The following is a 119507-nucleotide window of genomic DNA, read 5'->3' on the forward strand; positions in this document are numbered from 1 at the left end:
GTGACGACGGAAAAGAATTTGCAAACTTGTAGACGAATACATCCCCTCCCCTTACCCACCCTTCCATACCTCTTTCCCCTCTCTTTCCAGTTTCACATCTAGTTGTTGTTGTTTGTGGGTTTTTTTTTTGTGTGTAAATGGAAATCATATGGTTAATTTGTGGGTAAATGACTTAGTTTTCAGGAGTCAAGGGATCAAGAGATTTTGGATCATTGTCTAATGTTTTCCACCAAGCTTTCGTACTCAATGTATAAACGTATCAAGTGACTAGCCCGTCTTTCTGACCTCAATACATGTATATAAAACTAAAACTATTAAATATGTATATATGATGATATATCTATATATCTGTATATACATACATATATATATATAATCATATATACATATATTTGTTTATATATATATATAATCATATATACATATATTTGTTTATATATACTGTACTTATATACATCCACAAATAATATTCTTAGAAAGTTGTTACTCGAAAAGACACTGATCAGTTTCTGCATATAATTCCCTTCTTCTAATCAAGGTGTTTGATATCGCCCGCCTCCTTTTCTCTTTACTATTTTGTATCACCAGTGTGTTGACCTCGTCTTTCTCCCGCTCTACGAATACATGGACTTTGGCTTTGTCAATCTCCGTGAGTCATTCGTCGTTTACTCGGTGGTACAACAAAAGGCGCTCCACTCCCCCGGATGACCGTTGTTCAGGTCACGGCGGCGGATTTACGTACGCTGTCTGTCGGGCCGCCAACACAATCGTACGCGGCATGCACACACAAACGCATATAATACCTCGTGTATACCTCCTGCATAATGATATTGTATTCACCTTCTCCGGAAAATCGGTACGGGGGTGGTGTCCTTTCATATGTAAATAGTAATATGGAATGCATATCAAAACCACAAAATAGGAAAATGTTTAAAAGGAAGACTAACTTTAAAATAACACCAATGTGGCATACAATTCAACGGGCCAACAATAATGGAATGTGATATGGGCCTATGTCATATACCTCCTCTTTCAGAGCTGACTTTGTAGCAGCTTTTGGAAAGCGTGTTATTTCCATAAACTGCCGGATAGTCCAGTGAAAATACACTGTAGATTCATTTGTCGAGGACTGCAGATTGAATCACATATCAATACCTGTCACTGACAAATCGAATAAATTAACTGAATGAACACTGGTTTAAACGTGATAAGCTCTCAATATAAGCAAAACTAATTTTACGTATTTTGAGACTGTCTGTTCGCCAAATTTGGCTCATGAGGATATAATAACTGATAGTGCTCTCGCTTAGTAAAGTACAAAAAAAAAAGAAATCTTATAGGTGTAATATAGAAGTGAGGTTGATAGTTATGTGTGTGTGTGTGTGTGTGTGTGTGTGTGTTTGTATATACGCGTTTTTTTTTTATTTCGTGTCATAATAAAATGAGAGGAAATTAAAGGAAATCAAACATTGTGTCTCAATGCAAACTGTAAGGATGTTATGAATGTTTGTCCTCATACCTTGGTGTATCATAATTATCTAGATTTTCAATATTCAGGCAAAGGAAGTGTATAGGGTGATTGTCTGAAAATTCGTTCAAGTTGCACTCGTTTTATCATTAGCCAGTAACAATAACAAACTAAAGGCAACAACAGACAGACTATTACAAGCAAAAGTACTCCAACACTGTCACAATCTAGACAGGATATGAGGAAGGTGGTGTAATCTTTCATTTTTCGCCCTACAAGTAAAGTTATTTTGTAGGTCACGTCTCGAAGGTGTGGCGACAAGCACGGGACTCCAATGTTCAGATTACATTATCACTATAGTTCTGTAAACAACAACCAATGAAGGAAACGTATGTCTTTTGGTTTGTGGAATCTTCACCGCATTTTTTTTTCAAACCGATTCACTGGGATCGTTCTCAAGAATGGTATTAAATCACAGAAAGCAAATTTGATACGTTATTCTCATGGTCGTCACCGCGGAAATTCCATTTCATGCAGATATCAGTAGTTGGGTATATTGTTGCCAACTTTTTAATTTGTGAATTCCCTTTTCACACAAAATAAAAAAAAATCATTCAGTCACAGTTATTGAGTAATATTTGAATCTAACAGTGGAAATACTTGGAAACAGTTATGATTAATTCAAATGTACAACGTTGTATCATGATTATACAAGAATAATACGAGCATTATATCATTTTTATGTAGGGCCTACATTAAAAGCTAAGCATGTCATGTACTTGCGATTCAACTGACAAAATTAAGCGAATCTAAGTAAAAATACACAAATGCATGAGAGACCACTACTATAAGCAAACGCTATACACATTACACACTATAAGGACAAAGTAAATGGGGTAGTATGGTGACGGCATGTGTTCCTTTTCTATTCATTCGTAGATTCAGATTTTATATAGCAGGTGGCATTTTTTAATATCCTGTCCATGTTGAGGCAAGTATAGCTATTTTTCGCACATAATGATTATCATGTTTTGCGCGTCAGCCATGTTTAAAGTAGATGCTTAATAAAGTATGATAGTATAGTTCTCGTGTGCCCGCAGAACTTTCAATTTTTGATCTAATATGTACACTTATAAGTTTAAAACAAGTGTGAAAGGTCATCATGATAACAAGATTACCGTTGGGCAATGACGAAAATGTGGAGTATTAACCACCCCCCCCCCTAAAAAAAAAAAGAAAAAAAATCGTCGGAAGTACTCATGAGGTCTTGAAGCTCATTTACCCGATCGTGGTTGCTACGTGATGTTTTACATTCGATTACATCGATTACAATATATCGGGACATAGCGGTATCCATTGTGCGTGAGAGTGAATTACATCGCATTGTTCTGCATGCGATCCGATACTGCTTGGGCACGATTCGATCCTCTTGTACTAACAGCCTTCTACACACCCACTACTGAACGGGGATGGGGGGGGGGGGGGGAGGGGCTTGAGGAATAAAAGTCGGTATACCGGCTTTTACTATTTCACACTTTTAATCTCAAAATACTACGAAACAACTTCATATCGTGGAAGTCAGATAATGATAATGATAATGAATAACATTTATATAACGCTTAATACTGATGTTTCTAAGCGCATCAAATCGGGGAAAAATAATATATATAACGTAAAAACAAAATACAGCATTATGTACATATTATGATAACGACAGCAACAACAACAACAGCAAAATTAAGGTTGTGTAAACAGATGAGTTTTCAACAATGACTTAAACCTATCAACATTTTCAGCGTTACGAATATAAAAAGGGAGTTCATTCCAAAGAAGTGGGGATATAACTGAAAAGGCCCTATCACCATAACGTGTACAGGTGCGGGGACCACGTGATAATTGGAGAGCGGAGGAAGAACGAAGAGAACGGGTTGAAGTGGAGGAGCGGAAGGAAATTAAATCTTTAAGATAAGATGGGGCAAGATTATTACATATCTTGTAAACAATAAGGAGGATTTTAAAAGTGATACGTTGATGGATGGGGAGCCAGTGGAGGGATTGGAAAACTGGAGTAATGTGGTCAGATCTTTTTGTAAGGGTCACAAGCCTAGCAGCTGTATTTTGAATTCTTTGAAGTGGTGCAGTACTTGAAGCAGCAGCAGATACGTTTCTTGGTAGAATTTTTTGATAGGTCTCTTTCGAGCAACTTCCAAAATGGTGGAAAATATTTTTTTTTTAGTTCTGCCGAGTACTACGTTTTAGTATTAATCCTGATAGGCGTACAGTTACTCATGCAGGGTGCCTTCCGTTTTACGGAGACTTGTATCCCAGTCATACTTTCGTTTCCATGATATTGCGAAATCTAAGGCCCGAATTCTCGAAGGTGGTAAAATTGAAACCATGGTTTAAACCATGGACAATTTGTATGGAGCGCCAAGTGTCGCATGGCCTATTTCGTTACGAAATCAGTCGTTTCGTCGACGAAATGACCACTTCGTTAACGAAATAATCATTTCGTTAACGAAATGTTGTCATTTCATTGACGAAATAGGCCATGCGACACTTGGCGCTCCATACAAATTGTCCATGGTTTAAACCATGGTTCACCTTCGTGAATTCGGGCCTGAGAGTTTAGTCTATGATGGATTCATTTGTGTCCAGTAATGCTAGGATACTTTCCACCAACCTCGGCACGTTATTTTTACTTTTTTTTGAAAATACATGTATATATCTTGTAGTGTGAGGCAGGATGTGTGTGCATGTGTGTGTGCGTGTGTTTGGGGGCGGGGCTTGGGATCTTAGTGGGGTCAATGCTCTATTCTCCCTTCTCGAGTTTGTTCCTTTCTTCTTCTGGGCTAAAAGTGTGTGTGTATGGGGGGGGGGGGGGGAATGCTGTCTTCCCCTTCCGCGCCCCCTCCGTTTTCGCGATAACTACAATGATTCATTCTCACCTCCCTGTTATAGTTCAGTAACGTATCAATAACTATGTGCAATCAAACCAATAGTTTCTTATCTCCTTGTTATCAGCGTCTTTACCACACAGTGTTCCACGAAGACAATGGATATTATACTGTTGAAGTTTCAGAGAATTTAAATATCAGCTGGCAGTAAAGCACTCGCACGTACAGTCAAATAATCAACAGCGATGTCACCGTCTCTGGAAATACCAGATTATATTCATCAATTTGGAGATTTGACCATTTATTTGACGATTTTCGAAAATAGATAATCATTCATTGGTTTGATTTATAAGCTATTAATGATGTATAGATAAAGAGGCCAAGCAACTACTTTCTGATAGTTACTGGATCCCTTGAGAGTTATATTGGACAAAAGCTCACCAGTGTTTTCCATCACTTGAAGTTGAAGTAGCATAACAGTATGTTGAAGTTTCCTTCTCTATTACACCTCTCCCGGGTATACTTTGGACTGTACATGATTATGAAGTATTGCGTGACTTGTATTAACCACATCCTGGGAATCACCCTTGCTCAGGATTCTCTTTCGACCTAGAAGTGCTTTCCATTTGTTCCAAGTTGATATTTCCACTTCAACCCTACTGTCTTGAAATGCTATAACTGTCTTCATTTTCAACAAACCGAACATGTTGAAAAACGGCCATCAGCTGAATTTTGTTGCCTTGCTTAGATAAATGAACAAAACGAAACAAAACGAAACGAAATAAACAAAGGTTACACAAGTTAGAATGCACACACGTCGACGTCAAACAATTAGTGAAGACATGCATGCAAAATAATGCACACAATCATGTAACATTGTGTCATTATTTACATCGATGCTTTGGACATAAAAACGCAAATATTGATACTGATTATTTTCTTTCATTTGATCTTTTTCATTTCATTTCAAGAGGTACTGGGGATACTACAAAGCTGACATAATTCCATTACGAATGACAGAAAAGAAAACACACTGTAAAACGGCAGTGAGAAAACTATCACTCATGTTCGAGACTGGTGAGTTCAATGCACCGAGCCGCACCCACTCATGCAGTCCCACTTGTCAGTTGTGACTGACACTGGGCGAACGTCGGGGGTGGGGGAAGTGGCTGGCTGAGAGGAGTTTGTACGCAGAAACGCGAATGTTAGACAAACAAGGAAGATTGGACATTTCCCTGCAGCGAGTCCCTTTTAATTCGCCGATGATGTATACCCTTCACCAGCGTCGAGATATGACTAATCCATGCTTTCTCCAGCTCTCATACTAAACGTGTAAGTTGTTGTGACGTTGTTCCTATTTGTTTACAAGAAATTCCCCCTCAAAAAAACCCCAACAAACAACAAGTTGACTTTGACTGACTGCCGTTGTGTCGCGACATCTTTCTATAGAGAATATTTAGCAAAAGTGAAAAGGAAAAACAACAACATGATTACGATATCCTTTGAATTGGTTCTCGCATTCACATAAGGTAGAAATGTGTTAGACAACGTTATGGGGCAGGTTTGTCCTACAGGTGGAGATACTATGATTTGAATGTTGAAAAAAAGTTTTGGGAAAATCGGACAATGCGTTCAAATATTTTGCTAATATTTTCTAATAATAATGCTGCAAGGGAATCCACATAATTTTTGGATAAATTCCCTTAAGATATCGAAGCGAAGGGCATCGTAATCAGACATTTCTAGTGACATTTGGTGCAATGTTCACTCTCTTGAGACTCCCTTTGTGATGCTCATGTTAGTCTCCATTCTCTTTTCCCTCCGCTGTTTATCTGTGTCGGTTATGCATTAGAATGGACACCTTCAAAGTGAAAAATTTTTTTTTTCTCACTTCCGTGTATTGGCTCGTACGTAAACCGCGATGTGAAGAGTATAGATTGCCTGTGAATGCAGCACACTGCACATTAAAACATTAAAAAAAAAGAAATATTGAATATTCTTCATCAAGCTCAACATGGTGAGAGAAAAATCCATTGTCGATTGTCTTTGCTTTCAGAAAAAACAAAATCTTAATCATGTTCACACGACATTTATGACAACAAGAGTGCGTGTTTCATGCCAGGAAATTGGTAATATCATGGCTAATTAGGTGGTGTGGGAGTAACTCAGTTTTGGAAGGATTTAATGGGCTGTAATAGTGATTTACAGATGTTGAACCATCTCCGGTGGGAGTTTGGATAAGACACAAAACATCCGCATTATCTGATGCTCAGAGTTGACTCGATTCAGCTCTGGTGAACCACGGATTGAGGGGTCTGCCGCATTATTTGTTAATGCTTTCAGCCACTTACAATCATATGGTTGCGCAAATTCGTGAATTCAAACCAGTGTTTTCCTGTGATTGTTAGTGGGAAATATTATAATGAGCTGTAAACATCTTAACATCGAGGTAATCGCCAAACTAATTCAAACTTTCTCTTGAAACATCCAAACAGAAATTATCCGGTGAAAATTTTGAAGTCGGAGCACGCAATGATTGCCAAAACAACTTCATTCTGACAATTCGCGTCTAACCAAGATGTCTTGGTCACTGGTGAAATTCTGCTTTGGCTTTGATAGCATGCCATGAAGAACAGTAAATCAATTCCAATCACGTAATGAATGGTAAAGAATATAATCGGAAAGAGGCATCTCATGCAACTCTCGTCACAAGAAACGCATTTTTGTCCAGTTTGAGATTCTTGTACGAGAATTCATCAACTTCCTGGCATAAAACTTATTCGATTTAAGCCTTATTTGATAGATTTATTATAGATATGGACTGATATAGAAGGATACATTTCACAGTTAAAGGCTGAAGTAACATTTACTTTTGCCAATGGAAGCGGTGGTTGTGGATATGATTGTGTCGTCTCGTCTTTTTCTTAATGTTATCTGTCATAAAATAATATAATCGACAAAAAGAAAAAGTGCACAACATGAAAAAACCCTCTTCCAGGCAGGGTCAACGTAAACCATATAGACTACCTCGAGTTACCTGAAGGTGTTTAAGCAAACAGTAAATTGTTCAGACTATCCAAAGTAAACTCTCAGGAGTATTGGCTTTCTATAATAGTGCAGTCACTTCGCACTTTCATTCAATCAACACTCAACGCTTCTACAATTCAGTCTACGTTAAGATGAAAGGAGATGCCTGAATCGACTACCTTCCTTTTCTTTCATGAGCATTTCACCGCCTTATTCGTAGCTCCTGTGTGATGGGATGACATTTATCGAATCGATTATCTTATCTTATTCATGAATTAAATACCTTCATGTCAAAAAAACTCTGAACCTTTCGCAAAACAACGAACGATGATGGTGAAAAGCAACTTTGATGATGCGACATGCAGTTGTTGTGGACCCTGATCCTCTTCATCATCATCTTCCTGAAAAACTTGAGACATCTATATTTTTATAACTTATGAGAAAGATAAAAATGATGCTTATTATTTTGTGAAGTGCGAATTCATTTTCTTTTTTTTTTACTCGAAAACGGCTCAATTTCAAAGTCGAAGGCAATGAAGAACGTTAGTCCGTGCTCAGACTTCTTTTTTTTTTTAAAGATAAACAAGATAAGGAGGATGGAAAAACAATAGGTAGGAATTTTAACGATTAAACTGGAAGCCGATTTATCTATAGATCTTTATAGGATTAGACATTAATAATGCAAGGAAAATGGACCACAGAAGGGGGTATGATATCTCCTGAAGAAGATATGAGTGAATGTTTATCAAGAGTAATTGTATAAAGGAGATAATAACGAAACACAATTTTGATGACACCGATGTCATTATCATTGTGGTAATCCTTGTCACTGCCGGATACCACGGTGGATAACCAAGCATAATTATAAACAAACACACTTGACCAAAGCCACATAACCCGAACATTTTTTTTTCTGCTGGTGACAAGACGGGAAAAATTACGTGAACATGACGAAATAGTGCTGTTTCATATTTTGTACACACAATATACGAAAGGCAGGGGATTTTGCTTCTTCTTGAAGTATTTCTCGTATGTGGTTGAAAGATTATTTCAAAGAAGCTGTAAGAGAAATGGAAGGCAGTTGCCAAAAAATACTTGCAAGTCATGTCAGGAAGTTATTACCTTCCTATTTCCACATTCTTCAAATAAAATTCATCACACCTTATTCATTTTTAAGCAAATAACAAATGAATAAACAAATAAACAAACACATTTATGACCACGCTTCCTGTGAGGTTAAAAAACACATAATATATTCGTTTAACACCATTCAGCGCTCACAGGGATATGTTTACCCCACTGAAAGCCGTAGAGTAACCTAACAAACACCGAGTCTTCCGCAGCTAAACTTGGTTCAGTTACCATGGGTACAACATGATGATGCTACGATCATGATAGTATGAATTCACTCACAACAAGCATCGCACCCTTTTTGTTGCTAAAAATATACTTTAAATGATGAAGCGCGAATCAAGTGGAGAACAGGTGACAGATATTATTAATTTCGTACATCTTCCATATTTCCTCTTGATTTCCTCTGCAGATGGCACTTATCATCATATACCTTCTGTTAATTTCAGTTCAGACAGTGGTTTTCCAAATGAATTCTTGACGTTTTCATCCACAGTTTTTCGGAGATCATCATGGAATTCAGTCTGTAACTTGCATTTGTGCCATACGTGAAAGAATAAAATCCTCCGCTATTATGTCATGCTATGATCATGTTTAAAATTATCTACTACACATGAACGACGAAAATTGTTATGTTCAGTGAGCAAAAATGTTTTGGCCTGAGATATGTTAATGTATACTCAGTCACATTATTGTACATGCAAAAAAAAAAAACAAAAAAACAAACAACTCTTAGAATTGTTCTGCAATGGGAACCACTCAAATTTTCTTGGTAATACAAAATAGTCGTACAATCTAAACTCGCTTTAATCATATACAATCCCATATATACACTTAAAGCATAATGCAATCCTGTGTGTAAATAACAAAAGGTAAAAAGACCAAAAAACAAAACAAAAACAAGAGGGAAAGAAGTAATATGGGCTGATTATCCGATGTACGCAGCTAATGCACTAACAGATCTGTCGCTTTTGAATGATCTGTCGGCAAATCATATGTACCACACATTAATCATCAACACAAGCTCTTGTCGTAGGATTTCAGTTACTTTTAAGTGCTGACTAAAGAAACAAAAACACAAAAAGATTTGAGTGAGATTGTGGTTGATGAGTTTCTTTTTGTAGCCATGAATCCAGAAAACTCTTTTTTTCTTCTCTTTTATATCCGTTGCCGATGTCGTTAATGTGACGACGTAAAAGTAGGTCAGGGCTGCCTAGAAATTGTGTCATAGAAAGAAACACGATTGGAGAAAAAAAAAGAAGGACGTGATTCGAAACCTTCCGCTTGGTGGCTTATTATGATTCATATTTGCGTGTAGCCGCCGGAAGATATTCGTGCGAAATTACACGCCACAAGTCTTGGCTCGTCAAGTTTCATCGCGGATCACTTACCGTCTGCTTACTTTAAAACTGCCCTAGATAAAAAATTAGTGGGTGGAGATAACAAAGTCTGAAGTGATGGAGTGACAAAAGATGTTTCACATCAGATATTGCACTCTACATGAACACTCTCACATCATACTATGGTATTTTGATATCTAGTCTATTTTCTAACCGGCAGACACACGGTTAATACTGAACAATGACTTATTTGCATATCTGTCGACATAATATTCGCCCCGGGTACTTTATAGTATATCGTCAAAGAGTAATGCGAATAATCCAGTTCTAGAACATAAACCGGCTCCTCTATACAAGTTTTAAAACGGGCTATCTCTGGAGTCATGTATCACAACATTATTGATTGATTTTATAATAACATGTGTATAAATCGATTCATTCTCATCATGAGGCGACCTTATCATAAACGGTTATTTATTAACGCTTTTCAACTTAGGATGTAAGTGTTAGTTAAATTTTAACGCATCCTTGTCAGGCATATGGAGAGATTTATACATGAAAGGAAACAGAATTAAAGGTACAGATCAGTTTATAGAGCAAAATGAGATGAATGTAGAAGAATTTAGGCACAGTGTGACGGGTGCATGATACTCAGTATCCTATACGCGTGATGTCAGTGATAGTCTTGGGTGAAAAACATGGGTCTATTGAGTTGTAAATGTGTTAAATGTGCGTGCCTCTGTGTGTGAGCTTGTGTGTATGAACGCGTATTTTTGAACGTCTTCTTATCATTGATCAAGTGCATGTATAATATTGTGTTTTGTGTGCCTAAATGTTACATTGTTTGTATAATTTCCTTATCATTGAGAGACGATCTATAAGAATACGAGAAAAGAAGGCTAAAAAATTAGCTAGGTTTGACAAGAGCTTTACTACTGTGAATGTCGACACCGTGAAGAGTTCAAAGAAAGTGACCTGTTCCTGTGACACAATATCCCGCTTTTTGTTCAGTTCCAAGGTAGCCGCTAATCCCGTCGATATTGAGCGGTAGGACCCCGGAGGACAGCTTTCCGATTCATATCGATGGAACATTAAAGAAATGTCGTCAGGATTTCGGGTGCACCTGACTTTCCATTCCGGATGCCCAGTGGGGGAAAATAATTCTCTCCGTTTCCTTTCCTCTCTTCTTCTTGAATAGTATGGTGCCAAGTACATCGGCCACAATCAATTGAAGATGCCGAGGTGGTGATGGTGGTTAATGTGAAGACGGTATAAAAGGATGAAGGGAGGGGGGGGGGGGTGGGCGACTATCATGTTTTACGCTGTTTCACTATTCTTGCTGTTTTATGTTTAACTGTTGGACAATGAACTTGACTCATACAGCTTTGTAGAAGTTAATTTACTCATCTCAGTTCAAATGCCTTCTTTATCCTCGCAGCTTGCAATAAAGTAGGGTGGCCCACTCCCTGTTTCTCCCTGTCCATCTCATACATCGCGCATCGTCAATGCGGTCAGTGCAAATCCCTGTTTGAACAGGCGCGTTTGCCTGTCCCCCTTCTCGGTTATTGATGTGTAATCATACGTCATTAATCATACTTTATCTGGATTTCATCAACGTGCAACTCTATGACAGCATACTTGATCCATAGTGCCTGAGGAAGAGATATCCAATTTGATCGCCCGATGCTCGCCTATTCCATCGTTACCTGCACACCTTGGTCATTCTCTTTAATGTGCGTGCTGGAGGGTGAAACCATCGCCTTTGCACCCTGATCTGTCCATGCTTTTTCTTTGTTGGATTTCAAGAATTACAATTATAATTTTCTCCAAATTTGCTGTCATTGGATACTCTTTATCATCATTGACGCTTTCACCCTCTTCTCAAATTGACTCATCGACGCTTGGAGAGAAGGTGTTCCGATTAGCGGCAACGCGTGTCGACTGCCAGAACACTTGACACCGCCTCGCCGCAACACACGATATCGAATGACTCAAGCAAAGAAGGGAGGAGCAAAGAAGAAAAAAAAAATCATCGGTTTGCCTTTGGACTTGAGGCGAAAATGGGCAATTCTACGAGCAGTATTCGAGTGACTCTTTTCCCCTGAACCATAATAACGACGGCATTTGAATCTGCCTCTGTCTTTTCCCTTCTCCCCTTGTCTCTGCTGGATGGTCTCAAATTAGAATCGAATGATAAATAACGAGAATCGAATGAGGGGGTGAAGACTCCAGCAATGTCTTACGAATGATGGGAAGTGACAACGCGCCTTCCACACGGGTGCGGCGGAAACCACGTCAGAGCTTTGCCGACAGCTAGCAGGCACTCGATCGGGATACGGACTCTGGCTTTGAGGCCCACATGATGGACTGAGTGGTGGTGATGCGTGTGACAATCATTGAAATCAAGAATTATTACAGACACCAAAATATGAGCACTTAGATCGTGACTGTGATTATTCCTACATCTGTGTACGAAATCGAGTTACAAGCATACGTGCACGCACATACGGACGATTTATTTGTGTATCATTTAATGCATGTTTCGTAATCATGATTACTGCGAAAAAGGCAAAAATGTAATATTTATGTAGACTTTGTTGTTAACGTGATGGACTCTATTTGTCTGTGATGTCAGTTCTTTGTTGCGTTTATGCTTCGCAGTGAAATGAAAAGTAAAGAAATAGACTTTCATCCAATGATTTTTGTCAACTAGCGAGCATTCTGATCGTGACGAGGTCGATAAGGCTCCAAACACGTTAACATGAGATTTCTGGGTTGAAATCTTGGGTGCACGTCACGAGCTCATCACCCACGAGTCATGCAGCCTACGAGCTAGACACTAAGTGAGGGAGGGCCATGAGCTCGATATCAAGTGAAATTATTATGTTCACGAGCTATAAGGCCCACAAGCTCAACACTATAGGCAAAATAGGCCCACCAGCTGGACATTGCATCGTTGGCTCGTTTTTATTTATTTATTTATTTATTCTTTTAACTTTCATTGCCTGCATGGTGTCGAGCTTCTTATTTGCGCATCAGTGTCGGTCTCGTGGGCCTTATAATTTGCTTTATAAAATGTCTAGCTCAGGGGCCTGTAGCTGTTCTACTGAGTATCTAGCTCGTTGACCTGTTTTACTTGGTGTCTAGCTCTCGTAAGCTGTATGATTCATAGGTGTATGAATCATGGACCTTTTTTTCAATGTCCAACTTTTGTGGGCCGTATGACTCGTGTATATCCCGCTCGTGGGATGGCCCCGAACCTCATGCATGGTACGCGAGCACATTTAAACAAGATGCTATTTTACCCACTTTGTCCCTCTGGTGTGTGAATGCATTCTTGGCTATTGTGGAGCAAAAATCATGGCATCATAGGGACAAACTGAAAAAAACAAAACAGTGCTTACATTGAAGAGGCTATATCCTACCTATTATGATAAACGCCAAATAAATTGATAACAACAACAACAATGTGATGCCGTATCAATCGTCATGATTTTAACTTTTATTATCAGACGTGGTATAGGAATTTCTGAGGGAGCACGTCTTGCAAAAAAGTAAAGAAAACAAAGAGAAAAAATAACGAAAGAAGATCCTATAATGCCACATCAATCTCAACGTTCTCATTTCTTTGTTCTTCTTTGCGAATGTAATTGATGCTTACTTCTTGGTTTGGCGGAATTCTGACTTTTACGGGTGCTACCGTCCTGAACAGTGGAACATGATATAAAACGGTGAGTAAAACAAAATCAGACACGTGTAGATATGGAAAATGACGGAAACAGTAACTCTTCAGGGCGAATAGTAAATCTATAATTTCGAATTAGCCGAAAACCCGATAAATTTCACTGAAAATTAAGCATGAGTGCAGTTTCATTAAAGACAACATGACATTAGAAAGACGCCGATTGGTTAAACCTTGAGATTAGACTTAAAATAATTTGGGAAAATGACACGTGACACCGTGATAAGATTGCATCTCTCAGGTATAGAGAACTTGACAACCAGTGAATTTGCCGGGAGCATCTTCCAGATGTTATAAGAACTTGTATTTTTTTTTTTCGTTCAAAAGGTGACGTACGTGAGAAAAGGAAGGATTTTCGATTTTAATTAATGATTGATGATTTTTAATGATTGGCATAACGCGGTTACATAACATTATTTGAGAATGTATCTTTAATTGAACTTTACTGGTGGTTTATTTCGAATCGATCGTATTTGTCAGTATCAAGATCTACCATTCTTGTCATGGCAATCTACATATTATTTTGTATGAAACAGCAAATTATCAATGAGAGGTGTTCACGTTGATCACTTTGTTGTCTTATAACATGAACTTGAACAGACTTTAAATGCAATTATCGTCATGAATAACAATCAACAGCACTTGCTATTGATCAGTGACGTAACGTTCCTTCTCTAATTCCATGTCGATGAAAAGGAGAAGCAAACCCCGTAGCGCCTGCCTGAAATTTCGTCCAGAGTTTGATATTGGCTTGCAGTGAGTGTTAACTCGGTGGCGGATTCAGTTTCACACCAAACTCGCGGGTTCTCCGTGGCTTCACGGTTCTCAACTGTCGATCACAGGATCCTCTTTCTTCGCCGTCTCCTAGCCAGCGATGAAACTCAAATGTCACTGCACCGTCCCAGTCGGATGGCCTTTCCAAAATTTTATCACTCTCACATCAAATCATTTTTCTTTGCCAAAAGGTTTGAATTTCCTTCAGAAGAGCGCCGAGGGAAAGCAAGGCAAACTTTACCGATGTCTGCACATCACACACAAATTCAATCAATCCCTCTCATTCTTTTTATTTCATCGAGAGTAGAATTGGACCTGGGTATTCCTTTGAAGATTGTTGTAGTCGTGGATTTCGTCATCGATATTCTGATGCTGGTGTCGATGCACTGCCTTCATGGTCTTGACGTCCTCTTAACTGAATTCAGAGTCAGTTTTTAATCTTACAATCTCCGGATACGAATTGTTTTAAGAGATTCTTTGGCCTCTAAACCCGCCCATAATCAAAGGGAACTTACTCCGGATCCAACTTTGCGTCAGAAACTGTTCCGCTCTTTTCATGATCTATATAAAAGCAGCAGCTTAAAAAAAGAATAAAGCTGTATGGGGGGGGGGGGGGGGGGCAGCGAACGTAAAATCACTGATTCGATCTTAATTTCGAGACCGTCATCAGTACATCCTGAAAAACAAAACAAAGCAGAATTCAACTAAAACAATGATAAAAGTGTTTGTGGTTCCTTACGAATTATCACTTATGAAACCTGTGCATGTAGGGTTTGCGAAAGGGAACTTTTCTGAGAAAGTTTTCTGTTCCTATATACGTTAGAGATGACAAGGGAATCATAGTCGTAGAGAATGGAAGCCTACACTTTTTTATGCATTCAGTTGAAAAAAATCTCTCATCTACGAATTTCGAATAGGCCTATGAATACTCTGAACTCCACTTGTCCGCTAATACCGAATCAATGCGAGTTGAGCGAATGATCATTTTTGAGACGGCAGAAATGGAGGAGGGGGATGGTGAAATCCAAAGGAAAGTGATGGAAAGTATAAATTGTGGTTTCTACGCCTCTCACTAGAGACATCAAAGCGGAGATGATAACCGCTTTGAAGGCTTGGTGCCCGTATAATGTTTCTTGCGCAGGGGATTTCTTGATGACGTGTATGACTGATTGTTAAAGACCGCATTTTAATGTTTGAGAAAGAGTTTTAATTCATTTTACTGTGAACTTACGTCTTTCCGCCGAGCCGGTGGGGGAAGGGGGGGGGGTAGGGTGAGAGGGTGGGCTGTGCTTTTCGTTTAGTGCGATTCGTGACCAGTGAATTTGTGAATGGTATAAGATCGAGTCTTGCTGTCTACTCGACGAAACGATGAATGTGCAATATCGCCTTGTACATTGTCATTTTACAAGTAGGCTATACTCACTTGCTGGGAGAGATGCTATTAAGAGCGATGTTCATGCATTTCAAATTGATCTTCCGCTTGAATTCTCTAATTCTCAAATACCAGTCTGTCACATTACTCTCTGTTTTTTTCAATCTGCACTGAGCAAATGATCTGACGTAAATTGGCTATTAGAAGGAAACTAATTCATTTGAAATAATAAAGAAATCATAAAGTGCACTATTTGCGGCTCAGGATTCTTATTAGCAGGCTAATATTACTAGAATATTATTTGCTAACCACTTGTATTTTTTTTCCTTTTTCAAATACGTTGAGTGTACGAGAAAAAAAAATCAGTAACGCAAAAAGTGGAGTATGTGCACGTGTCCACATGCGTTATTTCATGGAATACCCTTTTTTTCTAATGATTTTACCTAATGATAGACTCAAAACTCCTTCGACTCAGTGTTTCTTTGTCCTATTTCCCTTCTCACACTCTGTTCCGAGTCAGATCAAGTTTCTGCAGCAGCCGACAGTGGGTCTCATTAATGGCTGCATAAACTGATGATTCTGGCGAGAATGTTTTGGAGGGAATGAGGACGGCGGGAAAACTGGGGCATCGGGGACCCGATGTTAAAGAGGCGAGCGGAGTTTGACCTACTTCTAATAAATGCAGACGACACTACCCCCGGGAACAGCAAGACTCTCGTTGTAATGCTGTATGCAACCTACACTCTCATAAAAAATCTGATCTCATCTCGAATTAACGTAGCGTTTGTCGAGCTTCAGTGCTCTCCACAGCACGCTATTGCATATGCACCCACAGAACAACACATTAATATTAATCACCTATCAAGTAGAAGGTCAGAAGAGAAGAATATAATCATTATTTATGGTTTTCATAAATAATGAACCTTGTTATGTATCATCATTAAGGTGAATGTTGGAATTGGGAATGAAAATATGCGATTAACATAGTCATGTTTTATTTTTGTGCATCATGAATAGGGTATGAGCGTGAACATACAACACAGAATGGCTTTTGATCCGAGCCTGTAAATGCGGTGCCATGTATACATACATATTAAGCGTAAGTATACTTAGCTTGGCATAAAGGTTAGGGGATTGATATTTGAGTTATGTATTAACTCAGAAAAGTGTTGATCTTATCAATTTCATTTCTCATCGTTTGAAATGATTTCTTCACGATATGTATTCAGCAGTTTCTTCATACTTTGACATTTAACAATAGTTTTAATTTTATTAGTATTTAAATTCACTAATATACAATATTCTCATTCAAGTCATTAACTTTTGGTCATCACGTTTAGAAATAATTTCGGCTGTTTATTTACAATAAAAATTGTAAAAGGGGAACCAAATAGAGCATGTCATATCGTGTCTTTAAATCGCAAAGGGACATTCGTCCTGTCGAGCCGTGTGAAGTCTTAATAAATGCGATGACTAAGTGTGCTTCATCTCTCTCATTACCCTTCCCGCAGGATGCCCGCGACGCGGATGAGAGAGAGCCCCGGAGGTCTCCCACAATCGCATCGACTCTACCCCGCTGTCTGCTCGTCTTTTTTTATGCTTCTCTTTAAGCTGTGAAATAGGATTATATATTATTTGCCCACAAGTCTTGCGTGACCCGAGTCTCGTTCCTTACGTTTATCTCTACTCGTATTTAATCCTAAGGAGTTTTTCCTGTCCTCCCTCCCCATTCTTGCTTCCCTTTCCTGTGTTTGTCTGTTCTCCCTCAGTACCTGCCCACCGGAATCACTCCATCATGTCCTTACCCCATCCATCTCTTTCTTCCACCCCCTTGGTCCCTCCCCTGGTCTCCTCCTCTTCCCATCTCATTTCCAACCACGCCGCCCGTTTTCTCCCCGTGACTTTCTTTTTAAAATGTGCACCTCTCTCCCTTCACTTTTTAAAATCCAAATAACAATGATAATTAATGCAGCATAATGAATTTTGCCTTGAAGGTTTGAAACATGGGCGACAAAGCTGCTGGTGATGAACACTGAACCATTAAGGTGTTATATTGACCTGATCGAATGACAAAGAAATATAATTGCCTTTTTTATTTCTTTTCATAATCCTCGACAATGTCGGTCTCCTCTCTTTGCTATATTCATATCTCATCCATGCTTCTAGTGCATCATCTTCCTTTCCTTTCATTTCTCCACGTGTGTTACATCCTCGCCCGATCTTCCATTTATTTTTCTTTTCTCCCGATAACGCTTTATCTTTAATTTTTATTTTCATGTTTGCGATTTACTCTCTCCCGTCTCTTGTGCTTACACCTTGTTACTGGTCTGTCTCTTTCTTTCATCGCCTTTCATTGTCATTTTCATCCTCCTTTATCAGTTAAACTTCGTTTTATTAATGTTTTTTTTTTTTTTGGGGGGGGGTTGCTATTTTTGTTTTTAGTCTGACTGTCACGATTATTGCACATTCAAAGTGAGCTATTGTTCTCTGCATTCTTTTTAAGTCTTTAAAAAAATCCGAGTTTACTCACCATTGTGAGGTCAATTTTGGATGGGGTTGATTCCAATCACAGCACTGACAGACCTGGTGGTTCCAGGGCTTCTGACCATTGATCCCCCGAATCAAACAGTTCTTAACTGAATGGAAGTAATAACCACGTTGTTATGCGATAGTACACGTTTCATGTTTGCGATTACTCAAGATTCACACACGAGCGTATGATAGACACTAATTAATTATTATATACCCTTTGACTCTTGCTTTCACTATACATGAACGCAAAATATCTCATTCGCTCTCGTCGCTCCCTGTAGATGAACAAAATGTTGAATTCATTGTCAACACCATGGATCTACTACTATTTACGTGCTTATGATGAAATGATTTCAACCTCGTCAACTACTATAATAATAAAACACACAGCAGATTCCTTCCCTGAAAATTTTGCTGATATCATGCATCCTCTTGATGACCTTTTTAATATTTCTCCATCTGCGTTATGTTTCACAAGGCAGTATGCACGTGTTCGCTCTGCTGGTTAATTTCATTTCAGCTCTTCCACTTCACGAAAACTCGTAGCAATGTGAATTGAGGCATACACGACAGCGAGCCCCGTAATTGTAAAATATAATCCACGTGCAATTCCTTCCACCTAAATGGGCTTAAGGTCACTGTAATCATATCCCGTTCCCTCGGGTTGTCAAGTTCATATCAAATAATCGTGCACGATCAAGTCTCCGCACGGAGAATAATACGCAAGGAGCATTCTTTGAAAACTTACATTAAAACTAATGCCCTAGGAAATAAAACACTCCGCCCCTTACTAGTTATGATTACCGTCATAAATCGTGTGCACATTTCTCCGCAGATAGGACTAGTATCTGGAAGCTAGTATTTTCTTTCAGCACTCACGTGATTATGACGTCAGTTTGAGTATAAAACTATAGGTAATAACACGCACGCACGCACGCACACACACACACACACACACACACACACACACACACACACACACACACACACACACACACACACACACACACACACACACACAACACAACACACACGCACAAACAGATTGTTTTTGCCATGTATTTCCATGATCTGTCGTCCAAACACAAATTATTGCCATGACAACGTATAGAAGTTTACTGAGTACATGGTGTTTTCTGCAAAGGCTTGTTTGGCAGAGCACAGGATGGTACGCTATTGACAATGCGTCTTCAGACTACAATTCATCAGTATCATCAGGCTGATTAGATTGATTGTTGTGTGTGTGTAGAGGGAAAACTCTTTCGTTTCGTTGTTGTGTTCAACTCAAGATGTAAGCTTGATCTCTGCCCCTGCCTCTGATGTCTGGACAGAAAATACAGTGCACTCCGTTATAACGAACACGGTTATAACGAAATTCCAGTTACAACGAAATAAAAATTCGGGCCGCAACATTATCCTCTCTATGACTTTGTATTGTTTATTTGTTCGGTTAAAACGAATTTTGATTAAACGAAAAAAATTGTCGGTCCCGAGAATTCGTTTTAACGGGAGTCCATTATATCTCAGCGATCAGCTGTTACCCGTTTCCTCGAATGCAAGGTATTACCTAGAGTAACATTTAAAGCGAACAAACAAACACAAGCACGCGTATACAAACATTCAAAAATTAAGTTTTGTGTGATGGTTCGGTCACAGCAATATCTTTGAATGTGGGTATGTAATATGTTTTGCATCTACCAATCGCAAACACAAGAAAGATGTCAACAAGTTCTCTTGTAACAAAGAATTCTCTTGTTCCCGGTATCTGGTGACCAGCAAATCCTGTTAAAATACTGCAAAACAAACAAACAATCAAACAAACAAAAAAGAAAAAAAGACAAACAAACAAACAACCCCCCCCCAAACATCTGAAATGGCCGATATGACAGAATTTCCAACACAAAATGATCAATACAAGACGGACAGCAGTCTGATATGCACAAACTTGAAATGATGCAACGTTTTTATTCAACACATTGGACATTGAAAAAGACAATACTTTAAAGCTTATTGCTGGAGCACCATTGTTGCAAGTGTGAACTACGGGACACCCGAAGTTTATCTGCTACTGGTACATTATGGCTCTGTTATTGGTTAATTTTTTTCAGCTGATTCGCAACAATTATGATTCTATTCTTACCTTTGAGAATTTCAATGTGTTGCATGATCACTTTCACATTGACACCACTTGCCTATGACAAAATCTCAACTGGGTCTTACAAAAAACATGGAGGAAATACAAAAAAAAAATCAAAAAATCACGCACTATATCATTTATATCAGTCTTGATCATATCTTAGACCTGTTGCAGAAAACAACATATTAAGGAAATAGTTTGACACTGTTTGCTACATTCCCTAAACAGACCTCTACAATACCACAAGGTGTTTGACAAAACAAAAGAAAAAAAGAGGAGCATATAAAGAAAATCAATAAACCATTTCCACTTTCAACTTGGACCAGTCTCAGTTGCATCTTACAACTTGTCCACTTTCTCGCTGTACAAAACAGAAAAAAAAAACCCAAGAAAAAATGGCGACACACAATTTGAGTTGCTGTATCTTATGCACACCTGGCAATGAATAAATATATATACAAAACTTGCTTCTAAGCCTATCCAAAAAGGGGGGAGGGGGAAGAATAGTGAATCTCCATGAAAAATGCAGTATGATGTGAAAGTGGAAGATGAAGGAAGTTGAGATTGTAGAGTGCTGTCCATCCGAACAGCCGACAAGCACGGGCTTGCATTGACTCAAATTTGTGCATGCTACATTTGCTGAAGCCCACTGGAACCACTTCACTAAGAAACGGAGAGGCAGAGCAGTTTGAGGAACATGTGGTGGTGAATCAGTACAAACGAGGATCACTCTCTTACAAGGCAGCCATGACAAAGACGTCCTTGACAATGGACATCCATCTCATACGCAGAGTGGCTAACTTATTGATGCCTGCAAATTTGCTGCCCCAATTTCTTCTGCCACACAAAAGAATCCTCTTCTAATAGAGCACGCTTGCACTGTAAGGCCCCATTAATGACAGAAGGCCAAGCTTGCGGTTCTCTCTTATAAAGCTGTATGGTCGTTCTCTCAAGCTCTTAAATTCATTTCTCCAGCACGACAAAACTCTATATGCAATATTGCAGGTGAATCGAAATAAAGTATCATTAAAAACAAACAAAAACTAAAATCAAGCAAAAATGCATCAGAACGGAAACATGACATCTGATTGCACAAAAACCAAAGAGGCAACATAAATCATTGATGGCTAGACAGACAAGCTAACTTTACATCTATTCCTTTGCCACAGCCTTTGCAAACCACGTTCGTCATCAGTCTGGTTGCAACTCTACTCATATAACTTTATTCAAAAGTGATCTGCACTGTACATGCTATGTACATCAAACAAGACACTGAGTTCAGAGAGTACTTTTTTCTTTTGTTGTTGTCGAAGAGAGCTGGTGTGGGAAAAGTACAAGAATCTTCACAAAATATGAACCACTTTTCATTCATTCTTTCTTATGATCTATCGATTCTTATTCACACTATACAAATATCAATACACAAACTCCTGAGAAATACATCTAGACACGTCCTACGCCCACATAGATACATACACCACATATCACACTGTAGACAAAATAACACTCTTATAAGCTGATTCTGAACCAGGGCCTTGCTTCAAAAACATTTAGTACATTTTGACTGAGAACACATCAACAGCTAGGCTACATCAATCAGCCATGAACAGTTCTGATGTGACCATGGTACACATGGACAGTTACATTTGTTATAACTCACAACATCTACCTTGTTCTTTAAAAAAAAATGAGGTCCTACTGAAAAATGGCACTCCACTGAAAATGTGTTCTTGAAAATATACTTTTTAAAACTCAATATTCTCATTGAATGTGTGTAGATTTTAAAGAAGTACTTGAATGTGAATGAAAAGAGTAATTTGTCACTAATAAATCCTACACATTTGCAGATACTATTCCCTTGCAGTACTTTGTAATTCCTTTTTTTTTTTTTTTTGGGGGGGGGGGATATTTTTATGAAGTATACACAAGCTTAGTTGTACCAAAGGTTCACAATGGACAGAGAGTCCTTTGGAGGACTTTTGCACAATATCTCTACTTATGGATACATGCAGCTGGATATATTTCCATGAATTATCACTTTCACTATGTGCCGAATGGATATGAAGATTGGTATTTTGGGGAAAAGTTCCTTTGATGTGTTTGAATTACTGAGAGATCATAAAACATTATGATATCTAGCACTATGTGGACCATACATGCCATCTTGGGGCAAACATAAGACTCACAAAGTGAGTCAACTCTGAAACAAAAGTGATCACATTATTAAATGAAAAGCATTGCAAACAAGTTACCTCCATACTTTGGAATAGCAGTGTATCCATACATGTGTCTAGATGTATATCTCGTCAATCTTAACAAACATGTGCTGTTCAAACGTACATGCACAAATGTGAGTTGCTGTACAATACTTTGACACTTTTATATCCTTCATCTGTCATAAACATTCTTATTTACTTTCTTATTCGTACAAGTCATTTCTTCTCCTTCTGGCTAATACCACATCCTACTCGTCTCCACTGTTATCTCATGACATCACTTCCTGTCATTTCTAAACTCCATCTCATCTACTAGGCATAAAGTGGAACGAATTCCCGTGTGCCATTTTCTTGATCCCATATTTTGACCATCAATATTTTTTCATCTGTGATAGCACAGAAATAAACTAAGGAGCCTCTCAGATTGACATTGACATACTTAATCAATTCTTTCCATGATTGCTTGTAAACTTTATTCCCTTTGTTAATATGTCTGAAGAACACACATTCTGATTAATATTTGCCTGATTAATATCATGGAATCCTGTTAAAAAAAACAACAACTACTCTTCTTCATGACTTAAACTAACATTAGCTGATTTCACAGTCAAATCAGGAAAAACATTTAGGGGTTTAAAAAAAAAATGTTACACATCACGTTTATGTTTCAAATGCAGTAGCAAGTACACCCACACTCTTGTACCTGAACATTTTATATTGGTTACCAAGCTGTACCATTCGAACTTTGGCCTTAGCCTGTTGCATCCTTTTTGTTTATTGGTTTAAAAACTGAATACAGAACGCTAAACTGAGACACGATTAGAATCAAAGTATGACAAAGACACTCTGGCAGGGCTGATGGCATTGGCAGGTCGCAGACAAAAGAACGGGGCTCTCACGCCTCCAGGAGCTACACACTTTGCGTCCATACACAAGCCACGGTTTCACAATGAACAGATCTACTTTGCAAGGCTATTTCTTAAATTGGAAGCATGTAGTAGATTTTCTCATGGAGGCAAGCAACTACCGGTAAGTCATCAGAAACCAAATCCAAGAGACATTATTTCTATCTCTATCTGATTTCAATTTCTATTATTTACTATTTGGAGCATATTGGGTAGAGCACAAATTCTCATTAATTTCATAAATCGTGTGTGGGGTGGCAAGGACATGCATCTCAAATTTCGGTGAAAATCACTTTTTGGGATTAGTTGTTGGATAATCAGTTGAGTGGCGTCCTGTCTAAATCCTAGTTGTTCAATCAAAAAAAAAAAATGAAGCCAACACAGCATGACAAAGGAAAGACGACCCCATTTATTACAGCGCTTTGGCTGCCATATCTTTTTTGCTCTCATAAGCATTTGACATTTTTGAGATACAAGGTTATGTTGCTCCAACACTGATATATAATTGTTTGTTTCCGTTACCGAATTTGCAAATGCCTCTTTCTTGAATGTTTTATCATTCAGACCTCCCAACCTTTCTGACTGAAAAATAGGGATGATTTGGCACCAAAGCAGGAAAGGAAGAACAGTTCCCATAGGAGTGTGTAGTAATATTATCAAGAAAAATAGGAAACTTCTCCTCAAATAAGAGCTGGGAATGGCCAAAATTCAGATTCTTTCCTCCAAATTCAGAATGGTTGGGAGGTCTGTATCATTGATCTGCAATTGGCAATACATTTTGGAAAACTTAAATTCCTGTTTTCTCTAAAATGGGTATTTTTTTCAATCTAATCTTTGTCTTTCCAATATAGAATACACAGTGAAATTCAGGAGTGCCAATTAACCCCTTGAGGACGGACTGATTTTGCTACAACACGCATTTCCAATAGACACCTGCCCGAGTATACTTGGGACTCGTCCTCAACGGGTTAATGTGGACAGGATGATGGTTATGTTTTTAAGAACAGCTTCTTTTTGTGAGAATGCCGCCCATTAATGGTAGACTGTCTGAAGCTCTCTCATGCACATTAACTTGTTTGTTGTAACCACACAGGTCAACTATTAAATCTCTCCTTGAATTTTCCTCCATCACACCAGAAAGTGACAAACAAGGCAGTCCCCATTCAAGAGAAATGACAGAATTCTATTTGAACATTACTATTTTGGGCGACTGGAACTATTTCTCCATGAATGCTCAATAGTGGAATCTCATTTTTATTTAGCCGATCTGGATTGTAGAAATCATTACATGGAATCTATTCATGCTCAAGTGTCATCCTTGTCTATCATGTTTGGCCTCATAAAAATCGAATGTCACAACACTGAATAGAAAACATCACTGCAATACACATTTGGGTTTGAATGTTCATGAATAGCACGCGCAAATGGAGCAAAATATTTCTGAAAACATTATATTTCATTTCAATCATACTGGATATTACTAAATAATAATAAGTGTTTCTATTTTCACACATTGACATGGAAGTACGTGGCTCGTAATAGAATTATATTTGGCTCAAAACTGAAATCTCTGAATGTATTGTAATGCATAAGAAAAGTGTGACTGTCACTGTTAATACTGTAAATACTTCCACTGAAACAGATCTTGTACTTTAACACAAACATCATGGATGCAAAGACAAGAAAAGGAAACTCAGCTTCAGGCAGGGGAACTATCACTGAATTACCGTCTTTTTATCATAGTAGCACAAGTAAATGAAAGTTTACTACAAATGCAGCAATTGAGACACCATGGTAAAATATGGGAACTACAGAAGGATAACCACAAAGTACTGTTACTGATCGATGACTAGAGTAAAATACAAACTTAAGTATGCTGCTACCATTGGTAACCTGTTTGTGCAATATGTCCATGGCATTTTGAGGAGGCAGATCTGAGAGACTTAATTCAACAACTGCCATCTTGCTGACGGGTGTTAGAAACCTATGACAGTCTAAATCTTGTCAGTAAGTAAACAGTTTATGAAGAAGCTTACACATCACGTAGAAAGGAGGTAACACTGTGGTAATGCCATATTGATATGCTTTCTTGACTTCATCCCTGGAGCATGGATTCATTACGAGAGCACCACTGACTTGGCTGCCCTACAAGTAGTCATGATCGAACAGCTATACGACACAATATGTAGAGCAGTAGTATCGTACAAATGCCATTTATGTAGATTACCTACAAGCAGTCATGATTTTGCAATAACGTTCAAGGAATATGAAGGGCTCTGAGAGTAAAAGAGGAGAGACGATGTTCAATAAATAGTAATGCTTCACAAAAATGGTTTTTCACACAGTGAAAAAGGATATGGCTGGTGTTCTCTTCCCTTTCTTAGGTCCCGATACAAAAAGAGGCAAGGTTCTGAGAGGAGGAGACAGAGGCTAGGATGGGATTGGGACAAGGCTTGCTTCACCAGCCCTCAACTAGCCTTTATCCAGCCGTTGCGCATAAGAAAGTTTGCGATGCGCTTGCGGTGCGACTTGTCAAGGTTGCTAGGGTAACGTGTCTTGGGAGGAATGCCTTGTTTGCGCAAGTAGTGGTCCTGCATTGGAAGATTGATTTCAGAGAAATAAGTGTTAGTGAAGGTGTGTATGTATATTTCTTTGTTACTGTTTACTGAAAAAAAAAACAAACCCCACAATGTATGACAATGGGATTGAGAATTATTGTAGATGGGGACACTTTCAAAGAAAACAGGGAATCAATGCAAACAGATAATCAATAAGGCTTGTGAGAATGTTCATATTTTCAGTGTGTGCTTATGTAAGTGTACCATGGTACTTGCATCGGGGGGAAAAAAAAAAGGCTGCCGACTCAAAGAGATGACGTCGAGCAGATTCAGACATTTTCACAAAAATTGATTAATCGAATCTTTAGAATTTATACTTAAAAATTCACACACTATACAAATTTTGGCCATCACTTCAACAATACATACTTTACCACAGAAGTAGAAGTCAGCAATACAGTCACATTAAAAGACACCCAGAAACTTTCTACGACAACGCCTTGTACAACAGCACCACCGAAATGTCCTCAAAAACACTTCACCTTAAAAACAAACTAGGTAAGCTTCTGTCAGAGTTGCCGTAATTCAGCAATTGGTCTTGTTATTTCAGTTTCTGCTCTTGCCTAGTGGCCTCTGCATGAATCTTTAAAATTTGTGACAGCATTAAACAGTTGCCAAGAATGCAAGTCGGTTGAAAGGATATGTGATACCTCTCATTTCATGTGGGCATATTTGATTGGCAATCAGAGAAATGCATGAATACATCAAAGTGCTGTGGTAATCCCTGGGCAAGCCATCCATTTCACATTTGCCTCAAGTGTCGGAACGTCGGCATCACATTTCCCCACTGTTTTATCTTTGCATTAACTTTGCCTTAAAACATTATCTCTCTCAAATTGTTTAGAGTGAAGAAAGAAACAGAATTACGGCACTCGTATTTTTTTCATTTTGTTTCCTCTTGTGTATAGGGTAACCTCACTTGCACCTCAGGAATCAAGGTGAATTTGGCATATATAAATATTCAGTTTTATCATCATTCTAATCCATTTCTCTAACAATGCCCTAAAGTCTGATTTGACTGTTACAGAACTAGCTTAGAATAGAGCTAAGATTTATCACACAGTTTTGATTTCTCAGCGAATGCTTCCTTGGGGGTTGAGGAGAAGTCCTCTGAATGTGTTAGGAGAAAACTTCAAGTGCCTCCATACTGCTAGCCAGCTACTAATCATTAGGAAAAATACACCAACTCAGGATCACATACTCATGCATCTTAATGTAATGGTTGATAGGGGGAATGTATGAGAGACAGAATCCTATGCCTAAATATTTCTTGTGGCATCTTATTTCAATAGTATCTCATGTAATCATAAAATATTGTTGTTTTCATTTAATCTACAAGATATTTTGTTCTCCCAAAGATATCTTGCAGAACAAAAGACGTGAAAATGATGAAATGAAAAGCTTCTATCTAAAGATGTAGACAAAAAGAATACTGTAAAAGTGGATATTTTCGTGTGACTAATTTTTCTCGCTTTGCCGGGTAAGAAGAGTTTCGCATGTTTTTAATTCCGCGGAATCAAGACATCATGCACAGGAACATATGGCAAGCAAAAATATTCGCATGCTTTTATTTTCACGCTAGTTTCTGGTTACGCGAAATGCGCGAAAATTTCAACACCGCGAAAATTTCCACTTTTACAGTACATGGAAATCAAAGACAAACAAAGACATGTCATGTTTACCTTGATGATAAGGGTCTTCATAGTGACATACTTTGCAGGTTTCATCTTCAGAGAAGAGCAAAGCTGAAGAGAAAAGATTCATGGATATGACAGAATGTCAAACTCAGGGCCCATCAAACGAGTGAAACATGCCATCAATACATCAGCCATTGCGATAGCAGACTTGTGAAATATTCTGAGCTGTCTAGGAAAAGGTTGGGGTGAAATATATCACCCAGTGTTCAACGACAGATGCATATTCTCATATGCATGACTTCTGGTAAAACCATAGCTTGGTTCTATTTCATAGTCAGATCATATATTGCGTGTACAATATATTTCTACAGTTTTTGATACCTCCTCAAAATTCATTGCCACAGCTTTCACTCCAGCATAGTCACTTTGACTATCTGTAAATCTTCTATCTAATTCTTCATGGTGGCATTTCAAACAAAGATGAAACACACAACATTGTATATTGCTGTCACAAAAACAAGGGAGAAGGCACATATACGCCATATATATAGCGAGTCTAATATTTCACGAATCGGGACTTCCCGACGATATCCCGAGTGGTTAAATTTGCGATCGTGGAGTACGGTACCGAACGGAGAAATGTATGCATGCACGTCACATATTCACTACGAGATAAACAAAAATATCATACAACATGACCCACATGATCATAAGAATAAACAGGTGAATTGGTAATGAAATCATATAAATTCAATAACTATGTTAATGGTGTTGAATGTGCATTTGTCAGTCTTTGCATTGGAAGAGTGTGATGATGTGAAATGATTAAGACTTCATACAGACTTTATTAACCTTCAGTACAATGTAACCTCTCCTTGGCTGTAAAAATGATTGTTTGAATACATTACATATAAAGAATGGGACTATTGACAATAAATCTTGGGTTCATTACGCTGTACAAGCAATAATATACTGGTTGTATTTATGTGGCTGAACACAAAGCACACACTGTCCACCAGTACCAACTCATACACTCTGGGGCAGATAATCTTTCTGATTCTGAGCTTGTTATCAAATCAATGAACAAGCTAGGGAGAAAAATGAATCAGTTCAACAAGGAACATTCTAGCAACTTTTATGTGTTTTTGCTATGGAAAAATCATCCTTTCAATGGAATCTGCGAAACATTTTGATAAAGGGCTGAGTACTTATTTTCTGTGCCAAACTTATATGATATAATGCGCTTCTGTCTCACAAAATTCAACATTAATTCTAAAACATCTACTGCTGTAAAGTGAGTACTGCTATCTCACCTTCTTCTCTCGCTCCGACAAACAGCTGTAACCTTGGGAGGATCTGAGGGCATGGAATTCATCTTCTACTATATCTACACATGGGAAAAGAGAGAGAGAGAGAGAAAAAATCTTGTGTTACATGATATCAAATTATAACCAGACCAATGATCATTGAATAGAGGAAGCTCATGCAAAAATCCCCATAGTTCCCTCCACCCCACACACTCAACAAAGCTATAATTACAATGCTGCAGTTGTTGTGCGAGTATATTGCTGAGGTCAAATCTTTTCAGATCGAGGAATCATCGATAGATGCTAAGGACGTTTCTAGTGACGTTGTCCCCATGAATGCGTCTTTTCATCTCTCAGAGACGTTTCACCCCACATCACGGTCGAATGAACAAGTTTTCCCTTTCCTGATGCTTTCATCACTGCAGAATCACATTTTATGACTCATATGTCTTTTTCTTCTTTTCCATCCCCCCCCCCCCCATGGCCGTGTCTCCATATTCTTTATCGACCTCATTTACAGTATGGAATTACATATTTGCCAACTGTAAATAAAAAAATCATAATGGACAGCAGGAGCAATAAAAACTCTGCTAAGAGTGTTTACACTGTTGTAGCATTCCATGACTACTTCCATCAATCAACAGAAGCAGTAGGAAAACTCATATAGCATTGACTTTCATTTGCAAAGTCTTTGCAAAACCATTAATGCTAAAACATGCTGAAACATAGAGCTCTCGATGAAAAAAAAAACACATTAAAAATCATATAAACTGAAATAAAACAATGCCACACGACTGTAACCAGCAAGAACTTGATTGATATATATATGGAATAACATGGGAAAATACAAAATGATGAACCAGTTTATACAACAAAGAACAAAAATACAAACCCTGTATGATTAAGCTAATCCTTCCAATCAAATTTCACACATACAAACAAACTTCCAAACACACTATGCAAAGCCATCAATTTAACACCATGCTGTAATGGCAGATTAAGTTGCACACCAAATGCAGAAGTGACACAACAGAGCTCACAAGGACATCAAAATATCAGTTTTTGCTAGTCTACAAGGGCACCGTCAGTTGCTGGTGGAATAAAACACAGTCAGACTCGACAGACAAAAACAGAAAAAAAAAATCTACTTTCTCTGATGAGATCACAAAGAGGAATGTATCAGGTTACGCCATCAGCTCCAAACATTGTTTTTAGGTCATTCATATTTACAATGGAGGATGGTGGGTGCACTGTAGTAAATAACACACCTTGCGCTGACTGTCATCCTGTGGTTGGTTCATACCATTTTTCGCTGATTTCCCTTGGTCCAGCTATGACCGCAATTTTGTTTCCATAGCAACAATGACCTAGTATGAATACTCATGAGATACTCTAACTGTGTATAAATAGTATCTACGTGTGTCCTCTGGGTCTCAAATGGTACCAAAGGGGCAGGGCAGCCTCCACAAACTTCTTAACTATTTCCTATGACACACAGAAAACAGTGTACAGAAATCTGAATCGAACAAGGTGGCTCCTTGATATGCCCCCCCCCCCAAAAAAAAAAAAAAAAACAACAACTAGAACTATCACTCATTGTGATTAATATACTCCCACCCACAACTGAGGGAATTAGCTCATCCAAGATTCATTTTTTTACTTTTTAATGGAAAAAAAAAGTTACCATGGCAATGCACTGTTCAACAGTGAATAAGTGTATTGCTCACTGTTACAGTAGTCACATGTTTCACATCTCAAGTCAAGTGCTCAAAAACTGAGCGAGCAAGATAAATAAACAGATGATTTCTATGGCTTTCATTAAAAACTGTGTTACCATGGCAACACAATGTTGGACATTAAGAAAAATGAAGTTTGTACAATAGATGTCACATGTGCCAAATTTCAAGCCAAATGATAAAAGGCTGAGGGGCTTACTTAGTTGAATTCACAATATTAGTGTATCATTTTCATTCAAAATATACTGTTACCATGGCAACACATTTTCAACACTGACAAAAGATTTTTTGCACATCTAGGTAATGTAGAGGTAACATGTGCCAAATTTGAAGTAAAAATGCTCTAAAACAGAGAGAGTTAGGAGAATTGAAATTCAAAATGCACTGTTACTATGGCAACACATTGTTCAATAATAATGAAATATGAAGTTTGCATATCTCTGTACTTTAGTGGTTGCATGTGCCAAATTTCAAGCCAAATGCTCAAAGACTGAGGGAGTTACCTGAATCCACAATATTTGTGTATGATTTTCATTCAAAATATGCTGTTACCATGGAAACGCATTGATCAACAATAACAAAAGGTTAAGTTTGCACATCTACGTACCATAGTGGTCAGGTGTGCCAAATTTCAAGCTAAATGCTCAAAGACTGAGGGAGCTAGCTGAATCCACAATATCTGTCTATGCTTTTTGGTGAAAAAATTTTGTTACCATGGCAATGCATTAATCAACACTAATGACAGATTAAGTTTACACATCTACATACTATAGTGGTCACATGTGCCAAATTTCAAGCCAAATGCTCAAAGACTGAGGGAGTTATCTGAATCCACAATATTTTCATATGATTTTCATTCAAACTATGCTGTTACCATGGCAACGCATTGATCAACAATAACAAAAGAGTAAGTATGCACATCTACTTACCATAGTGGTCACATGTGGCAATTTTTTAGCCAAATGCTTAAAAACTGAAGGAGTTAGGTTAATCTACACATTTTTGCATGATTGGTAAAAAAAATTTGCTGTTGCCATGGTAACAGATTTTTTAACGCACACATCAAAGGTGTTTTGCACAACTACACATTACATTGATCACATATCCCAAATTCAAACTGAATTGCTACAAAACTGAGAGAGTAGTTCGATCCACAACATTTTGTAAGATTTTTACGAAAATCTGCCATTGCCATGGCAACGCATTATCAAATACTCATGAAAAAGGTGTCTTGCACATCTGCCTATGGTAGCAGTCACACATGCCAAATTTGAAGTTAACTGCTCAAAAAATGAGAAAGTAGTTTGATCTACAAGTTTTTACGAAAATTTGCCGTTGCCATGGCAACGCATTATGCGATACTAACGAAAAAGGTGTCTTGCACATCTACCTTTGATAGTGGTCACACATGCCAAATTTGGGGTCAATTGCTCAAAAAATGAGAGAGGAGATTGATCCACAACATTTTGTAAGATTTTTTTAAAATTTGCCGTTGTCATGGCAACTCATTATGCAATACTAACGAAAAAGCCCGCCCGACTGACCGACCAACTGGCCACCCGACCTCAGAGTGATTCCTACGATTGTATATACCCCCCTACACACTATGTGTGGGTGGGGGTATAAAAATGGATTGCTGAAAAGCAAAAACCTTGCAAAAATAGTTATTCCAAGCCCTAGTATGACAATAGAGAACATAAACCACATGAACATTGTGTCTCCATGTCTGCTTCAAAAGTCACTGTAAGCATGTGTTGCTAAGTTCCTGAGAACTTCATCACACCTTTTGATCAATTGGGGTTTAATCAGCTACATATTTATACCTTGCATCATATAACTTGTGAGTGAGTCTCTCTCTATACAAATCATGAAGGCAAAACAGCCATCACTACCAATGTCTGCTAGTTATCAGCATCCAGAAAAGATCTTTAAACTGTTTTCAAAACTGTTAATACATCTGTATTCTTCTCAGTTACATCGGCCAAGCAGAATTTCTTGATACACAGCTGCCAGTCACCCCCATATTTGTTTTGTAAACAACCCCTATTTCGTCAGTGGAAGGGCATTCTGTGTTACTAACATGTTCACACAGACTATCTGACAAAATCGCTGGCATATTTCTTCAGCTACTCATTCCTGTCAACAAAATCTTATTTACATTACAAAGCAGTCATCTCTTGTATGGCAAAGTCCATGTAACAAGAACTAAGACCCTGTTTACAGTGCGAGGCTCGGCCGCGGCTCGGCCCAGCCCCGCTTCAGTGTAAACGCGCAAAAGGCCAAATGCGGGGCCAAAATTGGCCTCGCATTTGGCCTTGCTCTGAAGGTGGTCTCGTTGGCCGCGGCTGAGCCCGGCCTTTTCTCAGTGTAAACGCAAACTGGGCCAAATGCGCTGCCAATTTTAGTCTGGTTTCCAAACCCTCTGCCCGTACTATTTCGCTATTCAGGATATTAACCTCCTCAACGTCGAATGCTAGTATAGTTGAAGGTGGTTTTGTCCTGCAAAGGATTTTTCCTTCGGCAAAGGCCTTTGCCCGAACGGCGACTTCGTCGCCACTGAATCCAGTTGGCAAAGGGTCCTAAAACCAGACTATACCAAATTGCGTTTGTTTACAAGCAGAGCACCACTACGACAAAATATTGAAAGGTTTGAATTAAAAGCGCGGCCGAGCCCGGCAGTGTAAACGGACAAAATTGCGGGGCTCGGCCCCGCAATTGAGGCTGGGCTCGGCCGCGGCTCGGCCCAGCCCCGCACTGTAAACGGGGTCGAGCACATTGGGCAAATCGCATTTCAAGGACTTGTTCACACTTTTCTTCCTCTAGCTGCATTCAGATGTTGCATAAAGACAATGAGCTATGAATGATCATATCAGTATTTACACCATTTAGTCTGGGACCAGAAACAAAAACAAACACTGTATGCTCTCTTGAGCAATAGAGCTTTTCAATGAAACGAAAGAGACTTATACAGAATCATAAATGAATATCCGCAGCACAATATTAACATGATATATGAACTTAGGACAAACCTAGTAGGAGAACTTGGAACAACACAAATGCATTTAAAGAGTGTATCAGTGAGCATTTACTAACTATAGTGTGTGTGTGTGTATGTGCGCACACTAGTGTGTATAAGTGTGTCTATGAATGAAGGACAGCAAATGAAAATTTGCGAGGGATGGAGAAAGGAAATGTTGAAAAGGAGAAGATTCAAATGAGAGGATACAAATAAGGGAAAGAAAACAGAAACACTGAGAGCATAGATATGAGATGGTCAGAAAAGGAATGACGACAAGAACCAAGGAACCTGAGAGAAAATTGGTCAGCAGAAGAGAAAGAGGAGAAAAAGGTATGGAATCAAAGTAAGCTGATGGCAAGCTACCCATGATTTCTTCTCCTCCTTCCTCTTTCTTCTCTGATGGAGAATAAAGGGAACAGTGGTGAGGAAGCAGAGGGGGTGAAAGTTTAAAAGGGTAGGCATGTGTTATAGATGTAGAATTGAAAGGTAGGGGAAGGGGAGGGGTGAGGGGGAAGAAAGGAGAGAGGGGAAAGTGGGTATGTGATTCATTAGAGAGGGAGAGAAGTAAGAAGGTAGGCAGTACACGAGCCAGAGATGTCAAATCTCCACCACATACATCACAGATTTGGCTCTTTACGCCTGACAAAGGCGAGGGATACAGAGGCTGCTGCCGCTGCTGCCTTTTCTAGCTGGGCAAAGCCAGCGAAGGAGAAAGTCGCGGACCCATTTCCCTACATTACCCCAATTTTCTGCCATTTGCTTGTTAAATCAGACAGCTGAAATGCCCGTGTTTGAAACCCACCCAGCACTTTGAAAGGGCACAGTTCCATTATTCAAATGGGAGAAGAATGGCAGCCCCATACAGAAATGCACTTGCAGGCACATTTTGTCCGCTACATTTCTCCATGAAATCCTACTATAAAATCTATGACCACCAAGAGAAGAAAATGTCACTACGTCCAATCGAACTGCATTGAACCTCAACAAAGCATTTTTCCAAAGGGAAAAAAAAATTACCCTGTTCATGAGCCCGAGCCCAGTCTTTACATACTTTAGATCTCATCAGAAATTTTAGATCCCTGTATAAACATGTCATTTCAAGTTGCAACTATCCCCAAATCTCATCTGAATTCTCAGCCAGCATCTGTGAAATATCTAGTGGACACACAAAGTGATAAGCATCAAGAGGTTTCTGATATACTGTAAGGTCACCTAAGTTTAGATATCCTTATGCCTTTGCATATTACACACTGTCACATATTTATATTGATTGACTGAGCTCTCGGTACTATAGTTTTACGTTATCATTTAGGTCCTATATAATCCATATAAAATAAATGTCTATTCTTATCTTAATGACCCACTAGAAAAAATGGGTCATTAAGTCGACTACTACTCTTGCTTTCTCACAAACACCAGATGATACATTTGCCTATGTACAGTGAATTCTACTTGAAAAGTATTTGACGGATCATTTCATCGAAGAAATAAAGTCAATCAATTATAAATCTGTCATTCATCTCTGGAATGCAGAGTATTTTCATGACTGACTATAATTGCAGTTTGCCAACTATTTCTTTTTGTCCATTGCAGTTATTGGTATTTGCTGTGGAAATTAGGATATACTGGCTTCATCTAAGAATATTGCTACAAATTAATTTTCATCACTGCAAGAAAACTAATGTCAGTCTGTAACTCTACACACACAAAAAAAGAAAAATTTACAATACACAAGGTTAATATGAGAATGTCTTTCACTGTGGCTTCAATATGATAATGATAAGGCTGATTCATAACAAAATTGTTTTTGTTTTTGCATATTTTATTTAAATCATACAAAGTAAAAGGCCAGACAAAGTCAGGTAAAAGTAAATAACCATGAAGAAAGAGAATCCAAACTCATTAAGCTTGATGACATACCACATACCACTCTGTGGCCACGTGATTTGGGTTGATAATAGATGCAAACTGCCAGCTAGATTCCATCTGCAATGTATTATGTTTTGGCATCCGAAAGAGGTGGCCCGTGCAGATAAAGATCATGAAACCCCAGCCCATTTCATTCAAGACTTTGACTCAGTAGAAGCTTAATCACTGCCTTTCAATAGCAAGTAATGGACCAGTAAATTGAGGCTCTATATTTCAGATGAGAGAGTGGCTCCGTGGATCATTTATTCCTAAAATCTGATCATCAATGAGAATTTCGAAAAGCACAAGTCAAACTAATCTTACCACTAACCTTCAGTTGCTTTAAATCTCAAATAGCTTGCAACTAATGACATGAAAAGAACGCCCGTTAATCTCTCCCGTTTCAACTTTCAAGATAATAACGTGTTGACATGTCACAGTGATCATGTGTTTGTGGTTTCTCTTTATTTTATCAGTAAACTTTGCTATGTCTGAAAACTAACCTCAGAAAATCTCTCAAAGAGATAAATAATACTTCTCCATGTTATCTTGATCTAGAACACTCTGATAACTGAGTGAACAATACTGCAATCATAGTAAATGTCATGGCTAGATCCTGCTGGTAAGATTGTGAGGATGGCCTAAAACAATCCCTCATTGTTTCATTATTTTCAATGAACAAAGCTTTCCAAAAGTTCCTTTAACATCCTGATACGGGTACAGTATTTTATAGCGCATTCATATCTACTGCCAGGACATACACTCTAACATGTAAAACAGCTATCAAACCAAAGACCGTACACATACAGAAACGATAATTACAACAATAAAACATGCCAATGTGAGACTTGCAACAAGCTAGACAAAAAGAAATGACAGTTTCCGCATATAAATTCTCTGGGGGTGTTTCAATCGAACAGAGTATGCCACTGGTGTGAAGACACAATAGTAGAGTTCCTCTGTGCAAACAAAACAACAGCTCTGTTGTTTTGTTTACATACTTGATGACAAAATCATGTCAACCTCCACTCAGGAAAGTGTAAAGTCAACTTTTTAAGCAGTCGCACACAATAGCTCAAGGTTTAACTCATTTGCATGTGTATACTCTAACATGAAAAAAAAATTCTTTACACGCCCGCATGCATACTTCTCTTTGTTAACAGGCAAACACATCTACAGCAATGGCGCAGACATACAAATAAGTTAGCAATACATTAAAGCACATGACTAGAATTCACAAAATCATAACTAAACAGAGTAAGAGCACAGTTTAAAACAGTTGCAGGAAATATTTACTGAATACTAGTTAGGAAACAAATTCATCAAACTAACCGGGTACTTGTACTTGTGGTTTCTCTGCTGTCACTGAGCAAGCATTCAATATGTGAAGGTTATACAGGTCTAAATCAACATCTTCATATACTTCATATGTGACAATTGGTGACATGCTGTCCAAGATCAATGGCATTTGCTATGTTTCTTATACGGAGCATAGATTTTTTAAGAGGCTGATTGATGTAGCTCATTACTTTGAGGATTAAATCAGTTTATGACAGCAGATCTGACTCTTCTTCACTGTACATTGATGTTTACTTGCCCCCACACACTAGATATTTGAATGAATGAATGTGATGAAGAATAAGAGGCTCAAACCCAATTGCTACAGAAGGAAAATAATGCTTTTTGTCCTGTGATTCCTAACATGCTTTTCCCTATTCATTTCACATAAATATCCTTCCATCGTTTACTATATCTTTTTGAAACAAGTATGCAAACATGAATACTTATCAAGCATGCTAAACAGTTGATTAATTCAGGCCATCAGTACATTACTCCATATTTTCCCTCTTTTTCACATCAATGCAAATGGAAAGATCTAACGTGGGTGAAGAGCAAGAATTGATTTAGGAGGTTGGTAATCATACACATCCAATCCTATCACAAGGCTGTATATCTGACTGAGTAATGCAAAGAGTAAAACAGGGCAAACTTTCAGTATAACATTGTATGTAGGAGCCTGAAGCAATTGACCAGCTATAGATGCAGAATGCTCTTCATAAATGGAGTACTTCTGTTCTGGCCTGCATCCCTGATCAAAATTGTCAAGTTTTCTACAATCACAGGCAGCTGCTCACAATCCCCATTGAGGTTCTGGCAAACTCATTTTCTATCATCTGCCTCCCAGAAATGCTTGAAATGTGTGACCCGGGGTAACCTTGCCTTTGAAACGTCTATTTAAGCCTAACGGGCGGAGATCTCCCCGTAAAGTAGGATGAGCAATGTTGTATAGAGAGGTTATGCAGAGTTAGAGGCAACCGCCACAAGAGATAGCTGACTGAGTCAAGTCTGACACCAAGCCAGCTATGTGCAGTACTACTATAGTAGGTATTTAAAATGGATATTGCCTCCAGCCCCCCCCCCCCCATCCCATCCTGCAATATCTCTTCATCTCTTCTTGTCTGTATTGTTTGCAGGTGTTGTCCTATATCCTACTCCCCAACCTTTCCTATGGCTCAATCATGTTCACATTTTAAACTGACTGTATCTTATCTAAACCATCATCCGTAATTTACATGCAACCATGTAGAGAATGTATTCAGAATGTTGACTCAGTGTCATGTCATATCTGACCACAGATGAATAGCAATCACAACTGATTTCGGCAATAATGTTCATATTCCAGAATCCACTATTCCATGATTAAAGGCATAATTCACCATTTGCAGATGAAACAAAAATCCAGCTTTAGTGCTTCAAAATAGTTCTAAATTGTGAGTTAGGGATAGAAACAACCATTGTAAAATATACAAACTGGGAACAATAGTTATAATAAAATTGTTCCGAGACTAAACCGTCTACAGTTATGGTTTGTTGAGAAAAATAGTGATATCTCTTTATATTTCAAGCTTTATTGCAAATTTTTTACATGGTAGGATGTTTTGTGATAAAACTGACCTATAGATATATATGCATCAAATTTGATATCTCGAACATTTTTATAATCATTGCTCCCAATGGTAAACATACCTTTAACCCAACTGTGGACTACCACACGAATACACAAATTACCAGGGATATTTTCCAACTTGCAATGAAGAATTTATAGAGTGAAACTGCATCAGGGTGATAACTTCTTGAAGAATGAAGACATGAAATATGTATGAATAGCATATTTGACATTCAGCAATAGTGCCTGTGCTGCAGTTACACTGACAAAGTGATTGATCTGATGTTGTGACATTGTACACAGATGAGCAATCAAATGAATTACAGATCTCATGTATGAATGTTTGTATGGAATTATCATATTTGAGTCAAGTGAATCAGAATTCTCAACAGAAACAAAATGAAGCAAGATATGAACTGAACTAGATTGCTCAAGAGTGTCTTTTTGTCACGTTTGGTTTTGTTTTGTTTTGTTTTTCAGAGAAAGGAGATGTCCCATGCTCCAAACTAATATAGAAATCTAAACAAACCACAGGCCAGCGGAATGAATGGACAGAATGCCATGTTTAAAGGGACCATATAGTTTTGGTTGAGACCTAATTTCAGGTTTCTAACATTTTTTGGTGAGATAATGAGAAACCTCTTATGAAATATTGAAAGAGCATGTGATTCCATGAGGATTTTGACATTTATTTGATGAAGATTGGTTTTGAAATGGCTGAGACATCCAAAACAGAGCGATTCTAATAAAGTGTGGGACCCACACTTTATTACCATCGCTTTGTTTTACTTTGTTTTTGGATGTTTCAGTCATGCCAAACCTGATTTTCATCAAATAAACTTGGAATTCCTCTTAAAATGGTATGCTCTGTACTATTTCAGAAGTGTTTTTGTGGTATCTTGCAAAAACTTAAAAGCCCAATTCTCATCTCCACCAATACTGTACTATCCCTTTAAACAATACAGAAGCTCCCACTTTAGTGAAGGTGCTTCTAATACATTTTATACAACATAAAACCATGTCTTTCCTTTTTTTATATTTGTGTTCATTTAAAAACAAACAAAATCACTCTGGTAAAAGATATGCTCATACTGAGACACAAAATGTCTGGTCATTGCCCTCATGTCCTCAATCCTCTTATACCTTTTTTTTTCCACTCTGAAACAAGACTACTCAAACTTGAGTCAACATAATAGTGTTGATAAAATAAAAGCTGGTGAAACCCGAACCCTTCCTACAAATGTCACTTCATTAAGTAGCACTTATCTGGCAAGTACCGACATAGCAGGGGAATGTTCTCTGAACCGCCTCCATGCAAGCGATTAAATTCTTTTCCGGGCTTGACACGCCGGGCGACATTCGAGATGATTTCAACCAAATGTTGCATGTTTGAGGTGCTACAAAAATATCTGTCGCATACTTGAGCGAAGGTGTGACTTATTTTCAACACCCTCTGAACACGAGCATCGGAAGAAAATCAGTGCCATTCCGTCCTAAAGGTTATTAGGAAACCAAATTTGCTTAGAGGGAGAAGTATGGAAAAATACATTTTCTACTTGAGAGATATGGATTTTGCAATTTGCGATGTTGACACACATACAGAGTTGGCAAGTAAATGCTGAAAATTTGTTTTATCAATATCGGCCAGGACTTTGAAAGACTGCCACAGAGCTGACAATGATTGCAAAACACTGACATAACTGAGATTTTCTCATATTTTGTTCTGAATTTCATCCTGGTAAGTTACATGTAATCAAACCACAATGAACCCTAAACAGCACCACATATTCATAAAATTGCTGAAAAGTGTAATCATTGACTACTTCTCTTTTAATGAAGATTTATATTTGTGCTTTTGAAATCAGGGTTAAACAAACACACAAACACACACAAACACACACACACACACAAACAGTGAATGTGAGGACATACTCATATATCACTGCAGATGGAGGTAGATAAATAAAATGATATAGATTCCAATCCAACACTTACCTAGTTTCTCATCCTTCACATCCTCTTTTGAGCTGCAAGAAAAGAGAGACGAAAAAAAAAATTACATTAATTTACTTCGAAACTTTAAAATAAGTCAATAACAAAACATATGACAATATTCAAAGTGCATTATCTAGAGTCATCTTTAAAAAGGGAGAGGAATAAAAGAAAAACAGTAATATGAAGCTGAAAAAGAACAGAAAATGCCTTTTACAGCTATCCCAGCAGATTTAGGTGCTGTCTTCATTCAAGATTTTACCTGCTGTAATCACTAGCAGATACAGATTTAAAGAAAGTGCCAATAAAGAGCAAGTAAAGAGCGATACTCAATTGAAACAAGCGATAGAATTACTACTGAAAAGAAGTAAAGTATGATATCATTTTTGAGAGAATAACACTTTGCAATTGGGACTGGAAAGACAATTTTATGAGTGATCCAAAACCACAGCCAGAGAGTGAGAAATAAGTATTACTGTAAGAGTGGATATTTTTATGTGGATAATTTTTCGCTATCGGTGGGGTAAGGTGAGTTTCACATGTTATGAAATCCCATTTTCTTTGCTCATTTTTCCACTGTTTTTAACTCCACGGAATCAAGACATCAACTACTTGAACATACGGCAAGTAAAAATATTTGCCTGCTTTTACTATCATGCTAGTTTCTGGATGCACAAAATGCACGAAAATTTCAACACCGCAAAATTTTCCACTTATACAGTATTCTTCTCCAAAAGAACAGTTAGTGACTTCACAATTTGGAGATGATCCTATCCACACATTGCATTTTTATTATCTGAAGCAATATTTTCACTGGTTACTTATTTTACAGATAATGGTCAACTCATGAATTATATAATATACAAAGATACCATGAAAGGTATGGCAACGTACAATAGTGGAAAATCAGTGAAAGGGACTATTAGACATTAAGATAGTCAAAATATGTATTAGGACACACAAAAATTTTTTCTTTGTTTCAAAACCTATGTCCACAATTTCATATTCATTTGAACTTGACAGTTTCCATCAATCCACATCACTCTGCATTCTTTCTACTATATCTGACACCCCTTTGCTTGTCTCTATAGTCAGTGGATGAGCCAAAGGTGCCATAAACTGTGCTTCAAATTGTACCTTTCCAGCACACAGATTCACTGAAAGAGGCATATCAATTCTGAGAAACCAATACAGCTTTTTCCCCTGCATCCACACAGCTTTGATCACATGAAACACAATGCCATGATCAAATCCACAGCCCTGCCTCTTGTTTTATGGCAAAATCTCCAGATACTTGTGTGCACCATTTCTGCATCTCAATTGAGTAAATTGCTCTGGGCACTTGGCAACGGGGAAATGCAGAAAGTATCCACTGGCCCTGCTGTTAGAGCCAGTGTAGCGGAAGTCAATATTGACTCGGCTTCATCAGGCCATGTTAAATATCTCAGGCTTGGTTTAATCATTAACCCCCGTGACAACTCAAAGGGGAGAAGAGGCTGAGAGAAGGAAATGAACGACCCATTTTTCAGGAACACATGCCTGGCTCCAGAGGCAGTGGAGGAGTTCATTACCATGAGTGCATACATCTTGTTTGCATAAGCTTATTTCTGTTTGTAGGGAAGAAAGACACACAGGATGATATATGTTCCATCTTCCTTTTCTTCGAAAAAATGAACAATGGCTTATTTGTTGATGAAAACATGCTAGCGTGAGGCCACAACAGCACCAGTCACTCTTGTTCATGATTATGCATGTACATACATGTATGATGTATAGTTCACAACAGTTTTATTTTTTAAAGCACAAATGTTAACCTTACAAAGGCATGAATAAATCTAACAGTCAATGTATCTCTTGCTACAAATTTCTTATGTTCCTTGATGTTGATTTTTGGTCGTAAGCAAAATGAGTCTTTTTGTTGGATATAAATAGTGCAACAGATACAATGCAAATGACTCTTAACCAGAGACCCTTGGGTCAAAGAAGCAAATCTGGGTTGCTCAATTATCCGGTCTTAAACAAACAGAATCAGTCATAATAAGAACTGATATCAATCCTGGGGTTTCAATACGAGGTTGCAATAAAGGAGCGGTGCTTGGTGAAAGCTGGGTCTCGGCCACTGTGTGAAGGTATCATACTGGTGTGTACCTAACAGATTACACTACACAAGGAGAGGAACAATGACATCCCCCTGTAATTCATCACCATACAAGATCTAGATTGTCCCTGAATGAACTAAAAAAACAAAACCAAACAAATCTTCAAAATTATCATTGAGAAGTGCAGCATGATGAACATACAGATTTTCTAAATTGTGCTTCTTTTTTTCTTTTTTCTTTACTCTGGGGAAAATGTAATATTTCTTGTTGCCTTGTTACTTCTCTGATATCATTACATCTTTCTTCAAAAATACAAGAATAGACAATTTGTGTAGATGATAATAATATTTTTAGCATGGAGAAACATGTTCAGCAATGCAACTGTATTCATAGCATGCTAGTTATAACTCCACATTATATCACATTTGAAATGAAAAACCATTTCAAATAATGAATCCTGAAATACACAGTTAATGGTGCCTTAGGCTGGCATACAAATATAAAATATTAATTGACATCCCCCATCTGGATATTATAAAAAAAGATGCAGATCTCAAACAAGAGATTGATAGCCTCTGAAAAGAGAATGTAAGGTAAAAGGCAATACATAAAATCAATGTTGGTGGAGGCTCCATGATGCCGTTGAACAGATAAACACAAGTCAAACAAATTGATTTTTATGCTTAAAAATAAGTCAGGAATTATTATTTTTAGCTGCTCCCCATAATACATCATGATCCTCAGGCACCAAATACAAAGCATCCTCAAACCAAATGGCTGTAACACCCACGACTTGTGAAAGCCAAGGATATTCCCCACATGTGAATCACAGCTAACCATTCATAGCTGAACTTCCTTTTCTTCTCACATGGTGTATATTACTACTCATAAACCTAAGCCGCAGACTGAACATGTGTGTTTTAAATCACTCTTACTTTAGATTTTCAGGAAACATTGCAAATAACACAACTCTCTCGAAGCAACACTTCTTGATCATATTTCAGACGTAAGATGCCATTTATCAAAATTCTGTCACGTGATGTTTAGGTAATGTTCATAAGCTGGGAAATCAAATATTATTTAAAGGTGACTGGAAGATGCATCTGAATCAAACTGTTTAAAATGAAGGAATGGCTCCTTTGATTACACTGCTATACCTGTCAGGAGTCTTCACTTTAATACATTAAATGATGTCACGCCATTTGATATTGAATGTCATGATCAGATAGAATTTAGTGACATGCAATGGACTTCCACGAGAGCAGAGTTTTTTTCACAAGAAAAGTGATTCCTAACAATTTCTAGACACATTATAGAGAGGGTCTATTTATGTTTGAGGGAAATATCAAAAGTCACAAAGTGTCAAATTTCTAATAAATAAAACCCGACTGAACATGATGCAGAACTGAATTGCACTTTAAGTCTTTCATGTCATATCTTGGGATATTCAGGGAGGGTTTAACTCGTGGTTGTTGGCTGTTTTACACTTGTAAAACAGTTGGTATTAAAAGGCCTAATCACAACGAGCAAAAGAGGATTGCAGCAGGAGGGGTATAGGTGTACCATCCCAGGTCCAGGTAACACACATTAGATGAGAAATATGAGCACAGAGGTGCTAATCACGACAACGCAGCATCCACATAATTGGGTCATCACAGTAACCCAAGGCATTCAGACTTAGAAAGTGTTTCCACGTGAGGGGAAACCAGAGACTCAAAGGGATATTTTAGACACTTCCGAAAAAAAAAAGTACATATCTTCAATATGTTGGCACATCCTTTTTAGCATTGAATACTTTTGCCATGCCTGTGTCATTGCACAAAATCAGTTTCACAAATCATCACTTAAAGGGACTGTACAGTACTGGCTGAGATGGAGATTCAAGTTTATAACATTCATAAGTGAGATAATGAGAAACCTCTAATGAAATATGAAAGAGCATGTAAGGATTTAACATTTATTTGATGAAAATTCGTTTTCAAATGGCCGAGATATCCAAAAATGTGATAATAATAAAAGGCGACAGGCCACGCCTTTCATGAGGATCTCTTTGTTTCACCTTGTTTTGGATATCTCAGCCATTTCAAAACCGATTTTCATCAAATAAACTTTTAATACCCCTTAGAATTGCATGCTGTTTGACATCTCATAGAGTGGTTTCTGAATATCTCGCAAAACGTTAAAAGCCAAGTCCTCACCTCAACCAGAACTGTACAGTCCCTTTAATATGAGTGCCGCCTAACCTTTTTATTAGAATGTCATTCTTAGCTAATTATATATAAAATAAACACCTGGTTGTATTACTATCATCAGCATTCTTATCATAAATATTTCCATTAGCAACATTCATTTCATTTACTACTTTCATCACTATCATTATCATCATTTTAAGTATTACAATATTGACCAAAATAAGTATACTCTGAGAGTGAGCTGAATCAACAGTGAAGCATTGCAGTAACAAACAACATGTAGCATGGCTACAAAATCATCAAAAGGGGCCTTCCTTGACAAAAATAATATATATATCACATGAGAAATTGATATGAAAATTATGTTTACTGAAAAATGAGAAATATTCAAAGAAATCACATTTCTCTATACAGAATGCATGTTTTGCAAAATATGGAAAGATCTGTGAATGTTGCTAATCCTACAGGTTCGAAGAAATTTGTATCTGCCCGAACTGACGAACGCGAGGTAAGGTCAATGCCCTCTCTCCTATCTATCATTGGTTGGTTGTTTGGAACCTGTGATGAAAGCAATCTTGAGCAGAAGTTTCATTCTGTCAGACGAAAACAAATTCATGCAGTCTCTTGGGGTAAACGGCATGAAATCCTAAACTCTGGAACTACATACAGGGTGTTCAGACACAAAAAATGTATACTAGAACGGTATAGCTATACCAAAACCTTACAGCCATGTGATGAATTTATACGTCTGAACGCTGACTAACGAAACAATGTATAACGACACGACGGTCAGAGCATCGTTTCGAACTAGAACTTGATAACGAATCAGCATTCCACGGTGGCCATTGTGCGTCGGAACGTAAGGCGACCATAGAACTGTATAACTGGGCGGGGCTTAATGGGAGTGCTCGCAAAAGGCGACCCCATAGCTGTCACTCAGACCATAACAGCATGTGCAGTGGGAAACTGCACATCTATACAACGTTTTCCAGAATGGTCAAGATTAGCATCTGAACGGTCTGTAGGCTATACGATGATTCTTTATACGTTGTTTCTTTATCGAGTTTTGATAAAAACTGGCTTGCGTCTGAACAGGGGTAAGTCTTTATCACCTACAAAAATGCCAGGTTGCAAAATCAAAACCACCTGCAGACTTTGAGTAATTTTCATACAAAATGTCAAATTACATTGGTCAGTAGTATTAAGGTAAAAATCATTAATTTCGGTCGATTAAAAATGTAAACATTCAAACATTAAAGTGTTCATAGGCAAGCAATGCCTATGGAAATGAGGTGTCATATGAAATTGTTTGCTCAATTACCTGATGAACTTTTCAATGCTGGGACTCAGTGCACTATTTACAACAAATTACAAGCACGATAATAGGCATGAGTTCCCATTCATTTATTTTATTTATTTATCTTCTTTTTTTTTGGTTTCAAAGACAGTTACTAACATATTTTATCAATGAGCTAGACTAACAAAAGACTAGCAGTGATAACTTCTCTAAACCTCTCAAAATATTCAGTACGTTTCATGTGTGTCTATGGGCAAGAATCCAAATAGCAGGAGGATATTCCTAATAAAAATCATTGTTTTACTGCACTGATCATTCTCATTGCGAATTGTCACAGAAAATTTCTGGAAAAGTTAAAGAAATCCCACTCCACCAAATGTTACCATTTTTGTAATGTCGCGATTATTCAATGTCAGTGTGAACGGTCCACAAAACAAACAGCCAAGCACAGCAGCCTATTGTCCCAACAATGACTAGATGTGGCATACCATATTTGTCTGATGTCTGATATATTTGAACACATACACACACACATACACACACACAAACAAACAGACAAACACAATTGCACATACACAAACTCATCCACTAAATATTAAAATATTGTGAGGGATTTCAATAGGGAGGTTACGACCTTTAAAAAGCCAAGTCCACCATGGCTGTGGCCCACCCCTACTCGGAATGTATCGACCAGGGGAGAGGGTGGGCGGGAACGGTGCCTGTTCACAGTAAATGTCTCCTGGCCAAACATTGCCAACATTTCCTGGATGAATCATAGAGCCAGTGTCAATATGGACAGGAGACTGCTCCTCCACATTTGCATTAATTATGCCCCACAATGTAATCAAGCAATGCCAGTTGATTGCCTTTAATTGAACTCTATGAGTGGAAGTTGGTATGCACTGCATGTTGAGGGCTCGCCTCATTCAATCAGGGTCTAATTATACTCTAAGTGCAGATTTTAATGAACTCTCCTGGCCTGGCATTACATTACCTGCTAAATTGCTATCTGACCGATAAAACCAGTCTAGCAAGTTATCATGCATGCTGTATGTCACGCCTTGTCAATAATGCAAGAGTTTGATGTGATCAAATTTGCTGTCTTGCATTCCAATGCCATTTCAAGTATTGATAGAGGAGGTAGAGAGGGGCAGATACATTACCAATACAAAGAAAATGTAATAGATAACAAAATGCATGGTACGTTTATACCTGGTATATTGTAGATGGTGATAAGGAAAGACCATATTAATCACAGGACAATGTTATTTGTATTACACTTAATGGTTTGAGGCACAGAAAGTTATAAATTTCACATTATTGTTACTACACATGTTCCTGATAAAAGGAGCATTTAATGTATTTGTTTCATTCAAATGAAAAAATAGAGTAAAATACTGGTTTTTCCTGTGCATATGAACAATGAGGAATTTCAAGTGAGAAATGCCACAGTTGTATAACCTGCTGTTATATTCAAGATACTTACAGGACTACTACAGTATGTCAAATGAAGTCCCAATATTCACTCAACTACCCTTTCATTTCACTCAAATTGTTATGATTCACCACTTATCTACTCCACAGAGCAAAAACTCCTTTAATCTACAATCATGGCAACTCTCTACTTCGCTTAAAATTGCGATGCTCACATCTCATTTGTTATAAATTCCATCATGATTTCTGCCTTTCACTAGAAGTTGATTCCACCAACATTTTTCAAAACAATCCAGTCAGAGATTCCATCAACAACAATGTGAAGATGGACGCATCTTAGTGCAGGATAATATTTACAGATATCTCCAAGAGATTCGGACGGAAAGAGAAGTCCTACAACAGTGGAGACAGTCTTGACAATCCGTCAAGTAATTGCTGCAAATTCAAAGGTTATGACATCACATCACTGAAATGTCTGGGGGAAAGACTTTACTAAATCTAGAGGAAATCGAGTAACTCACAATTAAAAATGAAAGCACAAAATACTGGAGGGTTTCCCTCACTAGGAACATTCCATTCCGCTGTTTCATCTGCCAGCTTGATCCCTGAAGTCCACAGTGCCTTGATGGAGACTGCGTTCACACACCAGACAATAGCTGCACTCATTGCAAGTAAAGTTTTGGCACATAGGTTGGAAAAAAACAACACACACACACACAAACTTCTTCTTTAATAAACATGAAAATTTGATGCCACATCAAAGCTTGAGGGTAAACCTATAGGCATATTGTAGCTATCAATTGATATGGATGGTTCTGTAAAAGATGAAAGAGATATTCAAGTGCTACTTTGACTGTTCTTAAATTTCTACATAATACATAATGCTTGTCTTATTTCTGCAACTTACAGAGAATCTGATGCCAAATCAAAGCTTAAGGGTAAACCTATATTGTAGCTACAAAAAAAATTCACAAGTGAATTTGTAAAAGATAAAAGATGTATTCAAGTACTACTTTGACTGTTCTTCAATTTCTGTATAGTACACGGTGCTTTTCAAACTTCTTCAACTTACTACTGAGAGGGGAAAGGCACCCTACAGAGAAAAGTTCTTAATGTTTTTGTTTTACTTTCACTGCATTTTGTTTTTGCTTGGCAGTAGGAACAGACTTAAGACTCTGACTTCACTTTCACCAATAATTTGACTTAATTTACTATGTTTGGAAAAAACTTATGATCTTAATGTAGAGGAAATTAAAGTGTCAATGAAAGCAAAAGTGCATTTCTTTTCTACGAGAACCAAGTCTAAGATTTAACAATTCAGATACCAGCACTAGGAACCAGGAAAGTGCATTAATTTTAGCCATAATTTTAATTCACAAAGGAATGTGAACATGGCTGAACGTGTTCACTTTTTCTGTAGCCAATCTTGACCTTATGTCTCTCAGCAGCAGTTTTCAGTCCCCAAACCACCCCTCTGCCTTCCAGCAACCAAGTATCCCATGGGACTAGACAAGGTGGCCCATGATATGATACGCTGGAGTCTACATGCCCATGGCCATTTCTCAAGTTCAACCCTGGGTTTTTGCCGCAGTCAGATCTTTGAAGGCAGCATGGTTCATTTAAATGTAATCATTTGAAATACACACAAACTATTTGACTGAGAGAAAATAGAAAAGAGGCAACTGTCTTGCTCATAGACTCCCCAAAGTCTACCCACTTGTAACCTACAGTCACATGGGGACGAGATACAGTTTGTCACATCAAGACTTCGGCTTCTCCTGCTTGTTCCATGAAATCACTCAGCACCTATGTTTGCCCAAACAGGTCTAGCCGGCAACGGCGATGGGCCGACGATCACGCAGCGATTACCAGCTCCTCTTCGGCAGGTTGGATGAATAAGAGCTGACAGGGATGCAATTAAGGGTGCTGACAACCTGGGATTTCTCCTAAAATCTATGGTATTTTTACCTCTTTGAGCACTCCTATCAATGTTGGTGTTGTACCGATAACCGCGCGGGACAAACTGTTATTCGTGGCATGTTTTGTTTTGTACAGGTGTTAATTTTTTGTGTCAGCCTTACTCCAGGAAGTGATGTATCAGTTTAACAGTCATCCCAATGTGTTTACCATCAACACATTCCATCAAAGTGTTTGACACTGCTTTGTTCTTCAAAAGGAGGGTAGGATTTCAAATATGACTTGTTTGTACCTCCAGTTACTGACACACACACACTCACACAAAATGCAGGCTATGTGTGGCAACTGCACGCTCGTTCATGAGATGCATGTGGCAAAACAAGCATTGTTTTTCAAAACGTGAATTATTTTTCTGAGACCACATGAAAATTGTTTTGACTTTCTATCCTAACAATAGATATATAGATACAACTGATGCAGACCTGTATAATGAACAACTTAAGTTATTAATTTAACCAGCCATGCACGAAATGATTGCACACTAATATCTATAGACATATATACTATTAACACTGGGGACAGATTTAGATAAATATCTGAACCCTTCACAGCAAAGATTACAGTTTTCTGAAAGATGTGACAGGCAGAGCTCAAAATGGTAATGGAGTTTGGCAGCATTCAGTGGGCACACAAGTAAGATATTTTTCATTAAAGACAGATCATATCTGAGCAGTTATTATGACAAACCCTTAAAACTGAACTCTAGATGGGCAACTGACTTAATGTAATCATTTTCCAGACAATCAGCAGAGATTTAATATGGCTCTTGAACACTTGCGCTGTGGTATCATTAGACAAGATGAATCTAATGTGAAAGGCTAGACCCTCTGTGCATCCCAATTACCCTTGAAGGAAGTGTGGTCTTTCAGAAATGGAGTTTAAACAAGCGAGGGCTCACTCACTTTCTCGCGCTGACAGAGACTGGTCGTGATTGCACGGTTCCTGTCTGTCATTAGAACAACTTCCCAACTTTCTACCCTTTGGCCACGTGCTTGGCACCCAGTTCCCCTTCTCTTTCATAGATAGTTTTCTTATCCTACCCCTTCATCTCCCCAGCTCTCACTATTCCAATCATTGATTTAACAACCTTTCCTCTCCTATGCCTGGCTGTCATTCTTCCCTACTGGTGGCGTAGGCTAAGTGTTAAGATACGGCGTCCCGAGAAATCACGTACATCCACGCAAATGTCAAAAGGTTAATCCTCAATAATATTTTGGTTCTCAGCACAGCATAAGAAGAATCTCCCTGAATGGCATTTTGTAACTTCTTGTTTCACACCTATGCCTGGTATGCTTGTTCCAGCCATATTTGGATGAACAAAGACACATTTCAGTACATCCAGTGGGTGGGACAAGCTAGAGTCGTCCCATGGAGTGTGGATACTGGACATATTCTGTTGCCATAGAAACCAAGGTTATTTGAAATGAGACAAACAAGAAGGAACAAGACCAAAAGTGCAATGTAAATGGGCAGTGTACATTAGGCCTGTAGTCGCTTTAAACTCTTCATGGTGTGCTGTGATATTGCTGCTTCTCAGTCTTGCAATTTCTTAGCTTTGGAACGAATATGCTTGCAGTTATCCAACCAAAATATCAATGGCTAGAGTGTAATACTCCTTGCCTTCTGTTCGATCTCTTTTATTGCCCAAAATACTCTTTGCTAATCCCCCGGTTGAAGGAGCTGCCTTATTTCAGCAAGAACTGACTGTTTGTGCAAATGTACATCAAAGGATGCATTTCCCCAAAGATATTTTGAAACTGTTTTGTTTACATGTCCTGCCATGACAAGAAGTGTAGATCTCTCCACAATCATCCATGGCAAAATCCTCTATCTATTCATTCCATATATTTTGACATCTCATTTGTATATATAAAATGTCCTGCTTACTGTAAACGTCAATATTTTTGCGCGATTAATTTTTCGCGCTGAGCGGCTCGAAAACGTATTCGCGGGTTCTTAAATTCGCGCTCCGCAGCAGGTTACTTTACTGTAGTATGGTTGGGGCACCACCTATCGACAGGGCACCTTCCCATCGACACCCTGCGTATCATGGCTGTTTGCGTATAGAACGATAAAGTACGCGCGGGATTAAGTGTCATTAGCTATAAAAACAATAAAAACGAAGAAACGAAAATCAAACTCGAACAAACCAAGCTAAAAATTACACATCCGATCAGTAACGACGCATGGCTGTGAAATTCACGTGTATTACCTATGGCCTGTGAAATTCACGTGTATTACCTATGCTGTGAAATTCACGTGTATACCTATGGAGGAGAGGGGGTGCCGATCGCAAGGTTCCCTTTTTAGCTGCGCGAAGAAAACGGAACGCACGCACTAAAATTGCGCTATTTTAAAACGGAGATTCATAATCAACGAGACGGTCACGACATTCAAAACTGCAGTATTTATGGCATATTTGAGGTAAGAATTAGGTGGATTTGTATTATATTTTTAGAATAAACAAGCTACAGATCCTTAGGGTGACGATACGTGGTACCCCCAACCCTACACATTCACTGCTTTCATCCAAAGCCTCTGCTACATAGCTTGCTATGCCAGCGTACGACAAGCGACATAGCGAGCGGCTCGACTGCGAGTACAAGCACTCAAATACGTAGTACAGCTGTGACTGTAGTACCGTAGTCACGGGGGAGTGTAGCATCGGTGCGTGCGGTGCACACATGCATGCTACAGTACACAATTTATCGTCTCTTCCACAGTACTAGTAGCGTAAACATGCCTGTACATTGTACTACGTAGCAGTATCATCGATGAAGCACACACAATTCATCCCGTTCAAAATGTGCATAGAAAATTGTGAAGATATATTCGCGCGTTTTTGAATTCGCGCTAGCCGAACGTAGCGCGAAATCCGCGAAAATTAATGTACCGCGAAAATTTCCACGTTTACAGTATTTGGGAGATAGACTAATATCTTTGAGGGACTTATCTCTTATATCAGAAAATCCTGTTTTCATGTGTATGCCATGATAAGCGAATGATGAATGCATCTTTTTTATGTCATAAGTGCAAACTGGAGGACTGAAGACACAATGGCAACATTATGATTCTCTGCTGGCATTCACCTCTTTGCTAACAATGCTCATACGAATCGTCATATTTGCGGCGCATTCAAACACAATGTCTGTACAAGCACACAGCCTCTGGGTAGAGATTGAATACAGAGCATTAAAGGGGAGGCCCCTTTTCAAGCATTTCAATTAAGTTTGCTGGTAGGAAGGCTAAATCAGAGACCATTTCCTCACTGGTAATTTGTCTCTAGATCCACCCGTGCCCTACAGCTTACTTCCAGGGGTCACTCGCATTTACAATTCATCACCCCCCGATCTGGTCTGAGCAATGAAATGCGGTGTACTGTCAATATTTGAGCAGGTGTCGATGAATGTGAGAGGGAGACGCTACACAAATACAGGAGGTCTTACTGGCCAGAAATAACAATTTATGGAAGGGACGAAGTAGAAAGAAGTCTCAACTGAGGGCTTATGAAGTCTCAGGTTTTGCAAGGTGAAGGCACCTGGGAATCATCTGCACACACCAAGTTTGGTTTCCTTGCTAAGAATGTTCAATTTCCCTACATAATGTCCTGTGCTCCTGATACATTTTTTGAAAATACATGTATCTTAACATTTCGGATCATTGTTGATACATTAGCCACCATACACTGCATATGAATTCTATACAAGCAGTATCTACCATGTTTTTCCTACATGATTTCAATCCATACACAAAGTAAGCATAACACAACAGTAGATATCAAGAAACCTAAATCCCACATTGTATTTATATGCACAATTACTTTCATGCAATGTATTAATTTTGTGGTTGCCTGTTTCTAAGTAAATTCAATATCGATTCAATCAATTAAAATCAGTTATTTTCAATGGGTCTCTCAAGAAAGTACTGGCGTCTAGCACTAGTGTTGTGAAAGATGAAAGACCACAAGCAATTTATTTACTTATTTCATTCTGGCAATGTGACACTGATTAATAAGGACTAAAATACCAAAATACATGACCTTGGAATAGCAGAAAGAAGGGGAAAAAATATATATCCTCTTGGTTCCCTAACAATGTGAAAATATATTACAAAACATGTCTATGTAGATGCAAATCACAGACAAATTCATGTAATATGCGTGGTGTATCATTGTCTTAAGAGGTATGTGGAAATATTACTCATGGTGTAAGCAGCAAAACTTTGTCAAATACCATGTAGATTGACTGAACACTACAGAATGTTGACAATGCACTGTAAAATACAATGTCAAATTTACTTACAAGTTATTTCATTCTGACATTGTGACAGTGATCAATAAGGACTAGAATAATCAAAGACAAGACCTTGGAATAGCGGAAAGAAGTTAAAAAAATATATTCTTTTGGTTCCCTCTAATGTCAAAGTACAGTAAACATGTCTATGCAAATCACTGATAAATTCATGTAATATGCATGGTGTATCATTGTCTTCAGAGGTATGTGGGAAAATTACTCATGGTGTAAATACAATAGCAAAACTTTGTTAAACACCATGTAGATTGACTAAACACTAAAGTATGCTGACAATACATTGTAAAATACAATGTAAAATTCTGTTTACATTGTAACTCACTTTGATAAAAGTGGAACTGAAAGATATCTGGTTATGAGATTTTTTTTTTCTTTTCTGTTGAGTCTGCTTTGTAAATCCACTGGGCCGCGTCGACAGCATACAAACACCACCAGCATGCACAGATTTCATACACGAGTAAATTTCCATGTGGATCAAATCAACCATGAATTTAACGAGTGTAAGATGAGTGTGGTCAAGTCACAGTTCTTAACTGCAGCGGGTTCATACCCAGATCACTCACTACACACTGGTTTACCGCACACATTTATACTGCCCAGGAAATGTTCCCTTTATTGCCATAAGGAATAATCATCTCTTGAATGGTTAAAAAAACTCATAATACTTCACATCATGATACCTATGTGCATAACATAGCTTGAATATCAAATTAAAGTGGCAAATCAACCATAATCTCATGTCTGCCATGATATGTATGAGTCATGTTATATTTTGTTTCATATTCTTGTAACTGTATCATTTACAGGGTATGTATCACACAAGTGTTGTCATATTTGTCAGGAACTTAATGACAATAAAGTGGTGATGACACATTGGTACGCTTTGCTTGTGTACACAACATTTTATTCACTTCATGTACCTCTAAACATTCAACACTTCTCAATTCTAAATTTCTTGTTAAAGGACTTTTAGTTTTGCCCCTCATGCTGCTGCCTACATCATGAAGGTGATAGAGAGACATGAAATAGAATTACGGACAGACAGAGATATTTCATCTACTTTTATACATTTTAGCTCTAACTATATAATAGGATAACATGTTGCATATCCAACATGATTCTTAGACTTCATGAAAGAGCACAATCATTTCTTTCCAATAAGAATAGAAACAAGGCTCTTTTCCAATTACTACTTATTTCTCTCTTCTGTAATTTAGAAATGTCAAATTTATGCACACCCAGCTACATAGCACCTTCTACCTCCTCCTCCCCCCCTCCCCCCGAAAAATGAGCTTGTTGAAGGACTGTTCCAACCTTGTATGTTGGATACAAGTGCAAATGTCTTAAACTCAAGCTGACTAAAAGGGTGGGCACAAAGGGTCCATACAAGCATGTCTGATTTGCCAGCTGCACTATTGAAAAGTCACAAAAGCATCAATGCAGCATGATCATAGCTTCTCACTCAGGTTCTCACAATGAAGTGTTGACCCCATTATATCCTAGGCGCAGTGCACCTTTTCATGGCTAGCAGTCTTCAGCTGCTGGGTAAATTGAAAACCAAGACAGTAAGAGATGTGCCGGGGAAAGGGGGAAAAGAGAATTTGAGATGTTGAAGGTAGCAGGGAGAGGAAGGAGGGGGATAAAAAGAAGGCAGAAGGAGAAAAAGGAAGGATGGAGTGAGGTTACAGCAATGAAAGGAAGAATGAAAAGGTGGAGGGAAATATTGAATGGGTTTGCTGTGAGAAACATGAACAATGAATCTGTTCATGCAGAGCATATGCCCCATCGTGGGAGGTTGACAGGAATTGAATTCAATCATACAATGTTATGTTGTGTTAAATTCCAAGTTAGTCAAATGCACATCCTCCAGCGTATCTCAATACCGTTACATAAAAATGGCAAAAGATGCAATATTGCTTCACAGTGAAGTGCTACTACACACTAAATGTTCTACACAGTCATACCATCAGAGAACCCTACAAACATAGCACTGCTTATTGGCTTTAGTGGAGATGGTAGCATGATAGGCAATATTTACTTATTTCCCCCCGTTTTATGGAAGTGGAGTTTACTGGTTGTAGAAAGCTGAAAATGAAGTGATCAATGTTCTGTGATACACATTTTGATTGCACAATTGCTCCTGAATTTGTGGTGTGTGGACCTAATCACATCAACAGAATAAAACATGAAATTGGATTTCAGGGGGACCTGTAATAACTAAAGCATACCCACCCCACCCCCCCCCCCCCAACACACACACATATAAATATACTCTCACTAACTTACTGGCACAGATATTTCCACCTGCCTGATTAACTTCAGGTCATGGTGGCGGACATAATCAATATCCTATTTTTGATAATTCAAGCCAGGACACACAGTATTTTTTGTGCTGCAACACAAAAGTAATGCTTACACCAACAACATCATTCCCAATTCTGACACGGATTTGATTAGAAAACAAGAAGCATAGGGATCAATGCAACAAATATTTCTATACAGTATGCTGAATATGATCACAATATGATTAATCTGCAAGCTTGTTTGGCAGTTCAAAGGTATTCAAAACACTTGTGATGCCAGCTTACTTTGTTAGATTGTTCACTTTTGCCCACAAGGTGGCGCTATTTAATTCACATCACCAAGGTAAGGTTGAATGCACACTACCCATCACACCACACTAATGGGCAGCTTGCATTGAGGACGTGGAAAAGTGAAGAGCAAAAGAAGACTGGTAATTTGCAAAGCACCAATCAAAATGATCCAAGGTATGTAGGAATACATTTAAACACACTACTGATGCAACAATGCAACATGAATACAATTCACAGCAATGGATAACTTTTTTTTTTAACACATTTTTTTTTTTTTGGACACATTACAATCATTCAGAAATATGTGACTGCAGTAAAATCTACAGGGGAAAGTAAATTTGGTTTTAGACATACAGCAGAGGAAGTCTATCAACATTATAGTAAGGTTTAAATGAAAGATAGGTGGCTAGATGTATGTGATGAAGAATTCATAGAATGCTAGATTCATGTAACAATCACAGATATGAGTTCAAATGTTTGGTCCCTTCTCAATACTGATCATGCAAGAAACGTGGCTGGTCAATGTTACGGGTCAGACTTTTTCTCCCTCTAGATTAAAATACTCAAAACTGGTGATTGATGAGGTAAACTAGTATCATATCATCTATTAAATGTACAAGTACGACCTTTAACCCTCCAAAACGAGACCACATGATCCCCCTGCTGCCACGCCTCCACTGGCTCCCTGTGATAACAGTGCATACTATATTAACCCGTTGAGGACGAGTCCCGAGTATACTCGGGCAAGCTTCTATGGGAAATATGTGTTTTAGCAAACTCAAACCATCCTCAACGGGTTAAACACTGGACTGTAACTCTCACGGCACCTGCACAATCAAGCCCCACTGTATCTCTAGGGCGGTGATGTTGCTCAGTCAGTAGGGAGCCTGATGATTGGAGTTCAATTCTCACAGAGTCTAGCTGAGCACTGTTGTGTGTAATCATGCCATCCCCTCCAGATAGAGGCAACAACACTGTTCCTCTGGTAGGACAATGAATGGAGGTCCAGCATGTGAGGGAATCATGAGTGACTCCTCCACACAAAAGATCCAAATTCATTCATTTATCGCAAAGAGCAGGGTGCAAACCTGGTGAAGTGGTCCAGCCACATACCCACACCAGAAAATGAGTGAATGATGCTGACCCCTCATGGGGTGCCCCTGGTGACTAGCCATAGTCAGCAAAGGGTATCAACCATCAGGCATGTTGTGCCATATAAAGAAGACGACTATGTTAGCACTCTTCTCTCACCTTCTCACTCTGTACGTCCCAGTCTTCCTCTATTGACCCGTTGAGGATGGGCTGCTTTTGCTACAACACGCATTTCTCATAGACACTTGCCCGAGCATACTTGGGACTCCTCCTCAATGGGTGAACACACAGCACTCTCTTCATGCAACCAGAACATCATGAATTACTGGTTACGATGACAGTACTTTCCAATCTCATACACCTCACTATGGCATCAGCTTCAATCAAACATTCATAATGTACCCTCACTTTGGAAAGACATGTAAAAACTTCTTCCTTCCACATAACAGTTATCATTGTTCCCACGATTACTATCTCACCCTGTAAAAATCTGTGCTTCTCATCCATGACAGAGGCTTATACATGTGAACAAAATATTGTCATTATTATCATTATCATCATCATCGCCACCACCACCACCACCACTACTACTACTACTACTACTACTACTACTACTACTACTACTACTACTATTACATGTATACTCTTAGAGATAAATCATGAAGAGCTACATTTGTTTGGTTTTTTTTTGTCAAATGTCTTGTGAATACTCACTCAGGTTTCTTGGCAGCAGCAATGATGTTTCCTTTCTTGGTCTTCTCGGCAAGCTTCTTCTTGTTTTCTTTCCTCTTTTCCCTCTTGGCCTTCGCTTCATCATATTCTTCTACCTCTGTTGGACGGAAGATTGAAACCCAATTTAGTCATCAAATTATTGAATGCTCAATCATCATTTCACAATGATCACTTGCCCAATGATTCAATTCCTTTCACTTTTTTTTCCCTTGGACAAACTTTATGAAAATGCAGACCAACTAATGCACTTTATACTGTCAGCAGCAAAAATGGTTAACTTTACAACACTGTATTACAATAGGGATGTGTATCTGCTTACTGTGTTTCCTAAAGGTCACTTCGCAGAGAAATATTCCAATTCTTTGAGCCTATTACTGAACTTCCAGCTGATTAATTCCTCTATGCTCAGCATCACCACATGGAAATGACTGTCCATGATTAGCATATAACTTACATTTATGTTCAAGCACATCAAAAATTTATCAATTCCACAGCATAATCGTATTGTGGACTATATCCTCTTGTGATTGGTCAAAAGAGTTTCACATGACTACTGCATATGCATTTTCAACTATTTCAGAATGTTGGCATGTTTGACACTCCGTGGTATACTAGTTTGAAAATGACAGCACTTTCTATGACAACCTTTTCCACATAGTACACTATTTATGAAATGATAACACAACTATACTTGTGATGAACATTCAACTCCCCCAAATTATGAGTATTCAGTGGCCATATGCAAGCTTGAATACCAATCACGGAAAAATCTCGCAGTGTCACGGCTACTATGCTTTTAAAATTCCTATCACTGGAGTCACCTCTGCCCATAGTTGTAATCAGAAACTCTCAAGGCAAAGCATATTTGTATACTATACAGGATGTTTGCTGATGTAACTGACAGCACTTACCACATAATATTAATTGTCTCTCAGACAGAACTAATGTAACATTTCAAGAGCTCATTGAATTTCATACCTTTTAACTTTGTAATTCCATTTCTTCTACATCTGACTAGCTCCTTTATCCTAGATTTGACTTCCTTCTCTTCTGCAAAAGAAAAGAAAAAGAAAAACATGGAAAGAAGAAAAGTCAGTTGACAGAATAAAAGAGCCAAATTTTTACCAACATATCTCTCGCAGCTAAATGTTCATAACAAATATGATATAATTTAGCTATCATAGAGCCATGTTCACAAAAATCAAATCCACCAATTCAATAACTCAATCTAGCCGTTTCAATTCAGATGATGTTAAGGGACTTTTTACATATGGCTATTTTACTAAAGGAAAAAGAAATAACTAAAATCCTGCATCATTACCCTAGCAGACATGTCATTGAGAAATATGATATCACAGACATTTTGGTGCAGCTGGCTACAGAATTCAGCACAGATACAAGTTTCCTGGATTTTTTCTTTAGAATGAAGTCTTACAGTCGTTAATCAATGTCCCTAATACCAACTTGGTTTCATAAAAAGAGTCAATCCCATGCATGGGAAGTACATTTTTCAATGCAGTCACAAAGAGATTGGCACAGAAATAACGAAGGAATGGAAACACAATCACGTAGCCATGTGTTACCAATATACCTCAGGTAGCGCATTGTCATAATGCAATATTTTCTGCCACACCTAGGGTGGTATTCTGAAATCCTTCCTACCAAGGAATTTGTTCCTAAGTCAGGATTTTTTCCTATATGGTATTCTGAAAATCTCTCCAAGTTTCTTCCTGAGTGTCTTCCTTACTTTTTTCTTAAACTTAGGAAGTAACTTAGGAAGATATGCAAATGAGGGTGAGATATGCAATTTCTGACTTAGGAAGAAGTTGGTATTCTAGAGTGCACTTAGGAAAGAATTTTAGGAAGATATTTAGGAAAGCCCTACTCCTGTCATAAGCCTACGTTGTGAAGTTAGTACAGCAAGCTGCAAAACATTGTGATAGGCGCTTGTCATTCATAGCGCGCAACATTTACTTTATTGCGCGAAATGGGCATGAGAAAGGGGACATGCCACGCACACGTGTATTTAACCATACGTCATAATAATATGCCATTGTCATTGGTTGGTTCCTCATGATATGGCATTTCGTCATGGTTTACAAGAGGATGTGGGCAGGGATAAGGAGGGCCTAATTTGCTCCTAAGAAGAAATTTCAGAATACCAATTCTGTCTTTCCTAGGCACTTCCTAACTTTCCTACTTAGGAAGAAACTTCGGAAGAAACTTTGGAAGATTTTCGGAATACCACCCCTGACGTCAAGGCTAAGGGATTGAAAAAAAGAATTCTGCTATGAAGCTGAACTTACTCTGGATGTTGTCAAACATCTCTTCCAGGTTGGTAGAAGTCAGGAAGCGTGCGAAGGGTTTCAACTTTTCCCTGAATTCCAGCTCTTCCTTGGAAGGTTTCCGTTTTGTAACTGCTACACAAACAACCAACAAAGCAAAACAAAAAATGGGTACAAGTTACATGCTTCATTTAAATAATTACTTGAATATGAACGAAATGAATATATCTATATTCTTCAAATACAAAGACATATGTTATGGTTCATATACTTCCTCAGAGCACTGTTAACCAATCTATTTGATAACTTGAATTAGCAGCACCCTTGGAGATTATTCAAATGTAAGGAAACAAAGTGTGAGCACAAGATTTTAATATGCATGTTAACTTTATTTACAAGTTTGCATATCATTTTCCCAATCTTACTGTTTTACATTGTTTTCAGTTTAAAAAAGGAACTCAGGAATTATTTGGTCATAGGGGCTGGCATACTGTAAAACGAGGAATGTTCGTGTGTATTTTAATTTCGCGAATTTCGCGAGCGCCAAGATTCGCGAAATTAAAATGCACGCGAAATTTCTTGTTTACACTATATGCATTGAACGCAAGTGGCAATTCGCGAAAATTTCATGCCACGAAAAAGGCCGTCGGCTCCAATTCGCATAAATTTCATGCCGCGAATACATCATGTTTTACAGTATTCTTGTATACTTTGGAGACCACTGGATAAATGCTTAGTGCAGGTTCACCAAGAAGTCTGAAAGTAATCCAAAGTTAGAAAGATATTCATTGGATATGTGGGTACCATAATAAACGGACACCAATGAAGTATTACTTTCAATGAAAAACTCTGACCATCCCATAAACCAAAAACTTATAAAGTTTATCTGAAAACTACTGTCTATGCTGTTATTTTTGCGTGTAGATATTTTTGCGAATGAGGAAGTCATAGACATTTTTGCGCAATGTTGTTTTCATGAATTGATACCCATGCTAACTTAGATGCGCTTTTACCCTAGCGCATGGAGACATTTTTGCATGTTGCTAAATTTGCGATCAAACTGTGATTCCCAAAATTCATGAAAATTAGATTCCCGAAAATACTAGCTTATACAGTAGTCCAGTGTCCCGACAAAGTAGACATGAATACCACATTTCCAGTTTGTCAAACTCCTTACCCTGTGGCTTTTGCTTCTGGGACGACTGTGGGGGGCTGGGTAGGGCGGATGGTGGTAACGATACTGCTGCGGTGATGAGGCCATTCTCTCTCGCTATCGATTTCCTTCTTCCTCTTTCTTTTAATCTCTTTGAATACATGTCCACATGGGCTAGCTTGAGTGCTGTGGGGAAACAAAGATTTTATTATGATGTCACACCATACAAATGTGAATATTCCACCAAGGCAAAGACATGTCAAGAGAACAAAAAAGCACCTCATTCTGCCGTCATAGTTTGACATCTACATTTAGGCAACATTACTCCACATTTCTTCATTAAAATTGGTCAGTCATTGAACAGGAGAGTCCAGCAAGGCAAATGTAAAGCAATTTCTGCCAGATATTCCAATTAAGATTCCATGATGTTACCATGATCATCATCTTTTGAAAACTCTATGTGGTGCTACTCCTATTTCGTATAAAACAAAATACAACCTAAGTTGAACAAGATTTAACAAAGCTGCCTCTAATATTGTATTATGGCAAAATACTTGAGTATAGTTCAATACAAGGCAATAACAATTGTTGGCAAACACAAGGAAGACACGACACTGTGTATAAAGCTTTCTTTTATCTGCATAAAGAGTCAAATCTGACAGACAGGTAAATATGAACTGCCTTTAAAAGATACCTCTGTATGCAGATATTAGATACTCAGCATTCCTCACCATACTGTAAAACACAATATTTTCGCGGCAAGAAATTTTCGTGAGTTGCCTCTAACACTCAGTGCATATAGTGTAGACAAGAACTTTTGTGTGCATTTTAATTTCGCGAATCTCGGCTCTCGCGAAATTCTGAAGATCAAAATGTGATACGTCAGCAAACGAGGTTTCGTATTCAATTTACTTACATATGTCCAAGTCGTCATCTTCTTGCGTTATTGATAGATTGCTTATCAGCGTTTCTGCATCGTTGTCAAACTCCTATAATGAAATGTATTGGTGCAAATTCAAATTACATTATCTGAACTAATATCACTCAGTTACATTTCTGATTTAAATGCCATGTAATGTGCAGTACAAGCACAATGATTTCAGAAAGGTATTACATTACTCTTGAGTAAGCCATCATGTCACTACAATAATCAATAAAACTGTAAAGGACCATGACTGAGTATGAAAATGCTTGGCAAGTGAAGCTCCAGTCTGCATGCTGCAATAATCAAAACAAAGGCAAAAATATGCTAAAATTTTACAGAAATCTTACTTAATTAACAAATATGATGAATTGATTACAAGTCAAGAAATAATGGAGAAATGCATTTCAGTTCAGTTGAATTTTTCATATCTGATAACTTATAGCAAAGTGCCATAGTTCTTCCAAACAAGACCAAAATACATCTCTGATAGTAAAATTAATGCCCAATTGACTCATTCTCAAATAGAATATCATGTCCAGATATTCTTTTTCTCGCTAACAAGTGTACAATCATGACACACACTTCAAAAGCACACTAATAAATGTTCCTCCAAGGAGGGATGGTAGCAGGCTTGACATACCCGTTCGAAATCATCTCTGAGAGGCATATAGCAGAGTTCTTGTTGCTCCGTCACGGTCAGGTCCACTGGCTTGAAGGTTGCTCCTAATGTAGGGGATAAAGGACCTACACAGGGAAACAGGAAATGAACAATTGCATTGACTTCAGTCATGGCGGGAAGGGTGGAAGAAAAAACAAACAAACAAACCTCCTACCACGAATATCACTGACTTAACTTCAAACAAGAAAGTGAAATGATAGACAAAAAAAAAAAATTGGAAAACCACATCAAACTGATTAAAAATCTTGATGTAAAAACTTCATGAAGGATCTTTGTCTTCTGATAAAGTAATCAGAAGATCAAGTAGAGTCCTACTTCAAAGTCAAAGGTATTAACTCAGAAAGGCAGTTATCTCTTTGTTTGAGCCAGTCAGATGGCTTTGTAATCACTCAGGAAGTTCTAAGGTCAAGCTGGGGTTATCTGCAGCACTGTGAGAAAGTTCACAGAGCTATCATGATTGCCACATTGTAGTATTTTTCATGGGTTAAAGATGGAAGATGAGTAATCATACAGTTTTGGGGTCTAATGCAATTTTCACTGCCCGAAACCTATCTCTCAAAACTATATTACGAATATACACTGAAACTGTCGATGTTTTGTTGTAATCTAAATTACTCATGCACATACCCCTGATAACTATTCATGAAAACATTGCCACAGAGAAATTCATACAATTTCAAATTTGTGAAATACCGGGTATATAATTATATTCTTTAATAGATTTCATTAAAATAAAATTGTGAAAATGAATGTGACTGAAAAAGTGGATAGATCATTGATATCAAAAAGAAATCTGAGAATCCCAGCACTTTTAAGAATGTAGTTTCTAAATTACTGAAACATAAGAAAATGATGGCAATCAACTTAAACAAGAACAGTTTCAAGAGTGAGAGAGTAGGAAATTTTGGAAGGGTTATTGACTCCAAACAAAAGCTGCTTTGTGGCACCAGCTGTGTGTGGTGCTATATTGCAATCAGATGCCTGCTTCCTATAAGACTCCTGATATTCTAGAAGTGTCTACAGTGTGAGCCTAATGGGTAGGTATGGATACATAAATAAGGAGTGCGTGGAATCAAACATGCAGGATAATCAAGGGGTAAGTTAGAAAATGCAATTAAAAGGAAGGAAGAACTGTATGGAGGCTACATCAAAACTTATATTAATGTAACATAGCATACTAGTAGTAACTGCTAGGCTAATCACCATCTTATATTTATAACCCTGTTCCACAGAGATCGGTCAGTCATCAGAAGGAAAGTTTTTTGCTTCAGACTTGTGTTGGTCAACTATCAGGTCAGTGTCAGACATGTTGGGCATGATCATATAAGGCAAGATCTTCCAATGAAGGAACTAAGCTCAGCAGAGTTTAGTTTGCAATCGGACGCCATTTCCAGTCACAAGTCCAGACAGTGTCGGGTAAGCATCGGGTCAGTCCAATATGTGTTGAGTCAATCTGATGCATATTAGATTTGTGTTATGTGACTGTCAGGCATGTCCAGCTAACGTCGTATGAGAGTCTGTAGATTTCTGATGATAAAACAGTCACAACACAGGTTAACTAAAGTCCAGGTTCTATAGGGGTCTCCTGGCATTGGTATCACCTTTGGTGAGCCTTGGTGCAAGTCTCTTGAGTTTGTCAGATCAGATTTCATCGGAACTCATCAGAATGCTGAATGTTTGCACTTTGGGGATCAGATGAGCTTCCGATGGTCAGTGCAATGGGGGCTTTACAACTTACAACTTACACAACTATTGTTTTAATACTTACCATCTTCGGGTCCTGTATGATCAATAACCTTGGACACACGATTCTCTGGTAATGTAACTGTAGAAGACAAGCAAAACCCATAATGAAACTTTATAAACATACAATTGTATTCTATTGTTGTGAATTTCAAAGCAATTCTATTAATTCAAATTAAGACAATCATCAAACACATAAATTTTCTTGATATCATGAAAGTAACTGATATAAAACTGATGCCACTACATGACTTTAGTAATATAATCATTCCACTGTACTTCAGTGAAGAAAAAAAAAAAAAAACGACACTGAAATGGATGTATGATACTCTTTGTCATGATAGCATTATGGGACATTTAAATGCATTTGCTCTTTGAATAAGGAAAGGAGCAGTGCTACCATTTTTAGTTTGCAAAGTGTTACCATAATTCCCATTTCTGACATGATTATACCTGTTTCCTGAATCAAGACAAGGAAAAATGTACCTTTGCCTATGTTGCCTTGAACATAGAATGTGTTGTAGTGTTCAGCACATTCTTCTTTTGTCTTGGAAACAACATGGTTGCCAACTCCATCCCTGCAAAGAGAGATAACATGCACGTAAGATACAAGCAGAAAGTATGTGAGATTACGTACAAGAGGAAACCTGTGAATAAATGGGCTGCATGAAACAGGTGAATAAAAGCGAACTTACATTTGTGCAGATGGCCAAATGAAAATGATAATGAGATTCATGAAGGATACATTTCTCATTGTAAACACAATGCACTTTCAAAAAAAATTTAAAGGAGAATATTGAATGGCATTAATTACATCTTGATAGTCAGTTATTATTTTCAATGATTCCATACTCCTTACTTCCAGAGAGAGAGAAAAAAATGTAAACATCTAATTGTGAAATACATAACAAATATGAACTGTTATAGATACTGTCATTCTATTTGAAACTATAACTGCTCACTCTATGAAATTCACTTTAAAAAAAAAAAGATAATAAAAATGAAATTAGTGATATCATCTGGAGGTCCTCATCCCTTTCAATGAAAATTCAGGGAATTCTTTTATGTTTCCTTTTTTAAGTACATCTAGAATTGATTACATACATTCATACGGTGCACGGTAGTATATAAAAGAGTTCTGAAATGTATATCCTCAACTAGTATCATTAAGTACTCACCTACCAATGATATACATTGTTTGGTATTTTGTAAATTGTGAATGCAAACTGCATAAATTGAATATTCAAGTGACTTGTCCTCCCTCCCCTTTTTTTCCCCATTAACCATTCTAATCTAAAATGTCAGTATAACACTTAGACTAGTCTCAGGCAAATTTAAGTTGTATTTTTTTCCTGTCTTTCTCTTTTTACTCAGTCAATGTGAAACAAATATTTGAATCTTGTACAATGGAACTCAATATTTTTCTTTTTTTTTTCTCAGAGCAGCCTATTCTCAACAAGCATTATTTTTCATTGGGCCCTTTGTTCCACTTCCTATCTCATTGTCTGGTATTATCTACCAACTGAATAAATGACATGTTTTTATCTAAATCTAGTTTTGTTGTTATAGAGTATCACAAAGCAGTGTTAGTTTCCATGACCCTAATAAAAAAGGAATGATCTTGATACACACATGAAACAATACTCATCATATCGATCATCAAAATGAATTACCAATTGCAGCTGGTATGAAGCTATTGTCAAAAAAGTATGTCCTCATATTCATATTCTCGTTTGTCTGTCTTGTTTGAGACTGTTGCTGTAACTTGCCTTTGTTCACAGTCAGTCTCTGTTTTGAGTTGTATATTGGATGATTGTCTTTGGATTCAGTCACTAGCTATGCTGTTATTGTGCAATACAATTGTGTGTATTTACCTTCTCAAGGTTCAGCCTCGTAAGGCTAATGATGTATGCTTTTTGTTTAGAACTATAACATATTAATGTGTATATGTTTATTGTTATTTGTAGAGACCATTTTTTCTTCTTTTCTTCTTCTTGCTTGTAAGAAGTGCAAAATTAATAAAGTTAAGCATGACTTTGCACATAAGTCAATTATCTGAAGGGTATGCCTACAGTATACAATAAACAACACTGGACTATTAAGATCACAGTATGATGAAGAGCGGTTTGTGGTAGCACCACGTGTATGTAGTCCTTGAAAGTATTGTTGGTTGGTGAAAGAAAAACCTAGAGAGAAAAGAGTGGAGAAAGGAAGCGACATAGGGAAAGTGTAAGGAAGGCAAATAGTGACAGTCGAGGGGAAACGGTGAACTGGAAATTGAGGTTCCACCAATGGAGAATGGAGAATAAGAGACAGGAACAGTTTTAAAGGGACAGTACAGTACTGGTTGAGGTGGGGATTCATGTTTTGAACATTCCTAACACATAAGTGAGATAATGAGAAACCTCTTATGAAATATAAAAGAGTATGTAATTTTTAGAAGATTCAATGTTTATTTGATGAAAATTGGTTTTCAAATGACTAAGATATCCAAAAAAGTGATGATAATAAAAGGCGACAGGCCACGCCTTTTATTAGGATCTCTTTGTTTCACCTTGTTTAATATCTCAGCCATTTCAAAGCCGATTTTCATCAAATAAACTTTTGATACCCCTTAGGATTGCATGCTCTTTGACATCTCATAGAGTGGTTTCTGAATATCTCGCAAAATGTTAAAAGCTAGATCCTCACCTCAACCAGAACTGTACACACCCTTTAAGGAAGAACAGAGTGAGAATCAGGTATTCATATGATTTGAAAGTCAGTGAGATTAGAAAGATGAACCAGAAAGGAGGGAGGAGAGGGGGAAGAGAAGGAAAGTCACAGGGCTTAGAGAGAAGAGTTTAAAAAATGTGAAATTATGAATGATGTATCATGAAATAAAGCAATACCACTTGAGAAAATAAAGACGGTAAAGGATTGCAAATGTGGACAATATCTGACAGTCATTTTGTTGATCTACATGTATGCATTATGAGGATGTTATCTGAACTCAGAAGTGAAAAGCACACTTGATCCCTTCTCACCAATTTCCAAATCCAAAGATTTCGATGGCTTCCAGAAGGCAGCTCTCTTCAGTCATACTCCACTCACCCCTTCCTCCGGCGGGATATAGTGCATTATCCTGCCATCAACAGGAAATATGGTGGTTGGTGAAAAGCGGATTGAAAGCATGAACAAGAATACAAACACAACCAAGTGATCTCATGTATTCAAGATTATTCTTTGTTAACCTAGTCCGTTATCTCACAGCAATTCATGGGGGAAAACACAAATAAACATTACTAGGTGCAATTATTGTGACTAAATACTGCACTGCAGATTAATTGCCAATCTTCTCTTTCTCTTAAAAATGCATGTATATCATAAAATATTTATATTTCAAACATGAACTACTGACAATACCTCTCATAAATATGCATGAATACAAAGCGTATTTCGAACTAATATTATGAATGTAGTCAGAGAACTAATTTTCTAGTTATTGCTGCTTTGGAGTCATTGACACCTGCCTGACAAACCTATCAAGATTCAGTGCAAAGTCCATTCTAATTGATTCTAGGGTAGCTGCTTCAGGGCAATTATGCTTTGTATTCCTGCACAGTATCCCAGAGGCACATTTTGATATGCCAATCTCTTGACCAACTACAGATGGCATTCTTAACCCGCTGAGGACGAGTCCCGAGTATACTCGGGCATGTGTCTATGGGAAATGCAGGTTGTAGCAAAATTGCCTTGTCCTCAACGGGTTAATGAAATATCTTGCAGTCTGATCATCAAGAATTTGATGTTGTACATACAGCAGATGAAAATAGACCTACAGTTTCTGTACACATACACTGCACTTTTTGGATATTTGATATCAAATGTCTTGTATTACCATGTGTTCACTCACATCTATGTTTTGCCTGCACCATTTGGTAAAATGACTTTTTACAAGGGTAGAACATTTCAAAACACAACAAGTTAAATCCCACATCTAACTCTGAGTGAGGAAACAAAAGCCTGTAAAATAATTGTACACAGTAATCAATGTCCTAATTGCATTATATTACAAGAAGGCATGAATCAGGCATGAATAAAAGAAATTGAGTGCTCATACAGATACTGAACTAGGATATGAACAGACAATATCATATCTTACACACTGACTGGAATACCTACACTACAACTGTAAGTACATCAGAGACTGGTCATACAACTGCATGAGCCATCTACAAATGGCAAAGAGATGTCATAAGAGCACTTCCTATCCAAAAATACATGTGTATCACATGCACACCTCATGTCGCAAAGAGAGAAATCATTTGAACGGTAACTGTGCATTCAATTCAAGCAAAAGACTAAAAATCAATATGAGAGATATCGCAAGGTACAGTGCCTCAAACATCTAAAATCATGGAAAGCTTGGGAGCTACTGGTTGAATACCAAGAGCCTTTTTGCATCAAACAAGACATGCTATACATTATTTTGTAGAAGTGTTTGATCTATGACACTATATAGGCCTACATTGACATGCACAGTAGAAAAGCACTTCTAAATTACAATGATCACTTAAAAACAGACACTATATAGAGATTTTGATGATGCTTCTTTACACTTGTTTGTAAGTGATACCTACAGCTCGCATCTCAATAGAGCACACTGCATGGTAAGTCAGTATCCAGTTTATCCCTTTATATCAGCAGCACAACACAATTCACTATCACTAATTCTCATATTCTTAAAAATGACAGCACACAAACACACACACACACACACACACTTCACTCTACACTACCAGGTACACAGTTTGGCCTTATTTCCATAGCAATAGCCATTAGCAGTACATCCTCAGTACAGCTCCAATTTCTCATCAAAATGCGATCTAATCATGATTCCTGCTGCTGTGCATTATGCACACCAATGCAGCCACAAGCTCCGAGACAGTACATTGACAGCCGGTGCATAATGAAGGCGTGTGCAGGGCAGCTGCCCTGGCTCCCAACTTCAGCGCCGATGAATGATGTCTCACTGATTGGCAGACACATGGAATTCTGTGAATGGTCGGTTGGGGAGTCATTACTCCTTGAGGGAGGTGTGTCATTATTGTACACAGATATTGACAGTTGAGGTTGAAACCACAGATCAGTCTGTTTTTACATCAAGTGAGTATATACACTCAGTGTTATTAAACATTAGACCTTTCCCCCATCAATTCTCCCTCTCCTCATTCTCTCTTCCTCTTTTTCTCTCCTTTACTTCCCTTTCCAAGTAACTGCCATGCACAGTGTAGTGCATGAATACAAAATGGGGGTACACCTACAGTCTGTATATACTCCTCCCAAAAAGACAGTACATGCTAATCCTTGGCTTTTAACTGCAGTTTTCAACTCTTGCACCTGAATCACAATGCCTATGACTGATCTACACTATGTATCTGTGAGGATAAATTTACCAGCTTGGTAAGCTAACAGAATACTCTTGAATTTGCATTGTAGATATCAGTAAATAGAATCTGGTTTGCACACAGTCTCTTCAAGACGTAGTATCATAGCTTAACATAGAGATTAAAAACATCAAAGCCGTGTTGGATCCACAATATAATGGCATGTAGTGTATTTGGGTAGTACACCTGTAAATGCTTCTACCTTTATCTTATCTGTAATCACATCGGTATGAAATACTGTGATTTTCATTACAAACACACTGTAGGACCCTACACCAATTCTTTAACTCATTTTACATTACACCACCCAATCTATCTCTGCCCTGAGCAGACAGTGTGCCTACATCCATCTATGAAAATAGAACTGCACATGTTTCACAGGGTTCAATTCCAGTACAGCTAAACAATGTGTGACCTTGTACTCACAGAAATATGAACTTCAAAGACACTCACTCACTACTAAAGTAAACATGACCTAAAACCATCCACTCAGCAGCACTTTATACAGATTGCCAGGCAAAGACAAGTTGTGCTGAACTAAGTCTGATACATGTGTATGATGTTAATACTCCGTGTCAGTGACAGAGATTTGCTGACCATTAACTACTGGCATGTCATGATTTATCTAAGAAAAAAATAATAAAATGAAGTTATCACCAAATGATCAACATAGACTTCAGCATTTCAGCTATCACTTGCTACAATACTGTACATATTCTGCGTGATAAATCAGATTCTTCTATAGCTCCAAATTGGAAAGAAATATCTCTGTAAATTCTTCTCTTAAGACCCAATAACATGCATCAGATCTCCTTAATTTCCTTTACCCATACTTGGTTACTCCATAAGTAAGGAAAATCCTTTTATCACACAATACCCCTGCATCATAATGGAGAAAAATAACACTTGTTTGCATGTGGAGGGAAAAAATAACTTGGATGGCCTGGGCATTTAAGGTTACTGAGCCATTGACTGGGATGGGATGAGGGTTAAGCTTCAGTGGTTTTGGGCATTTAAATCTGAACCTTTTCAAAGGCCTATTCAGGAGAGCCGAATAATTGTTCCAGCACAAAAGAAGGTTTAGGTGTCAGAAGGAAGAGGTGCCTCCTATACTATTCAGATTTTAATGTAGAAAGCAGAGAAGGGGTCACACACATTTTCCAGAGCTGCACAAAATTTGATTCTTGTTGTTTCTATAACAGCAGTTGATCTTTCTACAAGATGGAATAACTCAAAAGTTTCTTATGTTTGTAAGTAATACAACAGTAACAATAATTTTTTTTTTTGTCAAATTATCTCATTGCATAATTTCATCTAAAGTTATAAGAAGTGACTAATTCAGTTAAACAGCTAAGGAAAATCAAACAGATTTCTCAAGTTGTAAGACATCAGTCTACAAAGGCTCGAAAGGGATATCAGAAAGAAAAATATATCTAATTTACAGTGTGGTGGGTTATAATCTACTAGTGCTCTACTGTTGCTATAAGATTGTTGGTGCAATCATCATCATCATCATCATCATCATTAGCTTACAAGCCCACATTTCAATTACACTGCACATTTCAACAACACTTTTGTGGATATGAAATGAAATGCATAATCTTACAATTCTGGTGCAAAATGAACAAGTGGCCAGCAGAGTTTAGAAAAGTCATGAAAATTACTGGGGCGCTCAGACCTCCTTAAAATCCTTAATTAGTACATTCAATATGTCATAATTACAGCTATACACATAAAGAAAAAATGACAATACTAGTGTTATATAATCAAGCATTTTATACAAAAGAATTACTATTATAGGTACTATTGCTATGTTGACACAACATTTTCAATACAAAAGGGATGGAGATATCAAATTCATCATTCATTTTGTAAAAGAAACTAAAGCATAGAGATAACCTTTTCACATTTTTGAAATATGATTTCAATACCATCAGAGTCATGTATTTTCAACCTCTTAAAAACACACTGTTAAATCACAATATACCTTATAGGGAAACTCCATGCGGATACTTCCGTGGTCTTTGCAATTGCATCACAACTTCTTGTATGCTGCTTTCAAGCTAACATAAACATTGAGCAAATATTTCTCATGCCAACTCACTATCCACATATTGTACATTCCAATGCTAATTTAAACATAATTTTATTATAGATTGTGAGTTTGTAAACACTGTGATATTCATAATGCATTCAAATATTCAAACATGAAATATATTATTATGCCTTTATGTTTATCAATAAGACTGAAACAAATGTGTAAGTCAATAAGAAAAGATAATCTGAATAATCTTTTGTTTCGTTTGAAGTATAATTCCACACAATGTTCAAGTTGACTTTAATGATGGATCAAAAACAAAACAGATGAACAGAATTGTCATAAATTAGAGTAAAATATGAAAGTTGTAGAATTTTTAAAGTTTATGCTACAGGTTTACAAGTAGTAAGAAAGGTTGCAACTACAGTATGTAAATAAATTTCTGTGGTGATGTCATTAAATCATGATTTTCCTATTAGTTTGCACACAGACTATTATCAAATAAATGCTTTTTTGCTAATTTATCTATCTGCTATGATCCTTTCCCCGGAAATAGAACTACAGTAACCAGCAAACTCCTCAGTAGATGATATTTTCTATTTTGATTTCATGCTACAAAGGGGAAATTTTAATACAAAAAAATGTGTTCATTTGTTGGTGGGCAGATACATTGGGGTCATAGCATCATAAACTCTTAGGTACATGTAGCATACAATGTATAAATACACACATAAAAAGGTAGGTCTACAAATATCCCATCATGTAAACACAAAGAACTAAAAGTTCATGAAATTTACCACATGAAGTCAGAGTTATTATAAAACCTATTTACCATTATCTTTGATTTGAGCTACAAAGCCAATCTGAATTCAACACTGAGCTGCACTGTAAGCTCAAGATATATTCTGCAGCATAGGACTTTTCTTACTGATATTATGAAGTACAATATATACTTGTTTCAGCCCATCTTATTTGGGACACACTTGGAGTGCCCTACTTGAAACAAGAAATTAGCAAACAAGATCAAATTAGAGAATAGGCCTCCTGTAAGTAAGACATTCACAGATTTAAACAAACACAAATTCAAGACTACATGTAGTTAACATTAAATCATCAAAATTGATATTTTTGGACTGGTTGACAAACATGATAACAACACACTGCACTGGAATTAATATTGGGATGAGAGTTTTGGATCTGAAATGAAAACTGAAAAAAAGGGGTTACAGAAAGAAACAAACTCAGACTTTAACTCACCATAATTTGGTACCCATGATCTCTTTTGTGTCCGCCTATTTCTGCACCAGCTCGGAAACACTGTTGGAAAATTTTAAAAGATTTGTTTGTCATAAGAATGCTTCTCCACTAATCAAAGCATATCTCTATTCTTTCAATATGAACAGATACTGCAGGACATACTGTAAGACTTCATGCAAAACTGTACTTGACAAAACCCTAAATCTGCCTTCCTACTTTGTAATGAGTGGAAAAAAAGTATGGATTTATTACCAGGTACTTGTATACAAGTTATCTTCATGAGTCTTCAAATGAAAGGGATTTTTCACCTGGCTAGTCTTGTGCAGCTAAAGTTCCAGAGATAGACTAAATTGGAACTGCTCTCTTTCTCTTTCACTCTTTCTCTGTTGTATGCAATAAAGGCCATCATACAACAATTCAGTTCTCAGCACCCATGACTCTCATTCATCACATCTACAATTCTGCCTTTAATTTCATATATTCCAAAATATTTTGTGAGAAGTAGCATGGTACATAGGTCTACAAAGTTGCTTACGGAGTATGTATCTTTTCTCTTAGAATCAAAATACACCTCTTGCTCCTGATTTAAAAATGTCTATGAGATTTCACATGCACTCTAACATTTAGGTATCAGAACTGCAATTATGTGAATATATACAAAGCTGAAGACTATACAGGCTACTAAATTTGCCAATCTCAAAGGTTGTGTTATTTACTGTCAAAAACAAAAGAATAGTGAAATTCTTCACTAATAGTTTCCCATGTGGGGAGAATGTAAAATTCAATATGATATCATTAGCAACTGGGACAGAATTTCCACATTTTACATCATGTACAGGTACCTCAGTAAAATTCATATTTAGAGTTGTGTGAGGACAGTGCTAAGGTGGAAAGTTATAACTATAGGCCTATATGGAAATTACCACTATCCAGGATTTAAAAAAATCATCTTTTCATTAATTTCCCTATCTGAACACAATTCAGTTAATTAAGATTTTATTTTCTTTCATGGTCCTTGACAACTGCATACTAGTAATCTGGAAGGGTATATCTGATTATCACATATCAAATAAAAAATATCTGCTATTGTACTACTTATTTCTGCATAAATTATATACCATTGTGTGTGATCCTTTCTTCACTAGCTCACACTATCTTGTCTGTTCTATCATGTTCTTAATATCTGTCCCATTATCAAACATAAGTTTTGTATAAAAGAATGTAAACTGCAATACTAATCATAGATCTCTATTATTGTATCCACCTTACACAAGCCACAGTGGTTCCAGATGGCTTCGTTTTGTAATATACAGTATTTTCTGTGTTTGTGTTTGTTTTTTTTTTCTAAAAATATTTGCTTTGACTGATTTATTTTTGTTTTGCAGGATGTAGTACTGAAATTAAAAAAAAAAATCACATTTTGTTTACCATGTACTTTTCATGAGGAAAGATTTCAGTGAAAAGAAATATATTAATAATCAATAACTTCTTTCATTGGGTCCTTCTCTTGTGTTGTGGGTGTGTCTGATAGAAGTTGAATGCCAGTAGCATTTCTATAGGGTACATCAAACAAACATTTCTTGTCAGAATAAGATTCCATATTCCCTTTCAACAACATGATATACAGCCAGGGAAGGGTAACTACATGATAGAAATAAGAGTCAAAGACAAACAATGTGATTTAAGAATCTGAGTGTAAGCTGTAGTAGTACATGTTGCATAGCTGTGTAAGAAGAGCAAGAGAGAGGGAGAGATACCACAGTACTAGTAATCTGAAAAAAGCTACAACCATGTCCACACTGTGCATGGTCTCTGGTGTAGCAAGAACAAAGAGACACAAAGAGGATATGAATACAGCACTACCCTAAAGCATTGGCATGTGCAGAGTTGTCCACTACCATCACTGCACCAGTGTGAATAATGGCTGCCTGTGTAGTACATCAGTCGTATGTGCAGCTAGCACAAACAGCCCCACGGACGGATGGTACAGGAAATGAATACCTAAATGGACCCCCATGGCTTCTATACACACAACTCGCAGGCACGATGCAGCGAGTGTGACCGACCACGTACATGTGCTGTGCTGTGTGTACCACACACATGAATGAGGCCTGGGCGGATGGGGCAGGCCTACCCGTTAGCTTCAATGCGAGAAACACGATCTACAATGAGCACTCGTAAACAGCATTCAAAGTCAATTCCACTCTCAGTTGCTTTGCACGCGTTACATCGCACATAAAAAAGCACTGCGAACGGTGAAATTTGACTTATTTCAGAGAAAAAATGACTGTGTTCCTTGCAATTAGGCTTAATTTGTATAAAACAGGGGTTTAATATCATTGACCTTGAAAGTGTAAGCAGCCGACTTGCTGTGCTATTTTTATACTCGCCTGTAAACAAAGATCAAACGTCTCGGTGTCGGAGCATTCGCAGCATTTCACGCTGAAGGATTTTAACTCCTCCTGGCAGTAGTTACAGTACAATCTTGGAGGGGTCTCTGTAAAGAGAATGTAAAACCATACATCAAACATATAATCACATTTCATGGAAGAGCATAAAGCGGGAAATTATCAGTAATTTCCGTTGTCTTACCGGCTACCGACATCTTTGGCACATTCGCAAGGGAGAGACGGGGAAATCACACGCTCGCGAGCTCGCTCCGCATGCGTGACGTCATGTGGTCAGCCCACAATGCATCATTGTTATTAGCAGACAAAAAGGAAAAAATGGCTGGTCCGTCGGTAAAGCTGAGCTTGGAATCTCTTCAAGAACATAAAGTCCAAGAAATATCCCTCGATGGCCTGGAAACATATACCAAGTATATAAAGGCATTTTGTCTGCATTGTTCACCAAATGTTTTCTACAGAGTGACTGTTTTGATAAGACGGACTTGCTTTTATGCCATTTTCTTAGTCCTATGCGTGTAAATTTATGTGACGTTACGAGACTCGAGGAGAGCACTGAAGTTTGTGTCAATATGTTGCGGTTTCTGATAACATATTACTAGTGTTACTGTTTCTGATAACATATTAGTGTTACACTTCGACCCAGAACAACTTGTGAAGCTGGGTTACTTTTGTACAGGCATGCCGTATGATTCAGAGAGTGAAGAGAATGATGCTCTTTCAATTCAGAGATAGATTTATAGGAATTTGAACCAAACATCTGACATTTGTCAGAAATTGTCGTGCATGACAATGACACAATGTTGTTACTTTTGTACAGCTACTACAGGCATGGGGCATGTCGTATGATTCAGAGAGTGAAGAGAATGATGCTCTTTCAAGTCAGAGATAGATTTACAGGAATTTGAACCAAGCATCATTTGTCAGAAATTGTCTTGCATGACAATGACACAAGTCAATGTTGTGGCTCAAAACAACTCGCTCTTTGTAAGCCAAGACTACAGAGATTGTGGTGTATGCTACCTGCACAATCTGGAACTAAATTACCCATCTACATATTCGAAAGTTCAACCTCATGTGAAAGCATAGATTTTACACGTAGCAGGCGGTCGAATTTTGGATGATGTTGTGGTCGAATTATCAGAGCTACCAAGTCTCACGCATTGTGAGTGAGACTCCAGCATTTAGGGTCTGTCTCACGATCTCACGCATGACACCCATTTTTCTCACGCATTGGGAGCATAGCTTAAAGGATAAGTGAGAGTTGCAATTGAAGGCATATTTCCCTTTTGTCTTTCAAAATAAGTAAAAAATAGTCACTTAAGTATGCACCAGCTTGCACCATTAAGAGCTAAAATTGAAAAAACTCCCTACCACGGGAGGGCAGACACCCCCTCCCACACCCTCCCCTCGCTCAGTCGCTTCGCTCCCTCGCTCACGCACATATATGCGCACATGCAGATATGCTGAGTCATGAAAATCTCTCTCATAAAATTTTTCTGAACTTGGCATCTATGAATTATAGGCAGCTTGTTTATGCAATGAATCTTTTAATTTAAGTAATAACCGACTCAATGTGGGAGCTAACAGTCAATGTGCAATGATTGATTGTGGCAAGCAAGTTGAAAGCAGTTGGTTGAGAAATGCATATGTCTGTCTGTCTGTCTGTCTGTGTGGTCATGTGCATAGGTACCCGTACTGCATTTTTCCTCAGACTTCAATCAGCTTACCATAAATCATTTGTACATTGACTTTTTTGCTCCTTGTTACTTGTGTAAATTTGTCATATGGTATTAGTAATTGGAAATAAACTGTTATAAGATGTAAACTAGATTCTATATCCCATGATTTTGGTGGAATTCAGGGTTTTTTCAGAATTCTAGATATCTACATGCATATGAAAGTACATTCCTAGTGCCAATTTGTACATCATGTGCTTCCCACACCTTCAAATCAAGTGAAAGGCTAGGAGTAATACCTTCACATACTTTCTCAAGATCTGTGAGTGTAAAATGTCAACTACTGCATAGAGGACATACAGTATTCAGTAAATCATATGTCAATACCATTAGTAAATATTAAGTGTTGGAAAAAAGGAAGTAAATAAACCACTTGTTCATCCAACAGCCCAGGTATTCTATAAACATTTCTGATACAATAGATGGTTCTGTTTCAGGAGCGTAGCAAAATGTTCTGTTCTCTGGATTAGGAAATTTTTATCTGGTGAGCTCTTGTTGTAGTAGTACATATACTCTGCTTGTCATCCTGTGCAATTCCATACCAAGTGCAGTTAAATTGCAGACTTTATAGCAACTTAAAACTTCATGGAGACAAGGCCATCTTGAAAAGAATTAGAGTCTTGACAACTTTTTGTCCCTTATAGTGCAAGAATGTATGTTATCTCAACATTTGCAGGCCTCTGTCTATGTCAGAGAATTTGGCCAAGTTGGCACACAAGATCAACTTTGCCACCAAGACGGGAGATAAGGAATCGCAGGAAAGTGCAACATCTGAGGCGGAGGAGAAAGAGGCTGTCGCTCCATTTCAGCAGCCACAATGGCCGTGGGAGTCCGTCAGGAACAAAGTCAGGTGTGACATATGGACAAATTGCAGTGAAATTGTTAACCCGTTTAGGACAATTCCCAAGTATATTCGGGCAGGTGTCTATGGGAAATGTGTGTTGTAGCAAAATTAGTCCAGCCTCAATAGGTTAAAGGGGAATGAACCCAAATATACATGTGCAATGAGTTTACTATACATCAATATTAATGTTATCAGAACACATCATTGAAAATTTGAAGAAAATTGGGCTATCTGTTCATAAATTATGCAGTTTTGAAATTTCAGTGTAGCCATCACTGGATTAGGAAATTACTACAGTTCTTCTCGTCACATATGGAAAATGATTTTAAAAGAATTATAAAGAGAATTGCACAACATTTTTGTTGTTGAAAAGTACACATTCCTTTTGCTTGTTACAGATATGTTCAGTTTAATGATATTCACCCTGCTTTCTGAAAGATGTAAGTCAGGAAAATTGGAAATATGTTGAATGTTCATTATATTTTTTGCACATTGTCCATATGTGATATCACAAAATGTTGTAGTCTTCTCATCAAGCGATGGCAGCACCAAAACTTCACAACTTTTCAACAGAATGTCTAATTTTCCTCGAACTTTCATTGATGTCTACCATGATGTTGCTGCATTTACTCAATCTGCATATATATTTGGGATTCATTCTCATTTAAAGTGTACTTACAAGTAGTTATACTGATTATTTAGCTTCCAAGACAACTTTATTTTGATGACAGAAAAAAAAACCCAGGAAACTAAATCCCATATTTTTTTTTTTTTTTTGGTTACGTTACCTCAGTCATGGTACTTTTGACAAATGCAAATGAAATATCTACAATAGGATGATGAGGTAGCATTTCCATTCTCAGTTTTCTATTGCTAAAAAAGTGTTTGATTAAATACCATACTTTAAATGTTATTGTGAAATTTTACTTATTGTGAACTGATGACAGAATTGAATGTGAGGTGTACAGAACATGAGAGCAATTGTTTTTTAGTACAAGAATGAAGCTACTGCCTTCAACTCATTAATGCCTCCCTTTGTACCTTTACATCGCATTGTTGACAGAGCTGCTCTTACAGAGATGAGTGTGCTGTCAGATGTTATCCACATTGCCAGACTTGCCAACAAAGAACACCCCTACATGGTCCTTGATCCTGTGTCGGTGGACAATACTCCATCCAAGCAATACAACTTGCAGATTGTCGAAAAGAAGAAGGTGTGATTTGTTCTCGAAACATGCCTTGTGTGGATTGAGATGGGTTGTTACAGAGTTTTTTGAAGTTCAGTTTATTGGTTGCTTCTCAGTCTTGGAAGAGGATGGGCGGCAAAGGAAGGGTGTAGTAATGGCACTCATATCAAAACATTAATTTGCTTTAAAAAAAAAATCAACATATGATCATGTGTCATTTTCAGTTGCATTTCTATGTATTTTTTTTTTTGACATGCCTTTTTTTTTCTTGGTCTCAGTATGAAAAAGGGTTTTCATATCTTTATGTAAATTACCACTACAGTGCACTCCCGTTATTAACGAACACGGTTATAACAAAATTCCGGTTACAACGAAGTAAAAATTCAGGTCGCAACATTATCCACTCTATGTATTTTTATTGTTTATTTGTTCGGTTATAACGAAATTTCGACATAACGAAAGAAAACTGTCGGTCCCAAGGACTTCATGATAACGGGAGTCCACTGTAACTAAATTTGTGATTATCATGATTACTTGGTATTCAAAGTGTTCAGCATTCATGTGTCCATGTATACTGTGCCATTTAACAAGGTAAATTGAAATCGAAGTCAGAAATGTAAGCATGTTGATGTTAGCTAGATTTATTGTTTGCATCATAAAGTTTGTGTATAGCGATATGAAATTGCTGTTGATTAAACAGTGACGTACACTGTGTCGTAACTGTGAACATCTTATGTTCAATTGGACTCAGAGCTTAGAGGCAGCAGGAAACATCCTCATGAGCGGAGCTTCAAGGATGATTCGTTCAAAGCACTTTGGTAGTCCAGAGAAGAGGAGTGCCAAGGATGACTTCTTTGGGGAGCTCCACAGACTTCGGATGCACTGGAGACTGAAGAGAATTGGTAGCAACATCCTGGGTGACCTCAGCTTCAAGACAGGTGGGATGTTTGATGTTCTCATATGACGCATGCCATCACCCAAGGCAAACTGGGATATGTTCATTCCCTGTCATTGCCTGTAGATTGTATTGAGAAGAGGAAAAAACAGCCTCAGTGCAAATAAGGCAATCATTGTAGCTTTCAAAATCACTAATATTTCATCAAGTGAACAGGGGTTGCAGCATATTCATTGTACACAGAAAAATATGAAAGAGAATGTAGATGAGTTATATTCTCCATTTCGAAAACTTAATGTTATCGGTCACAAAATCTTATGCAAGCCTCCTTTGACCTTAGCAATTGCATTATATGCAACTACATTCTACTATTTGTACCAACACAAAATGACGTTTCGTATGAATGCCGTTATGCACATAAAATTGAGTTGCAAAGTCTTCTAACAACCTGATAATGTGCCTGTTTGGTATTTGTAATCTTCCCACTACAATGAAGTCTCTTTTGATAATGTGTTGTAATGATATTTACTGTGTCCATTTTCAGCTGGTTCTCGATTTTGGCACAGCGGAACTTTTGAGGTGGCAAAGTCCACAGAGCAGGAGATAGAGGAGGCTGAACAAAAGGGCATCATGCCCTGTGCCCTCAGGGTCACTGTCCCTTCTGACCTCTCGGGTACTAGCTACATCCAGGTTCTTATCCAAGAAGGTGAGTTGCAGGCATCTCCATATCATTAAGAATATCACTCCTTGTCTGTGTGTGAATGTGTGTTAATAGATTACATTGGATTTAAACGAACAAACAAGCAGACTTGGTATAGGAGATAGTGATGACAGTGCGACACAAATGATCAAATTCTGGAACACTTTAACCAAATTTACGGGTTTAATTAGGTGAAATGTTGAGGTCTGGTACATTATAGGTCTGGGAAGTGTGCAATAACTTGACTGTCAATGTCATTTCCTAAACCTCAGTGCATACATAAACTGTCAAGACAATGTATTGATAGATTAAGATAAGATGGTAGGACACCTCTTTCTGTATATGTATGTATATATGTTTGATAATAGAAAGGGTTGCCCTTATTGGAAATAGAATAAAGAGCAAAATATGAGGAGAAATGCTGTGTTCCATAATCTCATTAAGATGACCCTCAAGTCATCAATACTGCAGCAAGAATCAAGTGTTATTGCAAGTTTGTCGGCTCGATGTGAGTAGTTCATACGATCATGAAAGTTTTATGTGTCATTGCCAGGCGAAGCAGAGATTGCCACAGCTCTAGTAGAGCATTCCAGTAGGAGTCATGTGTCAGCCGACGCCCACTGGCAGGAGAGGCTGGAGGCAGCTCAGAATGTCCTCTTCTGTAAAGAGCTCTTTGCACAGGTGATTCACACTTTTGTAATGAACATTAGTGTTACAGGTTTTGAGGAACTTTAGAGAGCCTTTTCCTCTAACATATAAAGTTTTCACAATAGTATTGGCCAATCACTGTAAACTGAAATTATAAATTTAAACCCAATGTTGAAAATGGATATCAAAGAAATTTGCGTAATGTGAGAACACAATAGTCACCATTTCAACTGCAATTAGTCCTTTTTCTGTTCAAGATACTGTACATTAAAAAGAAATTTGTTACCTCTATTAAATTCTGAATCTGTCTCCTTATCTGAGCAAACAGTAATTAATCAAACTTCTACAGCATACATTAGGAAACTGTGGACCTGATAAGAGAACTGGTACATCAAGGTATGAGAATTTTCTTTTTCTTTTGTGTATGTGACCAGACTATCATACTGAACAATTGCATACATGTATATTTTGTTGTATGCTTTGATAACTGGGGAAGAATACGTAGTGTAATCAGGAGTGTGATTCTTACAATTGTTGAGAATTTTAACTTCCTATGATCAATTTCTTCTTCTGCGCTCAGATTGCTCGTGAGGCAGTCCAGCTGAAAGCAGCCATCCCACATCTTGTCGTTGGTAACCAGATCATTGCACACATCTTTCAAGGGGTGCAGCTGTGCATCACACTCTGCCATGACACAAATATGGACAGGAGGGTAAGAAATTTATCCCTCGTCTGGCTGATTGCCGTAGCAGAAGAATTCATTTTGAACTGAATTTTCAATCTTTTTATTTGACCCTAATTCACTTACTATGATCTTGTTAACAATTCAGAATGTATAAAATAACTTTCTATATGGCATTACCATATTTTGTTCAATTTGGATCAATAAATCATTCGTCTTTCAGATGATCAAGCAGATTTTTTTAGGAAGTCATACAGTGGAAACTCGATATAACGAGATGGTCGGGACCGAGTCATTTTCCCCGTTATAGCCGATATCTCGTTATATCAGTAGGCATAAAAGAAGGCATAAAATAATGACATTAATTTGCACATGTGGGACTACCCATCATATTTCAATCAATACTGAAAACTTTACATTGTGTGTGAGGGAATTACTCACCTTTATGGGTGAGAAGATGTTTTTGCCAAGGAAATCCAATATCAAGAATGTGTTTCTTATTAATTGTAGATGTTTGAATTTGTAAATTTATATAGCTTGCGATTGTATCAAGATCGTCTGTGGATTGGTATGTGGTTATCGAATGGGTGTGTGTTGTGTGGAAAGCTTGAATATGGTCTGCACAATGCTGTGTGTGTATGTGACACATTCTGCATGTACATTATGACTGCGTGTGTGTGAAGACGGGGAATTCCCTAAGTAGAAGGCCAATCACAGCATCAGATTGCCTCACACCTGCTAAACGTCATGATGATGTCATGCATACATATGGCCGTCCCACCACATTTTCTGCATGTATCAGTGTGCGTGCACACACACACTTCACACGTACAACATGCAGTGCTAGCTTGAGTGCATTGAAGAAAATGATTATGTGTGTGCAAGGCAGTTTTTGGCGCATCGAGCTTTACAATCTCGGAAGATGATAGCACAGGCGAAGTAAAGCTTTACCGAAGGCATTTTGCTTTACCTCGCTATAGCAGGTTTGATTTACTATGTTTTTCTTTGTTTGGAAGTCACAAAATTTATCTCGTTATAGCAGTTATTTCGTTATAGCCGATCTCGCTATAAGAGAAGCATTTTACATAGACTTGTGTGGAAGGAAATTTGGGACCGAGAAAATTTCCTCGTTATAACCGATATCTCGTTATAGCAGTGTTCGTTATACCGAGTTTCCCCTGTACTTGGTAATTTACCAAGATTTACTTAATGTTCATGCCATTTGAAAATCATCTGTTTGGTTGTATCAGACTGAAGTGACACTGAAATCAAACTTGTGTTTTTGAAGAGAGCTATTTAAACAATGAAATCAAGGTGAGGAATAGTGCAGATTAAAATTTTATTGTGTGCATCTGAATAATTTGTATATACACCTGTTTCATTTGTATGGTTGCAGTATGCTTTCAAGCTCATATTTTGCAGTTTTCTACATACTCTTGAGCTTCGATATAACTAGGTATTGCTGAATCATGCTTTTCAGAGTGGCTTAATGATCTTTATTTCATTTTCCATGGCCTAACAGAGAATTCTGTCTTCATCAGTGAGTAATATGCACACATTTGTATTGATACATAGTGCCAAAATCCCCACACTCGACACACTCTTGCATGTATGCAGGTTACGCTAGGTCTAGTTTTAAATTTATCACCCTGTTAATGCATATCACGGAAACTGAATGTTGTGGTAATATTACTTTTGAATGGCACATGTCTATCTCGTCACTGAAATATTGAGATATGTCATCATATATCTTTATGTGTTCTTTCTGTGTTTTGCTTCTTTTTGTGCTTTACAAAATTTGCCTGTGAAATCCTTTATTTGATTATTGAGTTAAATTTCAAAAGCTGCTGATTTGTGGTATCGAGGATAGCCCATTTTGAGAGGAAACTGCCAGTATGGGGAATTTCAGAGAATTCTGTAGACTAGTCCTAGCAAATTCTCAAATGCATGTATAAATACCATTTCACGGTGGAGTTGAGTGGAATAAATGTCTATAGTACATTAGAATGAGAATAGTTCACGTTTTAGACAGGAGTATTATCTATCAAGTATTTCCAATCATACATGAAGTTGTATTGAGGATCAGCAACTTGTGGATTTGCTTTCACTGTCAAATGGTAGAAGGAAGTTTTTTTTTTGTTTTTTTTGGTCATTAGATGATCATAGTTTACTATTTTATCATTGCATTCAGCTGCTGCTTTTATACTTACTCTTAACTTGCATGCATTCATAATTCATTCTTCATCCAACACTGACAATCAACCTTTGTTAATGTCTGAATGGTAGCTAATTAGTCTAGAATTCAATTTTGTTCATTTATATATAGATATTTTGGATGCCATTGTTAGCAGATTTGTTTATTCCTTCTTCTCTTTTAATTGTGTTTGACCAAAGTACTATATTGTTGTCTGGTAAAACAGGAAAATGCACTATAGCAACCGCATTTCTTAATTTTTTTTTTTTTTTTTAGGCTAAACCCTCAAAATAAAAGTTCCACTGATACGGTAGGCAGATAGCACAGAGCTGCCAAGTGTCTCTGATTTTGCAGAAGGTTCTGCGAAAGCTTGAATATCTCTACATGTCCTGACGAGACAATATGAAAGTATGCAGTATTTGGGAATTGCCCTTGCTTGTTTAGATGCATGCAGCACACATATGTCTCCCTGATCGCTCTTTGTATTTAAACTTCCCTGATATCAATGTGTGAATGCTGGCAGTCCTGGTAATACCGGTACATCATGAAGTACGGTGACAAAATTTGGAACACACCCAGGCAACTTGCATGGCTTGGGAAAAAAACCCAAAACAAACAAAACACTCCGTTTTGAAATATTTTGGGTTCATACATTTCATTTTCTTTTGTGTGTGATTTCAGAGCATGTACATTTTCTAGCAGCCACTGCTGCATGAAATCCAAAAGCCTCAGTAGTTTATAATTAATTTCAGTGGCACTGTGAGATGTTGAGTCATAAACTGCTGTTTGTTTAGTGCAATAGCCATTTACTATCATATGTACCTACCAGTTCCTTGCAAAATTCTTGACTGTTTATTATGTATTTGTTAGAATTGTGTGATGTGTATTGATGTTCACAGTTGAGAAACAAGAGTCTGCATGATGTCTAGGCTATGTTTGTGTAGAATTCTATTACTCAGTGTGCTGTTCAGTTACTTGTATAGGTGTTAACTTGTCACTACTTGTGATGATATGTAAGACCAACTAGAAACTTCAAAGACATTAGTTACTGTATATGGCAAATATTTTGCAAGGTTTTTATTTTTGTGAATTGTGCGAGTGGGGTGCTGTTCGCGAATTCAAAGACGTAAAAAATTAACTCTGATCCCGACATGAATTTGACGAGTGATTTCTCTGTACAGTACTGTGCTCTGTAATCGCGAATGTAGCCACTCACAAAATTGTCAGGAACTCCCAATTCACACAGAAATTAGACTTGCTAGATATATGGCATATACAGTAATCATTTCATTTCTTGAAATCTGTGATGTCAGGGTTTCTGAAAAAAAACCTGATAACTTTAATAGTAGCTCTTCAAGGAATACAAGGTTCATTGAACACTTTCAATATTTCTCAAATTTTCACTTCAGAAGTATTTGGGACAGGTAAGGTTATAACTTGTACATTTTTCATTCTTTTATGCAATAGTCAAGCGTATCTGTGCAGGCACCTTGAAAAGTGATGAACACTTGTGAGTTGGTTTCAGCATATCTTAGCCAGATTATGTACATTTTTGTATCACAGATGGAAGCAACAGTGAAACCCAATCATAGCCATGCTTTGGAGCACTCCTTGCATCAGCTTCTGAGAGAATTACATCGAAGCAATCTCAACGGCGCCACCCCTCGGCCAATCACAATGTCTCATTCTGCAGCGGCCAAGCGGCGGAGAACTCTGGCACTCCAGGCTGCCGGACACAAGGAGATTGCCCAAACTCAGCAGACGTAAGGCTGATCAAAAAAACAAAAACAAACAAACAAACAGACAAACAAGCAAACAAATAAACAAACAAACAAGCAAATTATTATATTAACCACAAAGATATTTAAATGATCTGAGGAATCTGTTTTGTTTTATTTTGTTTTGTTTTGTTTTTTTTTGTTGGCGGGTTTTTTTGGTCCCATGAAAGCAAATTAATAAATCCTTTCTAAAGAAAATCTTGCAATTGTAAATATATGATTATGGTCCAGTCTGTATGCAAACTGAATGTTGGCACAAAAACAAAGACTATTAGTATACTTCTTGCTGCAGCCTTTTAACTAAAGACAAGTTGATCTACAGAGTATATGTGATTTGTGGTGTATTTCATGTAGAGAGTTGAATTATGGTTGAAGAGAATAGATAATAAGATATTATTGCACTTGGTGATTTCATGCAATCAAAAGGGATATCTATGGGGTACTGAAGGCTGTGATATTAATTGTGATATGTGCTATCAGTGCAACAATTGCCATTAAAAAAATCACATTCAGTACGAAGACTTCTTCGCTGCTTCTTCACAATGATCCATTTTATAAGATGTTTAAAATTTGTGTCATTGCAGGGAATGTCTGTTGGAGAAGATTATGAAGCAGGCCAAACACATCGTATTGAGGCAAAGGTAGAGATACTACATGAAGCGAACTGATCACTTATATAAAAAATGTCATTTGTTTGAGTGTATGTGTGTGTGTGTGTTTGTGTGTGCATACATATGTGTTGGTCTCTGTGTGGGCATAGTACTACTAGTAAGTGGTTGAAGCTTCTGGGCACATGTGGCAAGTTTAGTAAGTGACAACAGGCAGCAGTGAGTGTGTGTGGACCAACTACATGTATGTATCAATAAAGGAGCTGTATTTATCTTTGAGAGAAGAAAGGGTACACTAAGGCTCTGAAGAAAAATTGGCAAGGGATTTTAGCTTGCATCCCCAAAAGATGTGGGTACTGGACAAAGGCGTGCTCTGACTTAACTTCTTTTACCTGAAAATGCTGGTACTTGTAGATGAAAATTACCCAATCATACTATCCAGAGAATGAGTATTACTTCTCAGTGTGATTAGAGGATGATTATTTAAAGATGACCCCTCAGTCTTACCCTAACACACAGGCCATTCAGCACAGTGTTTGTGTAGAAAGTGTACCCCTCATAGCCTATTATTATTCTTCATCTTTGAGAGTCATTTCATAATTTGATTGAGACGTTTACATTATCCCAAGTCCAATGCACACAGCAATACGATGCATTCTGCAATTTGCTGGGTACAATGCATGTGATGTTGACAAAACAAACAAATAAATAAAATAAAAAAATTAAAATTCTTCCAAACCCCTTTTCTCATGTACAAGCAAAGATCAAACAACATACAGGTAGATATCAATGCAAGGGGTTACGAACCTATACCTGTATGTAGTGTCTGCAGAAACTATATCAAGTTATTTGACCGTACAGATGATACCTTAGAAATAAAGATTCATTGTACAAATTGTAACAACTTTATATTTGCATACTGGCAGTGTAATGTCATGTCATTAGGAAATAAGGGACAACAGAGTGATTTGTACACAACAAAATCAAACCATGTCTCCAGTGCTTGATGTCAAATTAAATGCTTAATACAGGTTATAGTAATAAGTAATAATTTTTTACTTCCACATATTGATCAGTTTGTCGGGATGATTTGTGGTAAGGAAGAATGTCATGAGGCAGTGGCAGATCCAGAGGGGGGCGCATTGGGCACATGCCCCCTCTTCATATTTTGTTTAAAAGAAATAAATGAAAAAAAAAATGTGGGAGCCAGTATGTGCACCCCCCCCCCCCTTTAGTTTTGCAAAGGCGCCTCCCCTTTACGGAATTCCTGGATCTGCCCCGTGCATGAGGTGAAATAACAAGACATTACTGTAAAGAGGACAATACAAAAATATATAAAAGATATATGACATTCACATGGTAATTGAGAGATTGTTTGGTCCCCCCCCCCCCCCCCCATCCCCAGAGTTGCCAGGTTGCTGGATACCATGTCAGCAGAGCATCAGGACCCCTCCATCCACGCCCACTGGGGTGCCATGACCAGACCTCTCCAGTCCACCGTCAAGGTGCACATCACCTCCAGTGGCTTCATCTATGAACAACTTGTCAGGTGAGGGTGCACTGTGTTTCTTGCATGGATTTTCAGCAATTGGGTTGTTGATCTCCAGTTCATTCAGGTTTGTAAAGCTTTGTCAGAAGTTAGGATTGCATCTCTTCTTCTGAAAGACATATATAGTGCCTCTAATTGATCTTCAGCTCAACGGAAGGCAATTTTAACCCGTTGAGGATGGACTGATTTCGCTACAACACACATTTCCCATAGACACCTGCCCGAGTATACTCGGGGACTCGTCCCCAACGGGTTAAATTTCAAGAACATAAAATCACTACTTTGTGTTCCATAATTTGATGATTATCAGCTCACAAAAATCACACAGTCACTCACACACTTAAAAAGTAAAATGTACTTGCAATAGCTTTATATGATCACAGCTACTTCATTTTCTTGTTTCTTATCAGGTCATCAGTGCAGCTGAGCATTGAGACAGACAGCATACAAGCAGTCTGGAAGGACGGACGGGTCGTCACACTGACACATAATGAGCAGGAACTCAGAGATTTCATCATGCTTTCAGTGAGTAGCAAAATAAAGATGTGCTATGATAGACCCTGTAAGCTGTAGTAGTATAATTAACAGATGATTTCAATTTAATTGAATCAGTTTTGTTCTCTGTACTAGATCATAGAGACCCACTTATAGAATTAGAAATAAAACTTAAAGCAGAGCAAGCATTTTTTATTTTTTTATTTCATGTGTTTAACTCTGAAAAATCTTCGGAACTTGAAATTTAGAGAAATTTGTTTATATGGAAAAGCTGATGTGAATAAAGTCATCAAAACAATCCAACTCCAACAAAGGAAGAACTCCAACCAAACCAGACAATAGAACATAGAACTCTCCTCAGAGTCACAAAATAGGACAGTCAGTCATGTTGGAATGATGTCCCCAAAATGTGTCCATTAACTTTGCAGACATAATGACCTTTACTTACATTGCTTGCTTTCACACCACCTTCCCCACAGTGATGAGTGTCTTCCTAACAAGCTTGTACAGTCAATCTTGCCCAAGTTGGATCTATTTGGACTGAAGAAATAGCTTTGACTTACAGAATATATAACTGATGAGGGTTTAAAATCAATAGAATGCATGTATAAAGAGAAGAGGACTTGAAAAGACCTGCTTAGGCAAATTATTCAACTTATGAGAGGTTGACTTAAGCAAGGTTGACCGGATGTTCAAGCACAATTATACAAAACTTCATGTGATTCGTGTTTGTTTGTCTTGTGTGTTGTGTTTGAGTGTGTTGCACAAGTGAATTGTCACTGATGGCAAGAGCTTCAACTCTTCAACAATAGATACATTGTACAATATCATACATAGCACTTGACTGCTAGCCTGCACCAACAATTCAAATGTCTTAATAGATGCAGAAGTGACCAAATAGGCATCCATGAAATTTGTTTTGAGTTAACAAAGACCTGACTTTTTTTTTTTTTTTAAATGAGAATGGTTTATTTTTGTCATTTTTCCTGCAGCTATCTCAACACCAGGTAATAATTCTCCAGCAGCTCTGCAAGTACATGAGTATGCAGATCCTACAGTACAACCTCCACGTAGGCACAGGACCAGCACCCCTGCTGGGCAGTGCTTCCGCCATCATGTTCACCACACCTAATGGCCAGAAGTAAGACTTTGGTCCATTACTGGTAGACATCTCTTTCAGAGACAGTTTAGTTCTCTTCTAGTCTTGCCTTGACAATGACAATGACAAAATGTATTGGGTTCAACCAAAATCAAATCTGAACCTTCAGAGTGGGGATATCACAGGAAATCATTCTGCTGAGGGGCAAAATATTGCTGCTATCAAACCAAATGTGAACTTAATTTTTGTTTTGGTGTCCTCATGCATTTTCCCTCAGTACGTTGCAGAATATAGTAAACTAATGCCTTACTGAAGCTTGTGACATAAAGAGTGAGAGGTATGTTTTAGATATGATTTCTAACACATTAAATCTCTGCGCTTCCATATGGCAGGACTGTTGCAGTGCGTTCCGACCCACTGGAAGGCGTAACAGTGATGGTACAGGGCTGTAAGTCATCCTCTACCCACCACCAGCTGCAGGAGGTTCTCGGTGATGTGGTAACCGACTCCAAGTGGGAGAACCTCCCAAAGGGCTACCGGGAGGTGGACATGGCTCGACTTCCAGGACGCAACTTCATCCACAAGATGGAGATGTTGATGGCCACTCTTGCAAAATAACCCCACCCACCACATGAAAGAGACATTCTGAGATCTACAAAGGACTATGGTTGCAAGGACTTCCTGTTATTGTGCCACTGAGGCAGGGCGGCCTTGAGATGGCAAAACAATGTATCTACATCCAACCTTATTTCCAGTAAATCAAATTTGAAGTTTCGCAAACCTACAGCTCTTTTCCTGTTTTCGTTCAACACTTCATATCTTACCCTAGGACAAACAGTATCCGTAATACAGTGCATGCAAATGGATTTCACTTGACCCTTTATTTTTAGAATAATTTGCATTTAATCAAAACATACGTTGTTTTGCCGTCTCAACATGACCACACTATTGCCATTGATACGGTAAAACAATGCAAGTCTCGATTGCTGGCGCGCATATAATGTATTACAATGTCAATATGTGCATGTGGCGTGCAGACTATTACTGCGTAAACATGTAGATGGCAAAACAACGTATTGCATGTAGATACGTTGTTTTGCCAGGTCCATGCCAGACGTGTGTTGAGCAGGGGCAAGCGTATCGCCGCTTACATTGTTTTGCTTACAAAATTTGAACAATTCCCACTGGGAGGGTGCGTCATATCTCAGTAACGGAATGGGTTCTGATTTCAAGATTTGGTCAAGAGTTAGATCATACTAAAATAAGCTGAAATATGTGACTAAGTCAATTTTCATGAATTTTCGACATACATTGTTTTGCCATCTCAAGGCCGAGGGGACTGTGTTTAGTCCATGTGCTCTTCTTGGACTTCGTAAAACTGCAGATAAAACTTCATCCCTGTCACTAGGCCAGTGGCGGATCCAGGGAGGAGCACATCGGGGGCGTGCCCCCGTGTATTTTTGGTTAAAAACAAAAGAAATATAAAGTAAAAAATTGGGGAGGGGGCGGTGCATGCCCCCTCTTTAATTTTATAAAGGCGCCCCCTCTTTACAGAATTCCTGGATCCGCCCCTGCTAGGCTGAGGATTTAGCATGGATGTCGAGAAATGGAAAGGATTGTGTAAGTCTTGCTTTCAATGTGTAGTTTTTCCTCACGAAGGTCCCACAAGCAAAACTATCAACTCAACATTACTTCCTTGAAGAATGTGAGGCTCTTCTTAACGGGCATATGAAGTGTGAACTTATGTTCCCTTTTGCAGATACCTGAGGCACTTTTTTAAGCAGTAACTTTCGTTCATAACTTACTTGGAATATGGTAATTTTATCTTAACTTACCTCACATTAACTTTCAGCCAAAAATTCACGCACAATTTGCACTTAACCCTATTCAACCAGGCCGGGCTTTTTGGGGTGTTCTGTGGCCGAGGGGGGATTGATTCAACCCCCCGATATCTTGGCCGTCGATCGCGCAATCACCATGAAAATTGGCACATGCATTACCTGTGGCGTAATCTACCACACTATTCAAAGAGAAATGGAAATTTTCATTACATGAATTAATTATGCTAATATATGCATAAAATCATACATTTTGCTCTAAATCAGAAAGTAAAGCTCCTAGAATCCTAATTTTTGGTGATAACATTCTTTGTAGCATTCTTAACAATGTACTTAAAAAAATCTGGTATCAAACTTAATTTCTTATGTATTTCATTGTTTTATGAATTTCTTATATATTTCTGTTTTTCAACCTTTTGTTTTATCATTTTTTTTCCCGCAAAATTTATGACAGAACCTTTTTCAAGCATAATTATGCTAGAATTAATTGATTTCAGCCTATGAAAGTGAAAATACTCATCTTTATAAGGTGAGAAAACTCCATTTGCGTAGACTTTGTACAAAAAATCATGTTTTTGAGCCATTTTCGCGCTGACAGGCATGTATAAAAGATCGTGCAGCGTCGTAATGGTATGCGTGATTTTTGTGAAAATGGTGTCAAAAGATGTGCGAGACTTGAAAGTAAAATAGCTAACGGCGCGGTCAAAAATTTTTCGCGTGCCGGAATAGTTGCGAAAATTGTCGAGGGGGGGTTGATTCAGAAGTAGATACCTGTATTGTGAATTTAATTTGAGTTTTCTTGGAAAGTTTTCAAACATTTCAAACATTTGCAAACCATTTGCTGGCCATCCCTTAGAGCCATCATGCTTTGACCCTAAAAAGGCGGGGGGGTTGAATCAACCCTCCCCTCGACATTTTCCACAACCATTCCGCCGCGCGAAATTTTTTGACCGCGCCGCCAGCTGACTTTTTACATTCAGGTCCCGCACATCTTATGACACCACTTTCGTGAAAATCAGGCATATCATTTCGACGCTGCACAACCTTTTATACATGCTTGTCGGACCGAAAATGGCTCAAAAATGTGATTTTGTGTACAATGTCTACGGAAATGGAGTTTTCTCACCTTATTAAAAAAGATATGATTATTTTCACTTTCAATGGCTGAAATGAATTAGTTTTAGCATAATTATGCTTAAAATAGGTTCTGTAATAAATTTTGTGGGAAAAAAGAAAACAAAACGTCGAAAAACAAAAGAAATACATAAGAAATTCATAAAACAATGGAATAAAAAAGAAATTAAATTTGATACCAGATTTTTTTTTTCAAGTACATTGTTGGGAATGCTACAAAGAATAATATCACCCAAAAGTAGAATGATATTAGCTTTATTTTCTGAATTAGACAAAACTTTATGATTTCACGCATAGTAATTAATATAAAATATAAATTTTGGTAATGTTTATGCCAATTTTCATGGCAATTTCGCGATCGATGGTCGAGATCTTTGGGGGGGGGGGGGGGTTGAATCAACCCTCCCCCGGCTACAGAACAGCCCAAAAAGCCTTGCCTGGTCAGGATTCAGATAAATAGATATTGCCCTATTATGAATGATGTAGGAATTTCCTCAAAGGATCAGAATATTCTGGAACTGAAAATGTTAGTCGACTGTGTAAGAATGATCAATACACATACCCCGAGAAGTAATCCACATACCAAGAGGTGTATGATTCATTGGAGTTGATAAGCTGCCATCAGTCTCAAAAGTTAATGAGAAGAGGATGTGAGAGAGTGAAGGCAAAGGTATGATCATGCCGAGTATTCGGTAGAAGCGACTCTTGTTATAATGAAATCCTCAGGACTGGCAGGTTTCTTTTGTTGGATTGTTAAAGCCAAACAACAAAGCTATGTACAAAATACATACAATGTAGTAACACAATGTAGTTGTCTAGAATTTTTACTTCATTGTAATGAGAGTTCATTATAACCATGTTTGTTATAACGGGAGTGCACTGTATACCATTTCCTCTTGTCAAACTATCCCAGAGATGGTCTGGCCAGCTATTTTTTTCTCTTATAGACTGATGTTTTATATTAAAAAAAAAAAAAAAAAATGACTGTAAATTATGTCTCTTGAAATTAAAGTTGCACATACAAACATAACAAGTTACTATGGAGCCATCATCTGTAAGCCGTAGCTCCGATTAGTGAGTTACACTTTGTATGGGTGTGAGAGCGCAGTGAAGCAACTACAATGCGTGTATGTGTATTATGTATATGTATTCTGTAGATTCAGTGAAGTTTGCAGATGTGTAAGTATTTGAGCATGAGAGTGCCAAAGTGTACAAATTTTGACTTGCACAGTGAAGTACATGTACATTTGTACGCTGTATCTCTTAATCTACTCTCCACTCTTGTCTCTAAATTGGCTTCACATTTGTGAATGTTTTTATTGATATAGATTACAATAAGATCATGTTGGCTAGCAACTGATAGGTAGGAACAGAAGTCAGTAGAAAAAAAAACAACAACTAGAAAGTGACAAGGCTGAATATTCAGTTTATGCTTGATGAATAGATCACAGCATTTGGGGTTTTCTTTTTGCCGTCTTCAGTAAGGATTTTAATTGCACTTTATTCAAGGAACTCGTTCACACATGGACATTGAAATACAATGTAGTGGTACATGTATAATGCAAAATACACAACCTGCATTAGTGCAAGTCATTAAGAGGAGTGTAACAAAGAGAAATGTACATACATGTACTTGCTAAATGTCCTGTTTGCCAAAGAATCATCTGTAGTGTAGGGTATTTGCTTCATCCAGTTTCCATCAAATCAAAGCCCACACACCAAGTGTGTGGCAACTACTGCTGACTACCATTTGACAAACTCAGTGTGGGAGAAATCCACCTTCAACTTATCACTTTACACAAAAGAGAAGCCTAAATCCAGATGTTGAGCAGACTCTTAGCAAAGTGCAAAGTGTTATGTGGCATGACGTGGTTGCATTAAACACAGTACTTTGGGGGGTTTGATGAATGTTGAAAATCATTAGCTACAAGTATTCTATACCCATGAATAATTTTACCACACACAAAAATAAAGAAGTTTATACATGTACATATTTCTCCCACAAATCTGTAACTCCCCATGTGTTAACAGACCGAGACAATCCAATCAATGTCTTCTTTTTTTTTTCTGTTGCTTGGTGTGTGTGTGTGTGTGTGTTTGTGTGTGTAAACATACCTGTGATTATATCCTATATCATATACAATATATTTATGTACCTTTGCCGCATGCACTCGATCAGATACAAGCTTACATTCAGTCATTCATTTTACTTTCAACAACTTCAAGTGATCACTTTTGCACACAACTGAATGTAATGAGCAACCATCTGTCTTACACATAAAAATGGTTACAATCCGTATTACACATAAAAATGGTAACCATATCTGTAGTGTATATTCAGGACTTGATGTGGACCACATCCCTCGACATCCAAGGTGTTGTAAAAAACCGGTTCCATGGCGTTTGCTCCCGTGAATATCTGCATGTTAAGCCAAATATAAATTCTACCCACAAACATAACCCCAACCCTAATCCTCACATTGCATCAAACTTAAGCTAAAACCCTATGGCAACCCTAACCCTAATCCTATGTCCTTGGAGAAAATAACACCAGAGCAACTGTTGCAGGAGCAAATGTCACATCACCTCATAGAACAAATAGTGTATGGTCTTTACTCATGCAATGGAACAATATCGCACCTGTGGCCATTCACTATTTGTACACAATGATAAAAAAAGAAAAAGAAAATCACCCAAACCTAGAACAAAATATGTTGAAAGCTAAGTTTCCTGAGAGCACTGTTTACAGCATAAACACAGAGGATATGTTCATTACTGGTAGCAACATGATTCAAAATGTCATAGCCAACTGCCGCACATGACAGGGATTGTGAGCATTTGTATGCAAAGTGGATTCATCTTGATAGATCAAACTACATTGTATGCTGCAATGTGGCTTTCCCAATTAAGCAGTGTTATCTAAAATTTCAGCTTTGACACAAAACAAAAAGGAGACACCACCATCATCACATTCACTTTATGCTCCAACATCAAAAGTCTGTGATGTGAGTATATGGTCCATTGGTATCCACTGAAAGCACCTGGCGATTTCCGTATGTCCCACTGTGCACTTTGCAACCTGCCTCCAATGTTCTCTCATTGCTTGCAAGACCACTCACACACAGCTCCACAAACATCCGGTAGAGTTCTCCTCCAGTCTCCTTGGCGACGTTGGAGTGGTACTGCATCATCTTCCCCTTGGCTTTGCCTCCCAGGGTGGCCTGGGGGACAATGAGGACATCTCCTGGTAGGTCAATGACTGACACACGTTTGGAGGATGAGGACTCGCTCAGCCTGATGTTCAGAGCAAATTTCACTGTCAAAAGCAAAAACATCAGACTTTGTTACACCACTTGAATTGATCAAATTTCAGTAACTACTCAATGCAATTGCTCTATAACACTTCTGATACTGTATACACTATATATTTAATGACTGGTTAACTTTGTTGCAGATAACCGCAGCAAAGGAATGAGAAATTCTATCATCACATTTCAAGAAGCGAAGTTAGTGCCCCCTCCCCCCCCCCACCCCACCCCACCCCATGAGATAATATTCATTACATCTGGACTGTAGAGGCCATGTTTTGGTATCATATCAGCAATTTTGTGAATGATTTATGTCCACTAGAACAAGCAAACTTGCAAATATAAAACCACAGTCAAATATACAGTATATACAATGTGATGCTTTTTGCAGCTAGCTCATGAATATCAAAATGTTCATGAATGTAACCCAGTCTGTGGCCATTACTTTCCTCACAGGTTGTCTGTACCAAATACATCTCACACACATTATCTTTGCGATGCACTCTTTATTTACCTTATCTGTTCATCTGACTGCAGAATTCAGCCTTACATTGGGTACAATTCAAAAAGAGTCATAACTTCAGAAGCATTTCTATAATATCACAGATATAAAACATAAACATCAGATTGAGTCTTTAGATTAAAACCATGAGTGCAAACATATCTTTCCTTACCCATTTTCTCTACAATTTCCTTGTCAGCACCTTTCAGGAAACATATGTATAATATGATACCTCTGTTTATCTAAAGAAACAAAAACAAAACAAAAACAAATGTATGACAAATAATCGACCAAAGAAAACAATTGGAATATTTTACATGCATTTCAAAGATACTGCATACAAAAGTGATTGGCTTTCACTAAAAGCTAACATAAGGTTGTTCCTTTATTCAAAACAATGTATGGTTGTCTACTCAACAGAGTGAATCCACAGTCTAACATGTTTACAATGACACTTGTGCATACTAGTTGTGTGAAGTTAATGGACTCACACGTCATCCCACACATTCACAAGTACCTGTACATTTAAATACCATTCTGGACAGAAAGAGGTCTCTGATGCCCATCAAATGCACATGCAATGCACAGCATCACTCTTATGAATACCAATATTGTTTGTAATACAGATGATTACTTCAAAGGAAGATATTGAAAATCGCACAAACGCACACAATTGAAACTATACAGTAACACCATCATCACCTGAAAAACTATTCAAATGTGAGCACTTAAAAAATTGCAGAAATAAAACAAAATGATAGCACAATCAGATTCTACTGCAGAAGTCGAGTGAAATTACTTATTTCTACGTAAGAGGAATGTCAAGGCATTGCCAAATGATGAAGCGAATGATGGTACAGTCTTTATATCAATAATCTTGCACTGTCATGATGAGGCAAATAACTAGTGACATTATGATATGACGATACTTGCTGATGTTTCCATAATAAGTATTCATAAAATGTGTGCGATTATAGTCATAAATATGCAATTACTGAGACATTAGCACACTATGCTGCCAACTCAAAGTGGTTTCACAAACACCAGTCTATATCTCCTCATATACTGTAGTAGTTAGCTAGCTCTTTTGACTTAGACATTAATTACCTGGTAGCAATCCTGGAAAGAAATCTGTTCCTTAGGTCACACACACAATAAAAATGTATTTACGTGAAATGGCTGAGGCGTAACTAAAATTTCTGGTGCCACTTCCGGGGTTTCATTTCATTTTTTCCTTTTTATTTCTTTTGTTTTGAACGAAAAATAAAGGGGGGGGGGGGGGGGGGATCCGCCACTGCACACATGAATTTTCCTGTCTCTAGACCACACCTCCACAAATGCTGCTTCCTCATCATCTGATGCAGGCTTGACTTGGAGCTTAGCAGACAGACATTGCTGAATCACCAGCCTGGCTTTTGGCTCACTGATTGGTTGGTTTGCCATGACATTTCTGGGAGGTAGAGCTAGATGGATCTATAAAGAACAAAAAATCATAGGGAATTCTTCATCACTGTTATCTAGCTGCAAATAAGTGCAAATATGTAGTACACTTCAATACATAGCACAGTGGTTGGTATTGCAATTTATCTATACTGCATATGCTCTGAGAGACATATTTCCCTCTCTTTGGTTAATATTGAAGCATCATATCGAAAAACGAAATGCCATATTTATATCATTGATAAATTATTAGGTGATCCGAGAATCCTCTCGGATCACCTTCTGTATCTGTACTGATTCTTTGTTCTTCTTCTTCTTCTTCTTCTTCTTCTTTATTTCTCCGCAAAAGTTGTGTAGAGATGAGCTCAGAAAGTGCATTGCCTATGAATGTCAAACTTATACCATATGTGTATCATGTCCCAAAGACGACATGTCAAGTAAAATCGTAGTGATCAGTCGACCGTGACGTCACTATGACGTCATTATATGAAAACACATTTTCAATCATATCTCATTAATGGAGTGGAATTTCTCAATGAAATTTACGTCACATAAATTTCAATTCAAGGGAATTCTACCCATATTTTCAAAATTCCTCGCATCGTAAAGACGTGCGCGTACGCGCGCGTTGAAATATTTGTATGCTCCAATCAAGCTCAAATTTTTTTTGCATACGTTTCAGACCATTTGGAGCATTTTTTGAAAAATTGAAAAAATCGGACGGACGCGTACGCGCGCGCACATATACGCACGCACAGCTCATATGCAATGAAAATTTCCCGTTTTTTCACTTTGATCGGATGTGTGAAATGTCAAGGAATATTTCTACCAAGTTTCAAGTCAATCCGACTCAAGATGACGTCATACGGGTCCGTCAAAGTTGAAATTCCGCGCGCGCGTCAATGGCGATATACAGTGCAACAATGCCAAAAAACTGCCAATTTTAAATCCAATTTTACTCGTCAGGATGGACGGTGACCCCCCATTTTTTTTACATATTCTGAAAGCTGATGAGTTGTACATGTCATTTCATGGGTTGGCAATGCTGGAAAAATGATTAAAATATATCAAATTTCTTAATAAAGTTAAAAAAGTAAATTTTCAAAATGACGTCATCAAATTTCAAGTTCATTCAAGCATATCTCACTTATTCTTTAGTTGATTTTCGTCCAAATTTCAATATGTTGTAGCTTATTAAATGGTCTTTCAGATATATAATAACAACAATTTGATTGGATGACGGCATCACCTCGTAAAAAGGGATTAAAAGTAACATTGTTAAATTTGACCAGTTTACGTGTTATCTCTATGGGAGTGCAGTTTTTCTGGAAATGAAAACTGACATGACTATCTTTATCGAGCACTAGCTCACTTATGCTTCGGTGAATTTCTCCCATATTTTAGTATGTTGTAGCTGAGACTTTGGGCTATCGTAAATGTGCCCTTTGTTTTTTCATACGGAGTCGGCATCATGCCCAAAAACTTGGTTGAAATTAAAGCTTATCTTCCATGTATTTTCATATTCCTTTCTTTCTGCAACTTTCTTTGCAATAACTCAAGAAAAACAAGCTCTATCAGCCCAATATTTTGCACATGTTTAGTTTATGTCACGTACATTATTTCATAAAATAACAACTACTTGATCGGGTACCTTCTTGGGTATGTAAATTAGGGTCAAAGGTCAAAAATGTTTCATCCTGTATCTTGGTGAATACATGTCTTATCTTTCCCATATTTTGCATACTTAAAGACCATGTTACAAGAATCATTTCACAAAGTAACTACTTTTTGCTCAGACGCCATCTTGTCTGTGCAAAGTAGGGTCAAAGGTCATATGTACTTCTTTCTTTATCTTCATTATGACGTGTTATCTCTATGGGAGGGAATTTGTCTAGATGTGAAAATTGACATGATTGTCTTTATCGACGACTAGCTCAATTACCCTTCGGTGAATTTCTTCCAGATTTCAGTATGTTGTAGCCAATGTAATACTCTTTAAGTTTTGTTCAATCAAAGTTTTAATCGGATGATGTCTTCACCTCGTGAAAATAGATATAATGTAACCTTGTCAAATTTAACCAGTTTACGTGTTATCTCTACGGGAGGGAATTTTTCTGGAAATGAAAATTGACATGACGGTCTTTATCGAACACTAGCTCACTTACTCTTTCGTGAATTTCTCCCAGATTTTAATATGTTGTAGCTCAGACTTTGGGCTATCGCGACTATACCCTCCATTTTTTCATACGGCGCCGATATCACGTCAAAAAACTTGGTTGAAATTATACTTATCTTCGATGTATTGAGATATTTCTTTCTTTATGCCACTTTCTTTGCAATAAGTTAAAAAAACCAGCCCCTATCACGCCCATATTTTGCACATGTTTAGGTCATGTCACGTACTTTATTTCATAAAATAACAACTACTTGATCAGACACCATCTTGGGTATGTAAATTAGGGTCAAAGGTCATAAATGTTTCAACCTGTATCTTGGTGAATACATGTCCTATCTTTCCCGTATTTTCCACACGCAAAGACCATGTTACAAGAATCATTTCACAAAATAACCACTTTTTGCTCAGATGCCATCTTGGCTGCGCAAAGTTGGGTCAATGGTCAAATATACTTCATTCTGTATCTTCGTTATAGTGTATACCGAATTTGGTACCAAAGATGGCAGACCTGACTCTCTTTTCTAAATGGGAATCCAAACATCACACGGCCAATGTCTCTAAACACAGATGAAACCTATATGGTCATGCCTATTGCGATCAGGACTCGAATCATCGATTAAAACAAATCGGATCACCTAATTTGTCAGTCTTGACAAATTCCAAGTCTAGTGTTAAACTTCCCGTTGTCACAAAAAAGTTCTTTCTCCTCAAATGTTGTGTAGAGGTTAGCTCAGAAAGTCCTCATCCTATCAATGTCAAAATTATACCATATATGTATCATGTCCCAAAGACGACAGATCTAATAAAATCATAGTGATCAGTCGAAAGTGACGTCACTATGACGTCATTATATGAAAACACATTCTCATTCATATCTCATTAATGGAATGGAATTTTTCTATGAAATTTACCTCACATATAGTTCGAATCAAGTTAATTCTACTCATGTTCTCAAAATTCATCTGTACTCTTCAAACGTGCGCGTACGCGCGCGTTCAAATATTTGTATGCTCCAATCGAGCTCAAAATTTTTTTGGACACGTTTCAGACCATTTGGAGCATTTTTTGAAAAATTGAAAAAATCGGACGGACGCGTACGCGTGCGCGCATATACGCACGCACAGCTAATATGCAATAGAAATTTCCCGTTTTTTCACTCAGATCGGATATCTGAAATGTCAAGGAATATTTCTACCAAGTTTCAAATCAATCCAACTCAATATGACGTCATGCGGGCCCGTCAAAGTTGAAATTCCGCGCGCGCGTCAATGGCGATATACAGTGCAACTATGCCAAAAAACCACCAATTTTAAATCGGATTTTACTCGTCAGGATGGACGGTGATCCCCCATTTTCTTTACATATTCTGAAAGCTGATTAGTTGTACATGTCATTTCATGGGCTGGCAAAGCTAACAAAATGATTAAAAGATATCAAATTTCTTAATAAAGTAAAAAAAGTAGATTTTCAAAATGACGTCATCAAATTTCAAGTTTACTCGAGCGTATCTCACTTATCCTTTCCCAATTTTCACCCAAATTTCAATATGTTGTAGGTTATGGAATGCTCTTTCATTTATGTGATTACACAATTTTGATTCGATGACGACATTACCTCGAAAAAATGGATTGAAGGTAACCTTGTCAAATTTGACCAGTTTACGTGTAATCTCTATGGGAGTGCAATTTTTATGGAAATGAAAATTGACATGACTATCTTTATCGAGCACTAGCTCACTTATGCTTCGGTGAATTTCTCTAAGATTTTAATATGTTGTAGCTGAGATGTAGGGCTATCGTGAGTGTGCCCTTCGTTTTTTCATACGTTGTCGGGATCACGTGAAAAAACTTGGTTGAAATTAAAGTTTATCTTCGATGTATTGAAATATTTCTTTCTTTTTGCAACTTTCTTTGCAATAACTCAAGAAAAACAGCCCCTATCACCTTCATATTTTGCACATGTTTAGTTCATGTCACGAAAATTATTTCATAAAATTACAACTACTTGATCAGACGCCATCTTGGGTATGTAAATTAGGGTCAAATGTCATAGATGTTTCATCCTGTATCTTGGTGAATACATGTCCTATCTTTCCCATATTTTGCACACGTAAAGACCATGTTACAGGGATCATTTCATAAAATAACCACTTTTTGCTCAGATGCCATCTTGTCTGTGCAAAGTGGGGTCAAAGGTCATATGTACTTCTTTTTCTATCTTTGCTATGACGTGTTATCTCTATGGGAGGGAATTTTTTAGATGTGAAAATTTACATGACTCTTTATCGAGCACTATCTTACTTATGCTTCGGTGAATTTCTCTCAGATTTTAATATGTTGTAGCTGAGACTTTGCAGTATCAGGACTCGAATCATATTCTGAAAGCTGATTAGTTGTACATGTCATTTCATGGGCTGGCAAAGCTAACAAAATGATTAAAAGATATCAAATTTCTTAATAAAGTAAAAAAAGTAAATTTTCAAAATGACGTCATCAAATTTCAAGTTCATTCGAGCGTATCTCACTAGTCCTTTGTCAATTTTCACCCAGATTTCAGTATGATGTAGCTTATTTAATGTTCTTTCAAACATAAAATTACAATATTTTGATTGGATAACGGTATCACCTCGTAAAAATGGATTAAAAGTAATCTTGTCAAATTTGACCAGTTTACGTGTTATCTCTATGGGAGTGCAGTTTTTCTGGAAATGAAAATTGACATGACTATCTTTATCGAGCACTAGCTCACTTAAGCTTCGGTAAATTTCTCCCAGATTTTAATATGTTGTAGCTGAGACTTTACGCTACCGTAAGTGTGCCCTTTGTTTTTTCATACGATGTCGGAATCACGTCAAAAAATTGGGTTGAAATTCAGGCTTATCTTCGATGTATTGAGATATTTCTTTCTTTCTGCAACTTTCTTTGCAATAACTCAAGAAAAACGGCCTCTATCACTTCCATATTTTGCACATGTTTAGTTCATGTCACGTACATTATTTCATAAAATAACAACTACTTGATCGGACACCATCTTGGGTATGTAAATTAGGGTCAAAGGTCATAAGTGTTTCATCCTGTATCTTAGTGAATACATGTCCTATCTTTTCCATATTTTGCAAACGCAAAGACCATGTTACAAGGATCATTTCACAAAATAACCACTTTTTACTCAGATGCCATCTTGTCTGTGCAAATTGAGGTCAAAGGTCATATGTACTTCTTTTTGTATCTTCGTTATGACGTGTTATCTCTATGGGAGGGAATTTTTTTAAATGTGAAAATTGACATGATTGTCTTTATCGAGCACTAGCTCACTTACCCTTCGGTGAATTTCTCCCAGATTTTAATATGTTGTAGCTGAGACTTTGCGCTATCGTTGCATTTGATTTTGTTTTTTCATATGATGTCGGGATCACGATAAAAAACTTTGTTGAAATTAAAGCTTATCTTCTATGTATTGAGATATTTCTTTCTTTCTGCAACTTTCTTTGCAATAACTCAAGAAAAACACTCCCTATCACCCCCATATTCTGCACATGTTTAGTTCATGTCACGTACATTATTTCATAAAATAACAACTACTTGATCGGACAACATCTTGGGTATGTAAATTAGGGTCAAAGGTCATAAATGTTCCATCTTGTATCTTGGCGAATACCTGTCCTATCTTTCCCATATTTTGCACACGTATAGACGATGTCGCAAGAATCATTTCACAAAATAACCACTTTTTCCTCAGATGCCATCTTAGGAGTGTAAAGGTGGGTCAAAGGTCATATGTATTTGTTGTTGTATCTTCGTTATCTAGTGTATACGGAATTTGGTACCAAAGATGGAAGATATGACTCCCTTTTCTAAACGAGAATTCAAACATCACACGGCCAACGTTTTTAACAACAGACGAAACCTGTATGGTCATGCCTATTGCGATCAGGACTCGAATCATTGATGAAAAAAAAAATCGGATCACCTTAATTTGTCAGTAATGACAAATTACAATCTCTAGTTGTTATATGTATTGATATATGCATATGTGTAGGCCTACATGTATGTTTAAATGCATACACTTTGCCTGTGCGGACCTATTCTGTGATGTCCAATTTATGGATTGATGTTTGGTCAAAATGTTTCCATTTATTGTTTAAGTTTATCTTAATGAACATATTCCATTTCTGTAATTTTGCAAGTTCTCTGAGCCTAATTGGAAGAGCTGTATGGTCATTTACACATTTAGCAGAGTTTGCACTTCATTATTTCAGCTTAATTATTTCAACAAACGATAGGATCGCTTGGATTTTGTTCTTGCAAATTTACTAAAAATGTCCCCCGACATCGTCATCGTATGTCAATTCACGTTTAGGATTGATTATACATGACAAGACATGCCATGGTTTGTAAACAGCAGTTTGTGTACATGTCATGTATCATCAATGCTCCAGTATGGTATATGTGGCTCTCATTTGTCCACTATGATCAGACAAGTTGATGTCCTGCTTGTCACGGATGGCTGAGGTCCAGCCCTCGAGAGTCGAGGGCAATGGGCTCTGATCTTCGATAGGCAGTGTAGTGAAGTTACGTAATAGTGAGCGTTCTAGCAATCTACAATGTGTCAATAGGCCCCTACATAACTCAGTTTGCCGACCTCGCACAGCCTTTTTAATTTTACTCGTCTACTCAAGTTAAGTATTATACCCTGACAGCTCATTTACATGTACACCGTACATGTACTCACCGAGTCACAACTGATGTCCTGTTTGTCCTCGCCTGAACAAAGCCCTGTCTGTCTGGGACCTCTCTTTTCAGGGTTATACTCTTTTCATACTCAGTCTAGCTGTTAGAGGCTAGGTAGAGGCTTGCGTGTTGACTGCCGATATCCCACTCGCACTGCGCTGTGTTGATGTAGTGAACGCTTGTTCACTGTTCACGCCGCCACGCACGCAGATCTACTACAATGTACGTTGGGCATCAAATGGCATTGAGCACATGTTATGGTATTGCATAATAAAAACTGAAGCTAGCGACCAAAAATGACGAAGATTACAGAATCGATCCAACGCGCAAGAGTTAACCTAACCCGCTTTCTCTCCTTTTCTCTCAACCTCTCGAACAAAATATATCTACTCACATGTTTACTTTTCAGAAATTATTATCTTGTACGAATTATCAGTGATTCTATTGAAATCATGTTTAGGGTCAATGATTTAGCAACTACATCGCCCTTTTCCCCAAAAGTAAAGGGCCATAAACATACTTGCTTGATAGTCGTGCAACAAAACAATTCAGGCGCCTGTAAGTCTAGCTGATGCAACTGAGGATTATTAGTGTTTTTCTTTTATTTCTTTTGTGTAAAAATGAAATTAGGGGAGGATTTATGTGTTGGAGAGATGAAGTCTTTACATACACCTTATCTAATTTGCATAGTGTCAAAGTATATAAGCCCTAACTGGTGAGAAGTCTCCTGATATAGTGAAATCTCTCAATTTTCTCTTAATTATTTGTAAGGTCCCCTTAGGCCCTAATTGATGCAACCTCTACAATGTTGTTTCTTTCATTTTACTTTGTTCGTAAAGCCATCTTGAAAAAGAGTACAGGTTTGATAGGGAATTAAAAAGTCATAATTGCATGGCTATTGCCTGTTTAATTGGGTGATGAAAATATTATGGCAATGTTAGTGTACCTTATTTATAGGCAATTTAATGCACTTGTTCTTAACACAATCTATCATATCAAACTGCTCTCCTAGCCCGAAGGTTCATAACTTAACCTGAGCTATTTCTTGTGGCAGTCTGTGGGAATTTCTAGATTGATGACAGGACCTACCTAGTAATGCACTATAGGAGTAGAATGAGTTAACTAACAAGACTGATTGGCACACGGTTTTCAGTAAACCTATTTTAATTTTCAAAGCTTCACTTCAACGGGAGGGGGTGGGGCAAGAGGACGCAAGCACTTTCCAAATGATGACACCTATAATAGAAATTATGTCTGTTGAAACGAACGCACACAGGACAGGAGGGATATATTGAAAGGCGTGTGCAGACCTGCAACTGAATAGTCCGGTTGTTATATACTTCCTGTAATGTACCACGTCATAGTCAATTCAATTCATTAATTGTTTTGTATAATTACAAAAATTGAGCCAGGTTGATGTATACATCATATAATCTTATGAAATATTGTGGGACCTTGAAAAGAGCTTGTTAAACAAACGTCCCCCCCCCCTAATAAATGATTGATGCAGATGAGTGAAAATGATATACAGTGTATTGCAAAATGAAGGGCTGATCTAAATATGAGAAACAAAGACAACAGGGGGATCGGAAAGGAAGAGAAGAAAAGAAATAAAAATGGAGAGAGCTGTGACATATGATGCAAGTAGGCGTATATCACACACTTTCATCAATCAACATAAGATGTATGCAAGGTGTTTTTCAATTCTTTACTTGAACAGTGGCAAAAATTTAGGTTTATAGAATAAAACTGAATTTCGAATGATTTCTGTCAGTTCAATGAGTTGCAAGACTTTGTACATAACTGCTTGAGGGGAAGAAGGGGGCAGGAGGGAAGGAGAGATGGGGCGGAGGGAGGGAGAGAGCTAGCGTTTTCACACGTGTAAGATTGTGCGCTGGTTGCGCTATTGACTGGTCATTAACTTCTGCTACCTTCAGTCACACTTCTCTGCTCATGAATGCTCTCGCGACGCGTTTGGACTTCGCCCAGGGCTCTGAGCTGTCTCCCGGCGCGGCGGTGTAGGTTCTCGAACGAACGACGATCTATTGCAAGTCACAACAAACCATACAGACAGCGGGGAACATCAGGATTTCCAGAGACTGACATACGATACTGAAACAGATTACCAAATAGCTAGTCCATCAAACATGTCTGAAGAAACACAACAGGAGACGCCTGCTGAGCAAGCACCAGTCGAAGAAACAGCACCAGCGCCTCAGCCTCACGAGAGGAAGACACAACCAGACGAAGACGACGATGACCCGGTTGATGCGATGATCAAAAAGACGGGATGTTTGGAGCTTCATTACGCTGTCCAGGTACATGTATGTCGGATCGGGGAGTAGCATTACAATTGATATCATTCCTTTTGTCTGGGGTGATGTTGTTGACTAGTTTGTCAGTACAATACCAGTCAATGATATTCTTGGATTGTACAAGTGTATTAAACGATATATGCCACCACTGTAATACATTAATTATTTATTAGTACATTGCGTCTGACAGTCTGTGGAATCAAAATGAAACTTACCAAACAGGTAGGCCCTACAGTACATGTAAAAAACTTTTTTTTTTTTTTTACATGTAAGGAAACTTCACATCAGGATATTATGAATGTGATGAATGAAAACAGAACAGAATGCATGAGTAGAAGTTTGAATGAAGTCAGACATGACACAGAAAGTTATGTTCATTTGAATGTCAATATATAGTATTATATACCTCTGCTCTCATCTGATTGGTTAAAAGTGGAGTCATGAAAATAACTGTGCCCCATTTTTTATCAAAATGACGTAATGATTTACTGTGCCCGGGGGCACAGAATCAACTGTACCCTGTAAATAGGTTTGGAGACAGTCGCAACCCCGTACACATATTCACTCATATATGTACGCACCAATGATACGACCGCCGCGCTGTCGATCAGCATTGATTACGAGTGCTGTAAAAGAGACTAGAATCTATATTTTCGGTATAGAGTATTTCAGAATCGACATTTTCGGTATATAAAACAAATAATGACAGCTAGCTTGATATTCGGGGCACAGTTAAAATTATATGGGCCCTCGAGTTATGGTTTTCACATCACCTTGGGCCCATAATTTTAACTGTGCCCCTCATAGCAGTCATTATTTGTATATTATATACCTCATTTCTAGAATCCTCTCATCTGATTGGTTAAAAGGGGAGTCATGAAAATAGCTGTGCCCTATTTTTGATCGAGTTACTGTGACCGGGGCACAGTTAGTAAATAGGTTTGGAGACAGTCGCAACCCTGTACACATAAATCGCTCATATGTATGCACCAATGATACGTCCGCCGCGCATTCGATCAGCGTGCTGTAAAAGAGACTAGCGGACTGGTTTGGAGACAGTCGCAAAACCCCGTACACTGTACACATAGATGATCACTCATGTACGTACGTACGCACCAATGATACAACTGCCGCGTTGTCGATCAGCATTGGTTACATGTACAAGTGCTGTAAAAGAAACTAGAATCTATATTTTCGGTATCTATATTTTCGGTATATAAAACAAATAATGACTGCTTGATATTCGGGGCACAGTTAAAATTATGTAGGCCCTCGGTGATGTGAAAACCGTAACCATGCCCTCAGCTTCGCTTCAGGCATGATTACGGTTTTCACATCACCTCGGGCCCATAATTTTGACTGTGCCCCTCATAGCAGTCATTATTTGTATACTAGTGATCCACTGTTGCTACAAATTAAAACTGATCTAAAGCAATTTAACTATTTCAGGGCTGCACACTAACCCATTTTTTCTACTGGTCTGACATGTCTGTTGGACCAGTATGTACCCAATTTTTCTATTTTGTACTGGTCCATTCCTGAAAAAGTTACTGGTCCGCAGTGATTTTTACTGGTCCTGGACCATCCGACCTGTGCCAGTGTGCAGCGTCGACTATTTTATTGAAGAGAATTTGATGATAAGACGATCGTGACACACACACACACAGGCAGCTCGATGGAAGCTCGTCACAGTTATCTTTTGATCGATGTATACGGACATTATGTCAGCTATTTAAATCAACTGGGAATCCAGATATATTTGCAGACAAGTTACTGCTGCTCGCGATCTCACTTAGCTGAACTCTATTTCTATGCAAACTGAGTTCATATTATTTTTAATTGTTTTTTCATCTTGATTGCTAACAATGCAACATAACGCAATACAATTTTTTGTGCAACATAACAAGTCATGGTAATACGTTCACATACACCACAGAGACACATGTGACAGTACAAAACAGGCGCTTCTACTATGTCACAATCCAATATACTACTCTATCAAAGCAACTTAGGGCGTACTCTTTGTCATAAATTTCCTTCGTTCAGGTGAATCTTGGCTTAATTGAGTCATAGTGAGAAGATTTCATGCAAGGCACTTTAATTTTCAAGGACACCATAACATGTTTTTCTTTTTTATTGCTTCACTTCGCTCCAAGTGATTCAAACACTCCAATGTTAGATTTGGTTAATTTCATGGTAAAATAAATTTAGGAAATAATCTATGCAGTGGCAATTTTCTTTGCCATAGTCTTAAATTACACAAGTCACTCTCATTTGGAATGTCCATATGCAAGCTGATAAATTCTTCATTGCCTTCTCAGGAATGCATGGCAGATAACCGTGACTGGAGAAAGTGCCAAGATCAGGTCGCAGCCTTTGGGAAGTGTATTGGAGATTACACCATGAGCCAAGCCAAAGAGGCAGCCACTGAATAATAACGCCAAAGCACGGAGCCATGCTGGGGAAAGCTGACGGCTAATGAAGTCATTGTTGGTATGAATCTCAGGTTTCTTTGATTTTAATGATATCATGCGCTTTTCATTGGTATTTCCCGTTTGTGTTGTTAATTTTGTTGTTTCATTTTTTTCAGATTATGACATGTTTAAACTTGATTAGTAAGGGAAAGATTTTTATTTCAACACAGAATGATATATTTCATGAAACAAAATTTTGTACATGGAATTTTTGTGACAAATACATCACCAAACAAAACAAAACAAACAAAAGGGGTAGGGGAAACAACAGTCTCTTTATTTTCTCTTTTATTTGTAGAGGTCCTATTGTAAATTACAGCATAATATATATTTTGGCCTACGATGGATATTCAAATTTTGAAATTGTGTATCTAATGGTAATCAACTGATGGATAAATGCCTGCTCTGAGTATTATTCGTTCCAGAGCAGGCATGCTGACCTTGAAAGTTCAATGCATTAACCCATTCCATATGGGAACCTGGTGGTCTGTGTATTAAATCTATGGGGATTTCAGAATTCAGTACGGAATGGGTTGATATGGCATATAGAATTATGCTTGATTTGTTCTGCTCCTTTTGCTTCGTATTACATTTTACTAGCAACTTTGATTCATATTGACGACTTCTTGGAAAATACATAAATGAATGTTGTATTCTGTGACATGTTTTTCTGCAGTCTGGCTACATGTGGATCTTTCAGTATATATTTTTGGTGGTATTTTCATTTAATTTGCAGATTTGCTTCAAGATGGAAAGGCTTACAACCCATTGAAATGCACAGCTCTCGTTTGCTTCATTTCAATGCAAGAAGGGTCTTCACCTCCTGTCACATCTTTCCTCATTCTATGGTTTCCATGGCAACTTAGTTTTATTCTCTGATTATTCTCTGAACAGAATTTCCATTCATTTTTGTACATTACTGAGTGTGTGAACATATATAGAGTTACGATATAGCTGCCAATGCTACCAATATTTATAGTAATTTTGGTAATTGGGAGAGAGACTTTTTTAACAATATAAGTGATCTGTTCATTCAAAGACATACAAGTTGTATATAACACAGTCACTTTCGGCCAATATTGTGCCAGTGTTTGTTCTTCAGTGCAATGTGCTGTAGGATACTGTATTGTATCACCCATTTCAACAATGCTGTTTTTTGTACATTTTTTTTTCCATTTTTTATTTTTTACATGCGGAATGATTCAGCAGTTTCACCATCTTGCAGAGGATGACACTGATGCTACAAGGATGTTTCCAAAATAATCCAGGCAAAACAGGCTTTAAAAAAAATTTAGATTAAGGAAGAGTAGCCAAGATTCAGCACAGTTTCGTTAATGGTAAAGTTGCCTGACATTTTAGAATGACACTTCAAGTAAACTGAACATTTCAGTCCTGGAAGAGGTTAGTTATTAAGAACCTATCAATGACATCAGTGATAACCATGTTTGTCCTTCTTTGAAGCATTTAAGCTGTTTAAGCAGAAGTGTGTGTGTCCAGTGTGCTTGGTCAAACACGTTGGCCAAGTTACTTGTAGAACAATTGGTGGTATGAGCAAGCAACAAACTGATACAGAACTGATTAATCTTAAGGTTCTGCATTCATTCTTGGAAAAGTGTTGAGCAAATGGAAGTGTACCAAAATTATGTCAAACAAATTTTGTTGGACAGACATGAGATTTAAGACTTGTGGATGAGTTGTGTTAGGAAATGTGTGTCTTTGCCTCCATCTGCTACTGTTGCAAGACAATTTCAAAGTTCAATTAGTGTACTTCATTCTTGTACAGCCTCCAAATCACACTAAGGGATGTAGTACATTTGCATAATGAAAATAATACACAAGATGTGAATGTGAACACCCATAACATAGGGCAGGAGTGTTACGAATGTACCTTCATTATGGAATAGAATGTTGATGACATGTTGTATGGCTTAGTTTGTGTACTCAGTATTGCATAAGATGTATATTTTAGATCAAGTTACTGTCGAACAGATCAATCCAGAGTGACTGCACCATATCAATTTTTCCCATGTCTTCCAGATGCTATATGATACAGTGGAACCTCGTTTATAGAAGGGTCTGATACAGCAGGATACCTGATATAGTGAGATGTCTGATATAACGAGGTAATTTGCAGGTCCCATTCCTTCTATATTCTTTTGTTTTTATACCTGATGTAACAAGATACCTGATATAATGAGGAAATTTCAGTGCTCATGGGCAGCTTGTTATAACAAGGTTCCCCTGTAGTAGTATATTTGTGTGTGTGTGTGTGTGTCTGACCCCATCCTCACAAAAACACGTAGCTAGGCTACGTCTGGATACAAATCTCTTTTGATGTATCATTATTACAAGATTTTCAGTGTACTCAAATATATTGCTTATCATTCATCATGGGCAATCATCAAGTAGCCTTGATAATGAAATTTAAAATGTGTGTATTTTTATTTTTTCTAATTTAAACATGATGGATTGAAAGCATTCCGAAAGAATCTTTTCTGGTGCTGGTTCACAATAGTGTTAACACTGACTGTAGTACAACATGATGCTGTGGCTAAGCCAACAGTGAAATGAATCATGGATCAAGTGTAGTGAGTTTGTATATTATATCTTCATTCAAGAACATTGTGTTCGATGTAGTGATACTTATCCATTATAATCCCCCTGTACTTAATAGCAGAATTAGCTGTAACTGGTTTCTCTCCTCCAGTAATATTAATTTGTGCTACATTTTCTCAGTGCAATCCTGGTATTAAAGAATCACAGTCGATAGTAACCTCTCTTGAAAAACATCAATTTCAAAATGTAGTTTCTACCTGTACAGCAGTCCATTATCTGGTGACTTTGACGACCAATCAAAGCCCAGCATTCAGTACCCATGTCTGAGTTCAGACAGCACTGCAGCTGCAAAGGACAGGCAATAATGCACACCACCATTCAAAGACATGTTTGCAGGAAATGAAAAGGAAGCCACAAATTGTCACCAGTTCAGCTCAAGTTTGTGAGATTTATTCATATGATCAGCAGAGAAAGGCTGCACAGGCATTAGTGCACAAAGCAATACAAATGTTCACAGTGACTGGATAGTATATCGCCTAAACCAATGAACCAGAGACTGGTAGACGGATGAGTATGCATAATCTTTCCTTTGATATGAAATAAGATAATGAAATGGTGCTGGGGAGAATGAATAATACATAGAGGGTCATTATATTAATGTTAAAAAGCAATCGACATTGCTCTTGAAGCTACATGCACATTCTTTTTTTTTTAATACTATAAACAAATGTTAGTAAGACACATAATATACTGATTTGTAAAGATACTAGGAAATTATGTAGCACAGGAATATGTGATTTGTCTTCAAAAGAAGGAATTACCTTGATAAAAAGGATGATTTAACGACAAACCAACTCCAACAGGACCAGGAGTTGTCGACATCCAGTCTACCTCGACAGATATTGTGTATCGACCCTCTGAGAGGAGTTACGAAACAATTGTATACTGTATCATGATTAAAGAACATGCATACCATCTTAATATCCAGTGTTATCTGCTCAACTTTGAATGAGTCAGTATGGTATCCACTGTGCCTTTAAATACAAGTGATATTATTGATAGCTACAGGCACTCAACAAATTTCATTGATATTCTGATGTCTGTATGTATTTATGAAAAGAATTTTGTAGCATGGTTGGTAATAAAGCTTTTCACAAACTTTGACATTATCAATGAAGCCTAGTCATATCTTGAAGTATTATCTGTCAGTAAAGCTGAGAACAAAAACATTTGTGAGAAATAAAGTGGAAATTATATGAATTTTTCACAGTTGGAAAGCATAAAGCTATATCTATAAGACTACAATAATACATAAAGCGACTATTTACACTAACTCGGCAAGCACAAACACACATACAGTAAAACAATAAAATTTCCAAATTCTAAAATAATTTTTTTGACAATAAAAATTCAAATTTCAGATATTAATGATGATTACAATTCCAGATAACTCTCATATTCCTACAAATTGATTAAGTTCCATTTTTATGTACACTTCTCAATATATATATATACATTATTATGTAGAAAAGAAGCTCAAATATTTGGTCCCCATAGAAATACTATATGATAGAAAATTCTAGTATAAATTTTTTACACCTTTAATACAGTCATGCTATATACCTAGAATGCCATCAAAGAAAAGTAAACATAGAGATACATTGTGAAGTAACATTGCTTTATGCTGTTCTACCATTTCCACATATAAGTCATAAATTACAGTACATAGTACATACAATTCAGCTTGTTTGCTACAGTAAAAAATTGGGTGATAACCTTACATGTCTGAAGTGATCACACAAAATGATCCATCAATGTCTGCCCATCAATAACTCTTTGTGCATGTTGGTATGTTGTTTTTTTTATTTAAATATTCCACAAGGAAAGCACTTGCACAAGCACTTTGAGCTCCATCAAAGGTAGACAGGTTGTCTTTGTACAGATGGGTTTTTTATATCCGTCATATAATTTGCCACTCTTGCTGAAATTATGTAAACATTTACAGCCGAAGGGGTGTTAAGTGTGTGGATGTATAAATGCCTTCAAACCTGGGCCCTGTGGCTAGAAACTTTGCATTAAAAAACGCAACTTGGAAAATCAAACACAAGTCCCCAAAATTGCCCGCAAGTATGCATTCAAACGCAAGTCTCTTCCAGCAACAAAATCGCCAGGATCAAAAACACAAATTGTGGGTGATACTTGCATTTGATGAGAAATTGTGTTTAATCGCAAAATAAGTTTCTAGCAACAGAGCCTTGGATTGTTCCTAAAACACAGCAAGGGAACCATGTGTGCCTTCTTATCATGATAAATAGATGGTGGATTTGTATGGAGACAAGTTTTGTTAAGGGTATACCCAGGTGCATGTTTTTTGCAGGATGCTCTACGGTGTTAGTATACACATTTTGATGCAAGATCATGAAGTCCAATCTCTTGGAAAGAATTTGGGCTTGTAGGTCCACCACTTAATGGCAAAACAAACCACCAACAAACAAAGATTGCAGGTTAAAGAGGTCTGAATTTAAGATTTTAATATGTGGGGTGTGAGTGAGTATGTGTATACAATATGTGTGTGTGTGTGTGAGTGTGTGTGTGAGACCTGCCTAACACACTGAGACAAATGGATTACCTTGCAGTGTAACTCTACGTTTAGTCCAAGGCACCAAGATACTAACCAAAAACTGTCCTTGCCGACGGTTATTTCATTTTAGGCCACAATAACAAGACTGAGTCCCTTTAAATCCAAGGAGAAAAAGCTGTTTTATGAGAAAGATGGTTTTTTAGGGTGTACATGTGTGTTTTGTATCTGATAGTATGTAGGTTGCAGAATGGTTTTTGGTATTTTTCAAAGTGCTCATATTTTCACACTTTCATTTACTTTTACTTCATAGATGTTTCATTTTTTGTCCACTTGGGGCAGTCCCAAAAAATGATATTCAAAAACCTACATCAGGAACAGTAACCAATAATCTAAAAAAAACAATCGTGTGCCAAAACACTAAAATTTGAATTTGAATTTTGAATATCCTCTGACCCCATTCAAGCAATGTAGAAGACTCTACTAAAGAGCCATAAACATGTGCCAGTCAATTAAACAAAAAGTATGAAGAGTTTGGAATATTTTTAGCAAGTCCACTATACCCCTTACAATCTTCTCAAACAGCTTCATTTAATGAAGGCTTCATTTCATTAATACAAAAATGTCTAATCATTTTTCTGAAGAAAGAAACATAACATTTTCCTCATGATGAATTGCAATGACCCCTTTGCATTCAGATTAACCTACTTCATTAGAGCCCTGTTTCAATATTGCTCAGTTTCAGTTTCAGAAACCTGGTTTAAATATACCCCTGGTTTATTCTGCAAGCTGCTATGTTTTCTGTCATTATGAGGAAAGTTTTCTTTTTTCCAAATACTAGTAGTAGGTCAGTACACCTCACATCAAACTATAAAAAACTCATGTGTGCATTATTTCACAACCTCATCCCACATGAGCTACATTTTTGTAGCAAGGATACACAAAGATTTTTGAAACCTTTTCCTTCTCTGCTGTACACATTAATATCTGTGGGAGAAGGTTTCTTGTATATAAGGCAGGTGTTTTCCCCCAAACCTCTTCACATAAAAGTTTTAGACCATCAAAAAACATTGTAAATGATATCAACCTTATACATCACGTTTCATTTCTTTGGTGGGGAAAACTCACCCTAAACAGCATGGGAATGAAAACTGAAAATCTTGACATTATTCAGGTAGTGAGTGGCACTCACTGGGACACAATCTACAACAATGCAGTACAACCTATTTCTGACCAATCTACTGGAAAAGTGCAGTAATCTATTTCAGCTTCCTACAGAATATGCTACATTTTCCCACAAAGCCCACTAATAAACAAAGAAAACAATCCACGCAGAAGGCGCTAAACATCTCTTTTTCTATAAAATATAAAAAATATGTTATGATAGAAAATAAGAAAAATACATCTACTCTGTTTGTCCTCTATACAATATAAAAAATATATGATTTCTGGGTCAAAGTAAAAACCCATCTGCACATTTCAAATGTGCTAACTGCATTTTCTGTACTTGTTATGTGTATACACACCAAAAAAACATCGTAAATAGCAGTCTTCCAACTCCCAATCAATCAATGGAATACCTTGCCATTTTGCTTGAATTTTATATTCAAACACTCCAGCCTTATAATGATTTTACAACATCAAAATACGACATAGCCTTTTCGAGAAATATGTTTTGGGAGAATCAAAATTGCCATCTCCCATACAAACTCTTGAAATAAAATTTTGTGTGTGAAAGCTAATGATGGAATTAATTTTCCAACCAGTTTTTCAAACAAACACTATATGGAAATCATATACCACAGGCTAATGCACTCTCTCCAAACCCAGTAACATAAACATGATTCCAGCCAGCGAAGGCAGCAGTGTCCCACTACTTCTCCAGATTACAATTCGTAATGATGAATCAATGAATATCAGTTTTCAAAAGGCATTTCCTTTGATTAGAAACCGTATGGTAAATCCAAATCCAAAAACCAGGTTCCCTCCTTCCCCCAGGTCCCTTTTGAAAAAAAAGTTTCCAATGAAAACCAGAAAACACACTCTTAGACTTCTCCATGACATCACTTTGTGTGGATAGGACTTGGTCTAACATGCATCACAAGAATGGACTGATTTGTATGTGTGTGTGTGTCTATGGGTTCCTATCAAAATATCATATTGAGTGTCAAACTACCGATTATTATAGAAGTAGAAATTTTCTCACATTTTGCGCAACCAGAAGCTAACACAAAAATAAAAGCCCGCGAATATTTTTGCATGCCATATGTTCTTAATGTCCTGATTTCGCAAATTAAAAGCATGCGAAATCCATCTTACCTGGCCGAGCGTGAAATATTACTCGTGCGAAAATATCCACTTTACAGTAGTGCCCTAATCAACTCACTTGATGATATAATCTTCATATCTTTTGTAAATGTTCCAAATCAGCAATGTGTAAACGATGTTAAGTTTGATACATTGCAAATGTGGATAGTTTTACGCAAGAACTAAAAATCAACTGACAAAAGAATGGAGTTGACTTTTGATTTTTCTTTGGTTTTTTCAGATAATTAACAACTGATTTATGAAAGCATCCAATCCTATCATTACCTAAAACATCTCAATAGGGTACCTATGAAAGTATCACTACTGAATCAGACTGATAAATCTGCTTTTGTGACCTGCAAAAAAAAAAAAAATGATAATAACTCACTAAAAGAACAAACCACACACACACACATATTAGTTATCTTTGCCAATCCATGGAAACACGGTCCTTCAGTGTATCTAAAAGAATGTAAAGGCAGGAATGTGCCATCAAGTCTTTTGTGCTTTTGACCTCAATAACCAATAAAGAGAAACCTTTAATGCCTTGATACATTCATAACTGATCAGAACCTGGTGAAACAGTACTACAAGCCATGAAAAGTTAGGTAATTGAGTTCTAATCAATGGCACATGGCAAAAAAATTCATACATACTATAAAATTCAGTTAGTAAAAACAAGCAAACAAACAAACAAACAAACAAACAAAAACACTCTCCATAGAAAATGATTTTTTTCCCTTTACTTTTCCACCCTTATGAGTTTGCCCCAAATCTCTATTTTTTAGTTTTTTTATACCCACATTTTGCATGATTTTATACAGAACCACGCTTGAAGAGAGAAAGCATGTCCACATATCTATATGTCTATTGTGAGGTCATGGAGAACGAACTTTCCTTTTCTCAATATGGCAATCAGCTTTGATGTTCAGGTATTGATCTGAGGTCCCTACAGCTATCAGCAGATTAGTGTTTGTGGAACACAGTTTGGTTAGCAGGAGCTAGTCTAAGATATGGACAGTCTGAATTTGAGACAAATGCCTGCAAATATGTCCATGTATCTAGTCCACACATGTCACATCTGTTGAGAACTGTTTTGACATTTCTCATCCTCATGCCTGTGTACTCCATATATGCAGACAGCAGACACAAATCAATGACATACATTACAAAGTATCCAAGACAATATTACACAAAGCTAAAACCACCTGAAACATTAGGAAAGCCTATCAATTTCTGTCGAGACATACACTAAAAGTACATCAATCACTGTACTACAGAGATACATGCAAACTTTGCTATTTGTCCCAAGGATGTGCCTCATTCGATTTACATATTTTCCAATGTGATAAAGTCTGAATACAGAAGTTACATACAGGGTGGAA

At 37.6% G+C, this 119507-nt stretch overlaps 3 protein-coding genes across 3 annotated transcripts; 1 reads left to right on the top strand and 2 right to left on the bottom strand.

Annotated features, from left to right (window-relative positions):
* Window positions 1-25933: 25933 nt before the first annotated feature.
* On the bottom strand, window positions 25934-76567 carry LOC139721509 (transcriptional adapter 2-beta-like). Its single transcript, XM_071632824.1, has 16 exons — window positions 76534-76567; window positions 76332-76438; window positions 73942-74001; window positions 68244-68341; window positions 65704-65795; window positions 65243-65299; window positions 63436-63539; window positions 62787-62859; window positions 61895-62056; window positions 60739-60849; window positions 59411-59482; window positions 58415-58529; window positions 40709-40740; window positions 29110-29183; window positions 27842-27904; window positions 25934-26132 (listed from the first exon to the last, which is right to left on the bottom strand). Exons 1-16 carry the CDS (start codon window positions 76544-76546, stop codon window positions 26010-26012), a joined length of 1356 nt encoding a protein of 451 aa, XP_071488925.1. The 5' UTR covers window positions 76547-76567; the 3' UTR covers window positions 25934-26009.
* Window positions 76568-76645: 78 nt separating this feature from the next.
* Window positions 76646-91382, top strand: LOC139721538 (mediator of RNA polymerase II transcription subunit 17-like). Its single transcript, XM_071632853.1, has 13 exons — window positions 76646-76759; window positions 78762-78935; window positions 79993-80143; window positions 80868-81054; window positions 81556-81717; window positions 82265-82392; window positions 82940-83071; window positions 86799-86998; window positions 87598-87654; window positions 89027-89170; window positions 89554-89695; window positions 90658-90806; window positions 91157-91382. Exons 1-13 carry the CDS (start codon window positions 76668-76670, stop codon window positions 91380-91382), a joined length of 1944 nt encoding a protein of 647 aa, XP_071488954.1. The 5' UTR covers window positions 76646-76667.
* Window positions 91383-96624: 5242 nt separating this feature from the next.
* On the bottom strand, window positions 96625-98989 carry LOC139721539 (D-aminoacyl-tRNA deacylase 2-like). The gene is made up of 3 exons (XM_071632854.1): window positions 98876-98989; window positions 97719-97788; window positions 96625-97052 (listed from the first exon to the last, which is right to left on the bottom strand). The coding sequence occupies exons 1-3, from the start codon at window positions 98987-98989 to the stop codon at window positions 96727-96729; spliced, it is 510 nt and encodes a 169-aa protein (XP_071488955.1). The 3' UTR covers window positions 96625-96726.
* Window positions 98990-119507: the final 20518 nt, after the last annotated feature.

This window comes from Diadema antillarum, unplaced genomic scaffold, assembly GCF_040938485.1.
Source record: "Diadema antillarum isolate AM-2024a unplaced genomic scaffold, OU_Dant_1.0 scf00000145, whole genome shotgun sequence".
Lineage (NCBI taxonomy): Eukaryota > Metazoa > Echinodermata > Echinoidea > Diadematoida > Diadematidae > Diadema > Diadema antillarum.

Coding starts and splice junctions, on each gene's coding strand:
- LOC139721509 (XM_071632824.1), bottom strand. Junction 65,300..65,703: donor TCAAGGCAACATAGGCAAAG/GTACATTTTTCC, acceptor TGTCTTCTACAG/TTACATTACCAGAGAATCGT. Junction 27,905..29,109: donor TGTCGGAGCGAGAGAAGAAG/GTGAGATAGCAG, acceptor TTTTCTCTTCAG/CTTTGCTCTTCTCTGAAGAT.
- LOC139721538 (XM_071632853.1), top strand. CDS start 76,668: ATGGCTGGTCCGTCGGTAAAGCTGAGCTTGGAATCTCTTCAAGAACAT. Junction 80,144..80,867: donor AGATTGTCGAAAAGAAGAAG/GTGTGATTTGTT, acceptor AATTGGACTCAG/AGCTTAGAGGCAGCAGGAAA. Junction 90,807..91,156: donor ACCACACCTAATGGCCAGAA/GTAAGACTTTGG, acceptor TCCATATGGCAG/GACTGTTGCAGTGCGTTCCG.
- LOC139721539 (XM_071632854.1), bottom strand. CDS start 98,989: ATGGCAAACCAACCAATCAGTGAGCCAAAAGCCAGGCTGGTGATTCAG. Junction 97,789..98,875: donor AGGAAGCAGCATTTGTGGAG/GTGTGGTCTAGA, acceptor TTGTTTCTTTAG/ATAAACAGAGGTATCATATT. Junction 97,053..97,718: donor GGAAATTGTAGAGAAAATGG/GTAAGGAAAGAT, acceptor TGCTTTTGACAG/TGAAATTTGCTCTGAACATC.